The following is a 144,179-nucleotide window of genomic DNA, read 5'->3' on the forward strand; positions in this document are numbered from 1 at the left end:
TCATGTTCTGAGCCTTGGCATCACTCTTGTAAATCTTCACATTCTTTCCAGCTTAATGACATCTTTCATATAACAGGATGATCAAAACTGTACACAGTACTCCAGGTGTAGCCTTACCAACCCTCTTGTACAACTCAACATAATTTTCCAACTCCTCTGCTCAATATCCTCTGTAGGCCAACACGTCCAATGCTTTTCTCACCACCCTGTCTACCTGTGACAGAGACAGGCCACAGGACGTCAAACTGAGAACCAAGGTGTTCAATGACAGCCACCTCCGTAGTAGGATTTCTTTAGTTAAGAGGGAAGCATTAGAGAAGAGAGAACAGAACTGAAGCCAAAAATGAACAACTGGCCATAGGATCATTAGACCACCAATGGACGGTAGTGCCAAGTGGAATGACTTTGAGGAACTGGTATGATTAATTTGTTGAAGCATTTATAAGGAAACAGGACTTGAGACCTGAGTTTATGGGAAAGGTTGAATAGGTTATGACTTTTTCCCTGGAGCGTAGCAGAATGAGGGGAGATTTGATAAAGGTATACAAAATTATGATTGGTATAGATAGCATAAATGCAAGCAGACCTTTGCCACTGAGATTGGGTGGCTCAACAACTGTTCACAAGTTGAAGTTGAAATTTGAAATGTTTAATGGGAAGTTGAAGGGGAATTTCTTCACTCAGAGGGAGCTGCCAGTGGAATGGCAAATGGAGGTTAAATTGCAACATTTAAGAGAAGTTTGGATAACTACATGGTATGGAGGGCTAAGGTTTAGGTGCAAGCCAATGGGTGTGGGCAGAATAACAGAATAACCTAAATGGGCCGATGAGCCTGTTTTTGTGCTGTCGTGCTCTGACTCTGTCATATCATTCCAGCCAAATGTCATGCCGCCATAAGAAATTGGAAGCTTAGAAAGTCGTAATAAAGAAGAATATTAGAGAAGAAAGTTTATGCAAAGTGTTTAAAATGCTGCTAAGTTTTGCATTGCAATATTTGAGACTTTCGCATGGGAAGTCCTTCCCTGTCAGTGATGCAAACTATACTTAACAGTACAGTCATCTAACAGAGTTGGGCGTCCTTTGAACATCAGACTGACAGGACAATGCAGCCAAGAGGCTGGGAGTCTCCACTCCAGAATCAGCTTCAGCTTCCTTCATACTCCCAGTAACCAGATCGGAGGATGTGACCAGGATTGTAGCTGTTGCTGAATTGGAGTGGTGTCACCTGATATGCAGAGGTTATAGTTCTTACGATTGGTGTTATTTCTCCAGGATGGACAGAAAGGACATCTTCAAGCTCTCCTTTGCTTCTATTAGAAGGGAATCCAAAAGCATCCAGCTGAGAAGGGAGGTGGAGGGATACGAACACGGTGAGGTAGGAGGATATATGTTTGGGTGATGTTGATTTGCTTTTTAGCTGGTTCAGCACAACATTGTGGGCTGAATGGCCTGTTTGTGTTCTGTACTGGTCTATGTTCTATGAAATATTGTTATCCAATCAGTCCTATTTAAATGGCCGAGATTATGTATTGACATTTCTCAGTCTAAATGATTTGAGTTTCTAAATGCAAACTTAGTGACTTGGATAATTTCAAGAGCTCTGGTTGGTGACTATCTAGTTCCCATTCCCCGATGGGAGTGAATCTTCTACGTTCTTGAACTTCTTTTGCTTGTAGTAGTTGCGTTTAGAAATGAGATGGAGGAGGACCAAGTCACAGACAATAGTTGCCTATAAAGAAAGAAATAGATAATGAAAAACAGTTCTCTTTGAGCAGCAAAAGCTTACCCATCACAGCACTGATCCTTTCCCAGCATGACTGATACCCCAATGCGTCATGTCAATGGAGAGACCATTGAGGCAGAGGGAAAAGCTGTGATGAGGGATTCCTTTCCCTGCAAATGGCACGTGCTCTCCTTTGTGTTCAGCACCCAGGTGTGGTAAAGGCCCACCCCTGCGTTCCTTTGAGAAGGTGGGGGAGCTACATTTTTCAACCATTGCAATCCTGGTGCTGTCGATTCCAGAGTGCCGATGGGAATGGAGTTCTAGGATTTCTACCTGGTGATGTGGAATCCAGAGTGCTGATGTGGATGGAGTTCTAGGACTTCTAGCCGGTGTTGTGGATTCCAGAGTGCTGACGTGGATGGAGTGCTAGGATTTCTACCTGGAGAAGTGGATTCCCGAGTGCTGATGGGGATGGAGTTCTAGGATTTCTACCTGGTGTTGTGGATTACATATTGCTGATGGGGATGGAGTACTAGGATTTCTACCTGGAAAGTGGATTCCAGAGTGCTGATAGGGATGGAGTAGTAGGATTTCTACCTGGTGTTCTGGATTCCAGTGTGCTGATGTGGATGGAGGTCTAGTATTTCTACCTAGTGATATGGATTCCAGATTGCTGATGTGGATGGAGTTCTCTGATTTCTACCTGGTGATATGGATTCCAGATTCCTGATGTGGATGGAGTTCTAGGATTTCTCTGTGGTGATGTGGATTCCAGAGTGCTGATGGAGATGGAGTTCTAGGATTTCTCTCTGGTGATGTTGATTCCAGAGTGCTGATGGGGACGGAGTTCTAGGATTTCGACCTGGTGCTGTCAATTCCAGAGTGCTTATGCGGATGGATTTCTAAGATTTCTACCTGCTGATGTGGATTACAGATTGCTGATAGGGATGGAGTTCTAGGATTTCTACCTGGTGTTGTGGATTCCAGAGAGCTGATGGGGATGGAGTTCTAGGATTTCTACCTGGTGATGAGGATTCCAGAGTGCTGATGTGGATGGAGTTCTAGGATTTCTACCTGCTGATGTGGATTCCAGATTGCTGATGGGGATGGAGGTCTTGGATTTCTACCTGGTGTTGTGTATTCCAGAGTGCTGATGGGGATGGAGTTCCAGAATTTCTACCTGGTGAAGTGGATTCCAGAGTGCTGATGTGGATGGAGTTCTAGGATTTCCACCTTGTCAACTGGATTCCAGAGTGCTGATGTGGATGGAATTCTAGGGTTTCTACCTGGTGATATGGATTTTAGATTGCTGATGGCGATGGAGTTCTAGGATTTCTACCTGGTGTTGTGGATTCCAGATTGCTGATGGGGATGGAGTTCTAGGATTTCTACCTGGTGTTGTGGATTACAGATTGCTGATGGGGATGGAGTTCTAGGGTTTCTACCTGGTGAAGTGGATGCCAGAGTACTGACGGGGATGGAGTTCTAGGATTTCGCTGTGGTGATGTGGATTCCAGAGTGCTGATGGGGTTGGAGTTCTCGGATTTGTAGATTGTGAAGTGGATTCCAGAGTGCTGATGTGGATGGAGTTCTAGGAATTCTACCTGGTGAAATGGATTCCAGAGTGCTGATGGGGATGGAGTTCTAGGATTTCTACCTGGTGTTCTGGATTCCAGAGTGCAAATGGGGATGGAGTTCTAGGATTTCTCTCTGGTGATGTGGATTCCAGAGTTTGGATGGGGATGGAGTTGTAGGATTTCTACCTGGTGTTGTGGATTCCAGAGTGCTGATGTGGATGGAGTTCTAGTATTTGTACCTGGTGATATGGATTCCAGATTGCTGATGTGGATGGAGTTCTAGGATTTCTCTCTGGTGATATGGATTCCAGATTGCTGATGTGGATGGAGTTCTCGGATCTCCACCTGGTGTTTTGGATTCCAGAGTGCTGATGTGGATGGAGTTCTAGGATTTCTACCTGGTGTTGTGGATTCCAGAGTACTGACGGGAATGGAGTTCTAGGATTTCTCTGTGGTGAGGTAGATTCCAGAGTGCTGATGGGGACGGAGTTCTAGGATTTCGACCTGGTGCTGTCAATTCCAGAGTGCTTATGCGTATGGAGTTCTAGGAATTCTACCTGGAGAAGTGGATTCCTGAGTGCTGATGGGGATGGAGTTCTAGGATTTCTACCTGGTGATGTGGATTCCAGAGTGCTGATAGGGATGGAATTCTAGGATTTCTACCTGGTGTTGTGGATTCCAGAGTGCTGATGGGGATGGAGTTCTAGGATTTCTGTCTGGTGATGTGGATTCCAGAGTTTCGGATGGGGATGGTGTTGTAGGATTTCTACCTGGTGTTGTGGATTCCAGAGTGCTGATGTGGATGGAGTTCTAGTATTTCTAACTGGTGATATGGATTCCAGATTGCTGATGTGGATGGAGTTCTAGGATTTCTACCTGGTGTTGTGGATTCCAGATTGCTGATGGGGATGGAGTTCTAGGATTTCTACCTGGGGTTGTGGATTACAGAGTGCTGATGGGGATGGAGTTCTAGGATTTCTACCTGGTGAAGTGGATGCCAGAGTACTGACGGGGATGGAGTTCTAGGATTTCTCTGTGGTGATGTGGATTCCAGAGTGCTGATGGGGATGGAGTTCTAGGATTTCTACCTGGAGAAGTGGATTCCCGAGTGCTGATAGGGATGGAGTAGTAGGATTTCTACCTGGTGTTCTGGATTCCAGTGTGCTGATGTGGATGGAGGTCTAGTATTTCTACCTAGTGATATGGATTCCAGATTGCTGATGTGGATGGAGTTCTCTGATTTCTACCTGGTGATATGGATTCCAGATTCCTGATGTGGATGGAGTTCTAGGATTTCTCTGTGGTGATGTGGATTCCAGAGTGCTGATGGAGATGGAGTTCTAGGATTTCTCTCTGGTGATGTTGATTCCAGAGTGCTGATGGGGACGGAGTTCTAGGATTTCGACCTGGTGCTGTCAATTCCAGAGTGCTTATGCGGATGGATTTCTAAGATTTCTACCTGCTGATGTGGATTACAGATTGCTGATAGGGATGGAGTTCTAGGATTTCTACCTGGTGTTGTGGATTCCAGAGAGCTGATGGGGATGGAGTTCTAGGATTTCTACCTGGTGATGAGGATTCCAGAGTGCTGATGTGGATGGAGTTCTAGGATTTCTACCTGCTGATGTGGATTCCAGATTGCTGATGGGGATGGAGGTCTTGGATTTCTACCTGGTGTTGTGTATTCCAGAGTGCTGATGGGGATGGAGTTCTAGAATTTCTACCTGGTGAAGTGGATTCCAGAGTGCTGATGTGGATGGAGTTCTAGGATTTCCACCTTGTCAACTGGATTCCAGAGTGCTGATGTGGATGGAATTCTAGGGTTTCTACCTGGTGATATGGATTTAAGATTGCTGATGGCGATAGAGTTCTAGGATTTCTACCTGGTGTTGTGGATTCCAGAGTGCTGATGGGGTTGGAGTTCTCGGATTTGTAGCTTGTGAAGTGGATTCCAGAGTGCTGATGTGGATGGAGTTCTAGGAATTCTACCTGGAGAAGTGGATTCCAGAGTGCTGATGGGGATGGAGTTCTAGGATTTCTACCTGGTGAAGTGGATTCCAGAGTGCTGATGGGGATGGAGCTGTAGGATTTCTACCTGGTGTTGTGGATTCCAGAGTGCTGATGTGGATGGAATTCTAGGATTTCTACCTAGTGATATGGATTCTGGATTGCTGATGGCGATGGAGTTCTAGGATTTCTACCTGGTGTTGTGGATTCCAGATTGCTGATGGGGATGGAGTTCTAGGATTTCTAACTGGTGTTGTGGATTACAGATTGCTGATGGGGATGGAGTTCTAGGGTTTCTACCTGGTGAAGTGGATGCCAGAGTACTGACGGGGATGGAGTTCTAGGATTTCTCTGTGGTCATGTGGATTCCAGAGTGCTGATGGGGTTGGAGTTCTCGGATTTGTAGATTGTGAAGTGGATTCCAGAGTGCTGATGTGGATGGAGTTCTAGGAATTCTACCTGGTGAAATGGATTCCAGAGTGCTGATGGGGATGGAGTTCTAGGATTTCTACCTGGTGAAGTGGATTCCAGAGTGCTGATAGGGATGGAGTTCTAGGATTTCTACTTGGTGTTCTGGATTCCAGAGTGCAAATGGGGATGGAGTTCTAGGATTTCTACCTGGAGAAGTGGATTCCAGAGTGCTGATAGGGATGGAGTTGTAGGATTTCTACCTGGTGTTCTGGATTCCAAAGTGCTGATGTGGATGGAGGTCTAGTATTTCTACCTGGTGATATGTATTCCAGATTGCTGATGAGGATGGAGTTCTCTGATTTCTACATGGTGATATGGATTCCAGATTCCTGATGTGGATGGAGTTCTAGGATTTCTCTCTGGTGATATGGATTCCTGATTGCTGATGTGGATGGAGTTCTAGGAATTCTACCTGGTGAAGTGGATTCCAGAGTGCTGATGGGGATGGAGTACTAGGATTTCTACCTGGAAAGTGGATTCCAGAGTGCTGATAGGGATGGAGTTCTAGGATTTCTACCTGGTGTTCTCGATTCCAGAGTGCAAATGGGGATGGAGTTCTAGGATTTCTCTCTGGTGATGTGGATTCCAGAGTGCTGTTGTGGATGGAGTTGTAGGATTTCTACCTGGTGAAGTCGATTCCAGAGTGCTGATTTGGATGGAGTTCTAGGATTTCTTCCTGGTGATATGGATTCCAGATTGCTGATGTGGATGGAGTTCTAGGATTTCTACCTGGTGCTGTCGATTCAGAGTGCTGATGCGGATGCACTTCTTGGATTTCTACCTGTTGATGTGGAATCCAGAGTGCTGATGTGGATGGAGTTCTAGGACTTCTAGCCGGTGTTGTGGATTCCAGAGTGCTGATGTGAATGGAGTGCTAGGATTTCTACCTGGTGAAGTGGATTCCAGAGTGCTGATTTGGATGGAGTTCTAGGATTTCTACCTGGTGATATGGATTCCAGATTGCTGATGTGGATGGAGTTCTCGGATTTCTCTCTGGTGATATGGATTCCTGATTGCTGATGTGGATGGAGTTCTAGGATGTCTACCTGGTGAAGTGGATTCCAGATTGCTGATGGGGATGGAGTTCTAGGATTTCTACCTGGTGATATGGATTCCAAATTGCTGATGGGGATAGAGTTCTTGGATTTCTACCTGGTGAAGTGGATTCCAGAGTACTGATGGGGATGGAGTTGTAGGATTTCTACCTGGTGTTGTGGATTCCAGAGTGCTGAAGTGGATGGAATTCTAGGATTTCTACCTAGTGATATGGATTCTAGATTGCTGATGGCGATGGATTTCTAGCATTTCTACCTGGTGTTGTGTATTCCAGAGTGCTGATGGGGTTGGAGTTCTAGGAATTCTACCTGGAGAAGTGGATTCCAGAGTGCTGATGGGGATGGAGTTCTAGGATTTCTACCTGGTGAAGTGGATTCCAGAGTGCTGATGGGGATGGAGTTGTAGGATTTCTGTCTGGTGATGTGGATTCCAGAGTTTCAGATGGGGATGGTGTTGTAGGATTTCTACCTGGTGTTGTGGATTCCAGAGTGCTGATGTGGATGGAGTTCTAGTATTTCTAACTGGTGATATGGATTCCAGATTGCTGATGTGGATGGAGTTCTAGGATTTCTACCTGGTGTTGTGGATTCCAGATTGCTGATGGGGATGGAGTTCTAGGATTTCTACCTGGTGTTGTGGATTACATATTGCTGATGGGGATGGAGTTCTAGGATTTTCACCTGGTGAAGTGGATGCCAGAGTACTGACGGGGATGGAGTTCTAGGATTTCTCTGTGGTGATGTGGATTCCAGAGTGCTGATGAGGATAGAGTTCCCGGATTTCTCTCTATTGATGTTGATTCCAGAGTGCTGATGGCGATGGAGTTCTAGGATTTCTACCTGGAGAAGTGGATTCCAGAGTTTCGGATGGGGATGGTGTTGTAGGATTTCTACCTGGTGTTGTGGATTCCAGAGTGCTGATGTGGATGGAGTTCTAGTATTTCTAACTGGTGATATGGATTCCAGATTGCTGATGTGGATGGAGTTCTAGGATTTCTACCTGGTGTTGTGGATTCCAGATTGCTGATGGGGATGGAGTTCTAGGATTTCTACCTGGTGTTGTGGATTACAGAGTGCTGATGGGGATGGAGTTCTAGGATTTCTACCTGGTGAAGTGGATGCCAGAGTACTGACGGGGATGGAGTTCTAGGATTTCTCTGTGGTGATGTGGATTCCAGAGTGCTGATGGGGATGGAGTTCTAGGATTTCTACCTGGAGAAGTGGATTCCCGAGTGCTGATAGGGATGGAGTAGTAGGATTTCTACCTGGTGTTCTGGATTCCAGTGTGCTGATGTGGATGGAGGTCTAGTATTTCTACCTAGTGATATGGATTCCAGATTGCTGATGTGGATGGAGTTCTCTGATTTCTACCTGTTGATATGGATTCCAGATTCCTGATGTGGATGGAGTTCTAGGATTTCTCTGTGGTGATGTGGATTCCAGAGTGCTGATGGAGATGGAGTTCTAGGATTTCTCTCTGGTGATGTTGATTCCAGAGTGCTGATGGGGACGGAGTTCTAGGATTTCGACCTGGTGCTGTCAATTCCAGAGTGCTTATGCGGAAGGATTTCTAAGATTTCTACCTGCTGATGTGGATTACAGATTGCTGATAGGGATGGAGTTCTAGGATTTCTAACTGGTGTTGTGGATTCCAGAGTGCTGATGGGGATGGAGTTCTAGGATTTCTACCTGGTGTTGTGTATTCCAGAGTGCTGATGGGGATGGAGTTCTAGAATTTCTACCTGGTGAAGTGGATTCCAGAGTGCTGATGTGGATGGAGTTCTAGGATTTCCACCTTGTCAACTGGATTCCAGAGTGCTGATGTGGATGGAGTTCTAGGAATTCTACCTGGAGAAGTGGATTCCAGAGTGCTGATGGGGATGGAGTTCTAGGATTTCTACCTGGTGAAGTGGATTCCAGAGTGCTGATGGGGATGGAGCTGTAGGATTTCTACCTGGTGTTGTGGATTCCAGAGTGCTGATGTGGTTGGAGTTCTAGTATTTCTAACTGGTGATATGGATTCCAGATTGATGATGTGGATGGAGTTCTAGGATTTCTACCTGGTGTTGTGGATTCCAGATTGCTGATGGGGATGGAGTTCTAGGATTTCTACCTGGTGTTGTGGATTACAGAGTGCTGATGGGGATGGAGTTCTACGATTTCTACCTGGTGAAGTGGATGCCAGAGTACTGACGGGGATGGAGTTCTAGGATTTCTCTGTGGTGATGTGGATTCCAGAGTGCTGATGGGGATGGAGTTCTTGGATTTCTACCTGGAGAAGTGGATTCCCGAGTGCTGATAGGGATGGAGTAGTAGGATTTCTACCTGGTGTTCTGGATTCCAGTGTGCTGATGTGGATGGAGGTCTAGTATTTCTACCTAGTGATATGGATTCCAGATTGCTGATGTGGATGGAGTTCTCTGATTTCTACCTGGTGATATGGATTCCAGATTCCTGATGTGGATGGAGTTCTAGGATTTCTCTGTGGTGATGTGGATTCCAGAGTGCTGATGGAGATGGAGTTCTAGGATTTCTCTCTGGTGATGTTGATTCCAGAGTGCTGATGGGGACGGAGTTCTAGGATTTCGACCTGGTGCTGTCAATTCCAGAGTGCTTATGCGGATGGATTTCTAAGATTTCTACCTGCTGATGTGGATTACAGATTGCTGATAGGGATGGAGTTCTAGGATTTCTAACTGGTGTTGTGGATTCCAGAGAGCTGATGGGGATGGAGTTCTAGGATTTCTACCTGGTGATGAGGATTCCAGAGTGCTGATGTGGATGGAGTTCTAGGATTTCTACCTGCTGATGTGGATTCCAGATTGCTGATGGGGATGGAGGACTTGGATTTCTACCTGGTGTTGTGTATTCCAGAGTGCTGATGGGGATGGAGTTCTAGAATTTCTACCTGGTGAAGTGGATTCCAGAGTGCTGATGTGGATGGAGTTCTAGGATTTCCACCTTGTCAACTGGATTCCAGAGTGCTGATGTGGATGGAATTCTAGGGTTTCTACCTGGTGATATGGATTTTAGATTGCTGATGGCGATGGAGTTCTAGGATTTCTACCTGGTGTTGTGGATTCCAGAGTGCTGATGGGGTTGGAGTTCTCGGATTTGTAGCTTGTGAAGTGGATTCCAGAATGCTGATGTGGATGGAGTTCTAGGAATTCTACCTGGAGAAGTGGATTCCAGAGTGCTGATGGGGATGGAGTTCTAGGATTTCTACCTGGTGAAGTGGATTCCAGAGTGCTGATGGGGATGGAGTTGTAGGATTTCTGTCTGGTGATGTGGATTCCAGAGTTTCAGATGGGGATGGTGTTGTAGGATTTCTACCTGGTGTTGTGGATTCCAGAGTGCTGATGTGGATGGAGTTCTAGGATTTCTACCTGGTGTTGTGGATTCCAGATTGCTGATGGGGATGGAGTTCTAGGATTTCTACCTGGTGTTGTGGATTACATATTGCTGATGGGGATGGAGTTCTAGGATTTCCACCTGGTGAAGTGGATGCCAGAGTACTGACGGGGATGGAGTTCTAGGATTTCTCTGTGGTGATGTGGATTCCAGAGTGCTGATGGGGATAGAGTTCCTGGATTTTTCTCTATTGATGTTGATTCCAGAGTGCTGATGGCGATGGAGTTCTAGGATTTCTACCTGGAGAAGTGGATTCCAGAGTGCTGATAGGGATGGAGTTGTAGGATTTCTACCTGGTGTTCTGGATTCCAGAGTGCTGATGTGGATGGAGGTCTAGTATTTCTACCTGGTGATATGTATTCCAGATTGCTGATGTGGATGGAGTTCTCTGATTTCTACCTGGTGATATTGATTCCAGATTCCTGATGTGGATGGAGTTCTAGGATTTCTCTCTGGTGATATGGATTCCAGATTGCTGATGGGGATGGAGTTCTAGGATTTCCACCTGGTGAAGTGGATGCCAGAGTACTGACGGGGATGGAGTTCTAGGATTTCTCTGTGGTGATGTGGATTCCAGAGTGCTGATGGGGATAGAGTTCCTGGATTTCTCTCTATTGATGTTGATTCCAGAGTGCTGATGGCGATGGAGTTCTAGGATTTCTACCTGGAGAAGTGGATTCCAGAGTGCTGATAGGGATGGAGTTGTAGGATTTCTACCTGGTGTTCTGGATTCCAGAGTGCTGATGTGGATGGAGGTCTAGTATTTCTACCTGGTGATATGTATTCCAGATTGCTGATGAGGATGGAGTTCTCTGATTTCTACCTGGTGATATGGATTCCAGATTCCTGATGTGGATGGAGTTCTAGGATTTCTCTCTGGTGATATGGATTCCAGATTGCTGATGTGGATGGAGTTCTAGGAATTCTACCTGGTGAAGTGGATTCCAGAGTGCTGATGGGGATGGAGTACTAGGATTTCTACCTGGAAAGTGGATTCCAGAGTGCTGATAGGGATGGAGTTCTAGGATTTCTACCTGGTGTTCTCGATTCCAGAGTGCAAATGGGGATGGAGTTCTAGGATTTCTCTCTGGTGATGTGGATTCCAGAGTGCTGTTGTGGATGGAGTTGTAGGATTTCTACCTGGTGAAGTCGATTCCAGAGTGCTGATTTGGATGGAGTTCTAGGATTTCTTCCTGGTGATATGGATTCCAGATTGCTGATGTGGATGGAGTTCTAGGATTTCTACCTGGTGCTGTCGATTCAGAGTGCTGATGCGGATGCACTTCTTGGATTTCTACCTGTTGATGTGGAATCCAGAGTGCTGATGTGGATGGAGTTCTCTGATTTCTACCTGGTTATATGGATTCCAGATTCCTGATGTGGATGGAGTTCTAGGATTTCTCTCTGGTGATATGGATTCCAGATTGCTGATGGGGATGGAGTTCTAGGATTTCCACCTGGTGAAGTGGATGCCAGAGTACTGACGGGGATGGAGTTCTAGGATTTCTCTGTGGTGATGTGGATTCCAGAGTGCTGATGGGGATAGAGTTCCTGGATTTCTCTCTATTGATGTTGATTCCAGAGTGTTGATGGCGATGGAGTTCTAGGATTTCTACCTGGAGAAGTGGATTCCAGAGTGCTGATAGGGATGGAGTTGTTGGATTTCTACCTGGTGTTCTGGATTCCAGAGTGCTGATGTGGATGGAGGTCTAGTATTTCTACCTGGTGATACGTATTCCAGATTGCTGATGAGGATGGAGTTCTCTGATTTCTACCTGGTGATATGGATTCCAGATTCCTGATGTGGATGGAGTTCTAGGATTTCTCTCTGGTGATATGGATTCCAGATTGCTGATGTGGATGGAGTTCTAGGAATTCTACCTGGTGAAGTGGATTCCAGAGTGCTGATGGGGATGGAGTACTAGGATTTCTACCTGGAAAGTGGATTCCAGAGTGCTGATAGGGATGGAGTTCTAGGATTTCTACCTGGTGTTCTCGATTCCAGAGTGCAAACGGGGATGGAGTTCTAGGATTTCTCTCTGGTGATGTGGATTCCAGAGTGCTGTTGTGGATGGAGTTGTAGGATTTCTACCTGGTGAAGTCGATTCCAGAGTGATGATTTGGATGGAGTTCTAGGATTTCTTCCTGGTGATATGGATTCCAGATTGCTGATGTGGATGGAGTTCTAGGATTTCTACCTGGTGCTGTCGATTCAGAGTGCTGATGCGGATGCACTTCTTCGATTTCTACCTGTTGATGTGGAATCCAGAGTGCTGATGTGGATGGAGTTCTAGGACTTCTAGCAGGTGTTGTGGATTCCAGAGTGCTGATGTGGATGGAGTGCTAGGATTTCTACCTGGTGAAGTGGATTCCAGAGTGCTGATTTGGATGGAGTTCTAGGATTTCTACCTGGTGATATGGATTCCAGATTGCTGATGTGGATGGAGTTCTCGGATTTCTCTCTGGTGATATGGATTCCTGATTGCTGATGTGGATGGAGTTCAAGGATGTCTACCTGGTGAAGTGGATTCCAGATTGCTGATGGGGATGGAGTTCTAGGATTTCTACCTGGTGATATGGATTCCAAATTGCTGATGGGGATAGAGTTCTTGGATTTCTACCTGGTGAATTGGATTCCAGAGTACTGATGGGGATGGAGTTGTAGGATTTCTACCTGGTGTTGTGGATTCCAGAGTGCTGAAGTGGATGGAATTCTAGGATTTCTACCTAGTGATATGGATTCTAGATTGCTGATGGCGATGGAGTTCTAGCATTTCTACCTGGTGTTGTGTATTCCAGGGTGCTGATGGGGTTGGAGTACTAGGAATTCTACCTGGAGAAGTGGATTCCAGAGTGCTGATGGGGATGGAGTTCTAGGATTTCTACCTGGTGAAGTGGATTCCAGAGTGCTGATGGGGATGGAGTTGTAGGATTTCTGTCTGGTGATGTGGATTCCAGAGTTTCAGATGGGGATGGTGTTGTAGGATTTCTACCTGATGTTGTGGATTCCAGAGTGCTGATGTGGATGGAGTTCTCTGATTTCTACCTGGTGATATGTATTCCAGATTGCTGATGTGGATGGAGTTCTAGGATTTCTACCTGGTGTTGTGGATTCCAGATTGCTGATGGGGATGGAGTTCTAGGATTTCTACCTGGTGTTGTGGATTACATATTGCTGATGGGGATGGAGTTCTAGGATTTCCACCTGGTGAAGTGGATGCCAGAGTACTGACGGGGATGGCGTTCTAGGATTTCTCTGTGGTGATGTGGATTCCAGAGTGCTGATGGGGATAGAGTTCCTGGATTTCTCTCTATTGATGTTGATTCCAGAGTGCTGATGGCAATGGAGTTCTAGGATTTCTACCTGGAGAAGTGGATTCCAGAGTGCTGATAGGGATGGAGTTGTAGGATTTCTACCTGGTGTTCTGGATTCCAGAGTGCTGATGTGGATGGAGGTCTAGTATTTCTACCTGGTGATATGTATTCCAGATTGCTGATGTGGATGGAGTTCTCTGATTTCTACCTGGTGATATGGATTCCAGATTCCTGATGTGGATGGAGTTCTAGGATTTCTCTCTGGTGATATGGATTCCAGATTGCTGATGTGGATGGAGTTCTAGGAATTCTACCTGGTGAAGTGGATTCCAGAGTGCTGATGGGGATGGAGTTCTAGGATTTCTACCTGGTGTTCTCGATTCCAGTGTGCAAATGGGGATGGAGTTCTAGGATTTCTCTCTGGTGATGTGGATTCCAGAGTGCTGTTGTGGATGGAGTTGTAGGATTTCTACCTGGTGAAGTCGATTCCAGATTGCTGATGTGGATGGAGTTCTAGGATTTCTACCTGGTGCTGTCGATTCAGAGTGCTGATGCGGATGCACTTCTTGGATTTCTACCTGTTGATGTGGAATCCAGAGTGCTGATGTGGATGGAGTTCTAGGACTTCTAGCCGGTGTTGTGGATTCCAGAGTGCTGATGTGGATGGAGTGCTAGGATTTCTACCTGGTGAAGTGGATTCCAGAGTGCTGATTTGGATGGAGTTCTAGGATTTCTACCTGGTGATATGGATTCCAGATTGCTGATGTGGATGGAGTTCTCGGATTTCTCTCTGGTGATATGGATTCCTGATTGCTGATGTGGATGGAGTTCTAGGATGTCTACCTGGTGAAGTGGATTCCAGATTGCTGATGGGGATGGAGTTCTAGGATTTCTACCTGGTGATATGGATTCCAAATTGCTGATGGGGATAGAGTTCTTGGATTTCTACCTGGTGAAGTGGATTCCAGAGTACTGATGGGGATGGAGTTGTAGGATTTCTACCTGGTGTTGTGGATTCCAGAGTGCTGAAGTGGATGGAATTCTAGGATTTCTACCTAGTGATATGGATTCTAGATTGCTGATGGCGATGGAGTTCTAGCATTTCTACCTGGTGTTGTGGATTCCAGGGTGCTGATGGGGTTGGAGTTCTAGGAATTCTACCTGGAGAAGTGGATTCCAGAGTGCTGATGGGGATGGAGTTCTAGGATTTCTACCTGGTGAAGTGGATTCCAGAGTGCTGATGGGGATGGAGTTGTAGGATTTCTGTCTGGTGATGTGGATTCCAGAGTTTCAGATGGGGATGGTGTTGTAGGATTTCTACCTGGTGTTGTGGATTCCAGAGTGCTGATGTGGATGGAGTTCTAGTATTTCTAACTGGTGATATGGATTCCAGATTGCTGATGTGGATGGAGTTCTAGGATTTCTACCTGGTGTTGTGGATTCCAGATTGCTGATGGGGATGGAGTTCTAGGATTTCTACCTGGTGTTGTGGATTACATATTGCTGATGGGGATGGAGTTCTAGGATTTCCACCTGGTGAAGTGGATGCCAGAGTACTGACGGGGATGGAGTTCTAGGATTTCTCTGTGGTGATGTGGATTCCAGAGTGCTGATGGGGATAGAGTTCCCGGATTTCTTTCTATTGATGTTGATTCCAGAGTGCTGATGGCGATGGAGTTCTAGGATTTCTACCTGGAGAAGTGGATTCCAGAGTGCTGATAGGGATGGAGTTGTAGGATTTCTACCTGGTGTTCTGGATTCCAGAGTGCTGATGTGGATGGAGGTCTAGTATTTCTACCTGGTGATATGTATTCCAGATTGCTGATGTGGATGGAGTTCTAGGATTTCTACCTGGTGTTGTGGATTCCAGATTGCTGATGGGGATGGAGTTCTAGGATTTCTACCTGGTGTTGTGGATTACATATTGCTGATGGGGATGGAGTTCTAGGATTTCCACCTGGTGAAGTGGATGCCAGAGTACTGACGGGGATGGCGTTCTAGGATTTCTCTGTGGTGATGTGGATTCCAGAGTGCTGATGGGGATAGAGTTCCTGGATTTCTCTCTATTGATGTTGATTCCAGAGTGCTGATGGCGATGGAGTTCTAGGATTTCTACCTGGAGAAGTGGATTCCAGAGTGCTGATAGGGATGGAGTTGTAGGATTTCTACCTGGTGTTCTGGATTCCAGAGTGCTGATGTGGATGGAGGTCTAGTATTTCTACCTGGTGATATGTATTCCAGATTGCTGATGTGGATGGAGTTCTCTGATTTCTACCTGGTGATATGGATTCCAGATTGCTGATGTGGATGGAGTTCTAGGATTTCTCTCTGGTGATATGGATTCCAGATTGCTGATGTGGATGGAGTTCTAGGAATTCTACCTGGTGAAGTGGATTCCAGAGTGCTGATGGGGATGGAGTTCTAGGATTTCTACCTGGAAAGTGGATTCCAGAGTGCTGATAGGGATGGAGTTCTAGGATTTCTACCTGGTGTTCTCGATTCCAGAGTGCAAATGGGGATGGAGTTCTAGGATTTCTCTCTGGTGATGTGGATTCCAGAGTGCTGTTGTGGATGGAGTTGTAGGATTTCTACCTGGTGAAGTTGATTCCAGATTGCTGATGTGGATGGAGTTCTAGGATTTCTACCTGGTGCTGTCGATTCAGAGTGCTGATGCGGATGCACTTCTTGGATTTCTACCTGTTGATGTGGAATCCAGAGTGCTGATGTGGATGGAGTTCTAGGACTTCTAGCCAGTGTTGTGGATTCCAGAGTGCTGATGTGGATGGAGTGCTAGGATTTCTACCTGGTGAAGTGGATTCCAGAGTGCTGATTTGGATGGAGTTCTAGGATTTCTACCTGGTGATATGGATTCCAGATTGCTGATGTGGATGGAGTTCTAGGATGTCTACCTGGTGAAGTGGATTCCTGATTGCTGATGGGGATGGAGTTCTAGGATTTCTACCTGGTGATATGGATTCCAGATTGCGGATGTGGATGGAGTTCTAGGATTTCTACCTGGTCTTGTGGATTCCAAATTGCTGATGGGGATAGAGTTCTAGGATTTCTACCTGGTGAAGTGGATTCCAGAGTACTGATGGGGATGGAGTTGTAGCATTTCTACCTGGTGTTGTGGATTCCAGAGTGCTGATGGGGTTGGAGTTCTCAGATTTGTAGATTGTGAAGTGGATTCCAGAGTGCTGATGTGGATGGAGTTCTAGGAATTCTACCTGGTGAAGTAGATTCCAGTGTGCTGATGGGGATGGAGTTCTAGGATATCTACCTGGTGAAGTGGATTCCAGAGTGCTGATAGGTATGGATTTCTAGGATTTCTACCTGGTGTTCTGGATTCCAGATTGCAAATGGGGATGGAGTTCTAGGATTTCTCTCTGGTGATGTGGATTCCAGAGTTTGGATGGGGATGGAGTTGTAGGATTTCTACCTGCTGTTGTGGATTCCAGAGTGCTGATGTGGATGGAGTTCTATTATTTGTACCTGGTGATATTGATTCCAGATTGCTGATGTGGATGGAGTTCTAGGATTTCTACCTGGTGATATGGATTCCAGATTGCTGATGTGGATGGAGTTCTCGGATCACCACCTGGTGTTTTGGATTCCAGAGTGCTGATGTGGATGGAGTTCTAGTATTTCTACCTGGTGATATGGATTCCAGATTGCGGATGTGGATGGAGTTCTAGGATTTCTACCTGGTGTTGTGGATTCCAGAGTACTGACGGGGATGGAGTTCTAGGATTTCTCTCTGGTGAGGTGGATTCCAGAGTGCTGATGGAGATGGAGTTCTAGGATTTCTCTCTGGTGATGTTGATTGCAGAGTGCTGATGGGGATGGAGTTCTAGGATTTCGACCTGGTGCTGTCAAGTCCAGAGTGCTTATGCGGATGGAGTTCTAGGATTTCTACCTGCTTATGTGGATTCCAGATTGCTGATGTGGATGGAGTTCTAGGATTTCGACCTGGTGCTGTCAATTCCAGAGTGCTTATGCGGATGGATTTGTAAGATTTCTACCTGCTGATGTGGATTACAGATTGCTGATAGGGATGGAGTTCTAGGATTTCAACCTGGTGTTGTGGATTCCAGAGAGCTGATGGGGATGGAGTTCTAGGATTTCTACCTGGTGTTCTGGATTCCAGATTGCAAATGGGGATGGAGTTCTAGGATTTCTCTCTGGTGATGCGGATTCCAGAGTTTGGATGGGGATGGAGTTGTAGGATTTCTACCTGGTGATGAGGATTCCAGAGTGCTGATGTGGATGGAGTTCTAGGATTTCTACCTGCTGATGTTGATTCCAGATAGCTGATGGGGATGGAGGTCTTGGATTTCTACCTGGTGTTGTGGATTCCAGATTGCTGATGGGGATGGAGTTCTAGGATTTCTACCTGGTGTTGTGGATTACATATTGCTGATGGGGATGGAGTTCTAGGATTTCCACCTGGTGAAGTGGATGCCAGAGTACTGACGGGGATGGAGTTCTAGGATTTCTCTGTGGTGATGTGGATTCCAGAGTGCTGATGGGGTAGAGTTCCTGGATTTCTCTCTATTGATGTTGATTCCAGAGTGCTGATGGCGATGGAGTTCTAGGATTTCTACCTGGAGAAGTGGATTCCAGAGTGCTGATAGGGATGGAGTTCTAGGATTTCTACCTGGTGTTGTGGATTCCAGAGTGCTGATGTGGATGGAGGTCTAGTATTTCTACCTGGTGATATGTATTCCAGATTGCTGATGGGGATGGAGTTCTAGGATTTCTACCTGGTGTTGTGGATTACAGAGTGCTGATGGGGATGGAGTTCTAGGATTTCTACCTGGTGTTGTGGATTACATATTGCTGATGGGGATGGAGTTCTAGGATTTCCACCTGGTGAAGTGGATGCCAGAGTACTGACGGGGATGGCGTTCTAGGATTTCTCTGTGGTGATGTGGATTCCAGAGTGCTGATGGGGATAGAGTTCCTGGATTTCTCTCTATTGATGTTGATTCCAGAGTGCTGATGGCGATGGAGTTCTAGGATTTCTACCTGGAGAAGTGGATTCCAGAGTTTGGATGGGGATGGAGTTGTAGGATTTCTACCTGCTGTTGTGGATTCCAGAGTGCTGATGTGGATGGAGTTCTATTATTTGTACCTGGTGATATTGATTCCAGATTGCTGATGTGGATGGAGTTCTAGGATTTCTACCTGGTGATATGGATTCCAGATTGCTGATGTGGATGGAGTTCTCGGATCTCCACCTGGTGTTTTGGATTCCAGAGTGCTGATGTGGATGGAGTTCTAGTATTTCTACCTGGTGATATGGATTCCAGATTGCGGATGTGGATGGAGTTCTAGGATTTCTACCTGGTGTTGTGGATTCCAGAGTACTGACGGGGATGGAGTTCTAGGATTTCTCTCTGGTGAGGTGGATTCCAGAGTGCTGATGGAGATGGAGTTCTAGGATTTCTCTCTGGTGATGTTGATTGCAGAGTGCTGATGGGGATGGAGTTCTAGGATTTCGACCTGGTGCTGTCAAGTCCAGAGTGCTTATGCGGATGGAGTTCTAGGATTTCTACCTGCTTATGTGGATTCCAGATTGCTGATGTGGATGGAGTTCTAGGATTTCGACCTGGTGCTGTCAATTCCAGAGTGCTTATGCGGATGGATTTCTAAGATTTCTACCTGCTGATGTGGATTACAGATTGCTGATAGGGATGGAGTTCTAGGATTTCAACCTGGTGTTGTGGATTCCAGAGAGCTGATGGGGATGGAGTTCTAGGATTTCTACCTGGTGTTCTGGATTCCAGATTGCAAATGGGGATGGAGTTCTAGGATTTCTCTCTGGTGATGCGGATTCCAGAGTTTGGATGGGGATGGAGTTGTAGGATTTCTACCTGGTGATGAGGATTCCAGAGTGCTGATGTGGATGGAGTTCTCTGATTTCTACCTGGTGATATGTATTCCAGATTGCTGATGTGGATGGAGTTCTAGGATTTCTACCTGGTGTTGTGGATTCCAGATTGCTGATGGGGATGGAGTTCTAGGATTTCTACCTGGTGTTGTGGATTACATATTGCTGATGGGGATGGAGTTCTAGGATTTCCACCTGGTGAAGTGGATGCCAGAGTACTGACGGGGATGGAGTTCTAGGATTTCTCTGTGGTGATGTGGATTCCAGAGTGCTGATGGGGTAGAGTTCCTGGATTTCTCTCTATTGATGTTGATTCCAGAGTGCTGATGGCGATGGAGTTCTAGGATTTCTACCTGGAGAAGTGGATTCCAGAGTGCTGATAGGGATGGAGTTGTAGGATTTCTACCTGGTGTTCTGGATTCCAGAGTGCTGATGTGGATGGAGGTCTAGTATTTCTAACTGGTGATATGGATTCCAGATTGCTGATGTGGATGGAGTTCTAGGATTTCTACCTGGTGTTGTGGATTCCAGATTGCTGATGGGGATGGAGTTCTAGGATTTCTACCTGGTGTTGTGGATTACATATTGCTGATGGGGATGGAGTTCTAGGATTTCCACCTGGTGAAGTGGATGCCAGAGTACTGACGGGGATGGAGTTCTAGGATTTCTCTGTGGTGATGTGGATTCCAGAGTGCTGATGGGGATAGAGTTCCCGGATTTCTTTCTATTGATGTTGATTCCAGAGTGCTGATGGCGATGGAGTTCTAGGATTTCTACCTGGAGAAGTGGATTCCAGAGTGCTGATAGGGATGGAGTTGTAGGATTTCTACCTGGTGTTCTGGATTCCAGAGTGCTGATGTGGATGGAGGTCTAGTATTTCTACCTGGTGATATGTATTCCAGATTGCTGATGTGGATGGAGTTCTCTGATTTCTACCTGGTGATATGGATTCCAGATTCCTGATGTGGATGGAGTTCTAGGATTTCTCTCTGGTGATATGGATTCCAGATTGCTGATGGGGATGGAGTTCTAGGATTTCCACCTGGTGAAGTGGATGCCAGAGTACTGACGGGGATGGAGTTCTAGGATTTCTCTGTGGTGATGTGGATTCCGGAGTGCTGATGGGTATAGAGTTCCTGGATTTCTCTCTATTGATGTTGATTCCAGAGTGCTGATGGCGATGGAGTTCTAGGATTTCTACCTGGAGAAGTGGATTCCAGAGTGCTGATAGGGATGGAGTTGTAGGATTTCTACCTGGTGTTCTGGATTCCAGAGTGCTGATGTGGATGGAGGTCTAGTATTTCTACCTGGTGATATGTATTCCAGATTGCTGATGAGGATGGAGTTCTAGGATTTCTCTCTGGTGATATGGATTCCAGATTGCTGATGTGGATGGAGTTCTAGGATTTCTCTCTGGTGATATGGATTCCAGATTGCTGATGTGGATGGAGTTCTAGGAATTCTACCTGGTGAAGTGGATTCCAGAGTGCTGATGGGGATGGAGTTCTAGGATTTCTACCTGGTGTTCTCGATTCCAGTGTGCAAATGGGGATGGAGTTCTAGGATTTCTCTCTGGTGATGTGGATTCCAGAGTGCTGTTGTCGATGGAGTTGTAGGATTTCTACCTGCTGAAGTGGATGCCAGAGTACTGACGGGGATGGAGTTCTAGGATTTCTCTGTGGTGATGTGGATTCCGGAGTGCTGATGGGTATAGAGTTCCTGGATTTCTCTCTATTGATGTTGATTCCAGAGTGCTGATGGCGATGGAGTTCTAGGATTTCTACCTGGAGAAGTGGATTCCAGAGTGCTGATAGGGATGGAGTTGTAGGATTTCTACCTGGTGTTCTCGATTCCAGAGTGCTGATGTGGATGGAGGTCTAGTATTTCTACCTGGTGATATGTATTCCAGATTGCTGATGTGGATGGAGTTCTCTGATTTCTACCTAGTGATATGGATTCTAGATTACTGATGGCGATGGAGTTCTAGCATTTCTACCTGGTGTTGTGGATTCCAGGGTGCTGATGGGGTTGGAGTTCTAGGAATTCTACCTGGAGAAGAGGATTCCAGAGTGCTGATGGGGATGGAGTTCTAGGATTTCTACCTGGTGAAGTGGATTCCAGAGTGCTGATGGGGATGGAGTTGTAGGATTTCTGTCTGGTGATGTGGATTCCAGAGTTTCAGATGGGGATGGTGTTGTAGGATTTCTACCTGGTGTTGTGGATTCCAGAGTGCTGATGTGGATGGAGTTCTAGTGTTTCTAACTGGTGATATGGATTCCAGATTGCTGATGTGGATGGAGTTCTAGGATTTCTACCTGGTGTTGTGGATTCCAGATTGCTGATGGGGATGGAGTTCTAGGATTTCTACCTGGTGTTGTGGATTACATATTGCTGATGGGGATGGAGTTCTAGGATTTCCACCTGGTGAAGTGGATGCCAGAGTACTGACGGGGATGGAGTTCTAGGATTTCTCTGTGGTGATGTGGATTCCAGAGTGCTGATGGGGATAGAGTTCCCGGATTTCTTTCTATTGATGTTGATTCCAGAGTGCTGATGGCGATGGAGTTCTAGGATTTCTACCTGGAGAAGTGGATTCCAGAGTGCTGATAGGGATGGAGTTGTAGGATTTCTACCTGGTGTTCTGGATTCCAGAGTGCTGATGTGGATGGAGGTCTAGTATTTCTACCTGGTGATATGGATTCCAGATTCCTGATGTGGATGGAGTTCTAGGATTTCTCTCTGGTGAGGTGGATTCCAGAGTGCTGATGGAGATGGAGTTCTAGGATTTCTCTCTGGTGATGTTGATTGCAGAGTGCTGATGGGGATGGAGTTCTAGGATTTCGACCTGGTGCTGTCAAGTCCAGAGTGCTTATGCGGATGGAGTTCTAGGATTTCTACCTGCTTATGTGGATTCCAGATTGCTGATGTGGATGGAGTTCTAGGATTTCGACCTGGTGCTGTCAATTCCAGAGTGCTTATGCGGATGGATTTCTAAGATTTCTACCTGCTGATGTGGATTACAGATTGCTGATAGGGATGGAGTTCTAGGATTTCAACCTGGTGTTGTGGATTCCAGAGAGCTGATGGGGATGGAGTTCTAGGATTTCTACCTGGTGTTCTGGATTCCAGATTGCAAATGGGGATGGAGTTCTAGGATTTCTCTCTGGTGATGCGGATTCCAGAGTTTGGATGGGGATGGAGTTGTAGGATTTCTACCTGGTGATGAGGATTCCAGAGTGCTGATGTGGATGGAGTTCTAGGATTTCTACCTGCTGATGTTGATTCCAGATAGCTGATGGGGATGGAGGTCTTGGATTTCTACCTGGTGTTGTGGATTCCAGATTGCTGATGGGGATGGAGTTCTAGGATTTCTACCTGGTGTTGTGGATTACATATTGCTGATGGGGATGGAGTTCTAGGATTTCCACCTGGTGAAGTGGATGCCAGAGTACTGACGGGGATGGAGTTCTAGGATTTCTCTGTGGTGATGTGGATTCCAGAGTGCTGATGGGGTAGAGTTCCTGGATTTCTCTCTATTGATGTTGATTCCAGAGTGCTGATGGCGATGGAGTTCTAGGATTTCTACCTGGAGAAGTGGATTCCAGAGTGCTGATAGGGATGGAGTTGTAGGATTTCTACCTGGTGTTCTGGATTCCAGAGTGCTGATGTGGATGGAGGTCTAGTATTTCTACCTGGTGATATGTATTCCAGATTGCTGATGTGGATGGAGTTCTCTGATTTCTACCTAGTGATATGGATTCTAGATTGCTGATGGCGATGGATTTCTAGCATTTCTACCTGGTGTTGTGGATTCCAGGGTGCTGATGGGGTTGGAGTTCTAGGAATTCTACCTGGAGAAGAGGATTCCAGAGTGCTGATGGGGATGGAGTTGTAGGATTTCTGTCTGGTGATGTGGATTCCAGAGTTTCAGATGGGGATGGTGTTGTAGGATTTCTACCTGGTGTTGTGGATTCCAGAGTGCTGATGTGGATGGAGTTCTAGTATTTCTAACTGGTGATATGGATTCCAGATTGCTGATGTGGATGGAGTTCTAGGATTTCTACCTGGTGTTGTGGATTCCAGATTGCTGATGGGGATGGAGTTCTAGGATTTCTACCTGGTGAAGTGGATTCCAGAGTGCTGATTTGGATGGAGTTCTAGGATTTCTACCTGGTGATATGGATTCCAGATTGCTGATGTGGATGGAGTTCTAGGATGTCTACCTGGTGAAGTGGATTCCTGATTGCTGATGGGGATGGAGTTCTAGGATTTCTACCTGGTGATATGGATTCCAGATTGCGGATGTGGATGGAGTTCTAGGATTTCTACCTGGTCTTGTGGATTCCAAATTGCTGATGGGGATAGAGTTCTAGGATTTCTACCTGGTGAAGTGGATTCTAGAGTACTGATGGGGATGGAGTTGTAGCATTTCTACCTGGTGTTGTGGATTCCAGAGTGCTGATGGGGTTGGAGTTCTCAGATTTGTAGATTGTGAAGTGGATTCCAGAGTGCTGATGTGGATGGAGTTCTAGGAATTCTACCTGGTGAAGTAGATTCCAGTGTGCTGACGGGGATGGAGTTCTAGGATATCTACCTGGTGAAGTGGATTCCAGATTGCAAATGGGGATGGAGTTCTAGGATTTCTCTCTGGTGATGTGGATTCCAGAGTTTGGATGGGGATGGAGTTGTAGGATTTCTACCTGCTGTTGTGGATTCCAGAGTGCTGATGTGGATGGAGTTCTATTATTTGTACCTGGTGATATTGATTCCAGATTGCTGATGTGGATGGAGTTCTAGGATTTCTACCTGGTGATATGGATTCCAGATTGCTGATGTGGATGGAGTTCTCGGATCTCCACCTGGTGTTTTGGATTCCAGAGTGCTGATGTGGATGGAGTTCTAGTATTTCTACCTGGTGATATGGATTCCAGATTGCGGATGTGGATGGAGTTCTAGGATTTCTACCTGGTGTTGTGGATTCCAGAGTACTGACGGGGATGGAGTTCTAGGATTTCTCTCTGGTGAGGTGGATTCCAGAGTGCTGATGGAGATGGAGTTCTAGGATTTCTCTCTGGTGATGTTGATTGCAGAGTGCTGATGGGGATGGAGTTCTAGGATTTCGACCTGGTGCTGTCAAGTCCAGAGTGCTTATGCGGATGGAGTTCTAGGATTTCTACCTGCTTATGTGGATTCCAGATTGCTGATGTGGATGGAGTTCTAGGATTTCGACCTGGTGCTGTCAATTCCAGAGTGCTTATGCGGATGGATTTCTAAGATTTCTACCTGCTGATGTGGATTACAGATTGCTGATAGGGATGGAGTTCTAGGATTTCAACCTGGTGTTGTGGATTCCAGAGAGCTGATGGGGATGGAGTTCTAGGATTTCTACCTGGTGTTCTGGATTCCAGATTGCAAATGGGGATGGAGTTCTAGGATTTCTCTCTGGTGATGCGGATTCCAGAGTTTGGATGGGGATGGAGTTGTAGGATTTCTACCTGGTGATGAGGATTCCAGAGTGCTGATGTGGATGGAGTTCTAGGATTTCTACCTGCTGATGTTGATTCCAGATAGCTGATGGGGATGGAGGTCTTGGATTTCTACCTGGTGTTGTGGATTCCAGATTGCTGATGGGGATGGAGTTCTAGGATTTCTACCTGGTGTTGTGGATTACATATTGCTGATGGGGATGGAGTTCTAGGATTTCCACCTGGTGAAGTGGATGCCAGAGTACTGACGGGGATGGAGTTCTAGGATTTCTCTGTGGTGATGTGGATTCCAGAGTGCTGATGGGGTAGAGTTCCTGGATTTCTCTCTATTGATGTTGATTCCAGAGTGCTGATGGCGATGGAGTTCTAGGATTTCTACCTGGAGAAGTGGATTCCAGAGTGCTGATAGGGATGGAGTTGTAGGATTTCTACCTGGTGTTCTGGATTCCAGAGTGCTGATGTGGATGGAGGTCTAGTATTTCTACCTGGTGATATGTATTCCAGATTGCTGATGTGGATGGAGTTCTCTGATTTCTACCTAGTGATATGGATTCTAGATTGCTGATGGCGATGGATTTCTAGCATTTCTACCTGGTGTTGTGGATTCCAGGGTGCTGATGGGGTTGGAGTTCTAGGAATTCTACCTGGAGAAGAGGATTCCAGAGTGCTGATGGGGATGGAGTTGTAGGATTTCTGTCTGGTGATGTGGATTCCAGAGTTTCAGATGGGGATGGTGTTGTAGGATTTCTACCTGGTGTTGTGGATTCCAGAGTGCTGATGTGGATGGAGTTCTAGTATTTCTAACTGGTGATATGGATTCCAGATTGCTGATGTGGATGGAGTTCTAGGATTTCTACCTGGTGTTGTGGATTCCAGATTGCTGATGGGGATGGAGTTCTAGGATTTCTACCTGGTGTTGTGGATTACATATTGCTGATGGGGATGGAGTTCTAGGATTTCCACCTGGTGAAGTGGATGCCAGAGTACTGACGGGGATGGAGTTCTAGGATTTCTCTGTGGTGATGTGGATTCCAGAGTGCTGATGGGGATAGAGTTCCCGGATTTCTTTCTATTGATGTTGATTCCAGAGTGCTGATGGCGATGGAGTTCTAGGATTTCTACCTGGAGAAGTGGATTCCAGAGTGCTGATAGGGATGGAGTTGTAGGATTTCTACCTGGTGTTCTGGATTCCAGAGTGCTGATGTGGATGGAGGTCTAGTATTTCTACCTGGTGATATGTATTCCAGATTGCTGATGTGGATGGAGTTCTCTGATTTCTACCTGGTGATATGGATTCCAGATTCCTGATGTGGATGGAGTTCTAGGATTTCTCTCTGGTGATATGGATTCCAGATTGCTGATGGGGATGGAGTTCTAGGATTTCCACCTGGTGAAGTGGATGCCAGAGTACTGACGGGGATGGAGTTCTAGGATTTCTCTGTGGTGATGTGGATTCCGGAGTGCTGATGGGTATAGAGTTCCTGGATTTCTCTCTATTGATGTTGATTCCAGAGTGCTGATGGCGATGGAGTTCTAGGATTTCTACCTGGAGAAGTGGATTCCAGAGTGCTGATAGGGATGGAGTTGTAGGATTTCTACCTGGTGTTCTGGATTCCAGAGTGCTGATGTGGATGGAGGTCTAGTATTTCTACCTGGTGATATGTATTCCAGATTGCTGATGAGGATGGAGTTCTAGGATTTCTCTCTGGTGATATGGATTCCAGATTGCTGATGTGGATGGAGTTCTAGGAATTCTACCTGGTGAAGTGGATTCCAGAGTGCTGATGGGGATGGAGTACTAGGATTTCTACCTGGAATGTGGATTCCAGAGTGCTGATAGGGATGGAGTTGTAGGATTTCTACCTGGTGTTCTCGATTCCAGAGTGCTGATGTGGATGGAGGTCTAGTATTTCTACCTGGTGATATGTATTCCAGATTGCTGATGTGGATGGAGTTCTCTGATTTCTACCTAGTGATATGGATTCTAGATTACTGATGGCGATGGAGTTCTAGCATTTCTACCTGGTGTTGTGGATTCCAGGGTGCTGATGGGGTTGGAGTTCTAGGAATTCTACCTGGAGAAGAGGATTCCAGAGTGCTGATGGGGATGGAGTTCTAGGATTTCTACCTGGTGAAGTGGATTCCAGAGTGCTGATGGGGATGGAGTTGTAGGATTTCTGTCTGGTGATGTGGATTCCAGAGTTTCAGATGGGGATGGTGTTGTAGGATTTCTACCTGGTGTTGTGGATTCCAGAGTGCTGATGTGGATGGAGTTCTAGTGTTTCTAACTGGTGATATGGATTCCAGATTGCTGATGTGGATGGAGTTCTAGGATTTCTACCTGGTGTTGTGGATTCCAGATTGCTGATGGGGATGGAGTTCTAGGATTTCTACCTGGTGTTGTGGATTACATATTGCTGATGGGGATGGAGTTCTAGGATTTCCACCTGGTGAAGTGGATGCCAGAGTACTGACGGGGATGGAGTTCTAGGATTTCTCTGTGGTGATGTGGATTCCAGAGTGCTGATGGGGATAGAGTTCCCGGATTTCTTTCTATTGATGTTGATTCCAGAGTGCTGATGGCGATGGAGTTCTAGGATTTCTACCTGGAGAAGTGGATTCCAGAGTGCTGATAGGGATGGAGTTGTAGGATTTCTACCTGGTGTTCTGGATTCCAGAGTGCTGATGTGGATGGAGGTCTAGTATTTCTACCTGGTGATATGGATTCCAGATTCCTGATGTGGATGGAGTTCTAGGATTTCTCTCTGGTGATATGGATTCCAGATTGCTGATGGGGATGGAGTTCTAGGATTTCCACCTGGTGAAGTGGATGCCAGAGTACTGACGGGGATGGAGTTCTAGGATTTCTCTGTGGTGATGTGGATTCCGGAGTGCTGATGGGGATAGAGTTCCTGGATTTCTCTCTATTGATGTTGATTCCAGAGTGCTGATGGCGATGGAGTTCTAGGATTTCTACCTGGAGAAGTGGATTCCAGAGTGCTGATAGGGATGGATTTGTAGGATTTCTACCTGGTGTTCTGGATTCCAGAGTGCTGATGTGGATGGAGGTCTAGTATTTCTACCTGGTGATATGTATTCCAGATTGCTGATGAGGATGGAGTTCTAGGATTTCTCTCTGGTGATATGGATTCCAGATTGCTGATGTGGATGGAGTTCTAGGAATTCTACCTGGTGAAGTGGATTCCAGAGTGCTGATGGGGATGGAGTACTAGGATTTCTACCTGGTGTTGTGGATTACATATTGCTGATGGGGATGGAGTTCTAGGATTTCCACCTGGTGAAGTGGATGCCAGAGTACTGACGGGGATGGAGTTCTAGGATTTCTCTGTGGTGATGTGGATTCCAGAGTGCTGATGGGGATAGAGTTCCCGGATTTCTTTCTATTGATGTTGATTCCAGAGTGCTGATGGCGATGGAGTTCTAGGATTTCTACCTGGAGAAGTGGATTCCAGAGTGCTGATAGGGATGGAGTTGTAGGATTTCTACCTGGTGTTCTGGATTCCAGAGTGCTGATGTGGATGGAGGTCTAGTATTTCTACCTGGTGATATGTATTCCAGATTGCTGATGTGGATGGAGTTCTCTGATTTCTACCTGGTGATATGGATTCCAGATTCCTGATGTGGATGGAGTTCTAGGATTTCTCTCTGGTGATATGGATTCCAGATTGCTGATGGGGATGGAGTTCTAGGATTTCCACCTGGTGAAGTGGATGCCAGAGTACTGACGGGGATGGAGTTCTAGGATTTCTCTGTGGTGATGTGGATTCCGGAGTGCTGATGGGGATAGAGTTCCTGGATTTCTCTCTATTGATGTTGATTCCAGAGTGCTGATGGCGATGGAGTTCTAGGATTTCTACCTGGTGATATGGATTCCAGATTGCGGATGTGGATGGAGTTCTAGGATTTCTACCTGGTGTTGTGGATTCCAGAGTACTGACGGGGATGGAGTTCTAGGATTTCTCTCTGGTGAGGTGGATTCCAGAGTGCTGATGGAGATGGAGTTCTAGGATTTCTCTCTGGTGATGTTGATTGCAGAGTGCTGATGGGGATGGAGTTCTAGGATTTCGACCTGGTGCTGTCAAGTCCAGAGTGCTTATGCGGATGGAGTTCTAGGATTTCTACCTGCTTATGTGGATTCCAGATTGCTGATGTGGATGGAGTTCTAGTATTTCGACCTGGTGCTGTCAATTCCAGAGTGCTTATGCGGATGGATTTCTAAGATTTCTACCTGCTGATGTGGATTACAGATTGCTGATAGGGATGGAGTTCTAGGATTTCAACCTGGTGTTGTGGATTCCAGAGAGCTGATGGGGATGGAGTTCTAGGATTTCTACCTGGTGTTCTGGATTCCAGATTGCAAATGGGGATGGAGTTCTAGGATTTCTCTCTGGTGATGCGGATTCCAGAGTTTGGATGGGGATGGAGTTGTAGGATTTCTACCTGGTGATGAGGATTCCAGAGTGCTGATGTGGATGGAGTTCTAGGATTTCTACCTGCTGATGTTGATTCCAGATAGCTGATGGGGATGGAGGTCTTGGATTTCTACCTGGTGTTGTGGATTCCAGATTGCTGATGGGGATGGAGTTCTAGGATTTCTACCTGGTGTTGTGGATTACATATTGCTGATGGGGATGGAGTTCTAGGATTTCCACCTGGTGAAGTGGATGCCAGAGTACTGACGGGGATGGAGTTCTAGGATTTCTCTGTGGTGATGTGGATTCCAGAGTGCTGATGGGGTAGAGTTCCTGGATTTCTCTCTATTGATGTTGATTCCAGAGTGCTGATGGCGATGGAGTTCTAGGATTTCTACCTGGAGAAGTGGATTCCAGAGTGCTGATAGGGATGGAGTTGTAGGATTTCTACCTGGTGTTCTGGATTCCAGAGTGCTGATGTGGATGGAGGTCTAGTATTTCTACCTGGTGATATGTATTCCAGATTGCTGATGTGGATGGAGTTCTCTGATTTCTACCTAGTGATATGGATTCTAGATTGCTGATGGCGATGGATTTCTAGCATTTCTACCTGGTGTTGTGGATTCCAGGGTGCTGATGGGGTTGGAGTTCTAGGAATTCTACCTGGAGAAGAGGATTCCAGAGTGCTGATGGGGATGGAGTTGTAGGATTTCTGTCTGGTGATGTGGATTCCAGAGTTTCAGATGGGGATGGTGTTGTAGGATTTCTACCTGGTGTTGTGGATTCCAGAGTGCTGATGTGGATGGAGTTCTAGTATTTCTAACTGGTGATATGGATTCCAGATTGCTGATGTGGATGGAGTTCTAGGATTTCTACCTGGTGTTGTGGATTCCAGATTGCTGATGGGGATGGAGTTCTAGGATTTCTACCTGGTGTTGTGGATTACATATTGCTGATGGGGATGGAGTTCTAGGATTTCCACCTGGTGAAGTGGATGCCAGAGTACTGACGGGGATGGAGTTCTAGGATTTCTCTGTGGTGATGTGGATTCCAGAGTGCTGATGGGGATAGAGTTCCCGGATTTCTTTCTATTGATGTTGATTCCAGAGTGCTGATGGCGATGGAGTTCTAGGATTTCTACCTGGAGAAGTGGATTCCAGAGTGCTGATAGGGATGGAGTTGTAGGATTTCTACCTGGTGTTCTGGATTCCAGAGTGCTGATGTGGATGGAGGTCTAGTATTTCTACCTGGTGATATGTATTCCAGATTGCTGATGTGGATGGAGTTCTCTGATTTCTACCTGGTGATATGGATTCCAGATTCCTGATGTGGATGGAGTTCTAGGATTTCTCTCTGGTGATATGGATTCCAGATTGCTGATGGGGATGGAGTTCTAGGATTTCCACCTGGTGAAGTGGATGCCAGAGTACTGACGGGGATGGAGTTCTAGGATTTCTCTGTGGTGATGTGGATTCCGGAGTGCTGATGGGTATAGAGTTCCTGGATTTCTCTCTATTGATGTTGATTCCAGAGTGCTGATGGCGATGGAGTTCTAGGATTTCTACCTGGAGAAGTGGATTCCAGAGTGCTGATAGGGATGGAGTTGTAGGATTTCTACCTGGTGTTCTGGATTCCAGAGTGCTGATGTGGATGGAGGTCTAGTATTTCTACCTGGTGATATGTATTCCAGATTGCTGATGAGGATGGAGTTCTAGGATTTCTCTCTGGTGATATGGATTCCAGATTGCTGATGTGGATGGAGTTCTAGGAATTCTACCTGGTGAAGTGGATTCCAGAGTGCTGATGGGGATGGAGTACTAGGATTTCTACCTGGAAAGTGGATTCCAGAGTGCTGATAGGGATGGAGTTGTAGGATTTCTACCTGGTGTTCTCGATTCCAGAGTGCTGATGTGGATGGAGGTCTAGTATTTCTACCTGGTGATATGTATTCCAGATTGCTGATGTGGATGGAGTTCTCTGATTTCTACCTAGTGATATGGATTCTAGATTACTGATGGCGATGGAGTTCTAGCATTTCTACCTGGTGTTGTGGATTCCAGGGTGCTGATGGGGTTGGAGTTCTAGGAATTCTACCTGGAGAAGAGGATTCCAGAGTGCTGATGGGGATGGAGTTCTAGGATTTCTACCTGGTGAAGTGGATTCCAGAGTGCTGATGGGGATGGAGTTGTAGGATTTCTGTCTGGTGATGTGGATTCCAGAGTTTCAGATGGGGATGGTGTTGTAGGATTTCTACCTGGTGTTGTGGATTCCAGAGTGCTGATGTGGATGGAGTTCTAGTGTTTCTAACTGGTGATATGGATTCCAGATTGCTGATGTGGATGGAGTTCTAGGATTTCTACCTGGTGTTGTGGATTCCAGATTGCTGATGGGGATGGAGTTCTAGGATTTCTACCTGGTGTTGTGGATTACATATTGCTGATGGGGATGGAGTTCTAGGATTTCCACCTGGTGAAGTGGATGCCAGAGTACTGACGGGGATGGAGTTCTAGGATTTCTCTGTGGTGATGTGGATTCCAGAGTGCTGATGGGGATAGAGTTCCCGGATTTCTTTCTATTGATGTTGATTCCAGAGTGCTGATGGCGATGGAGTTCTAGGATTTCTACCTGGAGAAGTGGATTCCAGAGTGCTGATAGGGATGGAGTTGTAGGATTTCTACCTGGTGTTCTGGATTCCAGAGTGCTGATGTGGATGGAGGTCTAGTATTTCTACCTGGTGATATGGATTCCAGATTCCTGATGTGGATGGAGTTCTAGGATTTCTCTCTGGTGATATGGATTCCAGATTGCTGATGGGGATGGAGTTCTAGGATTTCCACCTGGTGAAGTGGATGCCAGAGTACTGACGGGGATGGAGTTCTAGGATTTCTCTGTGGTGATGTGGATTCCGGAGTGCTGATGGGGATAGAGTTCCTGGATTTCTCTCTATTGATGTTGATTCCAGAGTGCTGATGGCGATGGAGTTCTAGGATTTCTACCTGGAGAAGTGGATTCCAGAGTGCTGATAGGGATGGATTTGTAGGATTTCTACCTGGTGTTCTGGATTCCAGAGTGCTGATGTGGATGGAGGTCTAGTATTTCTACCTGGTGATATGTATTCCAGATTGCTGATGAGGATGGAGTTCTAGGATTTCTCTCTGGTGATATGGATTCCAGATTGCTGATGTGGATGGAGTTCTAGGAATTCTACCTGGTGAAGTGGATTCCAGAGTGCTGATGGGGATGGAGTACTAGGATTTCTACCTGGTGTTGTGGATTACATATTGCTGATGGGGATGGAGTTCTAGGATTTCCACCTGGTGAAGTGGATGCCAGAGTACTGACGGGGATGGAGTTCTAGGATTTCTCTGTGGTGATGTGGATTCCAGAGTGCTGATGGGGATAGAGTTCCCGGATTTCTTTCTATTGATGTTGATTCCAGAGTGCTGATGGCGATGGAGTTCTAGGATTTCTACCTGGAGAAGTGGATTCCAGAGTGCTGATAGGGATGGAGTTGTAGGATTTCTACCTGGTGTTCTGGATTCCAGAGTGCTGATGTGGATGGAGGTCTAGTATTTCTACCTGGTGATATGTATTCCAGATTGCTGATGTGGATGGAGTTCTCTGATTTCTACCTGGTGATATGGATTCCAGATTCCTGATGTGGATGGAGTTCTAGGATTTCTCTCTGGTGATATGGATTCCAGATTGCTGATGGGGATGGAGTTCTAGGATTTCCACCTGGTGAAGTGGATGCCAGAGTACTGACGGGGATGGAGTTCTAGGATTTCTCTGTGGTGATGTGGATTCCGGAGTGCTGATGGGGATAGAGTTCCTGGATTTCTCTCTATTGATGTTGATTCCAGAGTGCTGATGGCGATGGAGTTCTAGGATTTCTACCTGGAGAAGTGGATTCCAGAGTGCTGATAGGGATGGATTTGTAGGATTTCTACCTGGTGTTCTGGATTCCAGAGTGCTGATGTGGATGGAGGTCTAGTATTTCTACCTGGTGATATGTATTCCAGATTGCTGATGAGGATGGAGTTCTAGGATTTCTCTCTGGTGATATGGATTCCAGATTGCTGATGTGGATGGAGTTCTAGGAATTCTACCTGGTGAAGTGGATTCCAGAGTGCTGATGGGGATGGAGTACTAGGATTTCTACCTGGAAAGTGGATTCCAGAGTGCTGATAGGGATGGAGTTCTAGGATTTCTACCTGGTGTTCTCGATTCCAGAGTGCAAATGGGGATGGAGTTCTAGGATTTCTCTCTGGTGATGTGGATTCCAGAGTGCTGTTGTGGATGGAGTTGTAGGATTTCTACCTGGTGAAGTCGATTCCAGAGTGCTGATTTGGATGGAGTTCTAGGATTTCTTCCTGGTGATATGGATTCCAGATTGCTGATGTGGATGGAGTTCTAGGATTTCTACCTGGTGATATGTATTCCAGATTGCTGATGTGGATGGAGTTCTAGGATTTCTCTCTGGTGATATGGATTCCAGATTGCTGATGTGGATGGAGTTCTCGGATCTCCACCTGGTGTTTTGGATTCCAGAGTGCTGATGTGGATGGAGTTCTAGTATTTCTACCAGGTGATATGGATTCCAGATTGCGGATGTGGATGGAGTTGTAGGATTTCTACCTGGTGTTGTGGATTCCAGAGTACTGACGGGGATGGAGTTCTAGGATTTCTCTGTGGTGAGGTGTATTCCAGAGTGCTGATGGAGATGGAGTTCTAGGATTTCTCTCTGGTGATGTTGATTGCAGAGTGCTAATGGGGACGGAGTTCTAGGATTTCGACCTGGTGCTGTCAAGTCCAGAGTTCTTATGCGGATGGAGTTCTAGGATTTCTACCTGCTTATGTGGATTCCAGATTGCGGATGTGGATGGAGTTCTAGGATTTCGACCTGGTGCTGTCAATTCCAGAGTGCTTATGCGGATGGATTTCTAAGATTTCTACCTGCTGATGTGGATTACAGATTGCTGATAGGGATGGAGTTCTAGGATTTCAACCTGGTGTTGTGGATTCCAGAGAGCTGATGGGGATGGAGTTCTTGGATTTCTACCTGGTGATGAGGATTCCAGAGTGCTGATGTGGATGGAGTTCTAGGATTTCTACCTGCTGATGTTGATTCCAGATAGCTGATGGGGATGGAGGTCTTGGATTTGTACCTGGTGTTGTGGATTCCAGATTGCTGATGGGGACGGAGTTCTAGGATTTCTACCTGGTGTTGTGGATTACATATTGCTGATGGGGATGGAGTTCTAGGATTTCTACCTGGAGAAGTGGATTCCAGAGTGCTGATAGGGATGGAGTTGTAGGATTTCTACCTGGTGTTCTGGATTCCAGAGTGCTGATGTGGATGGAGGTCTAGTATTTCTACCTGGTGATATGTATTCCAGATTGCTGATGTGGATGGAGTTCTCTGATTTCTACCTGGTGATATGGATTCCAGATTGCTGATGTGGATGGAGTTCTAGGATTTCTCTCTGGTGATATGGATTCCAGATTGCTGATGGGGATGGAGTTCTAGGATTTCCACCTGGTGAAGTGGATGCCAGAGTACTGACGGGGATGGAGTTCTAGGATTTCTCTGTGGTGATGTGGATTCCGGAGTGCTGATGGGGATAGAGTTCCTGGATTTCTCTCTATTGATGTTGATTCCAGAGTGCTGATGGCGATGGAGTTCTAGGATTTCTACCTGGAGAAGTGGATTCCAGAGTGCTGATAGGGATGGAGTTGTAGGATTTCTACCTGGTGTTCTGGATTCCAGAGTGCTGATGTGGATGGAGGTCTAGTATTTCTACCTGGTGATATGTATTCCAGATTGCTGATGAGGATGGAGTTCTAGGATTTCTCTCTGGTGATATGGATTCCAGATTGCTCATGTGGATGGAGTTCTAGGGATTCTACCTGGTGAAGTGGATTCCAGAGTGCTGATGGGGATGGAGTACTAGGATTTCTACCTGGAAAGTGGATTCCAGAGTGCTGATAGGGATGGAGTTCTAGGATTTCTACCTGGTGTTCTCGATTCCAGAGTGCAAATGGGGATGGAGTTCTAGGATTTCTCTCTGGTGATGTAGATTCCAGAGTGCTGTTGTGGATGGAGTTGTAGGATTTCTACCTGGTGAAGTCGATTCCAGAGTGCTGATTTGGATGGAGTTCTAGGATTTCTTCCTGGTGATATGGATTCCAGATTGCTGATGTGGATGGAGTTCTAGGATTTCTACCTGGTGCTGTCGATTCAGAGTGCTGATGCGGATGCACTTCTTGGATTTCTACCTGTTGATGTGGAATCCAGAGTGCTGATGTGGATGGAGTTCTAGGACTTCTAGCCGGTGTTGTGGATTCCAGAGTGCTGATGTGGATGGAGTGCTAGGATTTCTACCTGGTGAAGTGGATTCCAGAGAGCTGATTTGGATGGAGTTCTAGGATTTCTACCTGGTGATATGGATTCCAGATTGCTGATGTGGATGGAGTTCTCGGATTTCTCTCTGGTGATATTGTTTCCAGATTGCTGATGTGGATGGAGTTCTAGGATGTCTACCTGGTGAAGTGGATTCCAGATTGCTGATGGGGATGGAGTTCTAGGATTTCTACCTGGTGATATGGATTCCAGAGTGTTGATGGGGTTGGATTTCTGGGATTTCTACCTGTTGATGTGGATTCCAGAGTGCTGATGGGGATGGAGGTCTAGGATTTCTAACTGGTTTTGTGGATACCAGAGTGCTGATGGGGATTGAGTTCTAGGATTTCTATCTGGTGATATGGATTCCAGAGTGCTGATGGGGATGGAGTTCTTGGATTTCTACCTGGTGTTGTGGATTCCAGTGTGCTGATATGGATGGAGTTCTAAGATTTCTACCTGGTGATGTGGATTCCAGATTGCTGATGGGGTTGGAGTTCTGGGATTTCTGCCGTTTGATGCGGATTCCAGAGCACTGATGTGGATTGTGTTCTAGAATTTCTACCTGGTGCTGTTGATTTCAGAGTGCTGATGGGGATGGATTTGTAGAATTTCTACCTGGTGATGTGGATTCCAGTGTGTTGATGTGGATGGAGTTCTAAGATTTCTACCTGGTGATGTGGATTCCAGAGTGCTGATGGGGTTGGAGTTCTGGGATTTCTACCTGGTGATGTGGATTCCAGAGTACTGATGGGGTTGGAGTTCTAAGATTTCTACCTGGTGATGTGGATTCCAGAGTGTTGATGGGGTTGGATTTCTGGGATTTCTACCTGTTGATGTGGATTCCAGAGTGCTGATGGGGATGGAGGTCTAGGATTTCTAACTGGTTTTGTGGATTCCAGAGTGCTGATGGGGATTGAGTTCTAGGATTTCTATCTGGTGATATGGATTCCAGAGTGCTGATGGGGATGGAGTTCTAGGATTTCTACCTGGTGATGTGGATTCCAGAGTGCTGATGAGGATGGAGTTCTGGGATTTCTATCTGGTGATATGGATTCCAGAGTGCTGATGGGGATGGAGTTCTAGGATTTCTACCTGTTAAAAATTGACTGCCGATGTATTTCTGAATCAGTACGGTGTGTGACTGAAGTGTGATTCTGTTCCCAGTCGCCTGCTGCCTTGTCCTTGCTGGTAGAGTGTAGGTTTGGGAGGTACTGTTGGAGTAGTCGTGGTGAGGAATTGCAGGGTATCATGTAGGTTGTCCTCCTCACATTTACTGTGATGGAGGGAATGAATCTTTTGCATGGTTGAGCGGATAGGAAATCAAGTATGCTGTTTTGCCCTTGATGAGCTCAAACCGGGTGTGAGTTCTTGAGATGTACACATCCAGGCAGTGGAGTGCATTCCATCCTAGAGTAATTGTAGAAAGGTAGGGTGAGTCTAGGACTAGAGGGCACAGCCTCTGAAGTAACTGCTGTCCCACTCTCTGTGTTGTCTCTATCTAGGACTCACCAGGCCCACCTCCCTCTCCTGACCACAATTTCCCTTTGAGCTGAGAGAACTCATGAAAGCCATTCAGCCCCTTTGACTGTGGTTAGCTACTCTGCTCGATTTCCTGCCCCGTGTGAAGATGCTGCCCTCCCAAAGCCTGACCGATCTCTGGGAGTGACCATGCTACATCTAGGCCATTCCCTCTGGAGCCTGGCCTCGTATGAAGGTTCTTTCACTTACCACGCCAAACACACCAATCCCAGAGCCGACAGTTGTCATGGTGGGTATGATGTTAAATTTACCAGCCTGGCGAAACAGAATGATATCAAGAAGTCAATAGGCCCTTGTCCAAATGTTTACTCATAAATTCCAGGCATAGCTAAAGATTGATTATTGTATGGAAATCAGGGTTAATGAACAAAACCTTCGACACCCCAGGGTGGTTAACTTTCAGCCCCAGAGATGGTTGAGAGTTTCAAGCTGTGAGGAGTCAATGTCTCTAATTACTGTTCAGAGTTCATTCGCTTGGGTGCTATGACGAGAGAAGCACACCAGTGCCTTAACAAGGCTGCCTGAGTTCTACAGAATGATTGAACAGGTTAGGACTTCATTATCTAGGGTTTAGGAGAATGTGGGGAGGTTTGATAAGAGGTATACAAGTTAATGAGGTGCACAGATAGAGTGAATACATACAAGCTGGCTTGTTCCGCTGAGGTTGGGTGAGATTGGAACTTGGTCATTGATTCAGGGTGGAAGGTGAAATGTTTCGGGGGAACATGAGGAAGCACTTCACTCAGAGGGTGGTGAGAGTGTGGAGTGAACTGCCAGTGAAAGTTACAGATGTGGGTTCGATTGTAACATTTAAGAATAATTTGGGTAGGTATAGAACATGGACCAGGAGCAGGTTGATGGGCCAAAGGGCCTATTTATGTGCTGTAGTTCTCTGAATTCCTCACAAAGCTAAGAAAATCTATCATGTTTTTGTTGACTACCGCTGCTCTTTATAGATGCACCAGAAAACAAATGCATCCTGTCTGGATTCACCCCAGCTTGGTATGGCAACTGTTCTGGCCAAGGCTGCAAGAAACTGCGAAGAGCTCTGAACCCAGCCGCTGCCTTCCGCCCATTACACCACTGATGTTGGGGCAGCAACAAAGACCCTCCCTCTCTGGCAGCGTTCACGGCTTCCTTCACCGTGTCGGTAGCTTCCTTTCTGTTTACTGTCAGTCAGGCAAGTCCCGGGTGGAGGCTCAGGAATACCATCGTACACAGTACTCGAAAGATTCTTCATTGCTGTTTCCACAACAGGTTTGTTTGACCAGTCAGGGTTGAACCCCTGAACCTAGAGGACCAGCGGACTACCCTTAGTCCGATCTCTACTCTTTGACCAGTTTGGCATGGGTGACCCTACCAAGATGGAAAGCATAAAGCCCTGACCCCAGCCAACACTGCTCTCCAGGTCATTGAGGCATGCAAGCCTCCAAACCGAAAGAAAAGGTTGTGGTTCTCTTGGAGGTGAATGTAGCCTAGTCTGTCACAAAAAACATGGATTGGAGGGGAGAATAAATGTGGAACCTTTATTCAGGGAAGACAGCAGGGAAAAATCAGATAATAACTGCCCTGGGGATCTAATGTCAGTGCTAAAGAAGTTATTGAAAAACTTCTGAGGGCAAGATATATCTACTCTTGTAAAAACAGGATTTAATCAAAGATGATCAGCAAGGTTTGGTCAGAGAGATCCTGATTAACAAATCTGATCGACTTTTTCAGAGTTAATACAATGTATGGGTGAGAGCAGAGTGCTTGATGCAGTCTACATGAACTTCAGGAAGGTATATGACAAGGTCCACATGAGAGACTGGTTCCAATGGTTAAAGACCAGGGGAAGTTGGCAAATTGGATCCAAAAGCAATGGAGGAAGGAGGAGAGAAACACACAAAATGTTGGAGGAACTCAGCAGGCCAGGCAGCACCTCTGGAAGAGAGCAAGTACAGTTGACGTTTGGGTAGAGACCCTTCAGCAAAAGAAAGGTGGCTGCTTTTGTGATTGGAAGCCATTGACCAGTGGTGTACGACTGTCAGAACTGCTCTGCTTGTCAGGTATATTAGCAACCTGGATGCAAATGTGGGAGCTATGATTGGTAAATTGATGACGTGAAAGTCACTGCTGTTAACGGTGAGGAGGACAGTTGAAGGCGACAGGATCAGTTGGTAAAATAGGCAGAGCAATAGCAGTTGGAATTTAATCTGGATAATTTTGAGGTGAATACACCGTGAATGGTAGGGTCCCCAGTGACTATTGATGAACTGCGCACTAATTAAAGGATCACTAGCAGAGATAGCACAGGGAGAAGAGGTGGTGGACCTCATCAGTTGTGACAAAGTAGAAGACAAGGAAGGTCATGGTATAACTATATAGAATGTATGGTTGACCACAACTGAGCACTGTGTTCAGTTTTGGTTTCCACTCCATAGGGCAGTGCAGAGGGTGTGGAGTCTTCCCAGGACGCCAGCATGTTTCTGTCACGAGGAGAGGCTGGTGCCGTTCTTCCTCAAGTCAAGGGGGCAGAGGCATGACGTGATAGAGGCGTACAAACTGAGGGGCACAGAATCGGGTTGTTGGGAAGAATCTTTGCCCCCTGCAAACATGGATTACAATCAGAGGGAAAGGTTTAATGCAAGGGATACAAGGGAGAAATTATTCACACAGAGAATGTGGGTCTACTGGAGGCAGAGACTCTCATATTGAAGAAACTCCTACTCAAGCACTTGAATGACTGAGGTGGACAGGGATTACTGGTGTGTACTTTGTGGTCAGCATGGATATGTAGGACCTGTATGATGCTATACCTCTCTGACTTTCATGTTTGGCCTCTCCTCAATGATATCCCTGACCTGGCATTAGGTTACATCCTGTCATCATATCAGTAACCAGAACAAAGTCTGTCTGCTGCACTCGCTATGGTAACCAGTGCTCCATAGACTTTTCTCTTCCCTGTACATCTGGGGCATCCATGCTGTTGGTGGAAACTTCCTTTACCCTCTCCAGTCCTGACCGGTGACATGCGATCTACATTTTGGTTTTCAATGTTACAGTGTTCTCATCTCAGGGTGAGAGGCGGTGGACTCAATGGGAAACTGTCACAGATTGACATCTATCAACAAACAATCTCAATTAGTTAGTAGGGACCACAACAGAAAACAATAACCTTACCTTTCCATGCACCATTATGTCAAACCGAATCCCAAAGACCTTGTAGAGATCTCTCATTTCAGTACCATTTTCCACATAGTATTTTGCATACCTTTGGTAGATAACACAAGGAGTTAATATCAGGCCCAGTATGAAAGAGAGTTCAGCTCTCTAAAGTATATTTCAGAACTTCAGTGTGAACCAAATTACAGTACTTGACTGCCAGTGACATACTTTGGAGAGAAGGTTCTGTAGGTGGGGATTTCAACCCTGTGACCGCCCAGAAACTGGGACACAGCAGTAGGCACAAGTCTGGTTTCAGTGAAGATGGTGACAGATCCATAGACAATGGGTGCACTCTGGTTGGTATGAACATAGTGGGCCGAATGGCCTGTGTCCATGCTGTGTGACTATGACGATGAGCTGGATATCAGTGAGAACACTGCTGAAGGATCCACAGAGTTCCTCTGTCCTCGAGAGACCTCAGAAACACAAATGGTTCTGCAGATGCACACACACACACACACACGGTGCTGAAGGAACTCAGTAAGTCAGGCAGCATCCATGGAGAGGAATAAATGGGAACTGACATTTGTTACCTTCTCACCCTTCGCTTCTCCTCACCTACCTATCTGTTCCCTTTGGTTCCCTTTCTATTAGTCCACTGTCCTCTTCTATTAGGTTTCTCCGTCAGCCCTTTACCTTTTCCTCCTATCACCTCCCTCCTTACTTTATTGCCCCTCCCCTCCTACTTACCTTTCTCCTCACCTGGTCTCACCTGTCACTTGCCAGCTTATGATCCTTCCCCTCCCCACCTTCCTATTCTGGCTTCTGCAGCCCCCTTTCCAGTTCTGTTGAAGGGTCTTGCCCCAAAACATCTACCGTAGATACTGCCTGACTTGCTGTTTTCCTCCAGGAGTTTGTGAGTTCCCTTTCCCCTCCCTCTCCTTCTCACCAAAAACCTGAACTGTCCAGCAACTCCCAAGCTGCCACAGCGACGGCAGCTGTGCTGGGAGTGAGGTCTCCAGACTCGAAGCCTCCTCCGTGTCTGAGACGGCCTGTGAACAGCTCGGCCCCAGTGCCCCGAAGTAGCCCAGTGACTCTGCCCCACAACCTGCCCAGGCACAAGTGGAATGTTGTTTGTCTGAAGAAATGGTTTCAGTTCTAAGCTCACAGAATTTCAGATATTGTTCTGGCTTCCCTTACTCAAGTGGGGAGATATTCTTGAGCAACCATGGTACATTCTCTTGACATTTGAGGTATGTTGGGGTGGGCTTCAGTCTATCCCGATGGGCACCACAGCACAGACAGTGTTACAGCTACCCCTGACTCTGCTTCATCCCGTACCCATCGGATTTTCACTGGTCCTTGAAATGGACATATTTGTGAAGCAAATATATTCCTCAATCCTTTCTACACACGTTCCCCAAAACATAAACATAGAAGGAATGAGGTTAATGTTTCCCAGTTTTGTGTAGACTTTAAGGATCTCTGTGGGGATTGTTCAATAGCAGAGCGAGTACCTACAAACACTGCAGTCTCATGTTACAGATTTACTTTCTGCAGGTTCCAGCCCAGCTCGGGTAACTCCCTGAGATGATGGGGCTAGTAGCACAGTGCACAGTTGGGCTGCTCCAGAAGGGATCAGAGGTGTAAGATAAGAGGCAGAGAGAGTGAACAGCCAGCTCCTTTCTCTCTATATATATATGTATGCACACACACACACAATATTTATATTTATTATATATATATATAAACTTTTTTTTTGTATATATATTTGCTCAGAACGATGGATGCCTAGATTGCGCTACCTGGTATGTTGGTAGAGGCAAATACATTAACGGCTTTTAAGAGACATTTAAGGCACATGAATAGGAGGAAGATGGAGGGATATGGACATTGTGTAGGTAGGAGGGATTAGTCTTTGAGGGGTTTAGTGATTTTGAGGGGTTCAGCACAACATTGAGGGCTGAAGAGCCTGATCCTGTGCTGGAATGTTCTATGTTCTATATTTGGATTCAGATCTGGCTTGCCCAGAGAAGACCCAGGGCGGTGGTCGAAGGGACTTATTCTAGCTGGAGGTCTGTGACTAATTCTGTGATGTTCTGCGGGGATCTATGCTGAGACCTCTGCTGTCTGTGGATATAAATAACCTGGATGCATGGGTTAGTAAGTTTACAGGTGATACGTAGATTGGTGGTGTGGCCAATGTGCATGACCATACACTCCACTACACTGAATTCCATCTACCACTTCTTGCCTGTTCTCCCAATCTGCCCAGGTATTTCTGCAGACTCCCTGCTTCCTCAACACTCCTGCCCCTCAAACTATCTTGGTATCATCTGCAAACTTGGCCACAAAGCCATCAATTCCATCATCCAAATCATTCACTTATAAAATGAACTGAGGCGGTCCCAACACCAGCCCCTACAGATCACCACTAGTCATCGATAGGAAGAATTTCCTCAGAATGTCGTCTTTATTATGAGCTCATCTCTGAGATTTAACCTGTTCACTGTTGTATTTATTTTCTGCTGCTTGCAGTGAAGTGAGACAGATCTGATGAAGCAAACTGCTGACATCAGAATCCTGCAAAGGCCATCTCACCCTGCACAGTCTTGTTTGTTTGTGAGCACAGGCAGAGAAAGGCCACGTGGATATCGGTACTCTGCAGTAAGGCCAGTGCCACACTTGGCATCTGCCCAACTGTCTGCACCAGGAGGTGCCAAGTATGGGGGGATGAGGTTGGCACCTCGTTTGTGGACCAGCTGACAATGGAAACTCGGTCCCATTGACACAGATGGAACATGAGGAATTGTTTGGATATTGGAGGGACACAAATCAGAGACGTGGAATTATAGAGTGACTTCTACATTTTATGGAAACGTTGAAGAAAGAGAGATTGCCGTTCCACAAACCTGAGATGGTGTTACCCGGATGTCAGGTAGATGTGCTGTACAACAAGATGGAGGAGTTACGGTGAGGAGGGGAAACTGGGCGAGACACAAACAGCAGACCCACCGATGGTAGTCTTCATCACAGGAGGAGTTACAACGCGCTATGCTGCTATGGGTGTGGCTGTTACAGCAGTGAAGAAAAGCAGAACCTGCAGTAGGTCTCCTGGAAGTCTCAGACTAGGAGCTAACCCAGCTGGGCAGCTGCTTACTCTGGACCCCGGCACCTCTCCCTATTCCCTTTTAATGGGAATGGTGCAGAGTCACAGAGCTGTGCAGTGTGGGCACTGGCTTTTGGTTCATCAATTCCTTGTTGGCAATTGCAACAGCACAAAATGCGGGAGGAACTCAGCAGTTCAGGCAACAATTTGTTATCAATGACTCATTTACACTCATTCCAATTTATTCTCCCAACATTCATAGAACATAGAAATCTACAGCACATTACAGGCCCTTCGGCCCACAATGTTGTGCTGACCATGTAACCTACTCTAGAAACTGCCTAGGATTTCCCTACTGCATAGCCCTCTATTTTTCTAAGCATCTTCAAATACCCTATTGTATCTGCCTCTAACACCTTCTCTGGCAGTGCATTCCACTCACCCACCACTCTCTGTGTGGAAAAACTTGCCCCAACATCCCCTTTGTACCTACTTCCAAGCACCTTAAAATGATGCCCCCTCGTGTTAGCCATTTCAGCCCTGTGAAAAAGCCTCTGGTTATCCACACAATCAATGCATCTCATCTTATACACCTCTAACAGATTATCTCTCATCCTCCATCACTCCAAGGAGAAAAGGCCATGTTCACTCCAGCTACTCTCAAAAGGCATGCTCTTTACTCCAGGCAACATCCTTGTAAATCTCCTCTGCACCCTTTCTATAGTATCACATCCTTCCTGTGACCAGAACAGAACAGAGTACTCCAAGCAGGGTCCAACTAAAGTCTTGTATAACTGTAATGTTACCTCACAGCTCTTTAGCTCAATCCCATGGTTGATGAGTGCCAACACACAATATGCCTTAGCCTGCACAGCAGCTTTGAGTGTCCTATGGACACAGACCCCAAAATCTCCCTGATCCTTCACACTGCCAAGAGTCCTACCATTAATACTATATTCTGTCTTCAAATTTGACCTACCAAAATTAACTAATTCACACTTATCTGTACTGAACTCCATCTGCCACTTCTCAGCCCAGTTCTGCTTTCTATCAATGTCCTGGTGTAACCTCTGACTACCCTCCACACTGACCACAACACCCCCAACCTTTGTGTCATCAGCAAACTTACTGACCCACCCTTCTACTTCCTCATCCAAGTCATTTATAAAAATCACAAAGTGGAGTGGTCCCAGTCAGATTTCTGAGGAACACCACTGGTCACTGACCTCCATGCAGAATACAAATCATCTACAACCGCCCTTTGCCTTCTGTGGGCAAGCCAATTCTGGTTCCACAAAGCAAGATCTCGTTGGATCCCCATGCCTCCTTACTTTCTGAATGAAATTCGCATGGGGAACCTTATCAAGTGCCTTACTGAAATCCATATACATTACATCTACTGTACTACCTTCATCAATGTGTTTGGTTACTTCCTCAAAGAATTCAATCAGGCTTGTAAGGCATGACCTGTCCTTGACAAAGCCATGCTGACTACCCCTAATCAGATGTCTCTCCAAATGCTCATACACCCTGCCCCTCTGGATCTTCAACAATTTTCCTACTACTGAAATAAGACTCACTGGTTTGTAATTTCCTGGGTTATCTCTATTCTCTTTCTTGAACAAAGGAACAACGTTTGCAACCCTCCAATCCTCTGGTACTTCTCCTGTCCTTATCAATGATGTAAAGATCATCACCAGAGGCTCAGAAATCTCCTCCCCTGCCACCCACAGTAGCCTGGGGTACATCCTGTCTGGTCCTGTGACTTATCTAACTTGATGCTTTTCAAAATCTCCAGCACAACCTCTTTCTTAATGTCTATATGCTCGAGCATTTCAATTTGCTATAAGTCATCCCCACAGTTGCCAAGGTCTTCTTCCCTTGTGAATACTGAAACAAAGTATTGATTAATCACCTCAGCTAGCTCCTTTGATTCCATGCACACGTTTCCACTACCACACTTGATTGGTCCTATTCTCACACTGCTCGTCCTCTTGCTCTTCACATACATGAAAAAATGCCTTGGGGTTTTCCTTAATCCTGCTCACCAAGGCCTTTTCATGGCTCCTTCTAGCTCTCCTAATTTCATTCTTGAGCTCCTTCCTGGCACCCTTGTAATTTTCTAGAGCTCTAACAGTACCTAGTTTCTTGAACCTTTCGTAAGCTTTTCTTTTCTTAACTAGATTTTCTACATCCTTTGTACACCAGGGTTCTTTAACCCTACCATCAATGGAACATAGCCGTGAGAATTCCATGCAAATCTTCCCTGAACATTTGCCACATTTCTGCCGTGCACATACCTGAGAACATCTGCTCCCAGTTTATGTTCCCAAGTTCCTGCCTAATAGCATCATATTTCCCCCTACCCTAATGAAATATTTTCTTAAATTGTCTGCTCCTATCCCTCTCCATCACTATGGTAAAGGAGATGGAGTTGTAATCACTATTTCCAAAATGCTCTCTCACCCAGAGATCCGACATCTGACCAGGTTCATTGCTCGATACCAGATCAAGTACAGCTTCTCCTCTAGTTGGCTTATCTACATATTGTGCCAGGAAACCTTCCTGAACACATCTAACAAACTCCACCCCATCTGAACTCCTTGCTGTAAGGAGATGGCAGTCAATATTAGGAAAGTTTAAAATCTCCCGTCACAACAACCCTATTATTATTGCACCATTCCAGAACTTCCCTCCCTATCTGCTCCTCGATATCCCTGTTACTATGGGGAGGTGTCTATAGAAAATATCCAGTAGAGCCCCTTTCCTGATTCTGACCTCCACCCACACTGACTCAGTAGACAATACCTCCGTGACTTCCTCCTTTCCTGCAGCCGCGATACTATCCCTGATTAGCAGTGCCACGCATCCCTCCCTGTCCTTTTTGAAACATCCAAATCCCGGCATGCTCAGCAGACACCCCTACCCCCTGAGGCATCCAAGTCTCTGTAATGGCCACATCAAAGTTCCACGTATTGATCCATGCTCTGAATTCATCAGTCTTGCTCATGATACTCCTTGTATTAAAATAGAGGCATCCCAAACCATCAGGCTGAGTGCTTCTTTGCTCTATCATCTGCCTATTCCTATCAACTCCCCTCTGATACCACTCCTTACCCACACTGGGAGCAATTGACCCATCGAGCCGGGCATCTTTCAAATGCGGGAGCAAAACGGACAGCTGGGGGAAATCCATGCAGTCAGAGGGAGAACATGCAAATTCCACACAGACAGCACAGGATTGAACCAAGGTCTCTGTGCTGTGGCTCTACGCACTGTGTCACTGGGCCACCTACCCCACTCACTCCACTGAGTGCATTTTCCAGCAACAGCTGGGACCAGAGAACTCGGGATCTGCATTGCTATCAAAGAGTTGAATTGGGCGAGACCTATCCCATTCGCTTGCTCTGTGCTAATGGGAACGTCCTCTGCACTTGTTCCAGGTGTAAGATGACTGGGATATGAATTATGGATGACACCCCAGACTCTGGCATCACCTTACTCACCTGAAGTTGAAGCCCACTGACACCTGGTCCTTGGTTAGGCTGCGGTAAAGCTGGTGGAAGCTGTAGGTTGGTTTACATTGAGTCACAGGCCAGTCAAGGTCACAGTCCCAGTGTATCACAATACCAATGATAGCTCCCTTCAATGAGGAAAAATATGAGCATCCTGTCAGAAGCAAGGCTCTTACTGAACGTACCCCACTTTTGACTGCACTTTTATCCTCAAGCAAGGTTGCGGTTGGTACGTGGCACGTTGAATGGGATCGAGGACTGGTGGCAGGAGTGACTGTCAATCCTGTGTGAAACTTGCCTTTATCTCATTGTGTTGACATCCGGCTGATGAAAATGGGGTCAGTTCATGTCACCTAGTAACTGCACTGATGGCAAAATCAGGCCTTATGCTAGAAATGCGTAGAATTAGGCCATTTGACCCATCAGGACTGTTCTGCCATTCCATCATTACTGATTATTGTCCCTCTCAAACCCATTCTTCTGCCTCCTCCCTGTAACATTTCACACCCTGGCTAATCAAGAACCACTTCCAATATACTCAATGACTTGGCCTCCACAGCTATCCATGACAATGAATTCCACAGATTCACCACCCCTCTGGCTAAAGAAATTCCTCCTCATCTCTATTCTAAATGGACGTCCCTCTATTCTGAGGAAGTGGCCTCTGGTCCTAGACTCCTCCACTATAGGAAACATCCTGCCAACATCCACTGTGGGCCTTTCAACGATCGATAGGTTTCAATGAGATCGCCCCTCATTCTAAACTGCAGCCCAGAGCAATCAAATGCTCCTCATATGTTAAATCTTTTAATCCTGGAATTATTCTTGAGAACTACCTCAATCCTCTCCAATGCCAGCACATCTTTTCTTAGATAAGGGGCATCAAAACTGCTCAGAATACTCCAAGTGTGGTCTGACCAATGCCCTGAAAAGCCTCTGCAATGTTGCTTTTATATTCTAGTCCTTCTGAAATGAATCTAACATTGCATTTGCTTTCCTCACCACCAGCTCAACCTGCAAGCTAACCTTTAGGGAATCCTGCACAAGGACACCCAAGTCCCTTTGTACCTCTGATCTTTGAATTTTCTCCCCATTTAGAAAATAGTCTACCCTTTTATTCCCTTTACTAAAGTTCATGACCATACACTTCCCTGCACTATATTCCATCTTTGCCCATTCTCCCAATCTAAGTCCTGCAGATTCCCTGCTTACTCATTACTACCTGTCCCTCCACCTATCTTCATATTATCCACAAATGTGACTGCGAAGCCATCAGTTCCACCATTCAAGTCATTGACAGTCCCAATACAGACCCTTGTGGAACACCACTAGTCACCAGCACCCTTTATTCCCACCTCTCCTACAAGCCAGCCAATATTCTATCCATGCTAATATTGTTCCTGTAATACCATGGGCTCTTAACTTGTTAAGCAGCCACATGTAAAGCACCTTGTCAAAAGCCAATCCAAGTAAACAATATCCACTGACTCCTTTGTCTATCCTGCCTGTTACTTCTTCAAAAAATTCCAGCAGATTTTTCAGACAAGATTTTCCAATATGCTGACTTTAGTCTATTTTATCATGTGCCTCCATGCACCCACAAACCACATCCTTAATAAATAACATCTTCCCAATTACTTAAGTCAGGCTAATTTGCTTACAATTCCCTTTCTCTATCCTTAAAAAATGAAGTGCAATTAGCAATTTTCCAGTTCTCCAGACCATTCCTGAATCTAGTTATTCTTGAAAGATCATTGCTCATGCCTCGGCAATCTCTTCATCTACCTCCTTCTGTATCCTGGGCTGTAGTCCATCTGGTCCAGGTGACTTATCTACCTTCAGACCTTTCATTTTCCCAAGCACCTTCTCCTTAGTAATTGCAAGTACATTCATTTCTGTATCTGGATCCTCTTGAAATTCTGGCTTACTGCTAATGTCTTCCACGGTGAAGACTGACACAAAATGCTTAATGCATTCATCCACATTCTTTTGTCCCTCATTACAAACTCCCCAGCATATTTTTCCAGCATTGTGATATTCACTCTCACCTTTCTTTTACTCTATATATCTGAAAAAACCTTTGGTGTTGTCTTTTATAATGTTGGCTAGCTTAACTTCAAATGTCATCTTTTCTTTCTTTATGGCTTTTTCAGTTTACTTTTCTTGGTTTTTAAAAGTTTCCCAATCCTCTAACTTCTCACTTTTTAGATATTATGTCCTCTCTCTTCCTTTTATGCTGAGTTTGACTTCCCTGATCTATCCTGCGCTTTCCAAATTACCCCCTCGGGAACTTCAGGTATTGCTGTTCTGCCATCACCCTTGTTAGTCCCCTTCCAATCAACTTTGGCCAGCCTCTTCATGTTTCTGTAATTCCCTTAATCTACTGTAAGACTGTTACATCTGACTTTTTCTCCATCTCAAATTGCAGGGTGAATTCTATTATATCATCACTGACCCTTAAATGTTCCTTTACCTTAAGCTCCCAAATCAAATCTGGTTCATTACATAATACCCAATTCAGAGCTGCCTTTCCCTCAGTGGGTTCAACCACAAACTGCTCTAGAAAGCCTTCTCGTAGGCATTCTACAATTCCCTCTTTTGGGATTCAATACCAACCTGATTTTCCAAATCTACCTGCATATTGAAATGCTCCATGATCTCATAACATTGCCCTTTTTATATTCTCTATTTCATGTAATTTATTTCTCTCATCCTGGCTACTGGTCAGTGTCTTGTATATAATTCCAATCAGGCTCATTTTGCCTTTGTAGTTTCTTAACTCTGCCCACAAGGTTCCTACATCTTCTGATCTTATAAGACCTCTTTCTAAGGCGGGGTTTCCAACCTGGAGTCCACAGACCCCTCAGTTAATGGTAGGAGTCTATGGCATAAAAACATTCGAAAACAGATTTGATTTCATCTTTTACCAACAGAGCCACATCACCCACTTTGCCTACCTGCCTGTCCTTTCAATGTCCTTGATGTTAAGTTCCCAACTATAATCTTCTTTCAGGCATGACTCATATGCCCACAATGTCATGCCTGCCAATCTTCTAACTGCTCTACAAGATCATCTACCTTATTCTGTATACAATGTGCATTCAAATATAACTCCATCAATCCTATATTCATCACCCGTTTTTATTTTGCCTCGTTTCACTTCATCTTGTCCCACTGACTGCAATTTGTCCTGTCATCTGCCTGCCCTTCCTCACAGTCTCAATACACATCGCATCTACTTGTATACCAACTATTCCATCTTCAGCCTTCTCACTCCAGTTCCCATCTCCAGCAGCTCTAGCAAACCTGTCCGCAAGGATATTGGTCCCCCTCAGGTTCGAGTGTAATTCACCTTTTTTTTAACAGGTCAACCCTTCCCCAGAAGAGATCCTAATTATTCAGACATTTGAAATGCTGTCCCCTGCACCAGTTCCTCAGCACCATTCATCTGTGCTATTATCCTGATCCTGCCCTGACTAATACGTGGCGGTGGGAGTAATCTAGACATTACTATCTTGCAGGTTTTGCTCTTCAGCCTCTTGCCTCACTCCCTATACTCACTGTGCAGGACCTCTTTCTCCCTTTCTGCCTATGTTATCAGTGCCAATGTGCAACACGATCTCTAGCTGCTCACCCTTCCTCTTAAGAATCTTCTGCAGCTGCTTTGAGACATCTTGGATCAATCACCTGGGATGGAACACACCATCCTGGTGTCTCTCTCGCAGAGATAGAATCTCCTGTCCAACCCCCTAACTATCGAGTCTCCTTCCACTATCACTCCACCTGATTTTATCCTTCCCCACTGAGCTTCAAAGTTGGCCACTGTGTCACTGGCCTGGTAGCTACCTCTGTGCCATGAGAGGTCACTGTGCCAGCAGTATCCAAAGGGGTATACTTGTGAGAGAAATGGCCACAGGAACCCTGCACTAACTGCTTCCTCCACTTACTTCTGATGGTCACCATCCCTTATCTGAAACCTACACTCCGTGTGACCACCTCTATAGATCTCATCTGTATGGTTTTCATCTCCCAGCTGGTCCTGAATTCATCCAACTCCAGCTCCACTTCCTTGACCTTGTCAGCCAGGAGCTGAAGTTGAATGCCCTTCCTGCAGATGTTAGGTATCCTGCAATCCCACACCATTCAGGAGAATAATTCCACTGCCTAACTACCTTACTGCCTACATTGGCTCTAATTTCATAAGATTAAGTTGTAATAATAAACTAATAAAACGAATAAATTAATAAATTAAATTTCCAAATTATTCAGCAGTTTAGCCTCCACCTGTTCTCGTCAAAGCTTTTAAAGCCAAAGCCTAACCACTCTAACACCGACTGCTCCCACAATAGGCGCTGCACTTACACATTGCTTGTTTTTATTGGTTCAGATAAGACTCACTCCCGATGGGACTTGCTGTTTTCAAATGGCTCCCACCCTGCAAGATGTCACTCTCATGCACGATACTTCAAACAATACTTTTACTCCCAAACTCTCTTGCTCTCTGATATACATTGTGTGTGCGTGCATGCAGGTGCATTTGTGTGTGTCTGTGTGCATGTTTGTTTGTGTATCTGTGTCCCTGTGTATGTCTATTTATGTGTGTATGATTCTGTGTGTGTCTCTGTGTCTGCATGTGTCTGTGTACGTACCTGGCCAAATCACAGGACAATTTACAATGACCAACTAACCTACTAACTGGCAGGTCTTTGGACTGTGGGAGGAAACTGGAGCACCCGGAGGAAACCTATGCGGTCACTGGGTGGACCTGCAAACTCCTTACAGGCAGAAGTGTGATTTGAACCCAGGTTGCTGGTACTGTAAAGCATTGTACTACCTACTAAGGTACAGTGCAAGAAGATTTATCAAGCTTTATTTTTATACAGAGACTGGAACATAGTCGTAGGGAGGTGGTAGAAGCAAATATAACAGTAACATTTAATTTAGATTGACACACAAATAGACAAGGAATGGAAGGACATGGATAATGTGTAAACATTTGGGATTACTTTGGACTAAGCACAGACATCAAAGGGCCTGTTTTGTGATTTCTCAACATTGATCTCTGTTCTGATGGAATTATCGATAGCAAGGTGATTTGGGATATAGGGCTAATGGTACTGCGGTAAAATTTCAGCCATAATCTTACTGAAGGAGGAGCTGATGAGGATGTGGGGAGAATAAATTGTATTGGATTAATATAAAAATGGGTGTTCTATGGCCTCATTTCTGTACTGTATTTCTCTAAGAGCCCCTGACGTTAAGTTCTGAAAGTTTGCCCAGCCATTGCCTTTGGTGGATGGAGCCCAGACTTACTCTGTAGGCCAGAGCAGAGAAGTTCTCATTGATCTCTTCAGCGATGTATCCCAAACGAAATACGGGACAAAGCGGGTGGTGGACCTTGTGGTAGGTGCAGTTCCGCAGATATGCTTTGGTGATTGATTCCACTATATTTCGCCTGTAAAACAGACATCTTGGTAGAACAAAAACTACCCATTCTCTCCCCACCCCACCACCAACAACCACGCTGAAACTGGAGGAAAATCTCAGAGTTATAAATCGTACCTGGAAACACCAAAGGCTGTGAAGGTGATGGAGTTCTTGATAAAGATGGTGAAGTTTTCCGCAGCCATCAGCAAGGGTGGGCTGCAGAAAGAAGCAGGAATTCATCATTGGGGAGAAATGGGGCAACGGTCTGGGCTGTGGTGTGGTGCTGCCAGAGGGGAGCAGAAATTCCCTCAACCTAAGGATGGGAATCCTGGAATTCTCTTACCAGCAGGATTGTGGAGGCTTGCCCACAGGAGAGAAATTTGATGATCGGTGGGATGTGGGTTTAGTACAGGAGGTCTGAGAGACAAAGTTATTCAGCACAGAAACACCCATGAAGGCCAGGGTGCAATCCTAAATTTGCAACATTGGCCCATATCCCTCTAAATCTCTCCTGTCCTTACTCTAATCGTTATTGTACTGTCTAAAGCCACATTGGCCCATATCCCTCTAAATCTCTCCTGTCCTTACTCTAATCTAAGTGTCATTATTGCACTCTCAGGCAGCTCACCACCCTCTGTATGAAAAAGTTGCCCCTTGGGTCTTTTTTAAACCTTTAAACCTTTCCTGTTAAATCCATGACCTGTTAAATCCATGTCTTTGATTCTCTTTCCCTGGGGACAAGGAAAGGTGGGGGGGGGGGTGGACCTCATTGAATATTGAAAACCTTAGATAGAATGGGTGCAGAGAGGATGTTTCCTACAGTGGGGTTCAAAGGGCACAGTCTCAGAATAGAGGGACATTCCTTTAGAACAGATGAGGAGGAATTTCTTTAGCCGGAGGCTGGTGAATCTGTGGAAATCATTGCACAGATGAATGTGGAGGCTAAGTCATTGGATATATTTAAAGTGGGTTCTTGATTAGTAAGGATGTTAAGTGGTATCAGGAGAAGTTTTGAGGGAAAATAGCTTAGACTCATGTCACACAAGAGTTGCTAGGTTTGGAATCAGATGGGACCGTTACTTTGGAAGATGGCTGTCGTTTTCAGCTGGACACCAGCCAAAGACTTCACACGCTTTCACACCTTCGGAGTTGTTTAGACATTTCCCATTCATTATACCTGATGAGAAGAGAAATCAGTAATTAGCAGTTGCCTTTTAGAAAGGAAAAAGTGTGATGTATGTGTTACCAGGGGCATTAGGGAAGCTGTTTGATCTGGAAGTGGGCATGCAGTAAAGGATGGGAAGCTGTGGTTGATCTGGATGTGGACATGCAGTAAAGGATGGGAAGCTGTGGTTGATCTGGATGTGGGCATGCAGTAAAGGATGGGAAGCTGTGGTTGATCTGGATGTGGACATGCAGTAAAGGATGGGAAGCTGTGGTTGATCTGGATGTGGGCATGCAGTAAAGGATGGGAAGCTGTGGTTGATCTGGATGTGGGCATGCAGTAAAGGATGGGAAGCTGTGGTTGATCTGGATGTGGGCATGCAGTAAAGGATGGGAAGCTGTGGTTGATCTGGAAGTGGGCATACAGTAAAGGATGGGAAGCTGTGGTTGATCTGGATGTGGACATGCAGTAAAGGATGGGAAGCTGTGGTTGATCTGGAAGTGGACATGCAGTAAAGGATGGGAAGCTGTGGTTGATCTGGAAGTGGGCATACAGTAAAGGATGGGAAGCTGTGGTTGATCTGGATGTGGGCATACAGTAAAGGATGGGAAGCTGTGGTTGATCTGGAAGTGGGCATACAGTAAAGGATGGGAAGCTGTGGTTGATCTGGATGTGGACATGCAGTAAAGGATGGGAAGCTGTGGTTGATCTGGAAGTGGGCATACAGTAAAGGATGGGAAGCTGTGGTTGATCTGGAAGTGGGCATACAGTAAAGGATGGGAAGCTGTGGTTGATCTGGATGTGGACATGCAGTAAAGGATGGGAAGCTGTGGTTGATCTGGAAGTGGACATGCAGTAAAGGATGGGAAGCTGTGGTTGATCTGGAAGTGGGCATACAGTAAAGGATGGGAAGCTGTGGTTGATCTGGATGTGGACATGCAGTAAAGGATGGGAAGCTGTGGTTGATCTGGATGTGGGCATGCAGTAAAGGATGGGAAGCTGTGGTTGATCTGGAAGTGGGCATACAGTAAAGGATGGGAAGCTGTGGTTGATCTGGAAGTGGGCATGCAGTAAAGGATGGGAAGCTGTGGTTGATCTGGAAGTGGGCATACAGTAAAGGATGGGAAGCTGTGGTTGATCTGGATGTGGACATGCAGTAAAGGATGGGAAGCTGTGGTTGATCTGGAAGTGGGCATGCAGTAAAGGATGGGAAGCTGTGGTTGATCTGGAAGTGGACATACAGTAAAGGATGGGAAGCTGTGGTTGATCTGGAAGTGGACATGCAGTAAAGGATGGGAAGCTGTGGTTGGAAAGCAGGAAGAGCTGCTACCCCTCCCCCCCACCCCCGCCACCACAAGATCCAACATCCCGTGCTCCTGCCTGTGGAATTTGCAGGGAATTAGAATAATTGTCCTTGCTTGAACCTTCTGTCCTGTAACTGGTGGAAGTAGAACATCCCAGATTTACCTTCATGCCTTACCTTGACCATAGCGGCTAAAGCTCCCAGTAGGACAGTCACTGTCTGATTCACACTCTCCAGATGTGTAGTGCTGCGTAAAAAGCAACATAACAGGAAATGGGTTTCTACAAAGAAACAAACAATACTGTTTTGATCTGTCTGTCTACACACCGTCCATCCCCCAGATCAAAGACCAGCTCTGTGACTGAGGCTGGTGAATGTGGTACCTCCCCCGTACTGAATCATTGTCCCATAGAAGGCTCGGGACATGACCACCTCTGACAACAAGAGTCCAGGTGAAAGGTCTTGACTTTCATCTGTCCATTGCACTCCAAAAATGTTGCCTGACCCACTGAGTTCCTCTAGCATCCTGTCAATGTGCAGCTCCAGATTCCACCGTCTGCAGCTCCATGTCTCTAACAGAGAGTCTACCTTTGTAATCAAACAGCATTGCCATATTTATTTAGTGATACATCGCAGAGTAAACCATCCCCCCTCCCAGCAACTCTACAACCCTGATTAACCCTAACCTAGTCACAGGATAATTTACAATCATCAATTAACTTATTCAGTACATTTTTGGACTGTGGAAAGAAACTAGAATATCTGGAGAAAGTCTACAAATTCCAGGGGCAGGTCGTACAGAGACCCCGTACAAAACGGTGCTGGAATTGAACTCTGAAAGCCGAGCTATGAAGTGTCACACTAACTGTTACGCTCCAATGGTGCCCATCTCAACAACAACACCCACCTGGGAACCACTCTACCCCCATCCTCAGATTCTGACTTGTTTCCACTCCACTTCAAAGGTAACGTGGAGCCTGCAGGTGTGGTGACGGGGGAGTACTGAAGGGTTACACTCATTTACTGTGTACAGGTAACGTGGAGCCTGCAGGTGTAGTGACGGGGGAGTACTGAAGGGTTACACTCATTTACTGTGTACAGGTAACGTGGAGCCTGCAGGTGTAGTGACGGGGGAGTACTGAAGGGTTACACTCATTTTGTTGTATACAGTGTTTTTTGTCTGCTCAAGTTTCTCACTAGCATTCTACCATTCTGAGCAGTCACAAGCCGTGGATTCCCAGAGTCACAGAGGGCATGGAACCTCTTCAAGAATGCTCTGTGAACCTCCTTACATCTTTATTTCTGACTTCCTGATAGTCTCCACTGACAGAGACTGGGTTAGAGCCTAGCGTCAGGGAATGGGAGAGCACTTAGCCCCATCATTGTGACATTGCCTGGGACAGACTGCCTTCACTGATGCTGCCAATGGACGTAGGGGATTTTACAGAAGAGTTTTGAAGTGCCTGAGGTAGGTACTCCAGGTCTCCTCAGTGTGGGGGTGGGCAGGGATTACTGCTCTTCACTAGCCCATCTACTCTGCGCCGGGCCTGACTCTGCTTCGAAAGGCCGTCTGTCAAGAAGGCAGCATTCATCTTGAAGGACTCTCACTATCTGGGGCGTGCCCTCTTCTCATCACTACCATCAGGGCCAGGGCCAGGGACAGGAGCCTGAAAACAACACTTACAGCTCCTTCCCTCATATAGTCCAGAGACCCACGAATGGTGCCTCGCTCTTTTGCTCTATTTACATTTTTAATATGTCTCTTATTGTAACTTACAGATATTTTAAATATTGCACCGTACTGCTGTAAAAGAACAAATCTCACAACATATGTCAGAGATAATTAAATAACGGTTCTGATTCCTTCCCTCAGCTGGTCCAAGGCAATGCCGCTGCTTTGCAGGTGTTGGTAAATTTAATCTCAAATGATTGTGTTCACCAAATGGTGGTTCCAGAGATGTGGGGAAATTTTCACACTATTTCCATAGTCTTGTCTTCGATGTTTATCTTCAAACAAGATGAGTGTGATGGGAACAGTGGTATAGAAACTTTGCTTCACAACGTTGAGTGTGAAGTCTGTGTACCCCTGTGAATGAGTCGATGGTGACTTAGAGCTTAGCCTGTAGCTGTGCACAAACACAAGCGTCATCTATGTATTGCAGTCTGATGCCTTGGATGGGGGCATCTTCATCTCAGAGTGAGGAGATGTGGTTGAGGTGGTTCCTCCAGTCCAGCAAGGAGACTGTTGCACATGAAACAGCCCTACGGGGAGAGCTGAGGTAATGGCGATGGTACCTTATCTGGCCCAGTCTACACTGACTCTGCTAAGAACCCTCCAGTAAGGAGGGGGAGCTCAGGAGGAGACAATGGTGCCTATTGGCGACTCCTTTGCATCCTTCCTCGGAAACGGTTCTATTTCCATCTTTATTATCTCTATTTTCCCCTTTCAGGGTTCCTTTGAAGACCCTGACCTGGAGTTACATGCTGACTTCGGTTCTTTACGTGAATTGGACCCGCTCTCAGGGTTTCACGACTGGCCGTTATTCGATTAGCCAAGGATGCGGCCTAAGAGATCAGCTCACTTTCGGAGTTCCGGGATCTTGTGGCTCTAGAGACGGGCAGACTAAAGGTCGGAGTCACATCAGGAAATTGGTGTGTCGTGGCAGACAAAAGATCTCTGGCTGTGTGCCCGGAGACCCGAGATTTTTGGGCATAGAGCTCAGAAAAAGTGACACAACAGACTTCTAACATCATAAATCAGCAAGTTGTTTGTTATGTCTCCCCTCTCGCAGTGAAACAAAGTCACCTCTTTTTCCATTACTAGAGAAAAAGCCTGCGATATGTTAAATTACTGGGTGAACGAGTAGACTTTGGGGTACTGCAAGCCTGTGTCTTCACTGATGCTATGCTGGGGGGGGGGGGTTGCTGATGCTTATTTTTTGCTAATTGGGGAAGCTGGGGGGACTTTGGGTTCTGACATTTAACTGTCATTCATTCAAACTCCTCTGTTTTTGTGGATGCTTCAGGATGTATCTTGTATACATTTCTCTAACAGTAAATGTACCTTTGAAACCATGCAGCGGTCATAAGAGGAGATGCATTTCTGTTGGGGGGGTCACAGTGGGGAGAGATGTTTCATAGAGGGACAGTAAACTGCAGATGCTGGAATCTGCTGGAGGAACTCAGGGTTGAGCAGCATCAGTAGGTTGGGGGAAGGATTGGGTTTCCATCTCCACCCCTCTCCTACCTGGCTCCATCTGCCCATCATCCTTCACCCCCTCCTCAGTCCACTAACTACCTCCTGCTTCCATCTTCCCTCTTCATTCTCCCTCAGTCCTGATGCAGGGTTTCAACCAAAATTGTTGACGGTACCGCTCCCTCTTCAGATGCTGCCCTACCCAGCAAACTGAGTTTTGCTAAGGATGCTTCCCAGTCTCTTTCCATGATATGGCCAAGGGTTTTGCATCATTCCCAGAGGTTGATGCTGCTGCCTGGTTTTCTCCTGGAATTACCAGACAGGTAAAGATTTCCCTGTTCAGAACTAGAATGCAAAGTCTGTTGTAGGAGAATGGCGATGGTTTCATAAAATACAACTGTTTGTGTGTGATATGTGTTTAACATCTTGTCATTGACATGGTTGTAAAATCTGTTTACGACGACTTTATCCTTCAGTCTTTTTTGGGCTGTAGGGCAATCCGATCGGTTCATAGAGAGTCAGCTGAAATTGCTGCAGTGAACCAGACCCAAACTGAGGGTCAACCTCTGAATATATCAATACATGAAAATGATGGGAACGATCCCAACCTCTCCTTTAAACCGCTGTTCCACAATGCTGTTTAGTTCTGGGAACTTTGATTCATGCAAATTATTTACTGATTTTGATGAAAAATGTAAATTTTGCTATCTTTGTGGATAACATAAACTTGTTGAAGTTATAGAAAGTGAGGCAATTGCCTCATTTGGAAATTTGAATGGAGAAAAGTCAGATGGAGCTAATCTGGGCAAATGTGTGCTTTTGCACTTTGCAAAAGGGAAGCAGAAATTAATTAACACCATTAAGGAAGCCCATTATGTCACAGCCTATCAGTTAATAACTCACTAGGGGTGATTGATAAGATTGTGGCCTGAGGTAGAAGGAGATGAGTTATTAACTTCAAACTTTCTGCATAATCACTCAAAGAGTTGACCTGCATGTGTGTGTAAAGAGAGCTGTATAACTCATCTCCTTCTATCTTAGGCCACAAACTTATCAATCACCCCTCGTATTTTGATGTGCGAATACCTAGGGTTTTGGAAATTGGACAGAAGGTTATGATTTTAGTATGTTAGCCAGGCCGTTGTACATCTCTGAGAATTATAGGGCCATATGATATTGTAGATAAAGCCAAGCTATTGGTCTATCGAATTCACACTGCTAATAAGTTGGATTGAACTTGGAGGAAGTAAATGTGGTCTGGTAGCTGAGGTCCATAAGACAGTGGGATTGCTAGATAGGGATGGTGATGATGAGGATGAAGGAGCAGTTGCCCACTCAGTGAGTTGGACTGCTTGCACCTGGAGGTTAAGGGCAGTTTACTTCACATTCAACACCAAGAAGGGAGGGTTAACAAAAGCAATTGCAGAAGCCAAGGAAGAGAGAATGGGAGTGAGAAGGAGATGGGAGGCTGTTTTCATAGCCAGGTCTTTGGGAATAAAGTGGGAGTTGAATTGAGAGGGAGTATCAGATGATTAGATACGTACAGAAAATGTTCTCGATGTTTCTTTCCAGGTATTGGAAAATGATTGGTGTTTGCTGAGTGGGCTTATTATGGCTGTAGGCTTTGCTGAAGGTTACATGTTGTATAATCAAATGTATTATTAGCTAATTGTGTATTCACCCAGACAGATGAAGATTAGAGTGGCCGTGGATGAAGACTCATGGAAAAGTCCGCTTGGATTCTATCGGATACCATGGATTGTGTGGATGAAGACAGTGAAATTGTTTTTACAAATTTATGAAGAACTAGGGTAAACTTTTGTAAAAGAAATTGCCATTTAAAGTAAAATTGGACAGGAAAGGAATGGAGGGTTATGGACTGAATGCGAGCCAATGGGACTAGGTGAGAGTAAGTGTTGGCACGGACTAGAAGGGTCGAGATGGCCTGTTTCCATGCTGTAATTGTTATATGGTTATAAATAAGACAGGTGTTTTGATAATTGGGGTCAAGTAATTGTAATATCGTGGCGACCCACTTCCCAGCGCGCCGGCATTGAGGCCGGTCCCAAAAAGGGCACCAGGCCTTCTTCACCAGCAAGGGGAAAAGCCCGCGCGCGGGATGGGACTGTGAATATGTGCCCCCTACAGCATCCCCGCCCAGGGAGGGTGGGATCAGGAAGACTTTAAAGCGAGGCCGTGAAGTTCGAATAAAATCTCTTTTGTAACTGCAGCTCACCGACTCCGTGTCGTTATTGCAGCGCTGCGTGTAGCACACCGCTACAATTGGTGACCCTGACAGCCCAAATGATATTTGGACTGGAGATGAACGACGCCACATCTGTTCACAAAGTTTCGTTAAAACTGCTAAGCTTCTGGATGCTGCAACCTCACCTATGGTTCCAGCAAGCAGAAGACCAATTCCACATTCAGCCGATAACCGTGGATTCCACACGTTACTTCTAGGTAGTGAGATCCCTCAACCAGAAGACAGCCGCCCAGGTTGAGGAGTTCATACAGTCACCCATGGAGGACGGCAAATACACAGAATTCAAAGCCCTGCTCATAAGGACTTTTGGACTCTCACGGCATGAGCGAGCTGCCCGCTTACTGCAGCTGGATAGTTTGGGAGACAGGCCGCTGTCAGCTTTGATGAACGAGATGCTAGCCCTGCCTCATGTTTGAGCAGGCATTCCTGGAGCAGCTGCCTGAGGACATACGCCTGCTGCTGTCCGATGTGGATTTCAGCGACCCCCGGAAGGTGGCGGCCCAGGCAGACGTGCTGTGGAAAGCCAAGAAGGAGAGTGGGGCATCCGTTGCACAGATCACCAAGCCACGCTCCGAGCAGCAGACCAGACCAGGCCCGGCAGCAGAGCCCACAAAACCCAGAGGCAGGAGTGAGGAGACCAACGAACAATGGTGCTTCTACCACCAGCAGTGGGGCACAGAAGCCCACCGTTGTAGCCCGCCCTGCAAGTTCCCGGGAAATGCCAGGGCCAGCCGCCGCTGATGGCTACGGCAGCTGGCCATTGGGATAGCCTCCTGCATGTGTTGGACAAGCGGTCGGGACGCCGGTTTTTGGTCGACACCGGAGCCGAGATCAGCGTCTTACCTCCAACGAGTTACAACACCCGCAGCAGGGCACCGGGTCCCCCCCGAGGGCCGTGAATGGCAGCACAGTAAGGACCTACGGCACCCGTACGGTGTGGCTACAGTTCGGGTCCAGCCGGTTCACGCGGGACTTCACACTGGCTGCTGTAGCCCAACCGCTCCTGGATGCGGATTTTTTGCGGGCTCACAGCCTACTGGTCGACCTGCCGAGACAGATACTGGTCCACGCCGAGACCTTTCAAACGTTCTCCCTGGGTGAAGCCCAGTTGCCGGTCCCACACCGAGACTCCATCACCCTGTCCAACAACGACTTCACCAGAGTCCTGGTGGATTTCCCATCGGTTCTGGCACCGCAGTTCATGGCAGCCATGCCCCGACACGGCGTACAGCACCACATCCCGACCCAGGGACCACCCCTCCACACTCGTGCTCGAATGCTTCCCCCGGACAAGCTCCGACTGGTGAAGAAGGAGTTGAAGAGGATGGAGGAATTGGGGATCATCCGGCGGTCCGACAGCCCATGGGCCTCCCCCCGCACATGGTGCCCAAAGCGACGGGGGGCTGGAGACTGTGCGGTGACTACCGCAGGCTGAATGAGGCTACAACACCGGACCGTTACCCTGTGCCGCACATTCAGGACTTTGCAGCAAACCTGCACAGTGCACGGATCTTCTCCAAGGTAGACCTCGTCCAGGGATACCATCAAATCCCGATGCATCCTGATGACGTCCCCAAAACGGCACTCATCACCCCTTTCGGCCTTTTTGAGTTCCTCCGCATGTCGTTCGGCCTGAAGAATGCCGCACAGACGTTCCAGTGGTTAATGGACGCGGTGGGACGCGACCTGGACTTTGCGTTCATCTATTTGGATGACATCCTCATAGCCAGCAGTAGTCGTCAGGAGCATCTGCCCCACCTCCGTCAACTCTACGCCCGACTGAGTGAATACGGCCTGACAATCAACCCGGCCAAGTGCCAGTTCGGGCTCGACACCATCGACTTCTTGGGCCACAGGATCACTAAAGTCGGGGCAACCCTGCTGCCCGCCAAGGTAGATGCAGTCCGCCATTTCCCCCAACCCAACACACTCAAAGTCCTGCTGGAATTCATGGATATGGTGAATTTCTACCACCGTTTCCTCCTCTCAGCAGCCCGAATCATGCGCCCCTTGTTCATCCTGATGTCGGGTAAGGGCAAGGACATTACTTGGGACGAAGAGGCCGCAGCTGCTTTTGTTAAAACCAAAGAAGCCTTGGCAAATGCCGTGATGCTAGTGCACCCCAGAACGGACGTCCCTACCACCCTCACAGTGGACGCATCCAACACAGCAGTCAGTGGAGTGCTGGAACAACTCATTGAGGGTCGCTGGCAACCCCTGGCATTCTTCAGCAAACACCTACAACCACCCGAACTCAAGTACAGTGCTTTCGACCGGGAACTGTTGGCGCTCTACCTGGCAATCCTGCATTTCAGGTACTTCTTAGAAGGTCGGCCCTTCACCGCGTCCACGGATCACAAACCGCTCACCTTTGCGTTCACGAAAGCATCCGACCCCTGGTTGTCCCGCCAGCAGCTACATCTGTCCTACATCTCCGAATACACGACGGATGTCCGTCATGTCTCGGGAAAGGACAATGTCGTGGCGGATGCCCTCTCCCGCCCTAACATCCAAGCCCTGATCCGGGGGTAGACTTCGAGGCGCTGGCGGAGGTGCAGCAGGCAGATGAGGAGATCCCCAGTTACAGGACTGCAGTCTCCGGTTTGCAGCTCCAGGACCTCCCCGTAGGCCCAGGTGAGAGGACCCTGCTCTGTGACGTCACCACCGGCCAACCCCGCCCCGTCATTCTGGCAGCCTGGCGGCAGCGCATTTTCAACTCCATTCAAAACTTAGCACACCCCTCCATCAGGACAACTGTCAAGATGGTGGCCAACAGGTTCGTTTGGCATGGACTCCGCAAGCAGGTCAGTGAATGGGCCAAAATGTGCATGCACTGCCAGACAGCCAAGGTGCAGCGGCACACCAAAGCCCTGCCACAGCAGTTCCACCCTACCCGCCGGCGTTTCGACCACATTCGTGTGGACATTGTGGGCCCCCTGCCAGTGTCGCGAGGAGCGCGGCACCTCCTGTCTATCGTAGACCGGTTCACAAGATGGCCAGGGGCGGTCCCGCTCACCGACACCACCTCTGAATCTTGCGCCCGAGCCCTGATCACCACCTGGATATCTCGCTTTGGTGTACCGACCCACATTACCTCCGACAGAGGCGCCCAGTTCACCTCCAGCTTGTGGTCAGCTATGGCCAGCCTTTTGAGAACACAGCTACACCACACAACTGCCTACCACCCACAGTCGAACGGGCTGGTGGAGCGTTTCCACTGTCACCTAAAGTCGGCTCTCATGGCCCGCCTCAAAGGGCCTAACTGGGTGGACTGGACGAGCTTCCCTGGGTCCTGCCCGGAATCCGCACGGCACCCAAAGAGGATCTGTACACCTCGTCGGCCGAGTTGGTGTACGGCGCACCCCTGGTCATCCCAGGAGAGTTCATACCAGCCCCAAGGGGGCAAAAGGAAGAACCCGCAGCAGTCCTGGGCAGACTATGTGAGAGGCTCGGTGACTTGGCCCCCGTACCAACTTCACAGCATGGGCAGAACTCGACCTGCGTACCCAAAGACCTGCACGACGGGGCGGACATCGGGCGCCGCTACAGCAGCCCTACGAGGGGCCGTTTACGGTGATCAGAAACAACGGGTCCTCATTCGTGCTGGACATTGGGGGGAAAGAGGAGGGTTTCACGGTGGACCGACTCAAACCGGCCCATGTGGACTTGGCGCAGCCAGTCGAGATTCCGGCACCGCGGCGCAGAGGCAGACCTCCCAAACAGGGACCGACCCAGACTGTGGACATTGGGGGGGGTGCGTCGCCGGTTCTGGGGGGGGGGGGTTATGTGGCGACCCACTTCCCAGCGCACTCGAACCGGCTCACAAATAGCCAGCGTGCTCTGGCATTGAGGCCGGTTCCAAAAAGGGCGCCAAGCCTGCTTCACCAGCAAGGGGAAAAGCCCGCGTGCGGGACAGGACCGTGAATACGTGCCCCCTATAGCATTCCTGCCCGGGGAGGGCGGGAACAGGAAGGCTTTAAAGCGAGGCCGCGAAGTTTGAATAAATCTCTTTTGCAACTGCGCTCCCGACTGCGTGTCATTATTTCAGTGCTGTGTGTACAATATGTGGAATACTCTTTCTTGACACAGTATGAAGGGACTTTTTTAACTAGTCGGTTAAAGAGAGGCGAGACTGCGCAGGCGCATGACGTCAGCCAGTAGAGCTCAAAAGGTTTTGAAAGGTGGCCACCGTATCCAGCGGGCAGCGGAGTAAGAGGTGGCAATGTGATAGGGCTTTGGCTCAATGGGCTTAGGTGGTAATGGGACGAGGTGAGGTAGGAAGTCCCAGTTTTCTGTGGTCAGTGCCAGATGTGAGGGGTCCTGGAGTCTCCCAGCCTCCCGGCTGGCCACATCAGCACCCGGTGTGTGGAGCTGCAGCTCCTAAGGGACCGAGTTAGGGAACAGTGTAGCGATGTGCTACACACAGCGCTGAAATAACGACACGCAGTCGTTTCGAGATTAGTTTATTCAAACTTCGCGGCGCTGGCATTTAATCCCTAGCGCCCGCCCTCTCCGGGCAGAAATGACATCAGAGGTGCATTACCAAAGTCTCCGCCCGCGCGCTGGCTATTTGTGAGCCGGTTCGCCTGAGCAGAAAGTGGGTCGCCACATAATCCCCCCCCCCCCCCCAGAACCGGCGATACTCCCCCCCCCAATATCCACAGTCTGGATCAGCCTCTATTTGGGAGGTCTGCCTCTGCACTGTGGTGCCTGAACCTCGACCAGCTGCGCCAAGTCCGCCTGGGCCGGTTTGAGTCGGTCCACTGTGAAAACCTCCTGTCTCCCCAATGTCCAGAACGTACATGAACCCGTTGTTGTTGATCACTTTGAACAGCCCCTCATACGGCCGCTGTAGCGGTGCCAGTGTCCGCCCCTTTGTACAAACACAAACTTACAGTTCTGCAGGTCTTTGGGTACATGGGTCAGGGTCCGTCTGTACTGTGAAGTTGGTACGGGGGCCAAGTTGCTGATCCTCTCGCGTAGTCTGTCCAGGATTGCTGCGGGTTCTTCCTCTTGCCTCCTTGGGGCTGCTATGAACTCTCCCGGGACAGCCAGGGGTGCACCGTACACCAACTCAGCCCACGAGGCGTGCAGATCCTCTTTGGGCGCTGTGCGAATTCCAAGCAGGACCCAGGGAAGCTTGTCCACCCAGTTAGGTTCTCTCAGGCGGGCCATGAGAGCTGACTTCAAGTGATGGTGGAAGTGTTCCACTAGTCCGTTTGACTGTGGGTGGTAGGCAGTTGTGTGGTGTAGCTGCGTTCCCAACAGGCTAGCCACAGCCGACCACAGGCTGGAGATGAACTGGGCGCCTCTGTCGGAGGTAATGTGGGCCAGTACCCCGAAGCATGCTACCCAGGTTGTGATCAGTGCTCGGGCGCAGGAATCGGCAGATGTGTTGGTGAGCGGGACCGCCTCTGGCCACCTCGTGAACTGGTCTACCATCGTTAGGAGGTACCGCACTCCTCGGGACACTGGTAAGGGTCCCACGATATCCACATGAATGTGGTCGAACCTCCGGTGGCTGGGTTTGAACTGCTGTGGCGGGGCTTTAGTGTGCCACTGCACTTTGGCTGTTTGGCACTGCGCACACGTTCTGACCCATTCACTGACCTGCTTGTGAAGTCCGCGCCATGTGAACTTGCTGGAGACCATCTGGACGGTTGTCCTGATAGATGGGTGTGCCAAACCATGTATGGAGTCGAAAACTCACCGCCTCCAGGATGCCGGGACAATGGGCTGAGGTTGGCCAGTAGCCACGTCGCACAGGAGGATCCTCTCACCTGGGCCTACGAGAAAGTCCTGCAGCTGCAAACCCGAGACTGCGGGCCTGTAGCTGGGCATCTCGTCGCCTGCCTGCTGCACCTCCACCAGTGCTGCATAGTCCAGCCCCCAGGGACAGGGCCTGGACAGCTGGTCTGGAGGGTGCGTCCGCCACAACGTTGTCCTTTCCCGAGACATGCTGGATGTCCGTCATGTACTCGGAGATGTAGGACAGATGTCGCTGCTGGCGAGCCGACCAGGGATCGGACACCTTTGTGACCGCGAAGGTCAACGGTTTGTGGTCCGTGAACACGGTGAACGGCCTGCCTTCTAAGAAGTACCTGAAATGCTGGATTGCCAGATATAGTGCCAACAACTCCCGGTCGAAAGCACTGTACTTGTAGGTGCTTGCTGAAGAATGCCAAGGGTTGCCAGCGCCCCTTGATGAGCTGCTCCAGCACCCCACCGACTGCTGTGTCGGATGCGTCCACCGTGAGGGCGGTCAGAACATCCGTCCTGAGGTGCACCAGCATCGTGGCATCAGCCAAGGCTTCCTTGGCTTTAATGAAAGCGACCGCAGCCTCCTCGTCCTAAGTAATGTCCTTGCCTTTACCCAACATCAGGGTGTACAAAGGGTGCATGATGCGGACTGCTGAGGGGAGGAAACGGTGGTAGAAGTTTACCATACCAACAAACTCCTGCAGGCCTTTGACCATGTGGGGCCGGGCAAAGTGGCGGATCGCGTCTACCTTGGCAGGCAGAGGTGTTGCCCGGTCTTTGGTAATCCTGTGGCCCAGGAAGTCGATGGTATCGAGACCGAACTGGCATTTGGCCGGGTTGATTGTGAGGCCAAAATCACTCAGGCGGGAGTAGAGCTGGCGGAGGTGGGACAGATGCTCCTGACGACTACTGCTGGCTATGAGGATGTCGTCCAAATAGATGAACGCAAAGTCCAGGTCGCGTCCCACCACATCCATTAGCCGCTGGAATGTCTTTGCGGCATTCTTCAGGCCGAACAGCATTCGGAGGAACTCGAACAGGCCGAACGGGGTGATAAGTGCTGTTTTGGGGATGTCTTTGGGATTTGATGGTATCCCCGGACGAGGTCTACTTTGGAAAATATTCTTGCGGTGCCAGAATCGATGGAAAGTCCACCAGGGTTCTGGTGATTTGTTGTCCGACAGCATGATGGAGTCCAGGTGTGAAGCCGGCAACTTGGTTTCACCCAGGGAACGTCTGAAAAGACTGGTACGTCGGCATGTACCAGTGTTTTCCCTTGCAAGTCGACCAGCAGGCTGTGAGCTCGCAAGAAGTCTGCTCCCAGGAGTGGTTGGGCCACCGCGGCCAGTGTGAAGTCCCACGTGAATCGGCTGGCGCCGAACTGCAGCTGCACTGTGCGGGTGCTGTAGGTCCGTATCGTGCTGCCGTTTGCAGCCCTCAGGGTGGGTCCTGGCTTCCTGTTGCGGGTGTCGTATCGCATCAGGGGCAAGACGCTGATCTCCGCTCTGGTGTTGACCAAGAAGCGGTGTCCCGACTGTTTGTCCCAGACGTACAAGAGGCTGTCCTGGTGGCAAGCCGCCATAGTCATTAGTGGCAGCTGGCCCTGGCCCTTGCAGGGCAGGCGACAACGGCGGGTTTTTGTGCCCCACCGCTGGTGGTAGAAACACCACTGTTCACTGTCCTCCTCACTCCTGCCTCTGTGTTGTGTGAACCCCCCTGCCGGGCCTGGTCTGGTCTGCTGTTGGGCGCATGGCCTGGTAATCTGACTGACGGACGCCACGCTCTCCCTCTTGGGTTTTCCACAGCACGTCTGCCCGGGCCGCCACCTTCCGGGGGTCGCTGAAATCTGCGTCGGCCAGCAGCAGATGTATGTCCTCGGGCAGTCGCTCTAGGAATGCCTGCTCAAAAAAAACATCAAGTTAAACATCACTATAAACATCAAGTTGGATAGTCACTGGGACCGAATGAGATGTACCCCAGGCTACTGTGGGAGGCAAGGGAGGAGATTGCTGAGCCTCTGGCGATGATCTTTGCATCATCAATGGGGATGGGAGTGGTTCTGAAGGATTGGAGGGTTGTGGATGTTGTTCCCTTGTTCAAGTAGAGATATCCCAGGGAACTATAGACCAGTGATTGGTAAGTTGATGGAGAAGATCCTGAGAGGCAGGACTTATGAACATTTGGAGAGGTATAATATGATTAGGAGTAATCAGCATGACTTTGTAAAGGACAGGTCGTGCCTTATGAGCCTGATTGAATTTTTTTGAGGATGTGACTAAACACATTGATGAAGGAAGAGCTGCAGGTGTAGTGTATATGGATTTTAGCACGGCATTTGATAAGATACCCCATGCAAGGCTTCTTGAGAAAGTAAGGAAGCATGGGGTCCAAGTGGACATTGCTTTGTGGATCCAGAACTGGCTTGCCCACAGAAGGCAAAGAGTGGTTGTAGACAGGTCATATTCTGCATGGAGGTCGGTGACCAGTGGTGTGCCTCAGGGATCTGTTCTGGGACCCTTACTCTTCGTGATTTATATAAATGACCTGGATGAGGAAGTGGAAGGATGGGTTAGTAAGTTTGCTGATGACACAAAGATTGGGGGTGTTGTGGATAGTGTGGAGGGCTGTCAGAGGTTACAGTGGGACATTGATAGGATGCAAAACTGGGCTGAGAAGTGGCAGATGGAGTTCAACCCAGATAAATGTGAAGTGGTTCATTTTGATAGGTCAAGTATGATGGCAGAATATAGTATTAATGGTAAGACTCTTGACAGTGTGGAGGTTCAGAGGGACCTTGGGGTCCGAGTCCATAGGACACTCAAAGCTGCTGTGCAGGTTGACTCTATGGTTAAGAAGGCATACGGTGTATTGGCCTTCATCAATCATGGAATTGAATTTAGGAGCTGAGAGGTAATGTTGCAACTATATAGGACCCTGGTCAGACCCCACTCGGAGTACTGTGCTCAGTTCTGGTCACCTCACCACAGGAAGGATGTGGAAGCCATAGAAAGGGTGCAGAGGAGATTTACAAGGATGTTGCCTGGGTTGGGGAACATGTCTTATGAGAGTAGGTTGAGTGAACTCGACCTTTTCTCCTTGGAGCGACAGGGGATGAGAGGTGACCTGATAGAGGTGTATAAGATGATGAGAGGCATTGATTGTGTGGATAGTCAGAGGCTTTTTCCCAGGGCTGAAATGGTTGCCACAAGAGGACACAGGTTTAAGGTGCTGGGGTGTAGGTACAGAGGAGATGTCAGGGATAAGTTTTTTTTACTCAGAAAGTGGTGAGTGCGTGGAATGGGCTGCCGGCAACGGTGGTGGAGGCGGATATGATAGGGTCTTTTAAGAGGCTTTTAGTTAGGTACACGGAGATTAGTAAAATAGAGGGCTATAAGTAAGCCTAGTAATTTCTGAGGTAGGGACATGTTCAGCACAACTTTGTGGGCCAAAGGGCCTGCATTGTGCTGTAGGTTTTCTATGTTTTCTATGCTTCTAAAAGATTGGACCAGGATAAAGATGGAAAGTCACTTTTATGGGGATATTGCTTCAGGTTTAAAAACAAGGCTTATAATTAAATTACAACTTCATTGAGAATATGATGGTAATGATTGGTGTGGGCACAGATCAGAAAGGAAATCAGCTGTTAGCATTTACTCCTAGCAGTCCAATTCCTGTTGTGCTGCTGCTGTGAGACCTTCCCTATATACCTTACCCCATGGTATACCACAACCATTGCAGTGTTGTGTTACTCGTGTTTTGTTGTGTGAGGAGGCTCAGGCAGATATAAAGGGAGTAAGACTTGTATTAGAAGAAACAGAAGCATGAATTATAAACAGGAGAAAGACTGCAGATGTTGGAAATCCAAAGCACACACACAAAGCTGGAGGAACTCAGCAGGTCAGGCAGCATCTCTGGAAATAAATAAATAGTCGACGTTTTGGGCCATGAGTGTGAAGAATTATATATTGCTCCAAGTTCCTAGTTGGTGTAGATAAGCCACCAGGAGCTTTACGACATCCATTTATTAAACAGTTTACTCATTCAGAAATTAGAACATGAGAGAGACAAAGAACTCTAGTGTATCCTAATCCCATGTGGAGTTTCCACAGTAAGTACACTAAATATTGTGGAGGTAAACTTGCAGTTGAATTCTGTATGGCAAAAGATGAAAGAAGCTGTAAATGCAGGTTATGAGGATACATGTGAGATTAATACTTTGGGTTAACAACAAGCAAATATTGTTTTGGAAATGCTCCAGATCTTATGACCCTTGGGAGATATGAAAAATCAAATTATTGGTAGAGTTAATGGTGAAACTACTCAAGATACTAAGGATCCTATTTGTATAAGTATACCTCCTGGTGACTTTCTGTAACTGGGGTTGATATGGTAGAAACTGAGAACTATAGGGCTCCCAGTTGGATTTCTTACAAACAATTGAAGGATGGGTAGGCACCACCACCTTAGGGAATTCACCCTGACAAATCATCTCCTTGGAGATAGTAGGAATAAATCTGGTCTACTGTATGTTGGAACAGTTCTTCATTTTCCTTACCATAGTGACAACCCAACCTATCCACTACACAAGGTTCATAGTGCCAGGAAATATGAAGGAGGAATCGGCATTTGACCATCCATTTGAGCTGTAAAGTGGCAAGGATCCACAGAGGGAGCAAGTATTGGCTTCCTGCTATCAAAAAGGAGAACATTGGTATTGTTTGGAGCATCTGGATAAGAAATGGTTAACAGATTGTGGGTTTGTTTCTTATAATAATTGTTCTCCACTTATCTCGCCTGTCAATAACAGGAGATTCCTAAAATGTGCTATAGTGAATGATAACCTCTTCAAGTGCACTCTACAAAAAGGAAAGTTTACTTTGCAGTTTGCAAAAGCCTAATGCATTTTCCAATGATTTAAGGGACTTAGTATTTGCCAGAGAATATTCCCCAAACCTGTTGTAAAACCAGCCATTCACCCAAATACTGTATATCCATACTGCTGTCTCCTAACCTTCCCCCTCTTCCCCAGTTTACCACAGAGTTACCAACGAGAATGAAGCCATTATCAGACAATGGGTTGGATTATCAAAAGTTATTGAAGATTATGTGGATTTAGCTAATAACACTTTGCTGAATCACTCCTTTAGGAGTGAAGTTTGGAACTGTGGTCTGAACGTTAATGTAGATCCTGGTAATCTTATTTTCTTCTCTTTGTTCTCATGATTATCTATTTTCCAAAATGTTTTTGATGGTAATTTAAACACATTAGCTGCTTGCATGTTAAGTCCATTCCAAGTCTATTTTTAGTGATTTTATCTAACTTTACACCATAATTTTGTCTCTCTTTGAGTAATATGCACCCCATTAAATTAAATTGTATCATACACAACATATGGTATAAAATCAGCTATGCTTTATAATCTGTTATATACCTGTTTACTGACTATATTTAAGCATATCAATGTTTGTGATATTAGTTTTTTTATCTAGGCTTTAATGTCTATGATATTTTGACCACTACAGTTTGAACTGATGAGGAAAGAGAATAAAATTGAGGAGCTTTGGGTGCAAGCAGAAAGAGCTCTGTCACAAGGAAGACTCCTGTGACAGGGGCCGGGACCAACAGGAGATCCCTTATTGCAGTGTTGCAGGTTGAGAGGAGGTCTGAGTGAGTACTGGTAAACAACACCACTCAGGACTTGTGCTGTTGGCTTAGGTTCAACTTGATTTATATTGACCTTTCCACGGAGACAATAATGTGTGAGATCTGAATGAATAAAGGCTCACGTAGTGATCTGCCTAATTTTGGTCAGTTTGTTATAGGCCAACATTGGGCAGAGAAGTGGGCACGTATCTGTGGAGAGCTTGTGGAACAGCTGAAGGACCAGGTGGTAGGATAACTTCCCACTGGGCTTCAGGAAGAAATAAGAGCAGTTCTAATTAATGAATAGAACACATTGGGAATGACTGTATGTCTGTCTAGTCGAATGAGTACAGTGGTACGTGAGACAGGATATCACTGGGCTCTGGTTGCCACAGGGAAGGACAGTCCAGGAATCACTAGCAGGAGAACATCCAGTGCCAATGTAGACTTACCTGTGTACAGAGTTTCATGGACTGTTTTGGAGTGATAATGTAATTGGTCATGATAACAAAGGAGTCCGATCCCTAAAGGAAGGAAATGCAGAGGATGATGAGTAGAGATTCTGCAGACGTTTGCAGTCTTGAGCAACACACAGAAATGCAGTGAGACAGAATCTATGGAAGGAAATAAACTGTCAACGGTTTAGCCCTAGACCCTTCTTCAAGACTAGAAAGATTGGGGAAGGAGCTAGAATAAAGGTGGGGTGAGGTTGATGAGCACAAGGTAATAGGTGAAACCCGATGAGGGGGAAGGTGTGGGGGTGGGTAGGGGAGTGGGGGTGAAGCTGGGAGATAAAAGGCCTGAGGAAGAATCTAATAGGTGAGGACTGTGGACCATGGAAGAAAAGGAGGAGTTGGGGCAGGTCATGAGGGGGAGGAGGGAAATAAAAGAGGCAAGAAGACATGAGAATGAGGGAAAGTAAAAAGGTGCGATGTGCTTGGCCTCATCATGGCAGTAGAGGAGCTGTGGACAGACAAGAGTGTGGGAATGGGAAGTCGAATTGAAATGGGTGGCCTTTTGTGCTGAATTCAGCCAGTGTTTTGTGTGAGAGTCATTCCATCTCTCTAATTCTGAAATGGGCATGGAAGTCCAAACAGCACATTTACTGAGCACAAATAAGTGAAGGTCCCTTGTTCCACTTAGTCCCACTGTGTGGACAGAGCTACTGTGGCTGGTGCATATTATGGAGTGTTTTACCCAGTTGCGATTCACAATCTGGCCCACGTAGCTCACCGTTCATACCTGTGATGGGAAGGTGTAGTCCACAGTGTCCAGCACCCTGGGGCCGATGGTGGAGAGGTTGGTGAAGCCAAAGCCTTTCACTTTGATGGAGACGGAACTGGTGGTGGAGTCCGTGTACTGATAACCCTTCTCATGTATGAAGACCCAGCTGCAGCAGAAAGAGTGGGAGGGTGTTTACTCCGGAAAACCGTGAATGCTTCAATGAGGACAGCGGTTGTGGGACTGAGCTCTCATCTCCAACAGGATCATTCCCAAACACCACCCCACAACACAAAAATATCAAACATTGCCCCCCCACAGACACGTCCAACACCTCCCCCCACAGACACGTCCGACACCACCCCCCCCCACAGACCCGTCCGACACCTCTTCCCCCCACAGACACGTCCGACACCTCCTCCACCCCCTCCACCCACAGACACGTCCGACACCATCCCCCTCACAGACACGTCCGACACCTTCCCCCCCACAGACACGTCCGACACCTTCCCCCCCACAGACACGTCCGACACCTCCCCCCACATACACGTCCGACACCTCCCCCCTACTGACACGTCCAACACCTCCTCCCTCCACAGACACGTCCGACACCTTCCCCCCACAGACACGTCCGACACCTCCCCCCTACTGACACGTCCGACACCTTCCCCCCACAGACACGTCCGACACCTCCCCCCTACTGACACGTCCGACACCTCCCCCCCCACAGACACATCCGACACCTCCCCCCCCACAGACACGTCCGACACTTCCTCCACCCCCTCCACCCACAGACACGTCCGACACCTCCTCCACCCCCTCCACCCACAGACACGTCCGACACCATCCCCCTCACAGACACGTCCGACACCTCCCCCCCACAGACACATCCGACACCTCCTCCACCCACAGACACATCCGACACCTCCCCCCCCACAGACACGTCCGACACCTTCCTCCCCACAGACACATCCGACACCTCCCCCCCCTCAGACACGTCCGACATCCTCGGTGGTCGGTGGAGTTATGGATGGTGTGGAAGGTTGGTGGAGTTGTGGACAGTGTAGAAGGTTGGTGGAGTTGTGGACGGTGTGGAAGGTCGGTGGAGTTGTGGACAGTGTGGAAGGTCGGTGGAGTTGTGGACAGTGTAGAAGGTTGGTGGAATGTGGACAGTGTAGAAGGTTGGTGGAGTTGTGGAATGTGTAGGTCAGTGGAGTTGTGGACAGTGTAGAAGGTTGGTGGAGTTGTGGACAGTGTGGAAGGTTGGTGGAGTTGTGGACAGTGTGGAAGGTTGGTGGAATGTGGTCAGTGTAGAAGGTTGGTGGAGTTGTGGACAGTGTAGTAGGTTGGTGGAGTTGTGGAATGTGTAGGTCAGTGGAGTTGTGGACAGTGTGGAAGGTTGGTGGAATGTGGACAGTGTGGAAGGTCGGTGGAGTTGTGGACAGTGTAGAAGGTTGGTGGAATGTGGACAGTGTAGAAGGTTGGTGGAGTTGTGGACAGTGTGGAAGGTTGGTGGAGTTGTGGACAGTGTAGAAGGTTGGTGGAATGTGGACAGTGTAGAAGGTTGGTGGAGTTGTGGAATGTGTAGGTCAGTGGAGTTGTGGACAGTGTAGAAGGTTGGTGGAGTTGTGGACAGTGTGGAAGGTCGGTGGAGTTGTGGACAGTGTAGAAGGTTGGTGGAATGTGGACAGTGTAGAAGGTTGGTGGAGTTGTGGAATGTGTAGGTCAGTGGAGTTGTGGACAGTGTGGAAGGTTGGTGGAATGTGGACGGTGTAGAAGGTTGGTGGAATGTGGTCAGTGTAGAAGGTTGGTGGAGTTGTGGACAGTGTAGTAGGTTGGTGGAGTTGTGGAATGTGTAGGTCGGTGGAGTTGTGGACAGTGTAGAAGGTCAGTGGAGTTGTGGACAGTGTGGAAGGTTGGTGGAGTTGTGGACAGTGTGGAAGGTTGGTGGAATGTGGTCAGTGTAGAAGGTTGGTGGAGTTGTGGACAGTGTAGTAGGTTGGTGGAGTTGTGGAATGTGTAGGTCAGTGGAGTTGTGGACAGTGTGGAAGGTTGGTGTAATGTGGACAGTGTAGAAGGTTGGTGGAATGTGGACAGTGTGGAAGGTTGGTGGAGTTGTGGACAGTGTAGAAGGTTGGTGGAGTTGTGGAATGTGTAGGTCAGTGGAGTTGTGGACAGTGTGGAAGGTTGGTGGAGTTGTGGACAGTGTAGAAGGTTGGTGGAGTTGTGGACAGTGTAGAAGGTTGGTGGAGTTGTGGACAGTGTGGAAGGTTGGTGGAGTTGTGGACAGTGTAGAAGGTTGGTGGAATGTGGTCAGTGTAGAAGGTTGGTGGAGTTGTGGACAGTGTAGTAGGTTGGTGGAGTTGTGGACAGTGTGGAAGGTTGGTGGAGTTGTGGACGGTGTAGAAGGTTGGTGGAGTTGTGGAATGTTTAGGTCAGTGGAGTTGTGGACAGTGTGGAAGGTTGGTGGAGTTGTGGACAGTGTAGAAGGTTGGTGGAGTTGTGGACAGTGTGGAAGGTTGGTGGTGTTGTGGACAGTGTGGAAGGTTGGTGGAGTTGTGGACAGTGTAGAAGGTTGGTGGAGTTGTGGACAGTGTGGAAGGTTGGTGGTGTTGTGGACAGTGTAGAAGGTTGGTGGAATGTGGACAGTGTAGAAGGTTGGTGGAGTTGTGGACAGTGTAGAAGGTTGGTGCTGTTGTGGACAGTGTGGAAGGTCGGTGGAGTTGTGGACAGTGTAGAAGGTTGGTGGAGTTGTGGAATGTGTAGGTCAGTGGAGTTGTGGACGGTGTGGAAGGTTGGTGGAGTTGTGGACAGTGTAGAAGGTTGGTGCTGTTGCGGACGGTGTAGAAGGTCGGTGGAGTTGCGGACAGTGTGGAAGGTCGGTGGTGTTGTGGACGGTGTGGAAGGTCGGTGGAGTTGTGGATGGTGTGAAAGGTCGGTGGAGTTGCGGACGGTGTGGAAGGTCGGTGGTGTTGCGGACGGTGTGGAAGGTCGGTGGAGTTGCGGACGGTGTGGAATGTCGGTGGAGTTGTGGACAGTGTGGAAGGTTGGTGGAGTTGTGGAATGTGTATGTCGGTGGAGTTGTGGACGGTGTGGAAGGTCGGTGGAGTTGTGGAATGTGTAGGTCGGTGGAGTTGTGGACGGTGTGGAAGGTCGGTGGAGTTGTGGACGGTGTGGAAGGTTGGTGGAGTTGTGGAATGTGTAGGTCGGTGGAGTTGTGGACGGTGTGGAAGGTCGGTGGAGTTGTGGACAGTGTAGAAGGTTGGTGGAGTTGTGGACAGTGTGGAAGGTTGGTGGAGTTGTGGACAGTGTAGAAGGTTGGTGCTGTTGCGGACGGTGTAGAAGGTCGGTGGAGTTGCGGACAGTGTGGAAGGTCGGTGGTGTTGTGGACGGTGTGGAAGGTCGGTGGAGTTGTGGATGGTGTGAAAGGTCGGTGGAGTTGCGGACGGTGTGGAAGGTCGGTGGTGTTGCGGACGGTGTGGAAGGTCGGTGGAGTTGCGGACGGTGTAGAAGGTCGGTGGAGTTGTGGAATGTGTAGGTCGGTGGAATTGTGGACACTGTGGAAGGTCGGTGGTGTTGTGGACGGTGTAGAAGGTCGGTCGAGTTGTGGACAGTGTAGAAGGTTGGTGGAATGTGGACAGTGTGGAAGGTCGGTGGAGTTGTGGACAGTGTAGAAGGTCGGTGGAGTTGTGGACAGTGTAGAAGGTTGGTGGAGTTGTGGACAGTGTGGAAGGTTGGTGGAGATGTGGACGGTGTAGAAGGTCGGTCGAGTTGTGGACAGTGTAGAAGGTTAGTGGAATGTGGACAGCGTAGAAGGTCGGTGGAGTTTTGCACAGTGTAGAAGGTTGGTGGAGTTGTGGACTGTGTAGAAGATTGGTGGAATGTGAACAGTGTGGAAGGTCAGTGGAGTTTTGCACAGTGTAGAAGGTTGGTGGAGTTGTGGATAGTGTAGAAGATTGGTGGAATGTGGACAGTGTGGAAGGTCAGTGGAGTTGAGGACAGTGTAGAAGGTTGGTGGAGTTGTGGACAGTGTAGAAGGTTGGTGGAGTTGTGGAATGTGTAGGTCAGTGGAGTTGTGGACAGTGTAGAAGGTTGGTGGAATGTGGACAGTGTAGAAGGTTGGTGGAGTTGTGGAATGTGTAGGTCAGTGGAGTTGTGGACAGTGTGGAAGGTTGGTGTAGTTGTGGACAGTGTAGAAGGTTGGTGGAGTTGTGGACAGTGTAGAAGGTTGGTGGAGTTGTGGACAGTGTGGAAGGTTGGTGGAGTTGTGGACAGTGTAGAAGGTTGGTGGAGTTGTGGAATGTGTAGGTCAGTGGAGTTGTGGACAGTGTGGAAGGTTGGTGGAGTTGTGGACAGTGTAGAAGGTTGGTGGAGTTGTGGACAGTGTGGAAGGTTGGTGGAGTTGTGGAGAGTGTAGAAGGTTGGTGGAGTTGTGGAATGTGTAGGTCAGTGGAGTTGTGGACAGTGTGGAAGGTTGGTGGAGTTGTGGACAGTGTGGAAGGTTGGTGGAGTTGTGGACAGTGTGGAAGGTTGGTGGAGTTGTGGACAGTGTAGGTCAGTGGAGTTGTGGACAGTGTGGAAGGGTTGAGTTGTGGACAGTGTAGAAGGTTGGTGGAATGTGGACAGTGTGGAAGGTCGGTGGAGTTGTGGACAGTGTAGAAGGTTGGTGGAGTTGTGGATAGTGTAGAAGGTTGGTGGAGTTGTGGACAGTGTAGAAGGTAGGTGGAGTTGTGGAATGTGTAGGTCGGTGGAGTTGTGGGCAGTGTGGAAGGTCGGTGGTGTTGTGGACGGTGTAGAAGGTCCGTCGAGTTGTGGACAGTGTAGAAGGTTGGTGGAATGTGGACAGCGTAGAAGGTCGGTGGAGTTTTGCACAGTGTAGAAGGTTGGTGGAGTTGTGGACAGTGTAGAAGATTGGTGGAATGTGGACAGTGCAGAAGATTGGTGGAATGTGGACAGTGTAGAAGATTGGTGGAATGTGGACAGTGTAGAAGATTGGTGGAATGTGGACAGTGTGGAAGGTCAGTGGAGTTTTGCACAGTGTAGAAGGTTGGTGGAGTTGTGGATGGTGTAGAAGGTTGGTGGAATGTGGACAGTGTAGAAGGTTGGTGGAGTTGTGGGCAGTATGGAAGGTCGGTGGTGTTGTGGACGGTGTAGAAGGTCCATCGAGTTGTGGACAGTGTAGAAGGTTGGTGGAATGTGGACAGTGTGGAAGGTCAGTGGAGTTGAGGACAGTGTAGAAGGTTGGTGGAGTTGTGGACAGTGTAGAAGGTTGGTGGAGTTGTGGACAGTGTAGGTCAGTGGAGTTGTGGATAGTGTGGAAGGTTGGTGGAGTTGTGGACGGTGTAGAAGGTTGGTGGAATGTGGACAGTGTAGAAGGTTGGTGGAGTTGTGGAATGTGTAGGTCAGTGGAGTTGTGGACAGTGTAGAAGGTTGGTGGAGTTGTGGAATGTGTAGGAGAGTGGAGTTGTGGACAGTGTGGAAGGTTGGTGGAGTTGTGGACAGTGTAGAAGGTTGGTGGAGTTGTGGACAGTGTGGAAGGTTGGTGGAGTTGTGGACAGTGTAGGTCAGTGGAGTTGTGGACAGTGTGGAAGGTTGGTGGAATGTGGTCAGTGTAGAAGGTTGGTGGAGTTGTGGACAGTGTAGAAGGTTGGTGGAGTTGTGGACAGTGTAGAAGGTTGGTGGAGTTGTGGACAGTGTAGAAGGTTGGTGGAATGTGGACAGTGTAGAAGATTGGTGGAATGTGGACAGTGTAGAAGATTGGTGGAATGTGGACAGTGTGGAAGGTCAGTGGAGTTTTGCACAGTGTAGAAGGTTGGTGGAGTTGTGGATGGTGTAGAAGGTTGGTGGAATGTGGACAGTGTAGAAGGTTGGTGGAGTTGTGGACAGTGTAGAAGGTTGGTGGAGTTGTGGGCAGTATGGAAGGTCGGTGGTGTTGTGGACGGTGTAGAAGGTCCATCGAGTTGTGGACAGTGTAGAAGGTTGGTGGAATGTGGACAGTGTGGAAGGTCAGTGGAGTTGAGGACAGTGTAGAAGGTTGGTGGAGTTGTGGACAGTGTAGAAGGTTGGTGGAGTTGTGGACAGTGTAGGTCAGTGGAGTTGTGGATAGTGTGGAAGGTTGGTGGAGTTGTGGACGGTGTAGAAGGTTGGTGGAATGTGGACAGTGTAGAAGGTTGGTGGAGTTGTGGAATGTGTAGGTCAGTGGAGTTGTGGACAGTGTAGAAGGTTGGTGGAGTTGTGGAATGTGTAGGAGAGTGGAGTTGTGGACAGTGTGGAAGGTTGGTGGAGTTGTGGACAGTGTAGAAGGTTGGTGGAGTTGTGGACAGTGTGGAAGGTTGGTGGAGTTGTGGACAGTGTAGGTCAGTGGAGTTGTGGACAGTGTGGAAGGTTGGTGGAATGTGGTCAGTGTAGAAGGTTGGTGGAGTTGTGGACAGTGTAGAAGGTTGGTGGAGTTGTGGACAGTGTAGAAGGTTGGTGGAGTTGTGGACAGTGTAGAAGGTTGGTGGAATGTGGTCAGTGTAGAAGGTTGGTGGAGTTGTGGACAGTGTAGAAGGTTGGTGGAGTTGTGGACAGTGTGGAAGGTCGGTGGAGTTGTGGACAGTGTGGAAGGTTGGTGCTGTTGCGGACGGTGTGGAAGGTCGGTGGAGTTGTGGACAGTGTAGAAGGTTGGTGGAGTTGTGGACAGTGTGGAAGGTTGCTGGAGTTGTGGACAGTGTAGGTCAGTGGAGTTGTGGACAGTGTGGAAGGTTGGTGGAATGTGGTCAGTGTAGAAGGTTGGTGGAGTTGTGGACAGTGTGGAAGGTTGGTGGAGTTGTGGACAGTGTGGAAGGTTGGTGGAGTTGTGGACAGTGTAGAAGGTTGGTGGAGTTGTGGACAGTGTAGAAGGTTGGTGGAATGTGGTCAGTGTGGAAGGTTGGTGTAGTTGTGGACAGTGTAGAAGGTTGGTGGAGTTGTGGACAGTGTAGGTCAGTGGAGTTGTGGATAGTGTGGAAGGTTGGTGGAGTTGTGGACGGTGTAGAAGGTTGGTGGAATGTGGACAGTGTAGAAGGTTGGTGGAGTTGTGGAATGTGTAGGAGAGTGGAGTTGTGGACAGTGTGGAAGGTTGGTGGAGTTGTGGACAGTGTGGAAGATCGGTGGAGTTGTGGACAGTGTAGAAGGTTGGTGCTGTTGCGGACAGTGTGGAAGGTTGGTGGAGTTGTGGACAGTGTAGAAGGTTGGTGGAGTTGTGGACAGTGTGGAAGGTTGGTGGAATGTGGACAGTGTGGAAGGTTGGTGGAGTTGTGGACAGTGTAGGTCAGTGGAGTTGTGGACAGTGTGGAAGGTTGGTGGAATGTGGTCAGTGTGGAAGGTTGGTGTAGTTGTGGACAGTGTAGAAGGTTGGTGGAGTTGTGGACAGTGTAGAAGGTTGGTGGAGTTGTGGACAGTGTAGAAGGTTGGTGAGGTTGTGGAATGTGTAGGTCAGTGGAGTTGTGGACAGTGTAGAAGGTTGGTGGAGTTGTGGTCAGTGTGGAAGGTTGGTGTAGTTGCGGACAGTGTAGAAGGTTGGTGGAATGTGGTCAGTGTGGAAGGTTGGTGTAGTTGTGGACAGTGTAGAAGGTTGGTGGAGTTGTGGACAGTGTAGAAGGTTGGTGGAGTTGTGGACAGTGTGGAAGGTTGGTGGAGTTGTGGACAGTGTAGAAGGTTGGTGGAGTTGTTGAATGTGTAGGTCAGTGGAGTTGTGGACAGTGTGGAAGGTTGGTGGAGTTGTGGACAGTGTAGAAGGTTGGTGGAGTTGTGGACAGTGTGGAAGGTTGGTGGAGTTGTGGAGAGTGTAGAAGGTTGGTGGAGTTGTGGAATGTGTAGGTCAGTGGAGTTGTGGACAGTGTGGAAGGTTGGTGGAGTTGTGGACAGTGTGGAAGGTTGGTGGAGTTGTGGACAGTGTGGAAGGTTGGTTGAGTTGTGGACAGTGTAGAAGGTTGGTGGAATGTGGACAGTGTGGAAGGTCGGTGGAGTTGTGGACAGTGTAGAAGGTTGGTGGAGTTGTGGACAGTGTAGAAGGTTGGTGGAGTTGTGGACAGTGTAGAAGGTTGGTGGAGTTGTGGACAGTGTAGAAGGTTGTTGGAGTTGTGGACAGTGTAGGAGGTAGGTGGAGTTGTGGAATGTGTAGGTCGGTGGAGTTGTGGGCAGTGTGGAAGGTCGGTGGTGTTGTGGACGGTGTAGAAGGTCCGTCGAGTTGTGGACAGTGTAGAAGGTTGGTGGAATGTGGACAGCGTAGAAGGTCGGTGGAGTTTTGCACAGTGTAGAAGGTTGGTGGAGTTGTGGACAGTGTAGAAGATTGGTGGAATGTGGACAGTGCAGAAGATTGGTGGAATGTGGACAGTGTAGAAGATTGGTGGAATGTGGACAGTGTAGAAGATTGGTGGAATGTGGACAGTGTGGAAGGTCAGTGGAGTTTTGCACAGTGTAGAAGGTTGGTGGAGTAGTGGATGGTGTAGAAGGTTGGTGGAATGTGGACAGTGTAGAAGGTTGGTGGAGTTGTGGACAGTGTAGAAGGTTGGTGGAGTTGTGGGCAGTATGGAAGGTCGGTGGTGTTGTGGACGGTGTAGAAGGTCCATCGAGTTGTGGACAGTGTAGAAGGTTGGTGGAATGTGGACAGTGTGGAAGGTCAGTGGAGTTGAGGACAGTGTAGAAGGTTGGTGGAGTTGTGGACAGTGTAGAAGGTTGGTGGAGTTGTGGACAGTGTAGGTCAGTGGAGTTGTGGATAGTGTGGAATGTTGGTGGAGTTGTGGACGGTGTAGAAGGTTGGTGGAATGTGGACAGTGTAGAAGGTTGGTGGAGTTGTGGAATGTGTAGGTCAGTGGAGTTGTGGACAGTGTAGAAGGTTGGTGGAGTTGTGGAATGTGTAGGAGAGTGGAGTTGTGGACAGTGTGGAAGGTTGGTGGAGTTGTGGACAGTGTAGAAGGTTGGTGGAGTTGTGGACAGTGTGGAAGGTTGGTGGAGTTGTGGACAGTGTAGGTCAGTGGAGTTGTGGACAGTGTGGAAGGTTGGTGGAATGTGGTCAGTGTAGAAGGTTGGTGGAGTTGTGGACAGTGTAGAAGGTTGGTGGAGTTGTGGACAGTGTAGAAGGTTGGTGGAGTTGTGGACAGTGTAGAAGGTTGGTGGAATGTGGTCAGTGTAGAAGGTTGGTGGAGTTGTGGACAGTGTAGAAGGTTGGTGGAGTTGTGGACAGTGTGGAAGGTCGGTGGAGTTGTGGACAGTGTGGAAGGTTGGTGCTGTTGCGGACAGTGTGGAAGGTTGGTGGAGTTGTGGACAGTGTAGAAGGTTGGTGGAGTTGTGGACAGTGTGGAAGGTTGGTGGAGTTGTGGACAGTGTAGGTCAGTGGAGTTGTGGACAGTGTGGAAGGTTGGTGGAATGTGGTCAGTGTAGAAGGTTGATGGAGTTGTGGACAGTGTAGAAGGTTGGTGGAGTTGTGGACAGTGTAGAAGGTCGGTGGAGTTGTGGACAGTGTAGAAGGTTGGTGGAGTTGTGGACAGTGTGGAAGGTTGGTGGAGTTGTGGACAGTGTAGGTCAGTGGAGTTTTGGACAGTGTGGAAGGTTGGTGGAATGTGGTCAGTGTAGAAGGTTGGTGGAGTTGTGGACAGTGTAGAAGGTTGGTGGAGTTGTGGACAGTGTAGAAGGTTGGTGGAGTTGTGGACAGTGTAGAAGGTTGGTGGAATGTGGTCAGTGTAGAAGGTTGGTGGAATGTGGTCAGTGTAGAAGGTTGGTGGAGTTGTGGACAGTGTGGAAGTTTGGTGGAGTTGTGGACAGTGTAGGTCAGTGGAGTTGTGGACAGTGTGGAAGGTTTGTGGAATGTGGACAGTGTGGAAGGTCGGTGGAGTTGTGGACAGTGTAGAAGGTTGGTGGAGTTGTGGACAGTGTAGAAGGTTGGTGGAATGTGGTCAGTGTAGAAGGTTGGTGGAGTTGTGGACAGTGTAGAAGGTTGGTGGAGTTGTGGACAGTGTGGAAGGTCGGTGGAGTTGTGGACAGTGTGGAAGGTTGGTGCTGTTGCGGACAGTGTAGAAGGTTGGTGGAGTTGTGGACAGTGTGGAAGGTTGGTGGAGTTGTGGACAGTGTAGGTCAGTGGAGTTGTGGACAGTGTGGAAGGTTGGTGGAATGTGGTCAGTGTAGAAGGTTGGTGGAGTTGTGGACAGTGTAGAAGGTTGGTGGAGTTGTGGACAGTGTAGAAGGTTGGTGGAATGTGGGCAGTGTAGAAGGTTGGTGGAGTTGTGGACAGTGTAGAAGGTTGGTGGAGTTGTGGACAGTGTGGAAGGTCGGTGCTGTTGCGGACAGTGTGGAAGGTTGGTGGAGTTGTGGACAGTGTAGGTCAGTGGAGTTGTGGACAGTGTGGAAGGTTGGTGGAATGTGGTCAGTGTAGAAGGTTGGTGGAGTTGTGGACAGTGTAGAAGGTTGGTGGAGTTGTGGACAGTGTAGAAGGTTGGTGGAGTTGTGGACAGTGTGGAAGGTTGGTGGAGTTGTGGACAGTGTAGAAGGTTGGTGGAGTTGTGGACAGTGTAGAAGGTTGGTGGAGTTGTGGACAGTGTAGAAGGTTGGTGGAGTTGTGGACAGTGTGGAAGGTTGGTGGAGTTGTGGACAGTGTGGAAGGTTGGTGGAATGTGGTCAGTGTAGAAGGTTGGTGGAGTTGTGGACAGTGTAGAAGGTTGGTGGAGTTGTGGACAGTGTGGAAGGTTGGTGGAGTTGTGGACAGTGTAGAAGGTTGGTGGAGTTGTGGAATGTGTAGGTCAGTGGAGTTGTGGACAGTGTGGAAGGTTGGTGGAGTTGTGGACAGTGTAGAAGGTTGGTGGAGTTGTGGACAGTGTGGAAGGTTGGTGGAGTTGTGGAGAGTGTAGAAGGTTGGTGGAGTTGTGGAATGTGTAGGTCAGTGGAGTTGTGGACAGTGTGGAAGGTTGGTGGAGTTGTGGACAGTGTGGAAGGTTGGTGGAGTTGTGGACAGTGTGGAAGGTTGGTGGAGTTTTGGACAGTGTAGGTCGGTGGAGTTATGGACGGTGTGGAAGGTTGGTTGAGTTGTGGACAGTGTAGAAGGTTGGTGGAATGTGGACAGTGTGGAAGGTCGGTGGAGTTGTGGACAGAGTAGAAGGTTGGTGGAGTTGTGGACAGTGTAGAAGGTTGGTGGAGTTGTGGACAGTGTAGAAGGTTGGTGGAGTTGTGGACAGTGTAGAAGGTAGGTGGAGTTGTGGAATGTGTAGGTCGGTGGAGTTGTGGGCAGTGTGGAAGGTCGGTGGTGTTGTGGACGGTGTAGAAGGTCCGTCGAGTTGTGGACAGTGTAGAAGGTTGGTGGAATGTGGACAGCGTAGAAGGTCGGTGGAGTTTTGCACAGTGTAGAAGGTTGGTGGAGTTGTGGACAGTGTAGAAGATTGGTGGAATGTGGACAGTGCAGAAGATTGGTGGAATGTGGACAGTGTAGAAGATTGGTGGAATGTGGACAGTGTAGAAGATTGGTGGAAAGTGGACAGTCTGGAAGGTCAGTGGAGTTTTGCACAGTGTAGAAGGTTGGTGGAGTTGTGGATGGTGTAGAAGGTTGGTGGAATGTGGACAGTGTAGAAGGTTGGTGGAGTTGTGGACAGTGTAGAAGGTTGGTGGAGTTGTGGGCAGTATGGAAGGTCGGTGGTGTTGTGGACGGTGTAGAAGGTCCATCGAGTTGTGGACAGTGTAGAAGGTTGGTGGAATGTGGACAGTGTGGAAGGTCAGTGGAGTTGAGGACAGTGTAGAAGGTTGGTGGAGTTGTGGACAGTGTAGAAGGTTGGTGGAGTTGTGGACAGTGTAGGTCAGTGGAGTTGTGGATAGTGTGGAAGGTTGGTGGAGTTGTGGACGGTGTAGAAGGTTGGTGGAATGTGGACAGTGTAGAAGGTTGGTGGAGTTGTGGAATGTGTAGGTCAGTGGAGTTGTGGACAGTGTAGAAGGTTGGTGGAGTTGTGGAATGTGTAGGAGAGTGGAGTTGTGGACAGTGTGGAAGGTTGGTGGAGTTGTGGACAGTGTAGAAGGTTGGTGGAGTTGTCGACAGTGTGGAAGGTTGGTGGAGTTGTGGACAGTGTAGGTCAGTGGAGTTGTGGACAGTGTGGAAGGTTGGTGGAATGTGGTCAGTGTAGAAGGTTGGTGGAGTTGTGGACAGTGTAGAAGGTTGGTGGAGTTGTGGACAGTGTAGAAGGTTGGTGGAGTTGTGGACAGTGTAGAAGGTTGGTGGAGTTGTGGACAGTGTGGAAGGTCGGTGGAGTTGTGGACAGTGTGGAAGGTTGGTGCTGTTGCGGACGGTGTGGAAGGTCGGTGGAGTTGTAGACAGTGTAGAAGGTCGGTGGTGTTGTGGACGGTGTGGAAGGTTGGTGCTGTTGTGGACGGTGTGGAAGGTCGGTGGTGTTGTGGACAGTGTAGAAGGTTGGTGGAGTTGTGGACAGTGTAGAAGGTCGGTGGAGTTGCGGACAGTGTGGAAGGTCGGTGGTGTTGTGGACGGTGTGGAAGGTCGGTGGAGTTGTGGATGGTGTGAAAGGTATTCCAGTTGTGGAATGAGTAGGTCGGTGGAGTTGTGGACGGTGTGGAAGGTCGGTGGAGTTGCGGACAGTGTGGAAGGTCGGTGGAGTTGCGGACAGTGTGGAATGTCGGTGGTGTTGTGGACAGTGTGGAAGGTCGGTGGAGTTGCGGACAGTGTGGAGGGTCGGTGGAGTTGTGGACAGTGTGGAAGGTCGGTGGAGTTGCGGACAGTGTGGAATGTCGGTGGTGTTGTGGACAGTGTGGAAGGTTGGTGGAGTTGTGGACAGTGTGGAAGGTTGGTGGAGTTGTGGACAGTGTGGAAGGTCGGTGTAATGTGGACGGTGTGGAAGGTCGGTGGTGTTGTGGACAGTGTGGAAGGTCGGTGGAGTTGTGGACAGTGTGGAAGGTTGGTTGAGTTGTGGAATGTGTAGGTGGGTGGAATTGTGGACACTGTGGAAGGTCGGTGGTGTTGTGGACGGTGTAGAAGGTCGGTCGAGTTGTGGACAGTGTAGAAGGTTGGTGGAGTTGTGGACACTGTGGAAGGTCGGTGGTGTTGTGGACGGTGTAGAAGGTCGGTCGAGTTGTGGACAGTGTAGAAGGTTGGTGGAATGTGGACAGTGTGGAAGGTCGGTGGCGTTGTGGACAGTGTAGAAGGTCGGTGGAGTTGTGGACAGTGTAGAAGGTTGGTGGAGTTGTGGACAGTGTAGAAGGTTGGTGGAGTTGTGGACAGTGTGGGAGGTTGGTGGAGATGTGGACGGTGTAGAAGGTTGGTCGAGTTGTGGACAGTGTAGAAGGTTAGTGGAATGTGGACAGCGTAGAAGGTCGGTGGAGTTTTGCACAGTGTAGAAGGTTGGTGGAGTTGTGGACTGTGTAGAAGATTGGTGGAATGTGAACAGTGTGGAAGGTCAGTGGAGTTTTGCACAGTGTAGAAGGTTGGTGGAGTTGTGGATAGTGTAGAAGATTGGTGGAATGTGGACAGTGTGGAAGGTCAGTGGAGTTGAGGACAGTGTAGAAGGTTGGTGGAGTTGTGGACAGTGTAGAAGGTTGGTGGAGTTGTGGAATGTGTAGGTCAGTGCAGTTGTGGACAGTGTAGAAGGTTGGTGGAATGTGGACAGTGTAGAAGGTTGGTGGAGTTGTGGAATGTGTAGGTCAGTGGAGTTGTGGACTGTGTGGAAGGTTGGTGTAGTTGTGGACAGTGTAGAAGGTTGGTGGAGTTGTGGACAGTGTGGAAGGTCGGTGGAGTTATGGACGGTGTGGAAGGTTGGTGGAGTTGTGGAATGTGTAGGTCAGTGGAGTTGTGGACAGTGTGGAAGGTTGGTGGAGTTGTGGACAGTGTGGAAGGTCGGTGGAGTTATGGACGGTGTGGAAGGTTGGTGGAGTTGTGGACAGTGTAGAAGGTTGGTGGAGTTGTGGACAGTGTAGGTCAGTGGAGTTGTGGATAGTGTGGAAGGTTGGTGGAGTTGTGGACGGTGTAGAAGGTTGGTGGAATGTGGACAGTGTAGAAGGTTGGTGGAGTTGTGGAATGTGTAGGTCAGTGGAGTTGTGGACAGTGTAGAAGGTTGGTGGAGTTGTGGAATGTGTAGGAGAGTGGAGTTGTGGTCAGTGTAGAAGGTTGGTGGAATGTGGTCAGTGTAGAAGGTTGGTGGAGTTGTGGACAGTGTAGAAGGTTGGTGGAGTTGTGGACAGTGTAGAAGGTCGGTGGAGTTGTGGACAGTGTAGAAGGTTGGTGGAGTTGTGGACAGTGTGGAAGGTTGGTGGAGTTGTGGACAGTGTAGGTCAGTGGAGTTGTGGACAGTGTGGAAGGTTGGTGGAATGTGGTCAGTGTAGAAGGTTGGTGGAGTTGTGGACAGTGTAGAAGGTTGGTGGAATGTGGACAGTGTGGAAGGTCGGTGGAGTTGTGGACAGTGTAGAAGGTTGGTGGAGTTGTGGACAGTGTAGAAGGTTGGTGGAATGTGGTCAGTGTAGAAGGTTGGTGGAGTTGTGGACAGTGTGGAAGGTTGGTGGAGTTGTGGACAGTGTAGGTCAGTGGAGTTGTGGACAGTGTGGAAGGTTGGTGGAATGTGGTCAGTGTAGAAGGTTGGTGGAGTTGTGGACAGTGTAGAAGGTTGGTGGAGTTGTGGACAGTGTAGGTCAGTGGAGTTGTGGACAGTGTGGAAGGTTGGTGGAATGTGGTCAGTGTAGAAGGTTGGTGGAGTTGTGGACAGTGTAGAAGGTTGGTGGAGTTGTGGACAGTGTAGAAGGTTGGTGGAGTTGTGGACAGTGTAGAAGGTTGGTGGAATGTGGTCAGTGTAGAAGGTTGGTGGAATGTGGTCAGTGTAGAAGGTTGGTGGAGTTGTGGACAGTGTGGAAGTTTGGTGGAGTTGTGGACAGTGTAGGTCAGTGGAGTTGTGGACAGTGTGGAAGGTTGGTGGAATGTGGACAGTGTGGAAGGTCGGTGGAGTTGTGGACAGTGTAGAAGGTTGGTGGAGTTGTGGACAGTGTAGAAGGTTGGTGGAATGTGGTCAGTGTAGAAGGTTGGTGGAGTTGTGGACAGTGTGGAAGGTTGATGGAGTTGTGGACAGTGTAGGTCAGTGGAGTTGTGGACAGTGTGGAAGGTTGGTGGAATGTGGTCAGTGTAGAAGGTTGGTGGAGTTGTGGACAGTGTAGAAGGTTGGTGGAGTTGTGGACAGTGTAGAAGGTTGGTGGAGTTGTGGACAGTGTAGAAGGTTGGTGGGATGTGGTCAGTGTAGAAGGTTGGTGGAATGTGGTCAGTGTAGAAGGTTGGTGGAGTTGTGGACAGTGTGGAAGTTTGGTGGAGTTGTGGACAGTGTAGGTCAGTGGAGTTGTGGATAGTGTGGAAGGTTGGTGGAGTTGTGGACGGTGTAGAAGGTTGGTGGAATGTGGACAGTGTAGAAGGTTGGTGGAGTTGTGGAATGTGTAGGTCAGTGGAGTTGTGGACAGTGTAGAAGGTTGGTGGAGTTGTGGAATGTGTAGGAAAGTGGAGTTGTGGACAGTGTGGAAGGTTGGTGGAGTTGTGGACAGTGTAGAAGGTTGGTGGAGTTGTGGACAGTGTGGAAGGTTGGTGGAGTTGTGGACAGTGTAGGTCAGTGGAGTTGTGGACAGTGTGGAAGGTTGGTGGAATGTGGTCAGTGTAGAAGGTTGGTGGAGTTGTGGACAGTGTAGAAGGTTGGTGGAGTTGTGGACAGTGTAGAAGGTTGGTGGAGTTGTGGACAGTGTAGAAGGTTGGTGGAGTTGTGGACAGTGTAGAAGGTTGGTGGAGTTGTGGACAGTGTAGAAGGTTGGTGGAATGTGGACAGTGTGGAAGGTCGGTGGAGTTGTGGACAGTGTAGAAGGTGGGTGGAGTTGTGGACAGTGTAGAAGGTTGGTGGAATGTGGTCAGTGTAGAAGGTTGGTGGAGTTGTGGACAGTGTGGAAGGTTGGTGGAGTTGTGGACAGTGTAGGTCAGTGGAGTTGTGGACAGTGTGGAAGGTTGGTGGAATGTGGTCAGTGTAGAAGGTTGGTGGAGTTGTGGACAGTGTAGAAGGTTGGTGGAGTTGTGGACAGTGTAGAAGGTTGGTGGAGTTGTGGACAGTGTAGAAGGTTGGTGGAATGTGGTCAGTGTAGAAGGTTGGTGGAATGTGGTCAGTGTAGAAGGTTGGTGGAGTTGTGGACAGTGTGGAAGTTTGGTGGAGTTGTGGACAGTGTAGGTCAGTGGAGTTGTGGATAGTGTGGAAGGTTGGTGGAGTTGTGGACGGTGTAGAAGGTTGGTGGAATGTGGACAGTGTAGAAGGTTGGTGGAGTTGTGGAATGTGTAGGCCAGTGGAGTTGTGGACAGTGTAGAAGGTTGGTGGAGTTGTGGAATGTGTAGGAGAGTGGAGTTGTTGACAGTGTGGAAGGTTGGTGGAGTTGTGGACAGTGTAGATGGTTGGTGGAGTTGTGGACAGTGTGGAAGGTTGGTGGAGTTGTGGACAGTGTAGGTCAGTGGAGTTGTGGACAGTGTGGAAGGTTGGTGGAATGTGGTCAGTGTAGAAGGTTGGTGGAGTTGTGGACAGTGTAGAAGGTTGGTGGAGTTGTGGACAGTGTAGAAGGTTGGTGGAGTTGTGGACAGTGTAGAAGGTTGGTGGAGTTGTGGACAGTGTGGAAGGTCGGTGGAGTTGTGGACAGTGTGGAAGGTTGGTGCTGTTGCGGACGGTGTGGAAGGTCGGTGGAGTTGTGGACAGTGTAGAAGGTCGGTGGTGTTGTGGACGGTGTGGAAGGTTGGTGCTGTTGTGGACGGTGTGGAAGGTCGGTGGTGTTGTGGACAGTGTAGAAGGTTGGTGGAGTTGTGGACAGTGTAGAAGGTCGGTGGAGTTGCGGACAGTGTGGAAGGTCGGTGGTGTTGTGGACGGTGTGGAAGGTCGGTGGAGTTGTGGATGGTGTGAAAGGTATTCCAGTTGTGGAATGAGTAGGCCGGTGGAGTTGTGGACGGTGTGGAAGGTCGGTGGAGTTGCGGACAGTGGGGAAGGTCGGTGGAGTTGCGGACAGTGTGGAATGTCGGTGGTGTTGTGGACAGTGTGGAAGGTCGGTGGAGTTGCGGACAGTGTGGAGGGTCGGTGGAGTTGTGGACAGTGTGGAAGGTCGGTGGAGTTGCGGACAGTGTGGAATGTCGGTGGTGTTGTGGACAGTGTGGAAGGTTGGTGGAGTTGTGGACAGTGTGGAAGGTTGGTGATGTTGTGGACAGTGTGGAAGGTCGGTGTAATGTGGACGGTGTGGAAGGTCGGTGGTGTTGTGGACAGTGTGGAAGGTCGGTGGAGTTGTGGACAGTGTGGAAGGTTGGTTGAGTTGTGGAATGTGTAGGTCGGTGGAATTGTGGACACTGTGGAAGGTCGGTGGTGTTGTGGACGGTGTAGAAGGTCGGTCGAGTTGTGGACAGTGTAGAAGGTTGGTGGAGTTGTGGACACTGTGGAAGGTCGGTGGTGTTGTGGACGGTGTAGAAGGTCGGTCGAGTTGTGGACAGTGTAGAAGGTTGGTGGAATGTGGACAGTGTGGAAGGTCGGTGGCGTTGTGGACAGTGTAGAAGGTCGGTGGAGTTGTGGACAGTGTAGAAGGTTGGTGGAGTTGTGGACAGTGTAGAAGGTTGGTGGAGTTGTGGACAGTGTGGGAGGTTGGTGGAGATGTGGACGGTGTAGAAGGTTGGTCGAGTTGTGGACAGTGTAGAAGGTTAGTGGAATGTGGACAGCGTAGAAGGTCGGTGGAGTTTTGCACAGTGTAGAAGGTTGGTGGAGTTGTGGACTGTGTAGAAGATTGGTGGAATGTGAACAGTGTGGAAGGTCAGTGGAGTTTTGCACAGTGTAGAAGGTTGGTGGAGTTGTGGATAGTGTAGAAGATTGGTGGAATGTGGACAGTGTGGAAGGTCAGTGGAGTTGAGGACAGTGTAGAAGGTTGGTGGAGTTGTGGACAGTGTAGAAGGTTGGTGGAGTTGTGGAATGTGTAGGTCAGTGCAGTTGTGGACAGTGTAGAAGGTTGGTGGAATGTGGACAGTGTAGAAGGTTGGTGGAGTTGTGGAATGTGTAGGTCAGTGGAGTTGTGGACTGTGTGGAAGGTTGGTGTAGTTGTGGACAGTGTAGAAGGTTGGTGGAGTTGTGGACGGTGTGGAAGGTCGGTGGAGTTATGGACGGTGTGGAAGGTTGGTGGAGTTGTGGAATGTGTAGGTCAGTGGAGTTGTGGACAGTGTGGAAGGTTGGTGGAGTTGTGGACAGTGTGGAAGGTCGGTGGAGTTATGGACGGTGTGGAAGGTTGGTGGAGTTGTGGACAGTGTAGAAGGTTGGTGGAGTTGTGGACAGTGTAGGTCAGTGGAGTTGTGGATAGTGTGGAAGGTTGGTGGAGTTGTGGACGGTGCAGAAGGTTGGTGGAATGTGGACAGTGTAGAAGGTTGGTGGAGTTGTGGAATGTGTAGGTCAGTGGAGTTGTGGACAGTGTAGAAGGTTGGTGGAGTTGTGGAATGTGTAGGTCAGTGGAGTTGTGGACAGTGTAGAAGGTTGGTGGAGTTGTGGAATGTGTAGGTCAGTGGAGTTGTGGACAGTGTAGAAGGTTGGTGGAATGTGGACAGTGTAGAAGGTTGGTGGAGTTGTGGAATGTGTAGGTCAGTGGAGTTGTGGACAGTGTGGAAGGTTGGTGGAGTTGTGGACAGTGTAGAAGGTTGGTGGAGTTGTGGACAGTGTGGAAGGTTGGTGGAGTTGTGGACAGTGTAGAAGGTTGGTGGAGTTGTGGAATGTGTAGGTCAGTGGAGTTGTGGACAGTGTGGAAGGTTGGTGGAGTTGTGGACAGTGTAGAAGGTTGGTGGAGTTGTGGACAGTGTAGAAGGTTGGTGGAGTTGTGGAATGTGTAGGTCAGTGGAGTTGTGGACCGTGTGGAAGGTTGGTGGAGTTGTGGACAGTGTAGAAGGTTGGTGGAGTTGTGGACAGTGTGGAAGGTTGGTGGAGTTGTGGACAGTGTAGGTCAGTGGAGTTGTGGACAGTGTGGAAGGTTGGTTGAGTTGTGGACAGTGTAGAAGGTTGGTGGAATGTGGACAGTGTGGAAGGTCGGTGGAGTTGTGGACAGTGTAGAAGGTTGGTGGAGTTGTGGACAGTGTAGAAGGTTGGTGGAGTTGTGGACAGTGTAGAAGGTTGGTGGAGTTGTGGACAGTGTAGAAGGTTGGTGGAGTTGTGGACAGTGTGGAAGGTTGGTGGAGTTGTGGAATGTGTAGGTCGGTGGAGTTGTGGGCAGTGTGGAAGGTCGGTGGAGTTGTGGGCAGTGTGGAAGGTCGGTGGTGTTGTGGACGGTGTAGTAGGTCGGTGGAGTTGTGGACAGTGTAGAAGGTTGGTGGAATGTGGACAGTGTGGAAGGTCAGTGGAGTTGAGGATAGTGTAGAAGGTTGGTGGAGTTGTGGACAGTGTAGAAGGTTGGTGGAGTTGTGGACAGTGTAGGTCAGTGGAGTTGTGGATAGTGTGTAAGGTTGGTGGAGTTGTGGACGGTGTAGAAGGTTGGTGGAATGTGGACAGTGTAGAAGGTTGGTGGAGTCGTGGAATGTGTAGGTCAGTGGAGTTGTGGACAGTGTGGAAGGTTGGTGGAGTTGTGGACAGTGTAGAAGGTTGGTGGAGTTGTGGACAGTGTGGAAGGTTGGTGGAGTTGTGGACAGTGTGGAAGGTTGGTGGAGTTGTGGACAGTGTAGGTCAGTGTAGTTGTGGACAGTGTGGAAGGTTGGTTGAGTTGTGGACAGTGTAGAAGGTTGGTGGAGTTGTGGACAGTGTAGAAGGTTGGTGGAGTTGTGGAATGTGTAGGTCAGTGGAGTTGTGGACCGTGTGGAAGGTTGGTGGAGTTGTGGACAGTGTAGAAGGTTGGTGGAGTTGTGGACAGTGTGGAAGGTTGGTGGAGTTGTGGACAGTGTAGGTCAGTGGAGTTGTGGACCGTGTAGAAGGTTGGTGGAGTTGTGGACAGTGTAGAAGGTTGGTGGAGTTGTGGAATGTGTAGGTCAGTGGAGTTGTGGACAGTGTAGAAGGTTTGTGGAATCTGGACAGCGTAGAAGGTCGGTGGAGTTTTGCACAGTGTAGAAGGTTGGTGGAGTTGTGGACTGTGTAGAAGATTGGTGGAATGTGAACAGTGTGGAAGGTCAGTGGAGTTTTGCACAGTGTAGAAGGTTGGTGGAGTTGTGGATAGTGTAGAAGATTGGTGGAATGTGGACAGTGTGGAAGGTCAGTGGAGTTGAGGACAGTGTAGAAGGTTGGTGGAGTTGTGGAATGTGTAGGTCAGTGGAGTTGTGGACAGTGTAGAAGGTTGGTGGAGTTGTGGACAGTGTAGAAGGTTGGTGGAGTTGTGGACAGTGTAGAAGGTAGGTGGAGTTGTGGAATGTGTAGGTCGGTGGAGTTGTGGGCAGTGTGGAAGGTCGGTGGAGTTGTGGACGGTGTAGAAGGTCCGTCGAGTTGTGGACAGTGTAGAAGGTTTGTGGAATGTGGACAGCGTAGAAGGTCGGTGGAGTTTTGCACAGTGTAGAAGGTTGGTGGAGTTGTGGACTGTGTAGAAGATTGGTGGAATGTGAACAGTGTGGAAGGTCAGTGGAGTTTTGCACAGTGTAGAAGGTTGGTGGAGTTGTGGATAGTGTAGAAGATTGGTGGAATGTGGACTGTGTGGAAGGTCAGTGGAGTTGAGGACAGTGTAGAAGGTTGGTGGAGTTGTGGAATGTGTAGGTCAGTGGAGTTGTGGACAGTGTAGAAGGTTGGTGGAGTTGTGGAATGTGTAGGTCAGTGGAGTTGTGGACAGTGTAGAAGGTTGGTGGAATGTGGACAGTGTAGAAGGTTGGTGGAGTTGTGGAATGTGTAGGTCAGTGGAGTTGTGGACAGTGTGGAAGGTTGGTGGAGTTGTGGACAGTGTAGAAGGTTGGTGGAGTTGTGGACAGTGTGGAAGGTTGGTGGAGTTGTGGACATTGTAGAAGGTTGGTGGAGTTGTGGAATGTGTAGGTCAGTGGAGTTGTGGACAGTGTGGAAGGTTGGTGGAGTTGTGGACAGTGTAGAAGGTTGGTGGAGTTGTGGACAGTGTAGAAGGTTGGTGGAGTTGTGGAATGTGTAGGTCAGTGGAGTTGTGGACCGTGTGGAAGGTTGGTGGAGTTGTGGACAGTGTAGAAGGTTGGTGGAGTTGTGGACAGTGTGGAAGGTTGGTGGAGTTGTGGACAGTGTAGGTCAGTGGAGTTGTGGACAGTGTGGAAGGTTGGTTGAGTTGTGGACAGTGTAGAAGGTTGGTGGAATGTGGACAGTGTGGAAGGTCGGTGGAGTTGTGGACAGTGTAGAAGGTTGGTGGAGTTGTGGACAGTGTAGAAGGTTGGTGGAGTTGTGGACAGTGTAGAAGGTTGGTGGAGTTGTGGACAGTGTAGAAGGTTGGTGGAGTTGTGGACAGTGTGGAAGGTTGGTGGAGTTGTGGAATGTGTAGGTCGGTGGAGTTGTGGGCAGTGTGGAAGGTCGGTGGAGTTGTGGGCAGTGTGGAAGGTCGGTGGTGTTGTGGACGGTGTAGAAGGTCGGTGGAGTTGTGGACAGTGTAGAAGGTTGGTGGAATGTGGACAGTGTGGAAGGTCAGTGGAGTTGAGGATAGTGTAGAAGGTTGGTGGAGTTGTGGACAGTGTAGAAGGTTGGTGGAGTTGTGGACAGTGTAGGTCAGTGGAGTTGTGGATAGTGTGTAAGGTTGGTGGAGTTGTGGACGGTGTAGAAGGTTGGTGGAATGTGGACAGTGTAGAAGGTTGGTGGAGTCGTGGAATGTGTAGGTCAGTGGAGTTGTGGACAGTGTGGAAGGTTGGTGGAGTTGTGGACAGTGTAGAAGGTTGGTGGAGTTGTGGACAGTGTGGAAGGTTGGTGGAGTTGTGGACAGTGTGGAAGGTTGGTGGAGTTGTGGACAGTGTAGGTCAGTGTAGTTGTGGACAGTGTGGAAGGTTGGTTGAGTTGTGGACAGTGTAGAAGGTTGGTGGAGTTGTGGACAGTGTAGAAGGTTGGTGGAGTTGTGGAATGTGTAGGTCAGTGGAGTTGTGGACCGTGTGGAAGGTTGGTGGAGTTGTGGACAGTGTAGAAGGTTGGTGGAGTTGTGGACAGTGTGGAAGGTTGGTGGAGTTGTGGACAGTGTAGGTCAGTGGAGTTGTGGACAGTGTGGAAGGTTGGTTGAGTTGTGGACAGTGTAGAAGGTTGGTGGAATGTGGACAGTGTGGAAGGTCGGTGGAGTTGTGGACAGTGTAGAAGGTTGGTGGAGTTGTGGACAGTGTAGAAGGTTGGTGGAGTTGTGGACAGTGTGGAAGGTTGGTGGAGTTGTGGAATGTGTAGGTCGGTGGAGTTGTGGACAGTGTGGAAGGTCGGTGGTGATGTGGACGGTGTAGAAGGTCCGTCGAGTTGTGGACAGTGTAGAAGGTTGGTGGAATGTGGACAGTGTAGAAGATTGGTGGAATGTGGACAGTGTGGAAGGTCAGTGGAGTTTTGCACAGTGTAGAAGGTTGGTGGAGTTGTGGACAGTGTAGAAGATTGGTGGAATGTGGACAGTGTAGAAGGTCAGTGGAGTTGAGGACAGTGTAGAAGGTTGGTGGAGTTGTGGACAGTGTAGAAGGTTGGTGGAGTTGTGGAATGTGTAGGTCAGTGGAGTTGTGGATAGTGTGGAAGGTTGGTGGAGTTGTGGATGGTGTAGAAGGTTGGTGGAATGTGGACAGTGTAGAAGGTTGGTGGAGTTGTGGACAGTGTGGAAGGTTGGTGGAGTTGTGGGCAGTGTGGAAGGTCGGTGGTGTTGTGGACGGTGTAGAAGGTCCATCGAGTTGTGGACAGTGTAGAAGGTTGGTGGAATGTGGACAGTGTGGAAGGTCAGTGGAGTTGAGGATAGTGTAGAAGGTTGGTGGAGTTGTGGACAGTGTAGAAGGTTGGTGGAGTTGTGGACAGTGTAGGTCAGTGGAGTTGTGGATAGTGTGTAAGGTTGGTGGAGTTGTGGACGGTGTAGAAGGTTGGTGGAGTTGTGGAATGTGTAGGTCAGTGGAGTTGTGGACAGTGTGGAAGGTTGGTGGAGTTGTGGACAGTGTAGAAGGTTGGTGGAGTTGTGGACAGTGTGGAAGGTTGGTGGAGTTGTGGACAGTGTGGAAGGTTGGTGGAGTTGTGGACAGTGTAGGTCAGTGTAGTTGTGGACAGTGTGGAAGGTTGGTTGAGTTGTGGACAGTGTGGAAGGTTGGTGGAGTTGTGGAATGTGTGGAAGGTCGGTGGTGTTGTGGACGGTGTACAAGGTCGGTGGAGTTGTGGACAGTGTAGAAGGTCGGTGGAGTTTTGCACAGTGTAGAAGGTTGGTGGAATGTGGACAGTGTGGAAGGTTGGTGGAGTTGTGGACAGTGTGGAAGGTTGGTGGAGTTGTGGACAGTGTGGAAGGTTGGTGGAGTTGTGGACATTGTAGAAGGTTGGTGGAGTTGTGGACAGTGTAGAAGGTTGGTGGAGTTGTGGAATGTGTAGGTCAGTGGAGTTATGGACAGTGTAGAAGGTTGGTGGAATATGGACAGTGTAGAAGGTTGCCTTAGGTTAGAATGGACATGGACAGGATGCAGATCTGGACTGAGAAGTAGCAGATAGAGATCAATGCAGGAAGGTGTGATGTTAGACCACACATGGAGTATGGCATTCAGTTCTGGTTGCCTCATGATGGGATGGATAGAAGCTATCGAGAGAGTACCAAGGAGATTTACCAGGACACTGCCTGGATTAGAGAGCATCTCCTATTAGGATAGGTTGAGCGAGCTTGGGCTTTTCTCTTTGGAGAGTCTGGACAGAGCTGTACAACAGAAGAGACATATACTATATCTAATGGATAGCCAAGGAGCTTTTCCCAGTGCAGAGCTGACTAGTAAAAGCGGACAGAACTCTAAGCTGATGGGGGCGTGTCAGAGATATTCTGAGTGGTGGGTGTGCTGAACACCTCGCCAGGGGTGGCGGTAGAAGAAACTTTAAAAACTCTTAGATAAGCTCATGGATGATAGAAAAATGCAGAGCTGTGTAGGAAGGAAGGTTTAAATTAATCTTAGAGTTAAAAAGTCTGGCACAACATCATGGGCTGAATGGCCTGGACTGTGCTGTGTTCCATGTTCACACCATTGGGTTGTAGACTGCCCAGGTAGAACACTAGGTCTTGTCTCTCCAGTTTATCCTGGATTGAAGGAGGCAACAGGGTGATCTTATTGAGGTTTATAGACTGAGGTAAAGATCAAATAGATTGTCAGGTTTTTTTTCTGCAGGGTAGGGAAGTTTGAAAACTAGAGTACACAAGTTTATGGTGAGAGGGGGAAGGTTTAAAGGGGAGCTGAGGGGTGCATTTTTCACACAGGATGCTGAGTGTATGGAATGAGCTGCCAGAGGAAGTGGTAGAGGTGGGTACAATGATAACAGTTTCATGGATCGGAGAGGTTTAGAGTGATGTGTGCTGAACATAGGCAAATGATATAGGCGTCTTGGTTAGCATGAACAAAATAGGCCAAGGGTCTGTTCTGTGCTGCACAATGCTGTGAATTTATGAAATGCAGGATGTAACTGGCTGGATGCTTTCCCCGGCTGGATTGTCTAGAATTGGGGTCATACTCCCAAAAAGTATCAGTTTTGAAGCATGAGCTCTGCTTCTTTACCCACAGAAGCTGCCTGATGAGCTGGGTGTTTCTGGCATTTTGTATTTTTGTTTCAGATTTTCAGCAGCTGTTTCTTTTATGTTTGATTCATCAAAATACGGAGTCAGCGAGTTGGCCACTCAATCTTAAAATGGGTGGTTTCTTCACCGGGGGCTGGTGAATTGTTGGGATTGTCCACACTCACTGAGTGTGTTTGAGCAGCACTCAGGAGAGTTTGCATGTGATTGAGGAAAGGGGTGCCCAGATAAAAAAACGAACGTTGAGTGCTGGCCCAGGCATATGAGGTCAGAGGCCTCCTGCAGCTTCTGTTTCTGGTATTCTTGGAGCCAGTGGCCATGACCAGAGGGTCAGATCTGTGCAGCAACATAACAACTTTCTGTCGGCATAAATCTGAATGTATCGCTTCAGTTTCTCCTGAGATCACCGCCACGCGCTCAGTCTGATCGGCAGTCTCATTTTAAATCATTAATGAATTTACAAAACCTCTTTGAATTCCTAACTTCTTCATTCAGTATAATTTTTTCCCGTTATTATCCATGTAGAGTCAAATCCCAGGCTGTTTCCTTTGCGTATGTAACATTGCCCTTCACAGGCCGAATGGGCAGCTGGTAGAGTCTGTTACTGTTTGCAGGGGGGGGGGGGGGTCAATGACTGCTGACCCTGGGGAAGCGTGCTGGAAACCTGGGAGTGTGACAGCAAGTCACCGTGTGTGCCGACAGACTCTGAGGCAGCGGGGAGTAAATCCATCCAGCAAAGACAATGGAGTAAAAATAACTTGGGCGACTCTAAGCTGCCGTCCCACTATTTCAGAGAAATATGGCTAACTCGGCCCAAGTACCTTCAGCACATTCCTTGATTAGGTGATGTGATGACCTGCTTACTTGTAAATGGTAGAGTGCTGGTTGAGTGCTGCTCCAACAATTCATCATCCTCACCATCTGGGTCAAAGCAGCCTGTTTGGTTGGCACTCCAACTCTGAAACATTTGTTGCCTGAATCAGCAGCAGGTAGTATAAACCATTGCCAGTTCCTCCTCTGTTCCACTCCAGCAGCACTTCCCAACTGGCAGCATCGATACCAAGGTCAAGGGCAGCTCTCCCTCTCTCCTCTGCTATCATCACCCCCACCAACCCCGACCATGCTGTTGGCACACGTTGTTAGATTGTCAGAGTTTTCAGCAGTGGAAGGCAAGCAGCCTGCCAGATAATTAGCTAACCAGCTAGGTTCCAATGTGGAAATTAGAAATAGAAAGTGCAGCAAACACTCGGGTGCTCAGGAGACAGAGACAGTCAACATTTCAGGAGTAGGGCCCTTTGACAGAAACAAAAAATAGAGAGGAAACAAATATAATTTTTAAATGCAGAGAAGGTTGGGGTGGGATGACTGATGGATAGAAGAGGGGGGATCTATCTCTGGTAAATTAACATTTTATATAAAAACATCAGGTAATGCAGGTGCCCCCCCCCCACCTCCATCAGCAGTTTCTCGATAGCGATGGAGATGGACTTGTTATGTACAGGTGTTACGCACAGTCCATGAAACGGTGTAAGTGATTGTCCTGGACATTTTTATTGTGATCACAAAACCCTGTTGGACATTAGTAGTGTCGAACACTGCGAGTCCAGTTCACTGGAGAGACTGACAGCGGGGGAACTGCACCGCCCTGGTTGTTGTGTAGACCAGGGCTTTATGTAACGATGTCCCCTGTTGCAGCTGCCCATGAGAGGAGATGCCAGAGGTGATGTGGCAAAGACCAGAGGCCTGTGTTCATGTTAGAATCCATTCTGGGTGGGGGGCTGTCCCTTCAGTGTTCACTTGGTGCTGTCCTGTCACTTGCTGCGTGGAAGACCAGCTGAACCTGGACAAGATCCTATGTACCATCAGTCTATAAGCCATGCCACTCAGGGACCTGGGCTGTATGAACTTCATGTGCTTTAAGTGCTCTGTGTTGGGAACATTGGCCCAACAGGAATGCTGTTTTGCTTGGCTCCATTCATGTATGGTTGAAAGACAGTTAAACATGAATTCGCAGTGACGAGCCCATTTTAACAAACTCAGGAGGAGCTCCGAAGGTCACAGAGCATCTATGGAAAGGACTGTAGAGTTGAGGTTTCGGTCTGAGGCCCTTTATCGGGACTGGAGAGCAAAAGGAAAGAAACCAGACTAGGAAAGTCTGGGATGGAGGAACGAGTACTGCTAGAAGATGGAGGGTGAAGGGAGGTGGGGGCGTGGGAGAGTGGGGAATGAAGTGAGAAGCTGGGACGGAGGAACGAGTACTGATAGAAGATGGAGGGTGAAGGGAGGTGGGGGGCGTGGGAGAGTGGGGAATGAAGTGAGAAGCTGGGACGGAGGAACGAGTACTGATAGAAGATGGAAGGTGAAGGGAGGTGGGGGGCGTGGGAGAGTGGGGAATGAAGTGAGAAGCTGGGACGGAGGAACGAGTACTGATAGAAGATGGAGGGTGAAGGGAGGTGGGGGCGTGGGAGAGTGGGGAATGAAGTGAGAAGCTGGGATGTGATAGATGGGAAAGAGAAAAGACTGAAGGAGCAATCTGATCAGAGTGGACCATGGGAGAATTAAATCCACAGGCAACTGGGTTATCCCTGCAGACAGAGGACAGGTACTTGGCAAAGTGGTCACCTAGTCTACTTAGTTTAATTCCCTCTATATTGGTGAGACCTGGTGTGGACAAGGAGCTACCTTGCTGACCATCTGTGCTTTGTCTGTCCTCGGCCTCTTCTGCTGCTGGGGCAAGTCCAAATGGAAACTGGGGGAGCAGTCCTTTGTATTCCCCTGGGCAGTCTAATAGCTGATTGCACAAACATTGAATCCTGCCATTTCAGATAATCTGCTCTATCTCTTGTCCCTTTTCTCCTCCCGATCTTTCCAGTTCCTCTTACACCCACCCCTGCTCCCAAGCTCTCCCAACCCCGCACACTCCTTCTGCCCATGGGTTCTCTTACCCCACTGTTCCCATATCCCTTGTGCATTTCTCTCCTGTCAAATTCCACCTCCAGCAGCCCCTCGTGGCCTCCCGAGCATCTCCAAGCTTCTGTCGATATCTCCTCGCTTTCCTCCTCACATGTATCCACCTATCAATTGCCGGCTCAAACCGAAACCCTCTCCCTGCTCTCTTTCCCTGACTCTCTCCTCCGCCTGTCCAGGTGAAGGATCTGCTGTTCGCAGACTCTCTCCTACGCCTGACAGTCCAGGTGAAGGATCTGCTGTCTACATACTCCCTTCTCCACCTGTCAGTCCGGGTAAAGGATCTGCTGTCCACAGACTCTGTCCGCCTGTCAGTCCAGGTGAAGGATCTGCTGTCCACAGACGCTGTCCTCCACCTGTCAGTCCGGGTAAAGGATCTGCTGTCCACAGACTCTGTCCTCCACCTGTCAGTCCGGGTAAAGGATCTGCTGTCCACAGACTCTCTCCTCCACCTGTCAGTCCGGGTGAAGGATCTGCTGTCCACAGACTCTGTCCTCCACCTGTCAGTCCGGGTAAAGAATCTGCTGTCCACAGACTCCTTCCTCCCTATGTCAGTCCAGGTGAAGGATGTGCTGTCCACAGACTCTCTCCACCACCTGTCAGTCCAGGTGAAGGATCTGCTGTCCACAGACTCTGTCCTCCACCTGTCAGTCTGGGTGAAGGATCTGCTGTCCACAGACTCTGTCCTCCGCCTGTCAGTCCGGGTGAAGGATCTGCTGTTCACAGACTCTGTCCTCCACCTGTCAGTCCGGGTAAAGGATCTGCTGTTCAAAGACTCCCTCCTCCACCTGTCAGTCCGGGTGAAGGATCTGCTGTCGACAGACTCTGTCCTCCACCTGTCAGTCCGGGTGAAGGATCTGCTGTCGACAGACTCTGTCCTCCACCTGTCAGTCCGGGTGAAGGATCTGCTGTCCACAGACTCTGTCCTCCACCTGTCAGTCCGGGTGAAGGATCTGCTGTCGACAGACTCTGTCCTCCACCTGTCAGTCCAGGTAAAGGATCTGCTGTCCACAGATGCTGTCCTCCACCTGTCAGTCCGGGTAAAGGATCTGCTGTCCACAGACTCTGTCCTCCGCCTGTCAGTCCAGGTGAAGGATCTGCTGTCCACAGACTCTGTCCTCCGCCTGTCAGTCCGGGTAAAGGATCTGCTGTTCAAAGACTCCCTCCTCCACCTGTCAGTCTGGGTGAAGGATCTGCTGTCCACAGACTCCATCCTCTGCCTGTCAGTCCGGGTGAAGGATCTGCTGTTCAAAGACTCCCTCCTCCACCTGTCAGTCCGGGTGAAGGATCTGCTGTCCACAGACTCTGTCCTCCGCCTGTCAGTCCAGGTGAAGGATCTGCTGTCCACAGACTCTGTCCTCCGCCTGTCAGTCCAGGTGAAGGATCTGCTGTCCACAGACTCTGTCCTCCGCCTGTCAGTCCAGGTGAAGGATCTGCTGTCCACAGACTCTGTCCTCCGCCTGTCAGTCCAGGTGAAGGATCTGCTGTCCACAGACTCTGTCCTCCGCCTGTCAGTCCAGGTGAAGGATCTGCTGTCCACAGACTCTGTCCTCCGCCTGTCAGTCCGGGTAAAGGATCTGCTGTTCAAAGACTCCCTCCTCCACCTGTCAGTCCAGGTGAAGGATCTGCTGTCCACAGACTCTGTCCTCCGCCTGTCAGTCCAGGTGAAGGATCTGCTGTCCACAGACTCTGTCCTCCGCCTGTCTGTCCGGGTAAAGGATCTGCTGTTCAAAGACTCCCTCCTCCACCTGTCAGTCCGGGTGAAGGATCAGCTGTCCACAGACTCCCTCCTCTGCCTGTCAGTCCAGGTGAAGGATCTGCTGTCCACAGACTCTGTCCGCCTGTCAGTCCAGGTGAAGTATCTGCTGTCCACAGACTCTGTCCTCCGCCTGTCAGTCCAGGTGAAGGATCTGCTGTCCACAGACTCTGTCCTCCGCCTGTCAGTCCGGGTAAAGGATCTGCTGTTCAAAGACTCCCTCCTCCACCTGTCAGTCCGGGTGAAGGATCTGCTGTCTACAGATTCCTTCCTCCACCTGTCCGTCCGGGTGAAGGATCTGCTGTTCACAGACTCTGTCCTCCACCTGTCAGTCCGGGTGAAGGATCTGCTGTCCACAGACTCCATCCTCCGCCTGTCAGTCCAGGTGAAGGATCTGCTGTCCACAGTCACCCTCCTCCGCCTGTCATTCCAGGTGAAGGATCTGCTGTCCACAGACTCCCTCCTCCCCCTATCAGTCCGGGTGAAGGATCTGCTGTTCACAGACTCTCTCCTCCACCTGTCAGTCCAGGTGAAGGATCTGCTGTCCACAGACTCCGTCCTCCACCTGTCAGTCCGGGTGAAGGATCTGCTGTCCACAGACTCTGTCCTCCCCCTGTCAGTCCGGGTGAAGGATCTGCTGTCCACAGACCCTCCTCCCCCTGTCTGTCCATGTGAAGGATCTGCTGCCACAGACTCTGTCCTCCGCCTGTCATTCCGGGTGAAGGATCTGCTGTCTGCAGACTCTCTCCTCCGCCTGACAGTCTATGTGAAGGATCTGCTGTCCGCAGACTCCCTCCTCTACCTGTCAGTCTGGGTGAAGGATCTGCTGTCCACAGATTCCTTCCTCCACCTGTCAGTCTGGGTGAAGGATCTTCTGTCCGCAGACTCTCTCCTCCGCCTGTCGGTCCGGGTGAATGGTCTCCAATGGAAACATTCCCTGTCCATTTCCTTCCACAAATGCTGCCTGACCTGCAAATTCCTCCAGTACATAGTTTGTTGCCATGGATGTTTGGAATATGGGAGGAGATCAGACCACCCAGATCTGAGAATAGTATCAGCACCAAGTGGGCTTTGAATTGTTCTGTTTTGCCTGGGAACTTGCTGTCTGCTCAACATGCAGCAAGTGTTTGTTGCTATTATTACAGTGTACACAGGGATCTCCGCAAATTCTAAAGTACCATAGTGTACTCTCTTTAAACTGGATGGTCCTGTCTGTTTTCGAGAGAGTTTGTAAGAAAGCTAGTTACCATGGGGAATGCTCACCATGAATAACAATACAAACTGATTATCTAGCTTCAAAACTCTGTGCTTCCAAGCACTCGTCAAGGTAGCCAGCTGATCAAACTTGTCTGGGGAAGGTGGAGATCATCAGGGAAGATGGGATGGAAGAAGTAGTGGTTATAAGGATGCCAAGAATAGCAGGTAAGGAAAGATGGGAGAGGATGCAGAATGAGCAGAGAATGTGGTGGCAAGAGGCAGGGAAACTAATGATCTTTCAACAACGTCAGCCACATGGGTTACAGCGGAGCTTCAAGACAGACATCTCAGAAAGTAAATTGGGGGTGACACAAGCCATGTCTCTTCTTACCTCTTTGGCATGGTAGGAAGGACAACATGAATAACCTTCTACCCTTGTCTCTGGAAGAAATCAAAGTGAAGTATGTCCCCAGTCTCACTCAATGCACAGTACTCAGGAGGGGAAACAGACGTTCTCTTACCCCACAACGTACACAAGCACAATCAGCTGGATCAGTCGAAAAATAAGTCCAATCCTCTTGTCTCTCAGAGCTATCATCCGAGGGGTTTTATATTCAAACAAAAAATCAGACAAATTCTTGACCAGTTCGTCGGATCCCATCTTTTTCGAGAGGAGAGGAGAACTCACACTTAGGCTCAAGGCTAGAAACATCACTTCCACAAATCTGTCTTCAATTCATTGCTGATAGCTCATTTAACACAGGGGGCGGAGCCTGTTAACAAAGATATTTCAGCACTAACAAGTACTTTCACATCATTTAAGACCAGCTCCATAAAAGTTAAATATGGGCCCACTTTTTAACCCTCTGTGATCAGTTCCTTCCCATCAGAAAAAGCATAGGCCAGTTTTTATTTGTTTTGCTTTTGGAATGTGAAAAACAGGCAAAGCACAGAGAGAAAGGCAGGAGTGGATAATCACCTGACAGGCAGGAGATTGCTCCACCTTTGGGAAAATACACCACTTTCCTGCACTTCCTCCATTTCCCTCAGACCCAGAATCCTATCCATCTCTAGTTTGGATATGTTAGTGGCTGAACCTCCACGGCCTCTTGGGAAGAGAACTCCAAGAATTCCCTGCAGGCAGAGTGCAGACATCTTTTCTCATCTCAGCCCTGGATGATACGCCTCTTATTTTGAGAATGCAGTTCTGATTCCTGACCCCTTGGGGAATTCCCAAACCTGTATACGCACTGCCAACCTGCTGAAGGACTTTGAACTTTTCAATAGCATCACCTCTCATTCTGTTAAACTCTAGAGAGTTCAGACCCAGTTTGTTTAATCTCTCCTTGCGGGACAAAACCCTTCAGTCTGTGAATCAGTCTGCAGCATTCTCAGGATTGCAAGTATATCCTTCCCTTGGTCGGGAGACCGGACACAATATTCTAAATGCTTTCTTACCAGGACTCAATGTTATTTCAAGAAGGTAGTTCTACTTCTGAGTCAGACTCTTCTGCCCAATAAGCCCTTGCTCTACCTACATGCTAACTTTCAAGCACAGCCAGATCCCTCTGACCAAAAACACTTCCTACTTATGTGGATGACCTCACAGCTTTCTACATTTTATTCCATCTGACAATCCCTGGTCCATTCAGTCACTTCAAAACACATAATTACATCATAACAGGAGCAGGAGTAGACCACTGAGCTGTCAGATCCTGCTTCTCCATTCTAGCTATGAAATCTCACACCACTGCCCTAGGCTTTCACCCTAATATCCAGGACTTCGCCAGTCTCTGATTTGAACATGCTCATGGTCTGAACCTCCGTAGACTCACCACATCTTGCTCTCTTCATTTCAGTCATAACAAGTCAAATATATGGCCCCCTAGTTCCAGTCTCCTCTGCCATGGAACCAATCTGAAGCCTGTTGAGCTCCAGGACTTTAGTAAATTTCAATTAAGTCCCCTCTGATTCTTCTGGGATTTGCGATTACAATCCTGGTCTCTCCTCACAGGGTAAGCCCTTCAGCCACGGAATCAGTCTTCACTGCATTCACTCTACATCCTTCCTGAGGTAAGAGATCAAAAGTGTCCACAGTTCTCCAGCTGTGCGCTCACCATAGCCTGTGCAAGTACAACAAGGCTTTCTACTGTAATGTGCTGGCTTCGCTCATTAAAGGCTGCAAATCAACCTTCCTAATTCTTGATGAACTGCCTGTTGGCCTTCAGCCATCTACATATAAGTACCTCAGGTCCCCTATGGACACTGACACTGTCTGCTCTCTCACCCTTCTACAATAATCTGCTGATTTCCACACCAAGGTCGTGACCTGTTATATTCCACTGGCCTCTAATGTCCACATTCCTTTGAAATCACTTTGTATCTCCTTGCCATGCTCACATTCCCATCTCAAAGGAAGAAGGTCCTTGCCCAAATCATTGCTATAGACTTTGAATACCCAGGGTTCAGCTCAACATCAGAGGTCATGTAGTAAGTGCAGTCTGAGATGGATATGTTTATTTCTACTTTTTCTGCCCAGCAGCCATTTCTCAATCAGTGTTGCCCCAGTTCCACATGCCCTGACATTGTTCCCTTATCCCCTGCAACAAAAGCCTTCCAGAGATCCAAGTGCACCACTTTCCTGGCCATTTCCACTAGGCATGTCCTCAAAGATTCGTCAAACATGGTTGTCCTCTCCAAGTTGCTCACTCCTTCTCCGGCATTCTGTCTTCCATCTGTGGCTCGCGATGCCCGGAGTGGCTCATCCTCTGAACCAGCCTCTCCTTCGCCAGCCTTCTCACTCTTTTCGGTAACAGCTCACCACAAATTTGCTTCAGAAACGATGTTATAAGTAACATTCTTTGTCGAATCTCCTTGCCTTGTGATTTATCAGAAAGCTGTTGCACATCTTCAGTAGTGCCAACTCAAACCAGAGTTTTATGGATAGTTTACAGGAAAAATTATATTGGAGAGTGAAGAAATAGGAGCAAAATTAGACAAATAAGGCTGGAGATAACAGAGTGACTGAGCACTTGGAAGAAATGAAAATGAGGCAACAGAAAAATGTAAAGCCACAAGGCTTCCAGGGCCTGGTGAGATGTAACTCAAGGGTTTGAAGCATGTGACCAGGGAGAGAGGAGATGGATTAGTGGGCTCCAGAAGCCCACTACTCCAGAAGAGCTCACACAGACTTGGGTGGTAGCAGGTAAAGTGAGAAGGGAAGGAGAAAATGGTAAATCACAGACCATTGGCCTGATTTCAGTTCCTGAGGATTGGAGGGCAGCTAATGTTATCCCACTTTTGAAGAAAAGAGGGAGAGAGAAAACAGGGAATTATAGATCAGTTAGCCTGACATCAGTGGTGGGGAAGATGCTGGAGTCAATTATAAAAGATGAAATAACAGCACATTTGGATAGCAGTAACAGGATCGGTCTGAGTCAGCATGGATTTACGAAGGGGAAATCATGCTTGACTAATCTTCTGGATTTTTCTGAGGATGTAACTATGAAAATGGACAAGGGAAAGCCAGTGGATGTAGTGTACCTGGACTTTCAGAAAGCCTTTGATAAAGTCCTATATAGGAGATTAGTGGGCAAAATTAGAGCACATTGTATTGGGGATAGGGTACTGACATGGATAGAAAATTGGTTGGCAAAGAGTAGGGATTAACGGGTCCTTTTCAGAGTGGCAGGCAGTGACTAATGGGGTACCACAAGGCTCGGTGCTGGGACCACAGCTGTTTACAATATATATTAATGATTTAGATGAAGGGATTAAAAGTAACATTAGCAAATTTGCTGATGACACAAAGTTGGGTGGCAGTGTGAAATGTCAGGAAGATGTTATGAGAATGCAGGGTGACTTGGACAGGTTGGGTGAGTGGGCAAATGTATGGCAGATGCAGTTTAATGTGGATAAATGTGAGGTTATCCACTTTGGTGGCAAGAACAGGAAGGCAGATTACTATCTGAATGGTGTCAAGTTAGGAAAAGGGGAAGTACAACGAGATCTAGATGTCCTTGTTCATTAGTCACTGTAAGTAAGCATGCAGGTACAGCAGGCAGTGAAGAAAGCTAATGGCATGTTGGCCTTCACAACAAGGGGAGTTGAGTATAGGAGCAAAGCGGTCCTTCTGCAGTTGTACAGGGCCCTGGTGAGACCCCACCTGGAGTATTGTGTGCAGTTTTGGTCTCCAAATTTGAGGAAGGACATTCTTGCTATTGAGGGAGTGCAGCGTAGTTTCACAAGGTTAATTCCTGGGATAGTGGGACTGTCATATGTTGAAAGATTGGAGCGACTGGGCTTGTATACACTGGAATTTAGAAGGATGAGAGGGGATCTGATTGACACATATAAGATTATTAAGGGATTGGACATGCTAGAGGCAGAAAACATGTTCTCGATGTTGGGGGAGTCCAGAACCAGAGGCCACAATTTAAGAATAAGGGGTAGGCCATTTAGAACAGAGTTGAGGAAAAACTATTTCATCCAGAGAGTTGTGGATCTAATGAATGCTTTGCCTCAGAATGCAGTGGAAGCCAATTCTCTGGATGTTTCAAGAAAGAGTTAGATAGAGCTCTTGAACACAGTGGAGTCAAGGGATATGGGGAGAGGTCAGGAACGGGGAACTGATTGTAGATGATCAACCACGATCACATTGAATGGCGGTGCAGGCACAAGGGGCCGAATGGCCTACTCCTGCACCTATTGTCTGTTGTCTATTTCAGCATCTTGTGAAAATAGAACAAACATATAGTCAATACAACTGACGAACAGGCACTTGAACCAATAATATTATGCCAATCTAACTAAACTTGTAATTAAACTCATTTCTTGTGCCTGTACGATGTCCATATCCCTCCATTCATATGTCTATCTAAGAGCCTCTATTTTATCTGCCCCCATCACCACCTCTGGCAGCACATGTTGGGCACCCATTATTCTTAGTGTTTAAAAAAAACTTGCCCCACATTTTTTGATTTCATTCACTCCCACCTTAAATACATATCTGCTGGTATTTATTTCTTTCCCCTGTAGAGAAAGATACCAGCCATTTACTCTAACTGTGTCTCTCAAATTCTAATAAATTTCTATAAAGTTGCTCCTCACCCTCCACCGTTCCATGAAAACTATGCAATTTGTTCAACGTCTCCTTATATCATATCCCCTCCAATCCAGGCAGTGTCTGATAAATCTCACTGGGCTGTCTCTAGAAAGATGTTGGAGGAAAGGGATAGACAGGACTAAGAGAATATCTGTGATTGCTTTGGGTCAGTGTTGCCTTGGCGATAAGTAATAGATGTTGGTGGTTAATGGGAAAAGTCTTCAGCTGAAATGTTTCTTTTGTTTTACTTTCCACAGATGCTGTCTCACCTGCTGAGTGGTTTCAGCATTTTCTGTTCTTTCTTCAGATTTCCAGCAGTTTTTTCCGACAAAGGCTGCTTACCTGTAGCACATAAGTTCGGAGCCGGGAATGATGGTGATTCCAAATAGCCACTGAATGTCCACCTGGGTCACTGAGACGGTGATAGCTTGCCTTTCTGATGATTCAATGTACACATTATTAGTTCATGCACAATGTTATATAAAACTACCTTCAGGGTATATGTAAAAGCTGTATATGTAATCTAAATGGATTTTGGTTTAGACTTGGGTCGCCTCCCCAAGGTATCTAAATATATAGATGCAAACAGTCCAAAATCCAAAAAAGATCTGAAACACTTCTGAAATCCCAAGCCCTTCGGATAGGGCTGCTCAGGCATTTACAGGAAAATAAATACCACTTATGAAAAGCCCATACCTAAACAAAGACTGACAAACAGCCAATAGGCAAAAGAAGGAAGTTGCACAAAATAACACTGACAGCGTGAGTTATGGAGAACTTGAAATTGAGTCTGCAGGGTGTGGAATCAGTTCAGAGGTCTGGTGAGTGAAGTTACACACGCTGGTTCAGGAGCCTGGTGGTTGAAGGGCAGTGATTGTTACTGTAGAGCTGGACTCAGCCCCAAACATCATGGGCACAAAAAGCAAAAATCCATCACCTATTGCCCATACCATCTGGGCTATGCCATCTTTTTTGCAGCTACGATTGGGCAGGAGGTACCTGAAATCCCTCACCATCAGGTTCATGAATAACTATTTCCTTCAACCATTCAGTTCTTGAACCAATTGACTCAACCCTAATCACAAGCTCAGTGAAACAACACTGTAATAATTTTGCACTACTTCTCTTTTCTTGTTCAAATGATGGTCTTTTTGTATAATTTATGTTCTTCTTGTGAACGTTGTGTCTCTGATGCCACGTGCTTGCGATGGTGCTGCAAGAACTTTTTATTTCACCTGTGCACACACGTACTTGATGTCTAACCTGAGTTTGCAGTCCAGTCCGTGTCTCGCTGGATTCCCCAAATGTCTACTTTCCCTCTCCTTATCAAGGTCTTCAGTTTTCCTTTGCTGAGTTCTGAAGAAGTCCCAATCTTCAGACTTGCTGATGGTCTTTGGCTATATTTCTGGTCTTTTCTTTCAATCAGCTATTCTCTGAACTTCCCTTCTCATCCATTGTCGAAGCAAGAACACTTTGGGAAATGGTGAATATCCTTGAATGGATCCTAGCAGGAGAGATCAAGTCCGTGAGAGGGACAGGAGAGGTCGGAGGGTAACAGTAGGGTCAGAGGGATGAACGAGAAGGAACAGGGAGGAGAAGAAACAAAGAAGTGAGAGAAAGAGCAGCAGATCCCAGAGAGGCTACAACTGGTGTGTCAACCAGAAGGGAGGAAGATAGGACCGAAAAGCAGGGAACTCACAGGTTAGGCAGCATCTGTGGAGAGAGAATCAGTTAATATTTCCAGCATTTAACATTATGTTTCTCTCTCCGTACACACAACAAGCCTGAAAGAACTAAACTACTGGAAGGTGAGATTCAGTCTCCCCCACTTTGTATGTCATGATATATCTGTTGAAATGGAAAGTCTTTTTCAGGGTGAGGAGATGAAGGTTCGTACGGCCAGATTTGGGAACAGCTTCTTTCCAACTGTGATAAGACTGCTGAACAGACCCTGACCCGGACCTGGGCCGTACCTTCCAAATATCCGGACCTGACTTGCACTACTTTACTTCCCCTTTTCTATTTTCTAATTATGATTTATAATTTAAATTTTTATTATATTTACTTCGATTTGTACTTCAGGGAGCGCGAAGCGCAGAATTAAATATTGCTGTGATGATTGTATGCTCTAGTATCAATTGTTTGGTGACAATAAAGTAAAGATCCCTTTCTTGAACAGGGTCCCAGCAGTGAAGGAACATCAAAGTTCTCTCTGCCTCAGAGAGACAGCAAGGAGGTGAAAAGGGTCACAGCATTAGTCTGAGCGCGATGTTGGAAAGGCTTGGAGGAATGCTGTCAAGTACTGGGGAAGTGATGCGAATCCACAGAGGTTTGTCCTGGTCAGTGTGGTGGCAGGACACCAGTGTCGGGGCAATGTTACACTGAAACTTGACAGACTATTAGCCAGAGGTGCACGCATGGCAGCTCAACCCAATGACGGGGGACAGTGAAGCTGCTGCTGCTGATAAGACAAGGTAGGACCAGAGGCAAGTAAAGTCATTACCCATAGGGGCTGGTTGGAGGAGGTACCCCTGGACTGCAGGAACATTCATCAGAATGGCATGGGATGTCCCAGCAGATGTAGCGGTGGGGGCACATGAGCGGTGGGAAGAAGAGAGAAGCGAGAGATTCTGGGAAAGCAAACACTCTGCCCTGGGCATTGACCCATGGCAACAAAACCAGGGCTGAGGGTGTGTGCTGGTCTGTTCTGAGAGAAAAATGCTCAGAACTGTGTGGGGGAATGAGAAGGGACAGGGCCTGCAGCGGTGGGAGGGAGTGCCAGAGTCTGAAGTGGGGGAAAGGGCACCCCTCCCCGAGGCAGTACCTGGAAGAGATGGGCTCTGGCTTGTAGAGGGATGAGGGAAGGTGGCAGGGCTCGGGTGAGAGGATGGACGGGGCTTGTACTGAGGGAGGTGGGTGGGAGGGAGAATGGGTGGATCCTGCAGCAGGAGGAATGGGTGTAGCAGGACATGGAGTAAATGGCATGAATGGGGCCTGAGTGAGGGCAAATGGGTCATGTCTGGGGCAGGAAATGAGAAGTAACTGGCTCGATTTCTCTGCTATCAGCCCCACCCTCCAAATGTTTAATTTCACCCCCTCCCCTTCATTGGTGAGACAATCCGCTGTAAAATAACTGCAGTAACTTGCCTCATCTGTGCCCCACCCCGGAATTTATTAGAGAAGAGCAGAGTTCTGGCCAATGTTCATCCTCACACAACATAAGTACTATTTGTCCAAGAGTGTCACTGACAATGGAGCCTGCTGGTCGGAGTTGGGCTGACAATGGAGCCTGCTGGTCGGAGTTGGGCTGACAATGGAGCCTGCTGGTCGGAGTTGGGCTGACAATGGAGCCTGCTGGTCGGAGTTGGGCTGATGAGTCTCTTTCACGGACAGTTAAAGTACTTCACGGTGACACTGTTCCCAGTGGGGTGGGATTGAAGATCTTCGCTCTGCTTCCTTTCCCTGTCCTAGCCGCCAACCTGCCACTTCATTTCAAAGAATGTTGCCTTTATTTGCTGCTCTTCAGAATCTTCCTCAAAACACTTCAAGAAGTCAAATCATGTCAGAGAGTTAATTAGACTTGAAAGTAAGTGGATGCACTTAGTAACATAAGCATTCTGTTGTGAGAACGAGTTCAAAGTCTGCTCAGAACTGTTGACATTGGAAAGCTTGTGTGTCCCACACTTCCAATGGTGTTTCCTTGGCATGAAACACCTGTTGAGTGAAGTCTGAGAGTGCCTTTCTGAATGTGTTGGAGATGAGACAAAGTCATCTGGGAGTACAAAATATCCTGTGATTGGCCGAGGTCAACTGCACCTGAGACTGGGTCGGTGGCAAGTTGGGCTCACCCTGTGCTTTTGCTGCAACCGAGTTTTAACCAAACATTCAGTAGTAAGAGGACCCTTCTGGTAATCCTCCTGGTCAAACACCATCCACCCCAAACAAATTGTAAACTAGCTTATTCTAGTACATGGTATGTAGAATCGGACAGATCTTTCACCCACAATGTTGTGCAAACTAATTAGATTAATATTCAAATGCCCAATGGAACTGATCCCTCTTGCGTATATAATGTCCATCTTCTTCCATTTCCTGTATATTCACAGCCTTTCTAAGAGCCTGTATCATAGTTTCCCCCACTACCCTAGCCACTGCAGTCCAGGCTCCCACAACGCTCAGTTTAAACATATCACCCACACATCTCCTTTGAACTTGCATCCTCTTACCTTAAACACATACCCTTTGTACTAGATGTTTCAGCTCTGGGCAAGATTCTATCTGTGCTTTTTAATCATCTTATAAACCTCTTCCAGGTCTCCCACCAACCTCTCTTTATGGCATCTGCTCTCTTATCCGGGCAGGATCTGGTCTGCTTCTCCACATCCTTGCAATCAGATCGGAATGTAACAATGCTGATGTGGTCAAAGCAGAGTTTTATCAAGCTGCGATGTAAATTGCTGAATCAGAAAATACTGGAAACAGCCAACAGGTCGGTTAACATTTGTGGGAAGGTTCCAGGACCAAAACCCTTTATCAGAACTGGTAAAGAGAGAAATCTGTTTTCCGTTGCACTCCTTTCTGCACTGTCCCAATGCAAACCTGGCGATTCAATCACGTGGTGCCTTGAAAGCACCAAGAGCAGACCCGAGTAGCGTCTGCAGACCCCACCTTTGCTACTTTGAATCAAAATTGACTCTTTACGCTGCAGGTTAACTCAATTTTTCTCAATCTATTGACACTGTTGAACCTTGAGACCTGGAGATAACTCCGGGTTGAACTTCACAGCTTTTACATGACATTTGTCTGAACGCACCCCTCCCCTCTCAATATCTCTTGCTCTCTCTATCTCTCCCTTTCACCCTGTCCCGATGTGGTGAACTACATATACCTGTCTGGACACGCCCTTCTGCTGACTGCTCCTGTGGCTCCTCCCACAGACCCCGGTATAAAGGCGATTGGAGGCACTGCTCCTCTCTCAGTCTCCAGGTTGTCGTGGGTTCCTCTTTTGCGAATAAAAGCCTATCGTTCGCCTCCCGTCTCCGAGAGTTATTGATGGTGCATCAATTTTATTGGCAACAGTTTTTAAACATGGAGAGCATTTTACGACCAGACCGATTGGACATTGACCCTCAATCTCCAGAAGCTAACATCGCCTTTGAACTCTGGCTTGCATGCTTCGAATCGTACCTGGAAGAGCTGTGTGTGACTGACCCTGCTACAATGTGCAGAGTTCTCCTCTCCAGAGTCAATCCCAGGGTCTACTCCATGATCAGGGACCTGCCGACCTACCAAGGGGTGCTGGATGCCCTCAAAAGACAATAACTGCGGCCGGTGAACACCGTCTAGGCAAGACATCGCTTAGCGACGCAGCGGCAACGGGCTGGAGAGTCGAGCGCTGAGTTTATCTGGGCCCTACAGACACTCGTGCGGGCCTGTGACTGCAGGGGCTGACAGCAGAACAGCATGCAGAGCTGCTGGTAAGAGACGCCTTCATTACGGGGATCGGGTCAGTGTACGTGCGACAGCGGCTGCTGGAATGCGCCGAATTTACCTTACATTCGGTGATCGAACTGGCTGACACACTGGAGGCTGCTCTGCACAACGCTGACGCTGTCCAGCCACGCGATCTCCCGCCAGTCCCATGGACGCTGCAGACCCCGCCACCCGCCGGCGAATCGACCACAGCTGCTGCCACTCGCGAGTCTGTGAAGTCCCCGCGACCCGCCGGCGAGTCGGCCACGGCTACTGCCTGTCGCAAGTCCGCGCAGTGTTACTTCTGCGGACTCGAAAAGCACCCCTGAAAATGCTGCCCGGCCCAGGAAGCTCTCTGCTCCAGCTGTGGGAAGATGGGCCACTTCGCTAAGGCCTGTAAGTCCAAACCGCGAGCGGGATCAAGCAGCGCCGCGTGCGAGGCATGCGGGTCGCCACCTTGGTCGCTGCCATCTTGCCTGCCTGCCTCGTGCGAGGCATGGGGGCGGCCATCTTGCCTGCCCGCCGCGTGCGAGGCATGGGGTGGCCATCTTGGTCAGCGCCACCTCGCCCCGCCTCCGACCCACGGATGCTTACCGGGCACCAAAACGGCAATGCAACTCTGGCCTCCGTGACCCTCGACCAAAGCACCCCACACCAGCTTGCAAGGTCAATGATGGACATCCTGGTGGAGGGGTACAGGACTAGCTGCCTGTTTGACACGGGCAGCACTGAGAGTTTTATTCACCCGGACACAGTGCAATGCTGTGGACTCGTGACACGGCCGGTAAGCCAGAAAGTCACCATGGCTTCTGGATCACATTCCACAGACATCTGGGGGGGTTGTGTAGCGACATTGATGGTGCAGGGCACAGAATATCGGGACTTTGTGTTACTGATCATGCCTCAACTGTGTGCACCTGTGCTACTGGGGCTGCACTTCCAGAGCCATCTCGAAAGTGACAATGGCGTATGATGGGCCCCTCCCACCACTCACTGTCAGGAATCCTCAGTTTTGTGGGACTTCGTCATATACCCCGCTACTGACCACACACACACACCAACCCGCACATCCCGTCCAGCACCATGCTGACAGCTGCACTACTGACACCACTTGCAGTCTGTCCACCCTCAAGATCCCTCCCCCACCACTCTTCGCCAACCTGACCCCCGACTGTAAGCCTGTGGCAACTAAAAGCAGGAGGTACAGCGTGGGGGACAGGGCCTTCATTCAGTCGGAGGTGCAACGGCTGCTCGGGGAGGGGATCATTGAGCCAAGCACAAGCCCTTGGAGGGCCCAGGTGGTTGTTGTTCGGACTGGGCAGAAAAATAGGATGGTGGTGGACTATAGTCAAACCATCAATAGGTTCACGCAGCTTGACGCGTACCCCTTACCCCGCATCGCGGATATGGTCAACCAGATGGCTCAGTACAAGGTGTACTCGACAATAGATCTGAAATCTGCTTATCACCAGCTCCCCATCCGCCCAGAGGACAACCCCTACACCGCCTTCGAGGCGGGCAGCAGGCTCTATCACTTCCTGCGCATCCCCTTCGGTGTCACGAATGGTGTTTCTGTCTTCCAGAGGGAAATGGACCGGATAGTGGACCAGTGCCAACTGAAGGCCACATTTCCCTATCTGGATAACATCACATTCTGCGGTCATGACTGGCTGGATCACAACACCAACCTCCAACGATTTTTCCAAGCGGCTAAAGCTCTGAACCTTACCTGTAACAGGGACAAGTGTGTGTTCGGAACCACCCGACTTGCTATCCTTGGGTATGTCGTGGAGAACGGGGTCATTGGCCCTGATCCCGACTGTATGCGCCCCCTGTTAGAACTCCCTCTTCCCGCCACCCTCAGAGCCCTCAGACGGTGCCTGGGCTTCTTTTCTTATTACGCCCAATGGGTCCCCCACTATGCAGACAAGGCCCGCCCCCTGGTCAAGTCCACCGCATTTCCCCTTTCAGCCAAGGCCCGTGCGGCCTTCAGCCACATTAAAGGAGACATTGCCAAGGCAACGATGCATGTGGTGGACGAGACCATTCCCTTCCAGGTAGAGAGTGACGCCTCCGACTTTGCGCTGGCTGCTACTCTCAATCAGGCAGGCAGGCAGGCCAGTAGCATTCTTCTCTCATACCCTTCAAGGCCCTGAAATTCGGCACTCCACGGTGGAGAAAGAAGCCCAGGCCATAGTGGAAGCTATTAGGCACTGGAGGCACTATCTCGCTGGCAAAAGGTTCACCTTGCTGACCGACCAGTGCTCAGTTGCATTCATGTTTAGCAACCAACAGCGAGGCAAAATCAAAAATGATAACATTTTGCGGTGGAGAATAGAACTCTCCACCTACAACTATGATATCCTGTACCCGCCTGGAAGGCTCAATGAGCCCCCTGATGCCCTATCCCGGGGAGCATGTGCCAGTGCACAGCTTGACCGGCTATACGCCCTCCATGCACATCTTTGCCACCCGGGGGTCACCCGATTTTACCATTTCGTGAAAGCCCGGAACCTGCCGTACTCCCTTGAAGAGATCAGAACGATTACCAGGGACTGCCAAGTCAGCGCTGAGTGCAAACCGCACTTCTACCGTCCTGAAAAGGCACAACTTATCAAGGCCACCCGCCCCTTAGAGCGACTGAGTGTCGACTTTAAGGGCCCCTTCCCTCCACCGACCGCAATGTCTACTTTCTCAACATAATCGACGAGGACTCGTGGTTCCCCTTTGCCATCCCCTACCCCAACACCACTGCTATGTCCATCATAAAAGCCCTGCACCAGCTCTTCACTCTGTTCGGATATCCATGCTATATCCACAGTGCTGGAGGGTCCTCCTTTATGAGTGATGAGCTGCGCCAATACCTGCTAGCTAGGGGTATTGCTACTAGTAGGACCATGAGCTATAATCCCCGGGGGAATGGACAGGTGGAGAGGGAGAATGCCACTGTGTGGAAGGCCACACTCTGAACCCTTAGGTCAAAGGGATTGCCGGTCTCTCGCAGGCAGGAGGTCCTCCCCGAGGCACTCCACTCCATCCGCTCCCTGTTATGCACGTCCACCAATGCCACCCCTCATGAGCGACTCTTTTCTTTTCCCAGGAAGTCTGCCACTGGGACCACCCTACCGGCTTGGCTAATGTCCCCAGAGCCAGTGCTGCTCCGGAAACATGCGAGGAGCAATAAATACTCCCCGCTGGTCGAGAGGGTTCAACTACTTCATGCGAACCCCCAGTATGGCTACGTGTTCTTACCTGATGGGCGGGAGGACACGGTCTCCGTCCGTGACCTGGCGCCTGCTGGAGCACCAGACCCCTACCCCGAACACTCCACGGTAACTATGAACCCTGTACCCACCGAGGTGTATACCCATGAGACACCACGCACACCGAGCCCTACACAGACTCCTCACGACACGCCCATACCAGGCGCCTCGCATACACATGAGGGATTACTGATGCCTAGTGGGCTGACACCTCAAGTCAGGCTGGAACCAGCACAACCACCGTCTCTGGTGCAATCACCACTGGCACTGGTACAATCACCACCGGCACTGGTGCAATCACCACCGGTGCTACATAGATCGCAGCAACAGACTCGACCGCCTGATAGACTTAACCTGTAAATATACTTGTAAGAAACTTCGCCCCATGGGGCCTCTCTCTTAAAACAAAGGGGGGGGGGTGAATATGGTAAACTACGTATACCTGTATACCTGTCTGGACACGCCCTTCTGCTGACTGCTCCTGTGGCTCCTCCCACAGACCCCGGTATAAAGGCGATTGGAGGCACTGCTCCTCTCTCAGTCTCCAGGATGTCGTGGGTTCCTCTGTTGCTAATAAAAGCCTATCGTTCGCCTCCCGTCTCTGAGAGTTATTGATGGTGCATCACCCTATCACAGTCCCTGTCCCTATCACTTCGTTTCTCTCTCTCTCCCCATCACCCAATCCCTGTATTTCTCTTTCTCGCTCCCTTTCTTCCTGACCCTGTCTCTCTCTACCTCTCAGTCTCCCACTCCCTATCTCTGTCTCCTTTTCACCTGTCCCTGTCTCTGTCTGTCTTTCTTTCACCCTGTTTCTATCTGTCTCTTTTTCTATCACCCTTTCCCTCTCTTCCTGCCCCCTCTCCTTCTTCCTGTTGTCCGCTCTCTCTCTCTCTCTCTCTGTTTCTGATAGTCAACAGTAATCGATCAGCTGGGAGGTCTCATCGCCATGGCAACCCTGATACTCCACATGCTTTCTGGATGGGCCTCACTGCTCCCTATGATCTTGTATCTTGTCTCCCAGAAGTAGTGGCTACACACAGGGGAATGAGGCGAGGTGAGGGGGTGGGGGTGATGTTGCGAAGATGAAAGTGGGGGTGATGTGCAGATGTTAGGGTGGGGGTGATGTTGGGGAGTAGAGGGGGGTGATGTTGGGGAGACAAGAGGTGGGGTCAATGCAGGGGAGAGGGGAGGTGCACACATGATAAAATAGGTCAAAGTCAGCATGGTTTCCTTGCGGGGAAATCTTGCCTGACAAATCTTTTGGAAGTGTTGATAGTTTCATGATTAGCCAGGGTTAGGGAGAGAAGGCAGGAGAATGGGCTTGAGAGGGATAATAAATCAGCCATGATGGAACGTCTCCAAGAGGACCACAAACTTGTCATTGGGTTTGGGGGCTTGCATGCCTCAGTGACCCAGAGAGAACTATGTTTGCTGGACTCAGGGCTTTTGGGAGGGTCATCCATGTCAAACAGCTCAAAAGAAAAAGACTAGACTAGGAGTGATCCACCAGTCCTGCAGCTTCAGGGGTTTAACTCTGGGATAACGACTCTGACCGGTAAAACAAAATTGTTACAGAAACAGCAATGAAGAATCCTTCTACATTGCGATGGTTTTCCTGAGTCTCCGCTGGGAACTTGCATGACTGACAGTAGTGAAAACTGAGAGGAAGCTACTGACACGATGTAGGAAACCCTGAACACAGCCCGAGCAGGAGGACCTTCATTGCTGCCCTGAATACCACTGGTGTGAGAGGCAGTAACGCTTGATGGAATGGCGGACAAGACTTAAAGGGCGAATAGCCGAATTCTGGTCCTATGTCATGATCAAGTCACCCCTCAATCTCCTATGTTCCATGGAATAAAGTCCTAGTCTATGTATCTTCCTCTTTTAATTTGGGGCCCCATGTCCCAACCACATCCTGGTAAATCTCCTTGATGCTGTTTCTAGTTTCAGAACATCTTCCCTATAAGGAATGTGAGAGAACCAGAGCACCAGGGAGCAACCCAGGTGGTCACAGGAGAACGGACAAGCTCCACACAGACAGCACCAGTGGTCAGGATCGAATCCAGGTCTCTGCTCCAGCAGAAAATACATAAACCTGGAAGTGTCTACCAAGAGACTTACGGGCAGCTTCTGTACCACTGATAGCAGAATCTTGAATGGACCTTTTGTCCAAAAAGTTGGATTCCTGACCTCATAATCTACTTCATAATGCTCATGCACTATATTGTTTACCTGCTCTCTGTAGCTGTTACACTTTATTCTGCATTGTTATTGCTTCACCTTGTTCTGCCTCAATGCACTGTGTAATGATTTGATCTGTATGAGTGATATACCAGATAAGTTTTAATTGTAGCTTGGTACGTGTGATAATAATAAACCATTTCCATTACCAATAACAGTCTTGGTTATGCCCCCTCATGCCAATTGGACAAGAATTAGGCAAGTCAATACAAAGTACACTGCAGATGCTGTGGTCAAAGCAACAAGTCAGGCAAGTCAGATCCCTCAGCTCCATGATGTTTCTAATCCAGTAACTTTGTGAACGATTGTGCAGCTGACACAGCTCTCCAGAGTTTTCTCTACAGCTCTTCATCCAACCAAGGTCTCGCCCTCCCAGCAGTGGTCACAGGTTCAAACCGGCATCTCCCTTTGATTCAAGGGCCAACCTCCGGATAATGCGGCATCTGAGTTCTGTTATTGCAAACGGATCCACGTGGGAATAAGTGCCCTCTGCGACAGCTCATTTATCTCCATGCAGCAGGATGTTTCATTAATGTTAGTACTTCGGCAAGTGCTAGGATCCCTTCCAACAGGCTTTCTCATCATTTGGGAGATTTATCTTCCTGTCACTGATAACGATCTTTAATTGCTTTCCATTTATCTTTGAAGAGGATGACAGAAGAGTACAGTAACCTCAGTTTACCCTTCAGTATTTATTAAAATCTTCTTGTTCCAACAGCACAAGCTGGTTACAATGAAACTTTATCCGTCATTGGTCAGCTGGGGTGTGGGGGTTAGATTCTGTGACCGCTCCTCATAGCTGTCCTGTCCTTGGAGAGGAAGTTTACTGGAAAACTGTGAATTTTTCACCATTTATCAATGGAAATAGGCTAGGAAACTCACTACTCAACGCTTAATTAATTGAAACTTGCACTTTATGGTGGAGGATTACAAATACCTGGGGATACGAATTGAGAATAAACTGGACTGGTCAAAGAACACTGAGGCTGTCTACAAGAAGGGTCAGCTCCGTCTCTACTTCCTGAGGAGACTGAGGTCTTTTAACATCTGCCAGACGATGCTGAGGATGTTCTAGGAGTCTGTGGTGGCCAGTGCTATCATGTTTGCTGTTGTGTGCTGGGGCAGCAGGCTGAGGGTAGCAGACACCAACAGAATCAACACACTCATTCGTAAGGCCAGTGATGATGTGGGGTGGAACTGGACTCTCTGACAGTGGTGTCTGATAAGAGGATGCTGTCCAAGTTGCATGCCATCTTGGACAATGACTCCCATCCACTCCATAATGCACTGGTTAGGCACAGGAGTACGTTCAGCCAGAGACTCATTCCACAGAGATGTAACACTGAGCGTCATAGGAAGACATTCCTGCCTGTGGCCATCAAACTTTACAACTCCTCCCTCAGAGTGTCAGACACCCTGAGCCAATAGGCTGGTCCTGGACTTATTTCCACTTGGAAAAATCTATTTATTTATTTGTTTGTTTGTTTGTTTGTTTATTTATTTTAAAATTGCTATATTTCTTCACTATTCTTGGTTGGTGCAGCTGTAACGAAACCCAATTTCCCTGGGGATCAATAAAGTATGTCTGTCTGTCTGTTTATTGCCTCTGTACAAACAACAACGTAACTACGCTGAACCTGGGCCAACAAATTTGAACATGAATTCTACTGTTCCTGCTGTACCAATAATCACCCAGACCACTTCTCCAATTTATAACACCAAACCAGGGGATTTCCCTTTGGCCAGACCATCAATACAACTTCTCCCAGCCACCAGCATGGGGGTTCTTCCTTGTGATGGTTAATCTCTGGAGTTATTGCTTTTTTGCATTTGAAGCCTTTGCTTTAATGATCCTCCCTTACCAGTTGCAAGCTTGCATTTCAGTTTTACTGGCTGTGGGTCATCTGACTGATGTATAACACCTTCCCATTGGATGTAGTCCCAGTGCTGCACAGCTTCATGCCTTAGGCGACTTCTTTTGTTCCTTTCGATTCTGGTTCAAACCACTTTAACCAGGTCACTTGGGCACTGGGCTGAGATACTGAGATTGCTTCAACGAACCCACCATTCTACACAAGACGCAGCTTATCTGAGAATGACTTTGGCTTTAGCAGGTCAGTTGTTAAAAACTCCTGGTGTCCATGTTCAGTTGCTCTTATTAGATTACCCAGAGCATGAATCATTTCTCAAACAGTTCACAAGATGGAGGTTATAGAGCAGCTTCACAAAATGGCAGCCTCCATTCCTTCAAGCAGATGGCAAGGACAAATACAATTGGTTTATCGAGTTCAACTGTCCTTGTCACATTCGAGTTTTACATTTTCTTTCATATTTTAACTCCTTCATGACTAACAGAGTGAAGGTTTTCAGTTTTGTGACATGATTCAGAAAAAAGAGGATTGTCAATTGGGGTGGGGTCTACTGGACGTGGTTGACAGTATGGATCAAGAAGAAGCAACATCCTTCACTGTGAGGTAAAGGAGCAGACTACAGAGGTGTGGCACAGCAAAGAGTTCTATATGCAGCTTCATTGATGTTGGGGAGAGTTGGTGTGAAACTTAATTTAGTTAGTGTAAGTTGATGCATTTTGGACAGTCCAACCAGTGTAGAACTTGCACCGTGAATGGCAGGGCAATGATGTGTTGTAGAGCAAAGAGACCTAACAGTAGAAGTGGAGATGACATGTAAGTTATAGAGTGTTGAAGAAGCTATTTAGCATTTTAGAATTTTTTCAGCCAGTGCACTGATTAGAAAGAAAAACAGTAAAATATATCACAGTTACAGAGGATGTTGCTGAGACCACTAATGGAATGTTGTGTAGTGTTTTGCACAATTACATACACTGTTGGTGAGATCGCACATAGAATACCGTATACAGTTATGTTCACAGTTACACACACTGTTCGCTTGTCCACACATGGAATATTGTGTACAGTTTTGTTCAGTTACGTACATTGTTGTTGAGGCCACATTTGGAATATTGTTTAGAGTTTTGTTCACAGTTACACTCGCTTTTGGTGAGATTGCACATGGAATATTGTGTTGAGTTTTGTTGATTTACATACATTGTTGTTCAGGCCACACTTGGAATATTGTGTACAATTCTCTTCACAGTTACATACGCTGTTGGTGAGATTGCAGATAGAATATTGTGTTCAGTTTTGTTCACTGTTGCACACGCTGTTGGTGAGATTGCACATGGAATATTGTGGACTGTTTCATTCTCAGTTACATACAGTGTTGGTCAGGCCACGAATGGAATATTGTGTCGAGTTTTGTTGAGTTACATACATCGTTGTTCAGGCCACACTTGGAATATTGTGTACAATTTTGTCACAGTTACACACGCTGTTGGTGAGATTGCACATGGAAAGTTGTGTACAATTTTGTCACAGTTACATATGCTATTAATGAGATGGTACATGAAATATTGTGTACAGTTCTGTTCAGTTACATACGTTGTTGGTGAGATTGCACATGAAATATTGTGTACAGTTTTGATCACAGGCACACACACAGTTGGTGTGACCACACATGGAACATTGTGTACAGTTTTGTTCACAGTTACATATGGCATTGGCAAGACCACATATGGAATATTGAGTACAATTTTGTTGACAGTTACACTCACTTTTAGTGAGATTGCACATGGAATATTGTGTACAGTTTTGTTCACAGTTACACACGCTGTTGGTGAGACCACACATGGAATATTGTGTGGAGTTTTATTCCGTTACATACGCTGTTGGTGAGACCACACATGTAATATAGTGTCCAGTTTTGTTCACGGTTACATATGCTGTTGGTGAGATTGCACATGTACTATTGTCTTGAGTTTTGTTGAGTTACATGCATCGTTGTTCAGGCCACACTTGGAATATTGTGTACAATTCTCTTCACAGTTACACATGCTGTTGGTGAGATTGCACATGGAATATTGTGCACTGTTTTGTTCACTGTTACAGACGCTGTTGGTGAGACCACACATGGCATATTGTGTAGAGTTTTATTCCGTTACATACGCTGTTGGTGAGACCACACATGTAATATAGTGTCCAGTTTTGTTCACGGTTACATAAGGTGTTGGTGAGACAATGCATGGATCATCGTGTAGAGTTTTATTCCGTTACATATGCTGTTGGTGAGATTCCACATGGAATATTGTGTACAGTTTTGTTCACAGTTACACTCGCTTTTGGTGAGATTGCACATGGAATATTGTGTACAGTTGTGTTCACAGTTACACATGGCATTGGCGAAACCACATATGGAATATTGAGTACAATTTTGTTCACAGTTACACATTCTGTTGGTGAGATTGTGCATGGAATTCTGTGTACTGTTTTGTTGACAGTTACACTCGCTTTTGGTGAGATTGCACATGAAATATTGTGTATAGTTTTGTTCACAGTTACAAATGGCATTAGCAAGACCACATATGGAATATTGAGTACAATTTTGTTGACAGTTACACTTGCCTTTGGTGAGATTGCACAAGAAATATTGTGTACAGTTCTGTTCAGTTACATATGTTGTTGGTGAGATTGCACATGGAATATTGTGTAGAGTTTTGTTCGCAGTTCCGCGCACTGTTTTTCAAACCACACTTGGAATATTGTGTAGATTTTGGTTCAGTTACACACACTCTTGGTGATAACACGCATAGAATAATTGTGTTCAGTTTTGTTCACAGTTTCACATGTTGTTGGGGAGACCACACATGGAATGTAGTGCACAGTTTTGTTCACGGTTACATACAGTGTTGGTCAGGCCACACATGTAATATTGTGTAGAGTTTTGTTCAGTTACATATGCTGTTGGTGAGATTGCATATGGAATATCGTGTACAGTATTGTCACAGTTACATATGCTATTGATGAGATGGCACATGAAATATTGTGTACAGTTTTGTTCACAGGTACACACGCTGTTGGTGAGACCACACATGGCATATTGTGTAGAGTTTTATTCCATTACATACGCTGTTGGTGAGACCACACATGTAATATAGTGTCCAGTTTTGTTCACGGTTACATAAGGTGTTGGTGAGACAATGCATGGATCATCGTGTAGAGTTTTATTCCGTTACATATGCTGTTTGTGAGATTCCACATGGATTATTGTGTAGAGTTTTATTCCGTTACATATGCTGTTGGTGAGATTCCACATGGAATATTGTGTACAGTTTTGTTCACAGTTACATACGCGGTAGGTGAGTTGCACATGGAATTTTTTGTACAGTTTTGTTCAGTTTGATACATTGTTGGTGAAACCACATTTGGAATATTGTGTACAATTTTGTTCACAATTACACACACTGTTGGTGATACCACACATGGAATTTTGTGCACTGTTTTTATTCACGGTTACACATGCTGTTGGTGAGACCACACATGGATTATTGTGTAGAGATTTTTTCAGTTGCATACATTGTTGTTGAGGCCACACTTGGAATATTGTGTAGAGATTTGTTCACAGTTACACTCGCTTTTGGTGAGATTGCACATGGAATATTGTGTAGAGTTTTGTTCAGTTACAAACACTGTTGGTGAGACCACAGATGAAATATTCTGTACAGTTTTGTTCAGTTACACATGCTGTTGCCTCCTCTTTAAATACCTTCAGCAACCTGGCCTGTAAAACCCTCTAGATTACAGAATTCCAGGATTACCCACCCTCAGTGAAGAGACGTTCTATTTCCTGTCATTTAAGGTGTTCTCACTAGAGTAGACATTCCTGGGTGCCTTGGATGTCGTTGGGAAGGGACAGAACCAAAGGGGATAGAATTGAGGGGTTCAGAGGGGTTAAGGGTCATGGAGTCGAAAGGAGTACTGAATTTAAGCCAGATGTTAGCTGATGGGCAACTCAAGATGGAATGATCCAGGACAGGCAGAACAAGAGCTGCATGTCCAGGTTGGGAGGGCTGATTGTGTGGGTAACCATTATTATTCAGAGCTAATCATAAGACAATAAGATATAGGAGCAGAAGAAGGCCATTCAGCCCAAGAAGTCTGCTTCTCCATTCAATCATGGGCTGATCCAATTATTCCAGTCACCCCCACTCCCCTGCGTTCACCCCATACCCTTTGATGCCCTGGCTAATCAAGAACCCATCTATCTCTGCCCTAAATGCACCCAATGACTTGGCCTCCACAGCCGCTTGTGGCAACAAATTCCACAGATTTACCACCCTCGGACTAAAGTAATTTCTCTGCATCTCTGTCCTAAATGGAAGCCCTTCAATCTTGAAGTTGTGCTCTCTTGTCCTAGACTCCCCTACCATGGGAAATAACTTTGCCCTATCTAATCTGTTTAACATTCGGAATTTTTCTATGAGATCCCCCTCATTCTCCTGAACTCCAGGGAATACAGCCCAAGAGCTGCCAGACGTTCCTCATGGGTGTTCCTTACACCTAATCACTCACGAGTCACTCATGGAAGAGGATGGCAGCGGTATTGGGGGACAGATAGGTGATTCTGTGAAGTGCAAAAGAAACAAGGATGGTAGTTTGCTTCCCAGGAGCCAGGGATCGTGATGTTTCTGAGCGCATCCACAATATTCTGAAATTGGAGGGTGAACAGCCAGAGGCCGTGGTATGTACTGGTACCGATGACGTGGGTAGAAAAAGGGTAGAAGTCCTGAAAGCAGAATACAGGGAGTTAGGAAAGAAGCTGAGAAGCAGGATCTCAAGGGTAGTAATCTCGAGACTGCTGCCTGTGCCACGCGACAGTGAGTATAGGAATCGAATGAGGTGGAGGATAATTGTGTGGCTGAAGGCTTAGAGCAAGGGGCAGGGATTCAGATTTTGGATCATTGGGACCTCTTCTGGGGCAGATGTGATCTCTACAGAAAGGACAAGTGCACTTGAATCCGAGGGGGACCAATTTCCTGGCGGTGAGGTTTGCTAATGCTATTGGGGAGGGTTTAAACTAGATTTGCAGGGGAGTGAGAACCACAGTGAAGAGGCACAGTGATGGGGAGGTTGGAGGTCAAGGAGAGGCAGCTTGTAGGGAATTTGTGAGGAAGGATAGACAGATGATAGAGCAAAGATACACTTGGAGTGATGGTTTGAGATATGCATATTTTAATGCAAGGAGTATCATAAACAAGGCAGACGAACCTGGAGCACAGATCAATACATGGAATTGTGACGTTGTGGCCATTACAAAGCCTTGGATGTCTCAGGAACATGAATGACTCCTGAGTGTGCCAGGCTGCAGATGTTTCAAAAAGAACAGAGAGATGCAAGGAGGTGGGAGCGTGCCATTGCTAATTAGGGATAGTATCATGGCTGCAGAAAAGAAGGAAGTCATGGAGCAATGGTCTACTGAGTTGGTGTGGGTGGAAGTCAGAAACAGGAAAGGGGCAATAACTCTACCCCCCCCCCCCCCCAATAGTAACAGGGATATCGAAGACCAGCTAGAGAGGCAAATTCAGGAAAGGAGCAATTATAATAGAGTTGTGATGGATGATCTTTACTTTCCTGATATTGACTGGCATCTCCTTAGTGCAAGGGATTCAGATGGGGTGGAGTTTGTTAGGTGTTTTCAGGAAGATTTCCTGACACAATATGTAGATGAGCCAACTAGATAAGTTAGATAAGTCACCAGGACTGGATAGGATATACCCCAAGCTACTGTGAGGAGCCAGGGAGGAGATTTCTGAGCCTCTTGTGGTGATCTTTGCATCATCAACAGGGATGGGAGAAGTACCAGAGGATTGGAAGGTTGCAAATGTTGTTTCCTTGTTCAAGAAAGTGAGTAGAGATAACCCAGGAAATTATAGACCAGTGAGTCTGACATCAGTGGTGGGCTAGTTGTTGGAGAAGATCCTGAGAGGCAGGATTTATGAGCATTTAGAGAGACATAATCCGATTCGGGAGAGTCAGCATGGCTTTGTCAAGGACAGGTCATGCCTGACGAGCCTGATTGAATTCTCTGAGGAAATAACAAAACACATTAATGAAGATAGAGCAATCGATGTAGTGTAAATTGGATTTCAGTAAGGCATTTGATAAGGTTCCCCATGCAAGGCTCCTTCAGAAAATAAGGAGGCATAGGATCCAAGGAGACCTTGCTTTATGGGCCCAGAACTGGCTTGCCCACAGAAGGCAAAGGTGGTTGTAGATGTTTCGTATTCTGCATGGAGGTCAGTGACCAGTGATGTTCTGCAGGGATCTGCTCTGGGAATCCTCTTTGTGATTTTTATAAATGACCTAGAAGAAGAAGGGTGGGTTAATAAGTTTGCACAAAGGTTAGGCGTGTTGTGGATAGTCTGGAGGGTTGTTAGATGTTACAGTGGGATATTGATAAGATGCAGAACTGGGCTGAGAAGTGCAGATTGGCTTCAACCCAGGTAAGTGTCAAGTGGTTCATTTTGGTAGGTCAAATTTGAAGACAGAATGTAATATTAATGTTAAGAATCTTGGCAGTGTGGAGGATCAGAGGGATCATGGGGTCCAAGTCCATAGGGCATTCAAAGCTGCTGCACAGTGTGACCTTGTGTCTGGTGTGTTGCCATTCATCAGCCGTGGGGATTGAGTTCAAGAGTCGTGAGGGAATGTTACAGTTATATAAGAACTTGGTCAGACCCCACTTGGAGTACTAAGTTCAGTTCTGGTCACCTCACTACAGGAAAGATGTGGATACTATAGAGAGAATGCAGAGGAGATTTACAAGGATGTTTTCTGGATTGGAGAGCATGCCTTATGAGAACAGGTTGAGTGAACTTGGTCTTTTCTCCTTGGAGCGATGGAGGATGAGGGGTGACCAGACAGAGATGTATAAAATGATAAGAGGCATTGATTGAGTGGATAGCCAGAGGCTTTTTCCTGGGGCTGAAGTGGCTAACTGTAGGGGGCGTAACTTTAAGGTGTTTGGAAGAAGATACAAAGGGGATGTCTGAGGTATGTTTTTCACAGAGTGGTGGGTGTATAGAATGTGCTGTCAGTGATGGTGGTAGAGATAGGTATGTGGAGCTTAGAAAAGTAGGGGGCTATATGGTGGGGAAATTCTAGGCAGTTTCTAGAGTAGGTCACATGTTTGGCACAACATTGTGGGCTGAAGGGCCTGTAATGTGCTGTAGGTTTCTTGACACAATATGTAGATAAGCCTACAGGAGGAGAGGCTGTACTTGATTTGGTATTGGGAACTGAACCTGTTCAGATGTCAAATCTCTCAGTGGGAGAGCATTTTGGAGATAGTGATCACAATTCTATCTCCTTTTCCATAGCATTGGAGAGAGATAGGAACAGACAAGTTAGGAAAGTGTTTAATTGGAGTAAGGGGAAATACGAGGCAGGAGCTTGGAAGCATAAATTTGAAACATATGTTCTCAGGGAAATGTATGGAAGAAATGTGACAAATGTTCGGGGGGTATTTGTGTGGGGTTCTGCATAGGTACATTGTAATGAGACAGGGAAAGGATGGTAGGGTACAGGAACTGTGGTGTACAAAGGCTATTGTAAATCTAGTCAAGAAGAAAGGAAGAGCTTACGAAAGCTCCAAAAAACAAGGTAATGATAGAGAGCTAGAAGATTATAAGTCTAGCAGGAAGGAGCTTAAGAAAGATAGTAGGAGAGCCAGAAAGGGCCATGAGAAGGCCTTGGCGGACAGGATTAAAGAAAACCCCAAGGCATTCTACAAGTATGTGAAGAGCAAGAGGGTTAGACATGAGAGAATAGGACTAATTAAGGTGACAGTGGAAATGTGTGTATGGAATCAGTGGAGATAGCAGAGGTACTTAATAGACAATAGGTGCAGAAATAGGCCATTTGGCCCTTTTAGCCAGCACCGCCATTCACTGCATGACTGATCATACACAATCAGTACCCCGTTCCTGCCCTCTCCCCATATCCCTTGACCCTGCTACCTATAAGAGCTCTATCTAACTCTCTCTTGAATGCATCCAGAGACTTGGCCTCCACTGCCTTCTGGGGCAGAGAATTCCACATTTCTACCACTCTCTGGGTTAAAAAGTTTTTCCGTATCTCAGTTCTAAATGGCCTACCCCTTATTCTTAAACTGTGGCCTTTAGTTCTGGACTCACCCATCAGCGGGAACATGCTCCCTGCCTCCAGTGTGTCCAATCCCTTAATAATCTTATATATCTCAATCAAATCCCCTCTCATCCTTCTAAATTCCAGTGTATACAAGCCCAGTCGCTCCAATCTTTCAAAATATGACAGTCCCGCCATTCCGGGAATTAACCTTGTGAACCTATGCTGCACTCCCTCAATAGCAAGAATGTCCTTCCTCAAATTTGGAGACCAAAACTGCATACAATACTCCAGGTGAGGTCTCACCAGGGCCCTGTACAGCTGCAGAAGGACCTCTTTACTCCTATACTCAATTCCTCTTGTTATAAAAGCCAGCATGCCATTAGCTTTCTTCACTGCCTGCTGTACCTGCATGCTTACTTTCATTGACTGATGTACAAGAACACCTAGATCTCGTTGTGCTTCCCCTTTTCCTAACTTGACTCCATTTAGATAGTAATCTGCCTTCCTGTTCTTGCCACCAAAGTGGATAACCTCACATTTATCCACATTAAACTGCATCTGACATACATTTCCCCGCTCACCCAACCTGTCCAAGTCACCCTGCATTCTCATAACATCTTCCTGACATTTCACACTGCCACCTAACTTTGTGTCATCAGCAAATTGGCTAATGTTACTTTTAATCCCTTCATCTAAATCATTAATGTATATTGTAAACAGCTGCGGTCCCAGCACTGAACCTTGCGGTACCCCACTGGTCACAGCCTGCCATTCCGAAAGGGACCTGTTAATTGCTACTCTTTGTTTCCTGTCAGCCAGCCAATTTTCAATCCATATCAGTACTCTGCCCCCAATACCGTGCGCCCTAATTTTGCCCACTAATCTCCTGTGTGGGACTTTATCAAAAGCTTTCTAGAAGTCCAGGTACACTACATCCACTGGCTCTCCCTTGTCCATTTTCATAGTTACATCCTCAAAAAACTCCAGAAGATTAGTCAAACATGATTTTCCCTTCATAAATCCATGCTGACTCGGACTGATCCTTCTACTGCTATCCAAATGTGTTATAATTTCATCTTTTGTAATTGACTCCAGCATCTTTCCCACCACTGACGTCGGGCTAACTGGTCTATAATTCTCTGTTTTCTCTCTCCCTCTTTTCTTGAAAAGTGGGACAACATTAGCCACCCTCCAGTCAGCAGGAACTGTTCCTGAATCTATAGAACATTGGAAAATGATTACCAATGCATCCACAATTTCTAGAGCCACCTCTTTAAGTACCCTGGGTTCAGATCATCAGGTCCCAGGGACTTATCAGCCTTCAGACTCAACAGTCTATCCAACACCGTTTCTTGCCTAATACAAATTTCCTTCAGTTCATCCTTTACCCTAGTTCCTTTGACCATTATTACATCTGGGAGATTGTTTGTGTCTTCCCTAGTGAAGACAGATCCAAAGTACTTGTTCAACTCATCTGCCATTTCCTTGTTCCCCGTAATAAATTCACCCGTTTCTGTCTTCAATGGTCCAATTTTGGTCTTAACTATTTTCTTGCTATTCACATACCTAAAGAAGCTTTTACTATCCTCCTTTATATTCTTGGCTAGTTTGATGAGTATATTCCTTCAGTATTCACTATGGAAAAGGATCTTGGTGATTGTAGGGATGACTTACAGTGGACTGAAAAACTTGAGCATGTAGGTAGTAAGAAAGAGGATGTGCTGGAGCTTTTGAAAAGCATCACGTTGGATAAGTCTCTGGGACTGGATGAGATGTACCCCAGGCTACTGTGGGAGGTGGGGGAGAGATTGCTGAGCCTCTGGCAATGATCTTTGCATCATCAATGGGGATGGGAGAGGTTCCAAAGGATTGGAAGGTTGCAGATGTTGTTCCATTATTCAAGAAAGGGAGTAGGGATAGCCCAGGGAATTATAGACCAGTGAGTCTTGCTCCAGTTGTTGATAAGTTGATGGAGAAGATCCTGAGAGGCAGGATTTATGAACATTTGGAGAAGCATAATATGATTAGGAATAGTCAACATGGCTTTGTCAAAGGCAGGTCATGCCTTATGAGCTGATTAATTTTTTTGAGGATGTGACTAAACACATTGATGAACGTAGAGCAGCAGGTGTAGTGTATATCGATTTCAGCAAGGCATTTGATAAGGTTTATTGAGAAATTAAGGAGACATGGGGTCCAAGGGGACATTGCTTTGTAGATCCAGAACTAGCTTGCCCACAGAAGGCAAAGATAGACGGGTTATATTCTGCATGGAGATCGGTGTGCCTCAGGGATCTGTTCTGGGACCCCTACTCTTCGTGAATTTTATAAATGACCCAGATAAGGAAATGGAGGAATGGGTTAGCAAATTTGCTGATGACACAAATATTGGGGGTGTTGTGGATAGTGTGGAGGGCTGTCAGAAGTTGCAATGGGACATTGATAGGATGCAAAACCGGGATGAGAAGTGGCAGATGGTGTTCAACCCAGCTAAGTGTGAGGTAGTTCATTTTGGTAGGTCAAGTATGATGGCAGAATATAGTATTAATGGTAAGACTCTTGGCAGTGTGGAGGATCAGAGGGATCTTGGGGTCCGAGTCCATAAGACACTCAAAGCAGCTGCGCAGGTTGACTCAGTGGTTAAGAAGGCATACAGTTCATTGGCCTTCATCAATCATGAGATTGAGTTTAGGAGCCAAGAGGTAATGTTGCAGCTATTTCGGACCCAGATCAAACCCCACTTGAAGTACTGTGCTCAATTCTGGTTGACTCACTATAGGAAGGATGTGGAAGCCATAGAAAGGGTGCAGAGGAGATTTACAAGGATGTTGCCTGGATATGGGAGTATGCCTTATGAGAATAGGTTGAGTGAACTTGGCCTTTTCTATTTGGAATGACGGAAGTTGAGAGGTGACCTGATAGAGGTGTATAAGATGATGAAGAGCATTGATATTGTGGATAGTCAGAGGCTTTTTTCCCAGGGCTGAAATGGCTAGTATGAGAGGGCACAGTTTTCAGGTGCTTTAAAGTAGGAACAGAGGAGATGTCAGGGGTAAGTTTTTTATGCATAGAGTGATGAATGCGTGGAATGGGCTGCCGGCAACGGTGGTGGAGGCGGATACGATAGGGTCTTTTAAGAGAGGTTAATGGAGCTTAGAAAAATAGAGGGCTGGGGTAACACTAGATAATTTCTAAGGTAAGGACATGTTCGGCACAGCTTTGTGGGCCGAAGGGCCTGTTTTGTGCTGTAGGTTTTCTATGTTTCTATTTCTATGTTCTTTGCTTGCCTATTGTTAGCTTTTACATTTCAAAGCTCAAGACTACCTAGTCCTGTGTCACTCCCATCATTATTAGGTTTTTCATCAACAACATGCAGATTAGTGCTCTTTTTGAAAGTGCAACTTGACATTTTATCTTCTTTTCCTTGTGTAGACCATTCATCTCTACCTAACATACTCTTTGTATGTGTCCTACTTTGCATTTTTTGCAAGTTTTGCATTTAAACCTGCATTGGTCTAGTGCACATGAGCCCCTGCCACAATGGTAACACAATTTGTTTGGCCATGCAGGTATCTGTTTAGACATTACAGTTTAGTTCATGATCACTTTCATTCCAATTACTTCTCTGTCTGCTATTTCCATTGATACAGCAATTTCAATTTTTCTTTTCAATGGTAATTGTGCTTCAGTTAAGAACTATTTTGAATGCTTTCTTATAAGACTGTACAAATGATCTGTCAGTGTGTCATTAAGCCCATCACTGAACTGACAATGCTCAAATGATCTCTTCATTTCAGCCATGTAAGCTGCAATATACTTTAGGTTCCTGTTGTGGCTGGTCTGGTTAGAGCAGTCATACTTCTAAGCAAACAGTATGTTTTACATTGATTGCACTCAGTAACACTGACACTCACTTTTCAGTGGCTATTTCATTTGCTGCAAAATACTGCTCACTTCATTCAGTTTACAATATCCAGTTATCTGTTGTGTAATCAAACACATCCATATATCTTTCTGATGTAGCCAGCCATTTCTGCCTTTTTTATTTATTGTTATTATCACTTGGTACTTGCTATTTATAAACCTGTGAATTTCTCCATTTTCTGTATTTTAATTCAGCTGTTCCTCTCCTCGTGCAAAGAGAGTGAGTTGTGCTTTTTTTTAAAAAAACTTAAGCATCTCACTGACCTTCAACAGATATGTAGTCATCATGCGTCTATTTCAAATCTCCTCATCACAATGATGTTTTGTAACTCTAAATATAACTGAAAGATAAACATGGGGAGAGCTGGGAGAATTTGTGTGTTTAGTTTCATTTTTTACTTTGGGTGTCCTTGTAGGACATGGTGGCCATAATGATGCATGCTATTCATGTACTTTCACATTAAACCCATGAGGGATTATGTAAACAACAAAGAATGCTAATAATATTTTTACAATCACGAAGCAAGCAATAGAATATCTGCAGATGCTGGAAATTCAAGGCAACACACACAAAATGCTGGAGGAACTCAGCAGACTGGGCAACATCTATGGAAAAGAGTAAACAGTCAACAGTTTGGGCTATTTACTCTTTTCAATATATTTACAATATTGCTCAAATATTTCTAAAATTTTAAATACATGACAGTCAAATTTCTCCATCCTTATTATTTTCTTAATCACCTGTGAAGTTCCTAGTCCTCTGGTCCAAGCCTCTGCCAATTTGTGCACTCTAGTCTTTGATCTTAACATTTTTTTGACATCCTTCATTGACCATGGATCCTATTTCCTATTGCATTTGATAAGGTTCCCCATGCAAGGCTCTCCTCATGAAGTTAAAGAGGCATGGGATCCAAGTAGACCTTACTCTGCGGATCCAGAATTGGCTTGCTGACAGAAGGCAAAGGGTGGTTGTAGAGGTCGATGACCAGTGGTGTTCTGTAGGGATCTGTTCTGGGACCCTTTCTCCTTTTAATTTTCATAACTGACCTGGATAAAGAAGTAGAAAGGTGGGTTAGTAAGTTTACTGATGACAAAGGTTGGGGGTGTTGTGGATAGTCTGGAGGGTTGTCAGAGGTTACAGCAGGACATTACTTGAATGCAGAACTGGGCTGAGAAGTGGCAAATGGACCACAACCCTGATAAGTGTGAAATGGTTAATTTCTGTAGGTCTAATTTGAAGGCAGAATACAATATAAATGGTAAGATTCTTGGCAGTGTGGAGGATCAGACAGATCTTGAGGTCTGAGTCCATTGGACATTCAAAGCTGTTGCACAGGTTGATAGTGGCATTCATCAACCATGGGATTGAGTTTGAGCCGTGAGGTAATGTTACAGTTATATAAGACCTTGGTCAGACCCCACTTGGAGTACTGTGTTGAATTCTGGTCACCTCACTACAGGAAGGACGGATACTATAGAGAGAGGGCAGAGGAGGTTTACAAGAATGTTGCCTGGATTGGAGGGTGTACCTTATGAGAATAGGTTGAGTGAACTTGGCTTTACTCCTTGGAGTGATGGAGGATAAGAGGTGACCTGATTGAGGTTTATAAGATGATGAGGGGCACTGACAATGTGGATAATCAGAGGCTTTTTCCCAGGGCTGAAATGGCTGACAGGAGGGGGCATCGTTTTAAGGTGCTTGGAAGTAGGTACCAAGGGAACGTTTTTCACACAGCGTGGTGGGTGTGTGGAATGTGCTGCCAGTGAAGGTGGTGGAAGCGGATACGATAGGGTCTTTTAAGAGCCTCTTAGATAGGTACATGGAACTTTGAAAAATAAAGGGCAATGCAGTAGGGAAATTCTACGCAGTTTCTAGAATAGGTTACCTGGTCGGCACAACATTGTGGGCCGAAGGGCCTGTAATGTGTTGTAGATTTCTATGTCCTCTGTTCTAGCTGGGAATATCTTCTGCTGAGGTTTAACAGTCTACCACTGGTCAGCCACTGACCTCTGCCCTAACCTGCTTTACCCTTTCTCCCCAGACAGCTCAACCCTCAACCAACATAATTGCCCTAATTTATGTTATGGGCATTGGTTCTGGACCACAGGAGATCTCCCTAAAAATAAAACTTATTATCATCTTGCATCTTATTGTTTACCTTCAGTGCGATTTTTTTGTAGCTGTTACACTTTATTCTGCACCGTGTTACTCTTTTACCTCAACACATTCTGTAATGGCCTGATCATTGCCTCATATCTCAGTACAGGTGACAATATTAGACCAATTCCAGTTCCAGTATCTGGAATAGCCCAAACTGATCACGACTTCCTGAGGGAACCTACATCAATGCACCTGACCAGGTGCTCTCCGTAGCTGAGTTGAAATCAATGCAGCTGGTAGAATGGGGTACGTATCTTCATGTGAATATTTTGGGGATTATTGATGAATTCTCCTCCCAGTACTTGACCTGATCAAAAAAAGTAAACTTTTGTAACTACATCATTGACATTTGCAGTTTAGGAATGTGAGTAATGTCAGTGGGGTTGAGTGGAAGGTTGCTTAACATTGTACATTACACTTCTTATGGCCTTAGGAGGGCACAATGCTTTTACTGACAGGGAAATACTTCAGAAGAAATTTAATTTAAGCTGAAACATAAACAGCTGGTAGAGCTTTTGGTTTGAACGTACAGTGATCTGGGTTCAATCCTCGCCGCCATTACTGTCTGAATGTGAATTATGCGCGCTATCACTGTGAGCAACTGGTGCTCTGCATTCCACCCACATTCTAATGCATGTGGAGTCAATAGGCTGCTGTCAATTATACCTACTATACAGTTGAGAGTAGAATGGGGGGTGGTGTTGATTGGAATGTGGAAACAATAAACTTAAAAATCTTGTATTAAAGTAAGATAGGGACTTCTGGTCAAGATGGCGATTTAGTCGCTTAAATCTGTTCTGTTTTATTTCTTATCCCCACACTTCTCTCCTTTTTTACTTCAGATTATTAATTTTTTTATTCTCCTTCCTGCCTGCATATATGTCTGTCTTATAATGGCTTCAAGGCTCATGAAATTGGCGAAGAAGAAGTTTCTGAGATGAGTTCCTCTGCCGAGATTGCCTCCATTTTGGAACAGCAGCGATATGACATAATATCTGAATTTAAATCTTCTTTCAGCTCGTTGGAGTCTAAATTGGATCAAATTCATTCCAAAGTGGAGGCTCATGCCGAACGTCTTTCTCATCTTGTTACCTAAACGGAGTTTATGATAATGTTAAGAAATGCTAAGTTGGTTTTTGGGGTGGTTATTTTTCTGAAGAGCTTGCTGCTGATTTTTGGTAGCTTTCTTGTCATGGGATTAGAGGGGGGAGGGATCTCTATTGCCAATAGCATTTATAAAACCTTTAGTTTTTTTTTGTTACTCAGGACATATTTTTGTCCTGATTCTCTTGTTTTACACTTTTGCCCCAAAGCTGTTGTTTGAAAGTTTGATTTTATTCATAAACATGAAGTACACTGCAGATGCTGGGGTCAAAGCAACATGTACAACACGCTGGAGGAACTCAGCAGGTCGAGCAGCATCTGTGGAAATGAGCAGTCAACATTTCAGGCTGAGACCCTTTGTCCTGACGAATGGTCTTGGCCCAAAACATTGACTGCTCGTTTCCACAGATGCTGCCGGACATATTGATTTTGTTCATGCCTACTACCTTCTAAATGATAATGGTTAGTCTATTGAATTTTATAAGTTGGAACATTAAGGGATTGAACCATCCTGTTAAAAGAAGGAAGGTGTTTTCACATTTTAAGCCGTTTAAAACTGCAATTGCTTTTTTGCAAGAAACACATATTCATAGTTCTGATCATTCTTGTCTCATGTCAAGGTGGGTGGGGCAGCACTTCCATTCTAAGTTTCCAGCTGAGGCCAGGGGGGTCTCTATCCTTATTAGTCAAAATGTTCCCTTTGAGCTTCACAAAACAGTATCTGATACAAATGGTCATTTTATTATTGTCTCCGGGAAATAGTATAATACTAGGGTAGTCTTGGCTAGCCTGAATGCTCCCAATTCAGATGATGTGGAATTTTTTGATGGTTATTTCTCTTTTTTGCCTGATCTGAGTTTATAGTCTCTTATATTGGGCGGTGATTTTACTTGTATATTAGATCCAGTTTTGGATCGATCATCCTCCGTTCCTAGTCTACCAAGTAATTCTGCTTTATCAATTCTGTCCTTCCTTTCTAACTATGGTATCTCTGAGGTGTGGTGTTTTTCCATCCAAGTGAGAAAGACTATTCTTTTTTCTCACATGTCCATCATACTTTTACTAGAATTGATTATTTTTTAATCGATAACTCACTGATTCCATCTGTTTGCTCTTGTGATTATCAGAGTATATTAATTTTGGATCATGCCCCAGTTACCCTGTCTGTAAATTTTCCTGATCTCCCTCAAACAACAGCTTTGGGGCAAAAGTGTAAAACAAGAGAATCAGGACAAAAATATGTCCTGAGTAACAAAAAAATAACTAAAGGTTTTATAAATGCTATTGGCAATAGGGACCCCTCCCCGCCTCTAATCCCATGACAAGAAAGCTACCAAAAATCAGCAGCAAGCTCTTCAGAAAAAATAACTACCCCAAAAACCAACTTTGCATTTTAATCCAACCTTGCTGTTGGATAATGTTTCTGTAAAATTTATGAAGGACCAGATAACTTTTTTAAAAATGCTAATATATCATCTGAAATCTCATCTCTGGTTGTCTGGGATGCCATGAAAGCATATTTGATGGGTCAAATAATTTCATAAACTGTGAATCTGAAAAGAAAGGCCTATTTAGAGCGATTAGATTTGGTCAGTCAGATCAAAGCAACAGATCAACTATATGTCCAGACCAAAAATCCAGAACTATACAAGAAACGAGTGGAACTTCAAACTAAATTTGACCTTATTTCCACTCACCCAGTTGAATGCCAACTTCTCGAAAGTAAGAGCCAGTTTTATATTTATGGTGATAAATCCAGTAAATTTTTAGTCAACCAATTAAGATGCTCTAAAGCTAAACAACAAATTACAAAAATTGGAATGGGAAGTGGGAACATCACTTTGAATCATTCTGAAATTAATGATACATTCAAAAATTATTATTCTCAACTCGATACCTCTGAATCTTTAAATGATGGTATTTCGGTTGAGCATTTCTTAAATAGTTTAAATATTCCTTCGCTTTCTTCTGATCTTAAAGCAAAACTCAATGAGCCATTATCACTAGAGTAATAGATTCAGCCATTTCTGTACTGTACTCCGGTAAATCTCCTAGACCTGATGGGTCTTCTGCAGAATTTTATAATCATTCTCCTCATTGTTTTCGCCTCAATTACTCTTAGTTTTATCTGATTTGTTTAAACATGGTAAATTGCCAGCATCATTTAATGAGGCATGTATCATTCTTTTAGCAAGAAAAGGTAAAGATCCAACAGAGTGATCTTCGTATAGGCTGAATTCTTTGTTAAATGTTGATGTTAAAATTTTGGCTAAAGTTTTGGCTCATAGGTTGGAGAATTTTACCCACAATTATTTCTGAAGATCAAACTGGTTTTATTAAAAATCGCCTTCTTTTTTTAATATACAGCACCTATTTAATATCTTATATTTACCCTCAACTGGGATTCCTGAATGTGTCATTTCTCTTGATGAGGAGAAAGCGTTTGATCGTGTGGTGTGGAATTATCTTTTTGTGGTTTTAGAAAAATTTGCTTTCAGACAAAGTTTTATTACATGGATCAAATTGCTATATTCATGTCCCACTGCTTCTGTTCTGACTAACTCTCAGCAATCCCTGACCTTTAGTCTTAAATGTGGCACCTGGCAAAGGTGCCCCTTAAGTCCCTTACTTTTTGATCTGGCCGTACAGCCACTGGTGACTGCGTTTCATAGCTGTGCTGAATTGACAGGGATTTGGGGGGGGGGGTGGTGTTGAGCATAAAGTTTCTCTTTATGCCAATGATCTTTTACTTTTTATATCAAATCTGACTACTTCCTTATCCCTAATGTTTTTACTTTTTAATAAATTTCGCCAACTTTCTGGATACAAACATAATGTACATAAGAGCAAACCCTTTCCAATTAACAGAGAAGCACAAATATTAGAATTTCATGACCTCCCTTTTAAAGTAGTAAATAATAAACTTACTTATCTTGGCATTACAGTAACAAGGAACTTTAAGAGTCTTTTTCGAGAAAATTTTACTGATCTTTTAAACTCTACAAAACAGAGTTTGGCACAGTGGTCACCCCTGTCCATGGCTCTGGTAGGTCGAATTAATGTTGTTAAAATGTATATCCTTCCTAAATTTTTATATTTATTTCAATCTTGACCAATTTTTATTTCTAAAGCTTTTTTTGATTCGTGAGATTCTATTATTTCGTCCTAACTATGGAAGGGCAAATGTTCCAGACTTAATAAAGTTCACCTTCAAAAATCTAAAAGGGAAGGAGGTACGGTCTTGCCCAATTTTCGTTTATATTACTGGGCAGCCAATATTCACTGTCTTACATTTTGGTTCTTCTTTCACAATCAGTCTGACTGCCCAAAATGGGTGGTAATGGAATTGAACTCTAGTCAGGATCTCTCCATTTCTGCACTTCCTGGATCCGCACTTCCTTGTCCCTTGCCTAGAGTAATTGTTAATCCTCTTATTAGACATACTCTGAGAATATGGGCTCAGTTCAGAAGATATAATGGCCTTCACAGTTTCTCTCTTTCTAGTCCTATTTCACATAACCATCTTTTTTGACCTTCTATGCAAAACTTAACATTTCATGACTGGTACAGAAAGGGCATTAGGCGCTTTGAAGATCTTTTCATTGATAGTCGTTTTGCAACTTTTGAATAATTGTCTGTAAAGTTTAACCTACCTAATACTCATTTCTTTAGATATCTTCAAATTAGACATTTCATTAACCCTTTAATATCAGATTTTCCTGAGATGCCCGAGAAAAACTTTGTGGACTTGTTTCTTTGTATAAACACATTGGGCAAAGGCTTAATATCTACTATTCGTGATGTTAACGACCTTGAGGCATGCCCCCTTTGATAAAATCAGAACTGCCTGGGAGCATTATTTAAATATTTCTCTGTCTGATGCGGTTTGGGATTCAATTCTTAAATCAGTTAATTCAACCTCTTTATGTGCTCGCCACTGCCTTTTGAAGTTCAAGGTTGTACATAGGGCTCATATGTCTAAACTAAATCATCGCAGTTCTATCCTGATATTAGTCCCTTTTGTAATAAGTGTAAAGGGGGTGAGGCTTCTCTTATTCATATATATTGAGCCTGTCCTAGTTTGGAGAAATTTTGGAGAGTTTTGTTTAAAACTTTATCCCGACATTCCACCTCTTCCAGAAGTTCCGGGTGTCTCCTACATATTGATAGCAGCTCCCTGATGCTTGCAAATCATATACAATATCCCAGAAATTGAGAGAGAGAGAGAGAGAGAGAGAGAGCAAGAGAGAGGGCGGGAGGGGGAGAGGGAGAGGGAGAGAGATCTCTTCGTGCTAAGTAGACAGTTTTCTCTGTGGGTGGGCTTCACAGTCGACCCCTCTCTCTTTCATTGTCCATCGGTTCAGTTTAATGTCCAGCAGTGCCATGGCAGAGTGTTCCAAAAAAAAGAAAATATAAAACGTACTTCACCCCAGACTACACTACAGTGTATAGGGGTCAAAAATAAAGACAGTGTTGCTCGCTGCACTGTTTGCAACAGTGACTTTTCCATTGCCCGTGGTGGGTTAAATGACTGTAAAAGACATGTTGAGGCGAGTTTAACAGGTGTCATTCGTTCATTAGCATAGCTAACGTTATTTAAACTAGCTGGCTAGCTGCTAAGGAGCTACACTATTGATGTCCTATGTGATGAAGCCAAACTCCCTGTCGACTTGCTTAAAGTTGTAATAGAATTTAAAAAATGACTGCATGATAGTATAATGTAATATAATTGTGAATCTTGTGAATCTGATGTCTTGCAAAATTAACAAATTCATTGACACAGACTGCTATGAGGTTGAGACCTCCTGTAAAATGCTCAAATCTGCCAAGCAAGCCAGATCACAATACAAGGGAAGTTTGCAAAAGAAATAGAAAAGCTATCTGCATTAGCATATAGCTATTAGCATTGAGACTGCCAACAAAATACTCAACAAGGAACCGGGGTTGCGGGGTGTGGGGGTGGTGGTGCTACCTCCCTGAAATGAGTTTTTGTAGGGTGTGATGTCTGCTTTATCTCAAGTTCTTAATTGCCGTTTAGAACCTAACCCTCTGATTGCTCTTTTTGGTACCCTGGGTGAAGTTGACATGCATTTGAGTCCCACTAAATGTTGAACATTATCTTTTGCACTTCTTTTGGCTAGACGTTTAGTTCTTAGGTGGAGAGACATTACCCCACCCACTATCACTCGATGACTTAGAAATATTATGTCCTGTTTCGACCTTGAAAAGATTTGTTATTCACTTCTTAATTCGGACATAAAGTTTCATAAGGTGTAGGGACCTTTTCTTGAATATTTTCATAAATCCTCTTTAAATTAACAGTTTATCCTTATTTTTGTACTGCAATCCTTTACTTTCAGCTGTTTTTTCCACTGGTTAAGTTTTAGTTTTTTTTTGTTGTGAAATACATTATAGTTTAGGTAGTAGGCATTATACTTTTTTACATTTACAGCTCTGTGGTGACGAAAGGTCTGATTAACATATATTTTACATTGTAATAGTTGGCTTGAAGTTTTGTAGTGGGAGGGTGGGGAGGATACTAACTTCATATGATTTCATTTTGGGTGCTTTTTCTGTATTGTTATGAATTGTATGTTAGACACGTTTGCTTAGCACTGTATGAATCTCCATTTTGTTGGTGTTTTTTTGTTTCTGTTGTAGTGTAGGAACATTAAAAAATTGATTAAAAAAAGCAAGATTGATGTAAGTGGGTGGTTGATGGTCAGCAGGGGTTGATGGGCTGAATGGCCTGCTTCTGGGCTGTAGGTCTCTATGCCTCCCTCAGAATACAAAATCTGTCTGAGACTCCTGTGCAGGCTGAGGAACTGTTGCCTAGATTGAGTGTTGGATTTTTTCTTTGGCTGAGGATCCATTTCCTCCGCTCATGTCAAAGAGTTGAGATGCTTCTCCACTACCCAGCATAAAAGATAAATGGCCTATTGATAGATGGGCAGTGCTTAACTAGATAAAAATTCTGTGGCCATAAGACCAAGAGACATAGGAGCAGGATTAGGCCATTCAGCCCATCAAGTCTGCTCTGTCATTCCATCATGGTTGATCCTGGATCCCACTCAACCCCACAAAACTGCCTTCTTGCCATATCCTCTGATGCCCTGACTGATCAGGAAATTATCAACTTCCACCTTAAATATCCCACAGACTTGGCCTCCACCGCAATCTGTGGCAGAGCATTCCCCAGATTTACTACTGTCTGGCTAAAACCACTCATCCTTACCTCTGTTCTGAAAGGTCACCTCCGCCCCAGCCTGATCTGCACCAACCCTTGCAGTGGTATTGGAGTGACGGGGCGAACGCCATGAGGAAACAGACCATTTGGCCCACTGAGACCTTGCAACGATCCAGCACCTAACACCAAACACCACAAAGTTAGACTAATCTAATGAGCATGTTCCACACCAGTAAGGTCAGTGATAGCAAATCTGATCCCATTTTCAACTACCCTATGTTTTCTTCAAATCACCACAGATTCTAGAGGCAATTAACTCACTAACCAGCCTGTCATTGGGATGAGGCAGGAAGCTGGAGCACTGACTGGAAGCCCACCTGGTCCCACAGAGATCGGTAAAGTCGACATACACAGCAACAGAGGTCCGGAATGAACTGGGTCACCACAATCCTGGAGTAGGCCACCAGAGTGCCGGCCAGCTCATCACTTCCTTTCAAACAGGAGTTAGGGGAAATAAGCTGCACTGAGTGACCAAGAGAACAGTGATGTGATAGGTAGGATCACAGTCTCACTGCGTCACAGTGATGTGACAGGATCACAGTCTCACAGCGTCACAGTGATGTGACAGGATCACAGTCTCACAGCGTCACAGTGATGTGACAGGATCACAGACTCACAGCATCACAGTGATGTGACAGGATCACAGTCTTACAGCGTCACAGTGATGTGACAGGATCACAGACTCACAGAGTCACAGTGATGAGACAGGATTACAGTCTCACAGAGTCACAGTGATGAGACAGGATTACAGTCTCACAGCATAACAGTGGTGAGACAGGATTACAGTGTCACAGCGTCACAGTGATGAGACAGGATTACAGTCTCACAGAGTAACAGTGGAGAGACAGGATCACAGTCTCACAGAGTCACAGTGATGAGACAGGATTACAGTCTCACAGCGTAACAGTGGTGAGACAGGATTACAGTGTCACAGCGTCACAGTGATGAGACAGGATTACAGTCTCACAGAGTAACAGTGGAGAGACAGGATCACAGTCTCACAGAGTCACAGTGATGAGAGAGGATTACAGTCTCACAGAGTAACAGTGGAG

General features: G+C 47.2%; 1 protein-coding gene across 1 annotated transcript; it reads right to left on the bottom strand.

Moving 5' to 3' along the window:
* Nucleotides 1-1,615: 1,615 nt before the first annotated feature.
* Nucleotides 1,616-104,268, bottom strand: p2rx1 (purinergic receptor P2X, ligand-gated ion channel, 1). Its single transcript, XM_059971485.1, has 11 exons — nucleotides 104,129-104,268; nucleotides 73,091-73,238; nucleotides 72,301-72,372; nucleotides 55,160-55,229; nucleotides 53,595-53,691; nucleotides 52,650-52,730; nucleotides 52,401-52,542; nucleotides 47,079-47,215; nucleotides 40,479-40,569; nucleotides 37,506-37,571; nucleotides 1,616-1,729 (listed from the first exon to the last, which is right to left on the bottom strand). The coding sequence occupies exons 1-11, from the start codon at nucleotides 104,266-104,268 to the stop codon at nucleotides 1,616-1,618; spliced, it is 1,158 nt and encodes a 385-aa protein (XP_059827468.1).
* Between the last annotated feature and the right edge of the window lie 39,911 nt (nucleotides 104,269-144,179).

This window comes from Hypanus sabinus, chromosome 6 (genome assembly GCF_030144855.1).
Source record: "Hypanus sabinus isolate sHypSab1 chromosome 6, sHypSab1.hap1, whole genome shotgun sequence".
NCBI lineage: Eukaryota > Metazoa > Chordata > Chondrichthyes > Myliobatiformes > Dasyatidae > Hypanus > Hypanus sabinus.

What these genes read in the sequence shown, in the direction of transcription:
- p2rx1 (XM_059971485.1), bottom strand. Translation starts at nt 104,268, where the DNA reads ATGGGATCCGACGAACTGGTCAAGAATTTGTCTGATTTTTTGTTTGAA. An exon ending in TCTCTGCTCTGGCCTACAGA is followed by an intron (nt 47,216 to 52,400) that starts GTAAGTCTGGGC and finishes TCCTCATTGAAG; the next exon opens with GGAGCTATCATTGGTATTGT. An exon ending in ACATAATGGTGCATGGAAAG is followed by an intron (nt 37,572 to 40,478) that starts GTAAGGTTATTG and finishes CTGTTTCGCCAG; the next exon opens with GCTGGTAAATTTAACATCAT.